We start from the raw sequence: 144179 nt of genomic DNA, 5'->3' as shown, positions 1-144179 counted from the left end.
TTGATGATCCTTCACCTTACACTTTTTTTTAATTACGTTGATACTTGCACCTTCAAGATTGTGATTAAAACACGTTATTTTTAAACCAATTATAAGCCTACAAAAGTTAGTAATAAATTTAATAAATACTGAAGTTTCCATTCTGTGGGAAAGCATTTTACTAGTACTCCTCGTGGGACTAAATGGAACCTAAAATAAAATATGGAAACATTTGCATGATTGAAAAGTACTGAGAAGTTCAGAAATCATACCAATAAATGAATATATGTAAAAAAAAATCTTTCACTTTGGGACAATTAATGATGAAACTACATTACTAATGTCCTGAGAATCATCATTTAAGGAACCGGTATTCTATTGTCCTCTGATGTCTTCAGTCCTTGGCTGAATTATAATTTTCAAGATTCACTATGCTGCTTTATCAGAAAAAAATGATACATTATAATTTAGAAGAAAAAGTCATCCAAAAAGGTCATGAGAAGACAGTTCAAGCTACAACCTTCAAGAGACAATTTGCCTCAAGAGAGTACTGATTATTATTAAACGATTTGAAACCAAAAATTTATAATCAGTTCAATAAATGGAAATATTTCAATTCACATCCAACTGTTTCCAGACATAATGAATTGGTTTAAAGAAAAAGTATCAGCAAATTTTCCTACACAAAATAATATTTTCTATTAGAGAACCATTAAAGGAGACATTTCCAGCCTGCTCTAGTGGGTATCAGTTGTATGTTCTTTGCCGTGTCTTAATTTTTTCTGCCATTACCATTATATCCCTGTGCATGCACTAGCTATCCTGTTCTGCCATGTTTTTAGAAGGGTCCCTGAGACACTGGCCTCTGAGATAGCCTTCACAAAACTTTTTCAAATTGTTTTTTTCTTTCTAAAGGACTCCTATTCACAGCCCATTAAATTTTTACAAAAAATCCATATTAATCTGTAATTTCATGCAGTCGTATTAGCCTGCTTATTTTACAGCAGCTTTCAGTAACTCAAGGTTGCTGTTTCCGGACAGTTTGGTGCATGACAAACTGGAAACAGAGAAGGCCAGAAGTAATAACAAGTTTAGAAGATAACACCAAGGGGGAAACAAAATCAAATTAAATACGTTGCGTCCTTGGGCACAGTCTGAAGATCCTAAGTCAAGTAAAATTCTATTCACAAGTAAATATTGTTTTGATGCATCAACAGATTAAAAATGGCTTGTCTCCTCTTCTAGAAATTAAACCATTTCTTCAGGGAGGGAAGTGATGTATATGTGAGCTTTATGTCTGTGGGCAGATGTTTTCTTTCATGGCAGAGTCCTCAAGGAAAGCATTCTGTTTTCCTGGCTGTATTATTGAAGATCACCAAAATGGAGTTACAGTAATCTATCCTCCCTACTACTGTTATAAATAATGCAGGTTTCTGTCTGATTTAAGAGTATTTCCAGGGTACAACACAGGTAGTAAAACTAGGCAATGAATTCTGCACTAAGCATTTAAGACAGCTCCACAGGGCTTTCGCCCTAGGAAAGAATGCAAAGTATGGCCAGGAGAAGATGCACTGTCCAGATCTCAGCTGAAATACCTGCAGTCTGTAATCTATGAAACAATTTAGTTTCCTTGAAACATTGGGAAATGTGACTTCCCTCTAACCAAGCAGTGCACTCTTTTGAGTTTCTTTTTCTGAGAAAATTATACCCTAGCATAATAGCTTTTTATTTTTCTGATTCCTTTTGTGTTTCTGTGATTCATGTTGTTAGAAGATGCCACCTGGTGGACTTCAGGAGTCAGAGGTCCCCCTCCAGTCGCAGCCCCACAGATGGGAGGCTGCTGTGGCTCCGTGTCCCCAGGTGCAGCCAGTGGCAAGGCTGAGCAGCATTCAAACAGCGCACACATGCTGTAACATGGCTGTCCGCATGTCCAGCGTAGAGCGAAAACTGGATGTTTGCTCAACGACCTCTGTTCTGTATGAGTGCCTGGTCCCCTTTCAAATTTTAGGACACGTAGGGAAAACAGAAGGCCTGTTACATCATTAAAGATGGCCTTGGACTTAGGCAGTTGTCTAAACTCTGAACTGTGCTTATTTTCCAACTAATCCTTGAGGTCCATAAACTCAAACAATGCCTCAGTTTCCATTGGCAACTGTAACATTGCATGGGGTCATCGTGACCCAAGGACCACTTAGGATCTAAAATTTTCCTAAGTTTAAGATTAGATAAAACACTTTTATATAAAGCCTTCTCTTTCCTGAGGATAGGAAAGTGACTCCCACACACCCTTCCCACATACATCTCAGTGTTTATACTAATCACTGACATGAGGGTAGGTGCCAATAACAGTTTTCCAGATGGCTGTCATTTTAAGGTACAACAAAAATATAGATCCTAAAAGCTACTAACACCCCCCATGATTATTCTTTTGAAAGTCTTCTGTGAGGACACTGAAATCACTTGAAGTAGAATACCAAAGGGTATTCTGGGTTGCCCTGGGGAATCCTCAATAGACTTCTGAGTTGTGATAGCTTATGCAAATATTTCTTACAATCTTTCTTTTATTGTCATCCAAGAATCTATGCTCTTCTCCTTTCATATCATAGAGGTCTGGAAAATTAACGTGTAATCAAGGTCTCACAATACTTTGTGGTTCTGTACTATTTTTCGTTTTCTTTCTGGGATTTTTAAATATGGGAAAATGTTTTCACGTTAAAAAATGTTTCTAGCCTCACGAATGAAAGAAAAAGGAGGAAAATTAACCCATTTTGGGGGAAAAAGCAGGGAACATTATCTGAAGTATTTTAAGCGCTCCAAAATGAAAAAGTGAAAGGAAACAACTCACAATTCATTATTTCATCAATAATTCATGACATTGCAGTGATTATTTTTTTTAATTTTGGAAAGTTCTTTCATTATTTCTGAGCACTTTGAGGTGGAAATTCTGAAGAGCTATGAGATACAGTGTATCAACTGTAAAACTTTCAAATAGTGGGTTGTTTTCAAATGAATAATAATAAGTAAGATCCCTGAAAATTGAAAGGGAAGTTTGATTAATTTTTCGTTTCACCTTACACTTATTCAGTTGCAAAGATTTTCCATTAAGACTTCAAACTGTAATCAGAAACAGCTGTGAAAGGAAGATGATGTTACTTGCACGATTGTTACGCTCCATACCAATATCAATCTTTGACAAAAGACCATCATTATCAATTATCATTGAATACCTCAGTACAGAGTCATGTTTGTGGAAAGAGAGTGCCAAGTTCTGTCATTGGTAGTTATGTGGGTATAATGCCAAGAAGACTAGAAAGGAATGTTCTGCAGCTCAGATTTGCAGGGATGGGGGCAGGGTGGAATCCTCTCAAGCCCAGGTGTTTGATCTGTTTATTAGCACCCCAGGAAAGCCAAGACCCTTGTGCCTGACCAGTCTGTTAGCGTCCTGTTACAAGGACCCTTCAATAAACAGTCCCACTGGATCGGAGGGCAAATGGACTGACTTGTTCAGGGAAACATGCCAACAGCATTAGGGGGACCCCTCAGTGGGTCTTCCCACTTTGTTTAAATGTGTTACCTGCTGCTGGCAACTGCTAGTGCTTGCAAAGGACTCACACTAACAGTTTGCAGAATAACATTCTTTATTCTAAAATCGTGACAAGTTAAGATTCATGATTTTCTATAATTTCCCCCCTCCAAGCGATTTTCCCACAAGGTCCCTCTGGAGAAGGGTAACATAGGAAGAGAAAGATAAAGATAAAATGCTTTGTTTTCTTTTTGGTGAAATGCTCATGTATTAACATGAAAATGACCACACAATTACAAAAACAGATCTAAATGAAATGGATCCAAACTCCCTCTTTTTTAAGCAAAAAACAAATACTCAAAAAAAAAAGCACAGGGCAGGCTAGGGATTAGAAAGTTACATACTTTGTATAAACTCATATACTTGTATATGGAGATTTTTTTCCTTGGTTATATATTTTTTTTAAAATCTTTTTTGAAAGCATCCAGTATCACTTTTTAGAAACAGGGTAATGGAGTCAGTATTAACAGATGATGGGGGTGATGACAGGCGCCATCATAATGGACTGGAAATTCAGAATCTGTTTGGGTAATTATTGTGTTGTTCAACAAAAATATACTTCACACTTCTCTAACATTTCTTTCCTGTTTGGAATCTGAAGTTACTGTATGAAAACATATAAACAAGATTATGCAGATTTTTATAGTCAGAGAAACTGGGGCACTAAGTGTGTAAATGGCTTGCTTAGCCTGTGGCAGAGTGGCGAATTGAACTAGCATTTTCCAGCTGCTAGCTTCAGTAGGAAATATAATCTCCTGTATGTGTCACCTTTTTTGGAATTTGTGGTGTTGGGTTTTTTTTTTACTCTTTCAATGTTAATTGAATTTTTGTTATAGTAATTATGCAGCTATGGTAGCCTAGGGTCCAGTTTGCAGCCAGCTGTAAATTACTAGTGCAATGGCCATTTCTCCCCATTTTTTAGATGTAGTTAGCCCATGGCTATCTGCACTACAGAAGAAATAAGCAGACCTAAGAGAAAGTTTCTGATTTGTGGCAACATACCATGTTATTTGAGCGTGCACGCATCCTTGGATATAAGATGCATTTGGAAAAAGCCTTCAAACCTTATCTTTCTTGGCTAAAGGAATTAACTTGTTTTAAATCATGGCATACATAACTAAGACAAATAAAATCACCTAAGTCTGCAACTACTTTGGGAAATCCAGCTCTTAAAAAGCTAATCATAAATTTTAGTGTTTTTCCAGTTTATATTCTTAAAGTCTGCTTGCCAAAGGAAGAGAATAATACTTAATTCTTTCAAATATTTTTAAAACCCTAACCTAAACATAACTGATGTTAACAAAAATATTTATGCCCTATAATGACTCCCACTGCTACAAGACTGTAAATCTATTATTTAAGCAAGATGTTAGAATATGTACGATCAAAGCAGTTGAAAAATTGTGAAAACTTAGGACAGCAGAACCATGCACCCTAGTGTGGGGTTCAGGAGAAATGCAGAGGGGAAACAGAAAAAGAGGGAACTGGCTTGATATATCAGTTCACCTGGGCAGTTAAGTAGGCAAAGCAAAAAATAGTGATGCACCAGCCATCTCCATGTATAAATGAAGACATGAGCTTATATATATCATTACTGTGAATTACAGTATTTGGGCAGCTTGCTCATTTTCATCCTCAATGTAACAGCCACACATACATCACTATCACTTTGTTGGACCTGGGGGAAGCAACCTTCCACTGAACTGTTTTCCCATTTATTTTCTCTGACACCAACGACTACCTTTTTTCTCATCTGGGATGCTGTGTCATTCCCAGGGGGTCTTCCTTCTTTATCCATGAAGGACAGTGTCTTAGGAGAAGTGAAAAGTAGTAGCAAAAATTTTCTGTGTACAGAAAACCTTTGTGAATAAATTACTTGAACATTGAGACTAGCTGGAGTCAACTTTTGCTTGTTCATGACTATGTAAAGTTCCATTGCTATCAGTTTGAAAGTCCAAGTCATGTTTATCTGCTTTCATTTATCAGAAATGTGTTATGCCCCTGTACATCTGGCCAGTTTTATTGGGTTTGATTATTGCAGTTGCAATTTTACTTTAATTGTTAATGCTGTTAGTGACATCAAAATTAATTTGTCCCTCGTGGAATGTAGTTTGGCTGAATTCTTAACTTTTGGATTTCTGAATTCTTTGCGTGGGTCTCCTACTAATAAGGTATGAACATGAAATACATATATCCTGATATGATTACAGTTTCTTACAAAACAGATTTATGACATGATTTCCATAGATCCTATGAAAACTAACTGTAATGGCGATGTGGCTGCAAAAAGCCATGCCTTTGGGCAAGCACCTTTCTACTTGGTCTGCAAATCACAGCTCAGGCTTATGATGTACAAATTACAGTTAATTTTTTATTAATAATGCTTGTTGTTACATGTTTGGATGGCATGTAAAACTTATTAATATTCCTTACAATAATACGTGATGTATAGCAAAACTTACATTGCCTTTTCCAAAATTAATCTAAGATTACTAACAAAAAAATCAATAGTCTTTTTCTTATGCAGTTATAGTGGAAGATTTATATGGAAAAAACAAATCAGCAAAATGGAGAACAGAAGTTTGAGATAATAAAGAGTCCAGAATTATTTAACAACAGAGAGGCAAGGGCTGTGGTCTACATTTTTAGATGAGATCATATTCTTATTTAATCGATGTTGCAGCAGCAACTTGAGTAACATTAAATTGATTTGATTTTTGGAAGTAGATTACTGCATTTTCAAAATCAGACATAAACAAGCATTGTAAAACGTAGAATCACTTTTGTAAATGAAGACTTAAACGTTGACAATTAGAAAAAAGGGGCTAGCAGTCTTCATGGTAAGATCTCTTCAAGAGATTCTCTGGCCATGCAAGAGATGCACAGCACAAGGCAGGGCCTGGTCTTCTAAGATTTGGCTGCAGCATGCTGTGGTTCTCTTAGAGTCCACTTGAGCACTTTCCTTGTCAGGGAAAGCAATTCGTGGGGGCTTTTGTGCATCTGATCTCATTCTGATATCGGATTAAAATATGACTGGATCATTTACATGGGTTTAGAGACTAAGATATGCTCCTGGATGATGTACTCTAAATATAGCTAATATGTCCTAAAAGAAGCCACTTCACCAATCTGCACTTCCCTCTGTTCGGTGGTGCCTCATACCACATCTGAATTCAGAAATTTTCCGGGGACGTCCTCTCCTCCAGCTGAGTCTGACAAAATGTTGGCAGGCATTCCTTTCTTCATCTATGCAAGATGAGTATTTAAGGGTGCAACAGGTTGATAAAAGATCCATGGTGATTGAAAGAAAAGATCTACTGGCCTCTAAAAACACTGTTTCCTTGTCTATACTACTTCTCAGCACTTTATTTTAGAGTAAAGAACATTAAGTTTCCTCTGGAATATCACTAGAGTGTCACTTAAACCATCTCAAGTGTCCATAAATGCTAATTTGATGGAGCTGCTTGAAGTTATTTCAGTGGTTTTAATAACAACATGTCTCTTCCAAGCTCATTTCTCTGAGCTTGGGATAAAGTTTTTGTAGCTGATCTGCCCTTTGTTTTGTTTGTAGCTTGTGTGTCTGAAAAATACAATTCTGTACTTATATTCCACATACTCATATATTCATACAGGCTCTTATTTAATAATGTCTCTGACATTAAAGGAGGAAATTACTCTTTTAAAAAAGAGAGGGAACAAGAGAGAGAATGCTCTAAATTAGCAGTATGTGCCTGGGAAAATTACATGGCATTGTAAGTGGAGAGGAATACTCTATTAATTAAAAAACGCTTGGGAATATTCAGCCAATGGAATCCAGTGATCGACTGGATGTTAACTTACTAGATTTAAATAGATGTTGACTCTCTGCAACAGTGGTCATAGCAACAGAACATTCCATTTGAGGGGAGAGAGGTAGAAGAATACTGCGCTTGAATCACATTCATACATAAATAGACACAGACATGCAGAGAGAAATAGATATAAATATCTAAAAACATGTTTTCCTAGGGCCATAAAATCTTATTGCAACCTGTTAGGAGCTTTGCCCTTGGCAGTACTTGGACTTTACACAATGAAAGATATAAAAATGAGAATAGAGCCATTCAGTTTTGCTCAGCATCTCATACCCTGACTGTGTTCTGCTCAGCAAATAATCTTTAAATCAATTATAGATTAATCATCAGATAAAGTACAGAAACAAAATTGTATGTAAGTGGGTTAATATTGTTTATATTGATGTTAAATATATGACTTCTTTTAAAGTGAAATCTGAACTTGTAAACAGAAAACTACTTCTGATTTACTTTTACTCTATGTTTTGTTTGATCAGAAGGACTTGGGTTGTAAAAAGTAACATGCCAATATACCACCCACACAGTGATATTTTAAACACTACCACAGCAACACGATACCCTTATCACTGATGAGCTTCTGAGGTAAATTGGTTCTGGAGGTTTCATTTAAGAGCCAAAAAGTATTATTCTAACATTATAGTGACAATGTGGGACTAGTGGTTCCCATTTCAGTAGGTACATCAATAAATGAGAACAATTATAGGTGTGTATACCAATTCTCAAAGGCAAAATAGATCAACTAAAAAGCCAAAACACTTGAGAGGATGATACAGTAGTGGAACCACACTCATGTAATCAGAATAATCCTACAGGAAGTTTTTATGCTACACCTAGTTAACATACTTACTTAGTCCCTTTTAGCATCTAAACAGCTTATTGTCTTTATTTTTCTTGTGATAATAATAGTAATTTTTAATAAGAGTATAAAAAATTGGCTGAAGACAAAGTAAGCATTTTTTTCATTGCAGTTATGCACTCAGAAAGTTTGGACTTTTTTTCATCTGAAAAAGGACTATTTTCCATCTGAACTGCTGCTGGAAAACAGGGAGGGAAAATTATTACAAGAATGTAGGACCTTATCCCACTCACTGAACAAGTTTTGCTTTAGTCTGACTGCTCACAGCAATATTTAGAAGTGCTGCCCAGAATCCTCAGCTCTCTTTATAGAACTGCCTCACCTTATTAAAATTAAGAAAAAACTGTATCAAATACATACTCAGAAAGCGTATCTTTTCAGACAGAAAATGCATAGTGTTTGGCCAAATTCTGATTCTATGACAGCAAATCACTTACTGATTTAAACTGATTTCAAAATAAATGTAGAAGTCCACTGATCTTTAGCAGAGTACAAAAAAGCTGGGTCTAGTTTTATATAAAAAATAAATTCCCTAAAATGGAGCAGTCGTTATAATTTATTAAAAACTCTGCCAACCACCCTTGTGACTTAGAAATGTCTTAGTCTTTGCTGCAGCAATTTGTTAATTTCTTACATACAATGGTTCACAAGCTTAGCAGACCAGAAGACAGAGACACATGTATCATTTGTTTTCTACCCTTTAAAGTGTATAGGTATGGTGTGAGAACATCACAGGAGGAAAAAAAAAACACCACAACAAAAACATTAGCTGTGAATAGCCCTATAGAGCTTCCTTAGCAGTTATTGAGTATGGATAAGTACAGCTGACTGCTGGGATCATGGCATTCCACAGCCAGAGAGAGATCTTTCCTCTCAAACCCAGTGAATGTGTCTATCACAGAGTTCACTTACCCAGAGACAGAGGGCAGAAATTATCCCAGAGGGAGAGTGGCTCCTGAATAAAACTGTGTCATTTGACACAACAGTTGCTCTAATGATTCCAATAAACTTTGAGACTGTGTAGCTTAGTCACATATACTTTAAATATATAATTACAACATAGGGAGCACATATATAATATCCAGAATTAAATATGTATATAATGTATATGTACAATAAAGTTTAAATAAATTTTCTTAATGACTAGTGCTCTTCATCCCTAAAAGGTTAGCTTTTCCTTATATATATATATTTTAGTATACAATTCTATATATTTTTATATCTGAGGTAACCTTATCATAATTTGTAAAATCTTCAGCAATTAATTTTCATTAGTTAAGATTCGAAAGTTTTTGGAAATGTGCTGACAGGTGTGACAACAATTTAAACTCATTGGTTCATAATCCAAAGACATTTGGCAAATTTCTATAATCTCATGCTATGCATAGAAGCAAACACAACAGGAAGTGATTGCACTTATCTGCTGAGAGCAGCTGTCATGCTGTTGAACTGTGTAAACTTACATGGGAAAAGCTGGCAAACTACAACAGCATTACAGACACCTCTAAAGTCCCCTTGGCATTCAGACCAAGAGCTTCTAGAGTTTTCTCAAAGGGAGCTTGGAAATAGTGCTCATATTCAGGAGTTTAAAGTATCTCTTTCTCTCCCTATATAGATCCTATTCATTTAAAGGCAAATCTCAAACCCAGTCTCCAGGAAGAGGTTGCACTTTTAATGCAGTTTAATCTTCTTTCCAACACTGCCAGGCATACTGAGAACAATTTACACAGTGCTACAGATTGTTATCAACCAAACCCACTGCTTATTCCTTCTCTGAATGATTTTTTTTAAATGTATCTTAAATAGTAATTGTTCCATATTTATTAAGAGCTTCATGTTTTCCCACAGAATTATTCAGTAAAGTTATGTCCTTCATGTAGGATAGCTCTGCCCATTTTCACAGCTTCTAGTCATTGAAAACACTAGGCCATATAAAGAAAACCCTTAAAAATCTAAGACACCTTTCTCCCAAAAATTACGGGGCACAGAAAGTTTACTTCATGATCTTGAAGTAGATGTACTCAGTTGTCACTGGTTTGGCTTCACTGATGACATAATCAGCCATAAAACCAAGTTTTTTTTAAAAGCTTCTCTTATTAATACCTCTTTTAAAGTTAATACTAACAAGGCTGCAGGCTTCTTTTTCTTCTAAGGACCAAATCATTAGTTTCAAATGGTGGTGGGTTCCTACTCTTATGTTTCTCTGTAATCTATTAATAAACATGCAGAATTGTAAAATAACAAATCTCCAGCACATCTTTCAGCTCTTATGAAAATGTTGCTGTTACTGACTAATGTTTTGGGTATTGAGATGTAAAAACAGTTACAGAAAAAACTTAGTTATGCTTAGGACAGAAAGTCCGATCTAATTCCTCAGAATGTTTTAAATGTTAGGATATGGATTAATCAGGAAAAGATCAATCAGGGGATTGATCAGCAGAAAAAAGAGCATTGTAGCAACTTTTTGTCAACCTGCTTTTTTTATTAAGAAAACAGGTTGTGGCATTTTGTGCCAGCATGTTGCATGAGTAGATAAAAAACAATTGAAGCAATCAGTTGGAAATCATAAGGGTATGCCTGAGTTGTTAGTATTTGCTGGGTTAAGGTAACATTCCTGACCAGTAACCTAAGGGAGCACATAGATTAGTTTAAGGTTATCCCAGCTACAAGGAAAATCAGTTAAGTCTAAAGAGATTTCAATGCCAAAACCTGAATTTACAGTACTAATCACATGATTTTCAGTCCTGAAAAAAAGAAAAAAGTAATTTTTAGAAGATCTATCAGTTCTGAAGAGGTCCTTAAATACTGCTTAAACAGAGACAAAGAATAAGTCTTCTTTTAAAAAAAATTCTTAAACCAAAGAAACCATGTAACTAGAAAAGTTATAGCAGAATCTTTGTAAATACATACATCTGAAGTAATGGAACACTGGGGAATAAAATGGAATGGGAAAATAAACTCTAGAGTTCTGAGCACAGTGATAGGCATCTTGGTTTAACCCCAGCCAGGAACCAAGTACTACTCAGCCACTCGCTCACTCCCCCCAACACCCAGAGGGATTGGGAGGAGAATTGGGAAGGAACGTAGAACTCAAGGGTTGAGATAAGAACAATATAATAATTGAAATAAAATTACAAACAAATAAGAACAGTTACAATGAAAAGAGGGTGAAGGGAAGAGGAACAAAATCCAAAGGGAAGGAAGAAAAGGGAACAAGTGATGCACAATGCAGTTGTTCACTACCCACTGACTGATGCCCAGCCATCCTCAAGCAGCTATCTGCAAGCCCCGGCCAACTCCCCAGTTTACATACCCAGCATGACGTCCCATGGTCTGGAACACCCCTTTGGCTAGTTCAGGTCAGCTGTCCTGGCTGTACCCCCTCCCAGTTTCTTGTGCCCCTCCAGCCCTCTCGCTGGCAGAAAACTGAAAAGTCCTTGACTTCATATAATCATTACCCAGCAACAACCAAAACCATCAGTGTGCTGTCAACATTGTTCTCACACCAAATCCAAAACACGGCACTGCACCAGCTACTAATTAACTCTATCCCAGCCAAAACCAGGACAATAAGTAAAAAATACAGTTAGTAGAAGATTAGTTGTATTCTTCCACATGGATAGCAAATAGAAGAAATTGTGATGAAGTAAATGGGGTTATAGTAGGATTTTTAAAAAAGTTTGTAAAGTCAGGATTTGGTCAAATCCATGAAATTAAAATAGAAGAAAAGCGTCAGATTTGTCTTTCAAAGAAGTTACAGCAAAATACAGAACTAAGATAGTGAATGTGTTACATGGGACAGCAGGACCAAAAGCAATGGTGGATTTATAAATATGTCGAAAATTACATAGTACTATAAAAAAGATGCATTTTTTTTCAAGCAAGATATGCCATATGAGAAACTGAGGACGACCAACAAAAGCCAGTTGCTTAAATATTCCAAATATTTGATAGTAGCTTTTATTTGTGGATTTCTATCAAAAGATATAAGGAATAAGGTGGATCCTGTTGTCTTTCAGGAGAACAGTACCACATAGACTGCTACATGAGAACATTTGTAAAAATTAAAAGACATCTATTGCTGAACAACTGTTCTTCAGTTTTTTCATTAAGGCAAAACAATGGATAGATATCGGTGGCCAGACTGTCTAGCTTGATATTAAATTACAAGGTATAAATCTAATTCAAAAAGGATACTGCATGGTGATAAGGATGTTTATGAATGAGCATCCCACAAAAGTCGACTAGCAGTTACAAAAAAGCGAGAAAAAACTGATGCAGTTATCAGACAGATACCAGGGTAATATTTGATGTATTGTTGGGGAGAAAATAAAGAGAAAATTATGTAATTGCTTAATGTAATTTTCATCTTCATCATGAGGAAAATATAAATATACTTGATTCCAAAAGAAACCAAAGTCTAAAATAAAAACACCTACAGACTTTGAAAGAAGAGTCATCTGTTAATTTGCTGCTTGTGTACCTGAATTTGAAAAAGTTTCTGTATAGATTTTGTTAAACCTTGCGCTTAAGGCATAGCTTGTCTGTTGCAAATCACAGAACACTTAGAGATTTTTTGGATCTATTGATTTTGAAGTTAATTGAACCTGTATTTTGATCTTTTGTAAATTTAGTTTAATTGTGGGTTTTTTTCCTACCTGTATTTACCTCATATTTTAAACCTGCTTAACATCACTGGCCTTTTGCTCTCCACTATTGTGCTTTGCTAATTTCCTGATTTTGTGTCACAGACTTCCCTAGCTTGTCTCTTGTAAATTACACCAAATAACAATCATCAAGGTCATAGACTCCTTTTTTTATTCAATTAAGCACTTCAGACAAAATGACAAAAGGGAACAACATACGATTACCAAACCTAATAGGAAAGTCAGAATACTTATTTTAAAATCTGTTGACATTTTGTGACCTCACTTAGCAAGAATCATACTGAACAAATTGCAATTATTTGAAACTGAAATCAAGCTATGGGTATGCTTATGTTTACTTCATTGGGACAGAGATTACATATGTTTGAACAATGTATACAACAGAGAAGACCAAAGAGCATTGTCATCTCTGTTTCTCACTCATGAGTGCCTATGGTAGAACTTTGGATTGCTTTTTAGAAGACTCTTTCTTTTCCACTGATTCTCAGATAAGTTCACATCACTCTTCCCAGACAACTGCTTGAAATAAAAAGACTGAGAGAAAAGGTCTCATTATTCAGTCATTTTATCCAAGTGAGTTTTTGCAAGAGTTCTGATAATGTAAGCAGACTGCATTTCCTAAAAAAGATTGCTTTCTCCTAGTAGATATCTTCCCAAATTTTTAGGGAAGCAATTGACTGTACAGTCAAAGGACAATATATGATGCAGTACTAGGATATGGTCTCAGTAACAGCCCTTACTCCATTTGAATTTCTCCGGCATGCCTACACAATCATAACATACTAGTATCAGCAAACATATGCCATAGTTACAAGCAAAGCAAGACATGCACCTACACGGTAATCTAAAACACTGTAATCTATAGAGGTATGATGATTTATATGGTTTGAGAGCAAAGTCACATGAAGCTTGACATAAAAAGGTCTCAATCCAGACTCCATCTAAGCACTTGCTTGTTGTAGATTCAAAAATAATCTAGACACAGTCAATGTACATAATTAAGTTCCTGGTTTGGATGCTACAGAAACTGCAGTACCTTTTCAAATAAGACCAACCACCATTTATTTAAAAACCCCTAAATCTCCTCTGTTTTTATCTGTAGATTTGAAATACTATTTTCGCATTTTTAGAACACTTACAACTTACTCAGAATTCAGAAATATTTGATAAAGCATTAGCAAATGTTAAATCAAGATTAGACACACATGAATGTAAATACTAATGCCCTTTTACGCATTACTTCAACAGGCTGGTTTAGAGACAACAGTTAATGTACTTTAAAATAACTAATCAGCACCAATTAAAATGTATGGAAATGTTTATGTCAGAAGCTGTCAGAAGGCAGCTAATCTTTTAGCACAGAGAGGGAATCCTCCTTTCTCATCCTTTGAATGAGTCAGATGCCTTAATCTAGGTATTCCCAGGCCTCGAGCTGAAACAGGTCAGGCAGCCACTGCTGACCACTGCAGTGTTAAACCGAGACACAGCCAGCTCGGGGCAAGGCAAGTGAAGGCATGTGCTGACACGCTGCACCTTCTGCTGGTAATGGTGTTTACTGGACTGCATGGGCAGATGTTAAATGTGTTAGTAGTTCAGGTGATTTCACGGAAACCTATGACAAGAATAGAAAAGCAAATTCATATAATTCATGGCTTTGATCACAGCTGCTTTCACAAAAGGGAATACACCACTTTTTGATTTATCTCTGGTTCGGTCTTTTACAACTTTTCCTCAAACCCGCTTGCTTAGAGATGCTTAAAAAGAAGCCCCTCCAAACCTTAGATTCTAGGGTATAATCATTCTGTGAATTCAAACAGAACAACCAAGTAGCAATGTATAGATTTTCCTGATTCTCCACCTAATTGCATTATGCATGGAGCAGTGTGACATATGCAAGCTTGGCCAGACCACACATTGTCTAGTCACTTTTCAGCAGTGACATGATACACAGTGTCATCACTTATGATTTGATACATTGATAATCAAGCTGATAAAATAATCACACATTACTGAAGACAGCTATCAAGAAATCACAGTATTGTCTCTTTCTTTAGTGGATGGAGGCGAAGGCAACCAGTCGATGTGTTAATCAAAGTCACTGGTTTAATTCATTTTTCCAGAACATCTGCAATCTGAAATTCCCTTTAAAAAGTAAATATAGCAAAGGCTCTGTGAACTTCTAATTTTTTCAAGATTACGGGGGTTTATTTACGGTATATACTGTACAACTTAAAATTGCAGTCTCTGGCATCTCTCCAGGTTCTCAGGCATATCATAATATTTAGAAATAACAATTAAAACACCTCAAGATTTTCCAGTACAATACCTTAATTACTCATTTTTCCAAGTACAAAAGCAGTAAAAGCAAATACAAATCAATTTGTTCTGCCAAAGCAGAGTCATATAAACCGCTTTTCAGTGCTCAGCTTATCCAACATAGAAAGCCCTTAGCTACTTTCAAAGCTTACAAAACCAAAAATTCTTCCTATTACATGCACGAGGACAAAAAGACAGTCAGGCTCCTTTTCATTCACAGAACCATTCACAGTTCTTAATTCTGGAAAACATTCTACTAGCAATCCCTTACCATCTGATTTTAATGATCACAACTAGAATTATCATAGATGGTTTAGAACTTTGTAACATAAAACCAATACCTTAAATTAGCCAGACACTCTCCTTAAAACAGATAAGCACATTCTATCTCTGCCAGTTACTTTCCTTAAATCACTAACATTATTTCATTGTCATCTGAATTAAGCCACATGCAACTATAGTATATAGGACAAATGGGATTATAACACAGTGGCTTGGTGAATTTTAATAAACAGTATAATCAGTGGTAACAAAATTATTAAAATAGCATTCAGTGGATCTTTGGGGCATCTACCATCATTAAACTTGAGTTTATAACAACCTGCAATTGTACAAGTCAGAGATCACTTTCATTCTCAAAAGAGAAAATTTGGGTTTGCTTACCTGGTTTTCTCCATCTTAATTTACTAAATAATGACTTCAGTTGTTCACATTCAGTATTGAGGTTAAGTATAAGAAACTGAAGATCACAAAAATTTTAGCCTTTAGATACTGCAAAGTCAGTTAAGGATATTTGAAGTATTCTAGGTATAAGCTTGTCAAAATCACAAGGTTTAGACAGGAGACTGTGACCACAAAACATTCTGATTGTGTTCTCCAGTTTGTGGTTTTTTTATACATAAGGAAAGCTAATTAATGAGCATGCTTAAGTTACAATGAACAAATGTCCCAAAGGTCCCTACACTCTGGCAATGTCCCTTCAATCATTTAATTTGTATGTTAAAAAGACAACGTGAAAAGTCTTCAAGGCAAGCCTAATCAAAATAAACAGTCCCCCTGTAATAAAAAATGTGACCTGAGATTTGTCAACTGATTTATTAGAATTTAAAAGAAATCGAAACCATACATTGAATTCAAATAGATAATGGGAACAAAGAGGTGATGCAATTGAAGAAAATGTGAAGAGCCTTGTTAATGATGGATCAGAAAAGGCTAAGAAATGATGGAAAGTTCTGTGACAGGTACACTGTCCTGGTGAGCAGAAAACAGTTATTAGATTGGAACTTCAAGTATAGCTTTTGCAACTCTGTAAACTACCAGAAACTACCTTACAAAACACAAAATGTTTCAGAATTGGCTTCTAAAAAAATTAAATCACAGCTAGAAAAATATCAAAATGAGAATAAGCACTGTTTGAAGCAGAACCCCTTTCTGTGCCTCAGATTCCCTATCTGTAACATAAACAATGCTAATCATAATGGTTTCCCTGTATAGCACATTGAAATCTATATAAAAATTTCTAGTAACAGCTTTCCAAAAAGTGAAACCTGAATGTTTAAAAGCATTTGTAGAGAAAGACATTTTTGAATTCTGGAAAAAATATAGAAAATATTTTTTTTCCTTCAGCGGACTATAAAACAGTGATGAATTAAGGAAATTCCCTTTCTTATAGACAATTACATTACTCATGTTTGATGGGTTCAAGTAGCTTTTTTTAAAAACAAAGCAAGGCAATGGATTGCACATCCGAGGAGAATAATAGAAGCTGAGGCTGTCAACAAGTTGTTCCCTGTAAGTGAAAATATCACACAATAGATCAAGAAGAGATTATTAAAATTGTTAGCAATAAAAGCTAACTCCTTGGATTATTGTTAGCAATAATTTTTTTGTCTAAACCCCCAGATTAAAACTTCTGTATTATCGGATCAAAGATGAAGCAGATAGTTCTGGAAATTTACTTAGCACCCATCTGCATGATTTTAAAAAAAATCATCAATAAAGCTAGAGCGTGGGGGGCACACAGGACAGGATGAAAGAAAGGGCAGTGGACACAGTCTGTGTTCAGGGCAAAAATGTGAGACAAATGCAACCAGGAACCCAGCAACACAAGAAGCTGCCTGCTGACTCGTAACCGCTCTCATACTTTTTTTTATACATTGCATTATGAGCACGCTGTATCCAGCAAATTGCTAGGAACAATTTTTGATGCAGGCTGGACAATCTGGAAGGTGCTTTGCTGGATCTGCTACTCCCAGTCAAGGATGAACTTGCCATATGCATAATAGTTGATGAAAGCCTTTGCTGAAGTGACCGTGCTGTGAGACAGTAGAGATTTAATACCCTTGGGGAAGGGAGGCAGGAGACTTCAGCATAGCAGACTTTGGCATTGTCAGGGAACTGACAGGTAAGAAGCCAGGGGATGTTGCCAGGCAGGAGAAAGGGGTCCAGGAGAGCTATCTGATCTTCTAGGAGGACAACCTTCACAAAACATTCTCTAATGGACCATTCCAATGTGCTGAATAGGCATGGCAGGTGGCCAAACTGGTTGAATAAGGAATTGCTGACTGAACTGAAAAATAAAGATATGCTGTATGGAAGATAGTAAAGGTGACAGACCACCAACGTGAAATGCAGAAGCATCACCTACATTTGCAGCACTGGACTTGAAAATAGCAAGGATGTGAAAGGCAGCTGCAAATATTCATATATATCAACTAGATCTGTATAAGCTTCAAATGTACCCCCCGAATCTTTTCCCTAAATGTCATGAAGCATTGTTAAAATTGGCATTAAGACTGATCGTTATCATATGAAGAACACTGGGAAGACAGCGCATGTGGGGATCAGTGTAGTCAAAGGTGCATGCCTCTAAATCCAAGTTAATTTTGTTGGTTTCATTTCCTGGAAAGCAAAATGGGGGAAGAGAGTAATATATACTGTGATCAAATGAATCCAAGTTACTGAATCACATCATAGGATTGAGAAAGATCAAGTGAGTTTTTATACAAGCATACACCTTTTTGATATAAGCAAAAGATTATACAGCCATTTAGATACATTTGAGTCTGGAAAAACTGCAGCTGACTCCACAAGTGAGAAAGGAAAATTTATAACTTGACAATCTGATAGATTTATCTTCTGTAAAGTATTTTTAGACATACTGCCCTAGCTTATCTGAACCATCTTTCTGCCAAATGTTGCCCTGTAAAGACAGCAGAGAACAGACTGAACATTCTTACAGTTCCTTTGGTTCACAGTCTGTTTGTGAGCCTCCAACTCCTAATAAAAGAGCTTTTTATTAATATGTCAAAGCTCAGCTGCTGACAAGCACCGTGTTCTGTCGTAGCTACTAAGATGGTGGTGATCTCTAGCAAAAGGGCAAGGAAACTGCTTCACCTAAATCCACACTAGTACAATTGATTAAATTAGCATTTCCCACCTCCAACTGGACAAAAATTGAATGTTTCTCTCTTCTAATTGTGCTCTAGACTTTTTTTTCACATTTGTCTGCAGCAACATTTAAAGGAGAAGTGAGATAATTGAGGAAATAATTTTTGACAACTATGAAAACTAAATATATTTTCAATCTAATTGTTTATGCTTGTTTTCTTATACTTATGTAATGTTAAACTTGCTGTCCTTTTAATGTTTCGTCTCCAAAGTTGTTGCTACAGGCTTTGAAATAGCAGTTAACTGCATTTTGGAATTTAGATGAGCTGTGACCTATTTTATTTTTTTTCCCCTCAGTGCCAAAAGCACTGCCTTTCAAAACAAGCTGTATCAAACCAAAGATTTGATGAAATTTATCAGGGAAAAGTGTTCACTTCTAATCCATTGATACAAGCACAGTACTGTAGTGCATGATAATGAATACACAGCAGTTAATGAAATGAAATTTGTTTCATTTTCATCACATTCATTTGTGAATTTTGTGGGTGTTTTCCCCACATACATAATCAACCTTTTGGTAGGTAAGATTATCACTCCCATGTTTCAGACTTCTTAACTACTGTGAAGTGCAGTCCTTGTCCAACAAATATAGATTGTAGATCCTATTCAGAGATAAAAATGGTATTTTTGTTCATTCATTTAAAACAACAAAATTCCACTTTCATTTGCAAGAAATCATTCCTAATTGAGCTCTGCCTTCCAGGCAGAATAATCTGATAATAGTGATGAATTTACATACTCACGTAGATTAGCAGACATTACTGTGTATTTTGAAACATTTCTGTGGCTGCACTGGCTCACAGACTGAATTAATGTACCAGTTGAAGGGAAGGTAGGTAAGTATGACTGTATCCAGGAGATGATGCTTTCCTCCAGGATTCCTACTGGCAATTTCCTGTAGCAATTCTCTTTGCATCAGTTTGGCAACTATAAATGTGAGATAACTGTTCTTTTATTCTCCCATCTTGTCTTCTCTGCTCAGATAGTAAGCTCTGCAGGATAGCAATGTGTTCCTATCAATCTATACACTGTGCTAGATCTATCTATATACATCTATATATACACTGTGTCCAAAAAATCTGTGCTTATTTCAGAGAAGATGCTGTACTACACTTGCACTTCAACAAAAAGGGGTAGAAATAAATCAATTGAAATTTTGGAAAAGTATAAGGATTTGATGTATTAAGTGCAACTGTAATACATTAATAAATTTAAGATATAGTTACAAGCATTTCCCATATGGATTCAGTATTTTCAACTAGAATTTTCAGTAAAAGAACATTTTTGCTGAATATTTTTTTCCTCAAAATAGATTTGAGTTTTGTGTAAAAGGGTCTTAGAAAAAAGAAAACAAGGGGGTTTAATATTTGTATTGATATTTATTTAATATTTATAAGCATTTAAAATGAGATCTATATAATTTTCAGATACTGAAGGGCTTTCTATTTTATTAAACAATTTCTTCTGCCTTTCTACACTTTGATACATTTATATTTTAAGATATATTAAATTAAAACTCTCAAATTTGATTTTATTTTCATTTCAGGCTGTTAACTCTGTCTACTTCCTAAATTTTGGCAGTAAATTTTTAAGAACTTGTAAGCATACACAAAAAAAAAAAATCTTTCTGCATCTCTCAATGCAAGAATTTGTTATAAGGAATTATAAGCAATATATTGACCAAAAAACATAATTGACAATTATTTCCTTTTCTGATTTCTGAGCATTTGGTTTCGTACCACGGTACAGCTTAAAGTACAGATTTGAATGAGCAGTCATGTGCACAATCAGTTATATAGCCCTATAGAACTTGTTACAAACTTTATTGTACTCATCCCCCAACAACAGCAGATTAAATCTGCACAGATGTTCAGCAGATTAAAAACTTTGGGGGTTATATTAAAGATATTCTGCTGTATTCTATGGGAACTCAATATCTTGTATTAAAGAAAGTATATACAAGCCACAAAAAGGCAGAAAGTACATACCACAGAAATCTGTATCATTACTTGTTCATGAAAGGAAACTAACCTCACAAAAACAGTATATGAAAGAGGGCAGGAATTTAGGTAGCACAGGAATGGCTCTTCAACAGAAATAGTGAAACTCTTATAGACAGATTATGATTAGAGCAAGAAAAGTGCTTAAAGGAGACACTTGTGACACTTTTTGCAATAAGCAAGGGAAGAACTGGTTCCATTATTTCAAAACATATGACCTTCCTCCCTTGGAACTACAGCATTTTTGCCAAGTACTTTTGTTGTTATTCTATCTGCATTAAACAAAAATACATGATCTAAAGTGTTATATTCATAATTAAGTACTACTTATTTGTAAAAACATAGGACAATTACTTGCATTCTTCTGCATTTCATGAATCTGTCTTTAATAAAACAAAGACAAATGTCCCTGCTACATTTTTAGGGAAAGGACTGGGATCTTTAGACAAAGTTTTAAATGTAACATTAATTAAAGATCTATTGTATAAATCCAATATACATTTTCTTACAATAAATTTCGTTTAGCTGGAAACTGTATAATCAATGGCCAAGAAAGTTAAGCTTTAGTCTGCGGAATATAGATTCTTAATATCTGCAATAACTATTTCTGTAAACAGCTTAAATAATATGTACCCCTCTGATTAATCTTATGCCAAAGCTCAGTCAAAAACTTAATTAATTTGCAAAAGCATTTGGCTAACAGCCTGCTTTTCAACCTTTTCAAGAAAACTTAGGAAAGCAGATAAACTTTGGGGGAAAGAAAAATATCACTTGTTCAGATTTTTTGTAGTAATATCTGCTTAACTTGTTAACTAAAAATGTTCAACTGCTTTTTACTCTTACAGAAATTTAGAGTCAACATAGTTATGAAGGCAGTAATTGAAGAAAGAGTTTTATGAAAGTTAGGTGCCCTAGTTTTTGAATCCTGGAGATAGATACTGCCTTGTTACACCTGAGCGGTGGCAATGATGAAGGAACTGGAAAGCTCAGAGTTAACTGCAAAATTCCAAACTGAGATTACAAAACTGACACAGAAAAAAGCTCCAGCCAAATACATTTCCTCCCTTGTAGAAAGAACAAAGCAAAGAAATAAATCTATGAAACTTAGTAACTCGTTATTTATTTTGAAACAGTAACTCTAATAACATAGTTAATCTTTAAGGACTAATTTCTACTCCTATTGAAAGCATTAGTCTGGAGTAAGACCTCAAGCAATAGTGTCAGAACATGGAGCTTGAAGAAGGGCAATGGATAGGTTTCTTTCATATCAGAATTACTATTACCAAAACAGAAGCCTGTATATATTATTTATCCTTTTATTAACATTGTAATAATGCTATACTCAGTTAAGCTTCAAAGTCACATTAATAAGTCTGTCATTTGCCACTGCATTCTTAGTAGGTAATTTGATCCACAAAAAGCAATATTGCACACTAATACAACTAAAAATACAAAGTCTTCAGCTAATACATCAGACTTCTCCTGAAGTGTAGTCCTTTCATCTTTTTTTTTTCCATGTGAAACAGGACACTATTGGGCTCTGAGTGGATATAGTAACTGTTACTCTTTTCCAAGTTATAGTGCTGTTCTTTTCTGGCGTGTCATTCTGTCTTCAATTTCATTTAGTTAAAAATATTTTAAATAGATAAACAAGCGGTTGGGGGGTTCATGCTATTTTCACTGGTCGCCAATATGACTACACGACTTTCAATTACGCTTTAAAAAGTATTTGGCAGATTAGGATTTCTAAAGGCTTTCTATCTTTTTGGTAAGGAAATTCACAGATTGGTGAATTCTCATGTGCACACCATTATGAAGCAGAGTAGGAACCAGAAAAAATTATTATCCTAAAGGACTTTTCACTTCCTAGTACTGTTCATTTTTAGATTACATAAGCTGCTATCATCAGATCAAAATGTCACTGCAGAGATGCACATATCAGGAGACAAAAACAGTCTTCACAAGCTGACAAATCCACTTGTATAACACCTAAGTTTTCTCTCAAAGGAATTACAGAGTGTTATGGAGCTGAGTCTTTTTCTCCATCCCTGCACTGCCTCTGCAATATCTGTGTTCGGAGGTACTCCTTTGCATTGCCACAAAAGCTAAAAAGGAGCAGCAGCAAGGCCAAACATTTCTCACAAAGACCCTCACTTCAGCTTTAGAGCTGTTTCATCTCTGCAGTCAAGCATACCACAATCACACTATAAATGAATGGAGAAAGCCCTGTAAGACACTGTCTACATTACTTTTGCATTTCTGGGATTCCAGACATTACCACTTGGCTACTGTTATCTTTTTCTTTCCAGAAATTTTATAAGGGTTTCTTAGTTGTTAAAAGATCGTACCTCATTATCATAGGATCTTTGAAAGTCATTTAACTTCCACATAAGTTGTGGCCTCCATCTCCAATATGACCTTATTTTTTGGACATTTAACACAGCTGCTCAATTGATGTCAAGCTTGAAGAGCAATCACACTTCTGAATCTGGCCAGCAAGCAGACACCACCAAAATCCCTGGGGAAAGTGCACGTACTCATTTGCAATACTAGATTCATGATGCCTGCATCATTCCACCTGTGCTCCAGGGTTATTGGATGCCAACACATCCTTTCTGAAGACATTGTGCTACATTCCAGTAAATCAGGGTTTGATCAATTTTCAGCACAGGCAGGGTGATTGTAAACCTCTCCGGAAAAGGTTGTGAGGACAAACTGCATCCTAGCACTCCACAACACCTTTGAGTAAAGGCCGCGTTCTGAATTTAAAAACAAACCACAAAGAAGAAAGAAAAATACAAAATAGCAACAGTCAGACACACCAGGAGATATTGCAGTAGTCTGTTCTTTGATTTTCAGCTACGTTGATCTTAGATAGGCTGCCAAACCATCAGTAATGAGATATAAGAAGAAACATTTGGAGAAAAGATATCTGTAATAAATATGGATCCTCAATGCTAGAAAACACTACAAATCATACAGGGTAAAAAGAAAAATACAAAGCCTTCCTCTTATTGCTAGCAATCAATGTACTTTACTAAAATAAATAATCTACCCTATTTTTTACATGTCCAGATTTTCATCATTTCCAATATATGTGAGATACTGAGATGAGCTGTAGAATTTTCATATAGTTTAGGTGAAAATCAGTGATCCTAAGCAAAGTGCAATTATTTAGAACTGATGGAGATCTGGTATTTTCCAGCCCCCAGTTATATGATTTATCATCTTCCATTTGCAGTGTAACATAATAGTCCCGTTATAATCCATGGCTAAAGTCTTAACAGGCTTTACAGTAGGAAAGAATTATGGTTTCTGTTTTCAGATAATTTACATAATAATACCAGTAATATTACACCCAAATTTCCACTTCTCATTAAAAAACAATCCTATGAGAACAACTACCTCTTACACATGCCATTAAAAAGCATTGTAACATAGAATCATAGAGTCATATAGGTTGGAAAAGACCTCTAAGGTCATAAAGTCCAACCATTAACCCAGCACTACCAAGTCCGCAACTAAACCATGCCTCTGAGCACCACATCTACATATTCTTTAAACACCTCTGGGAATGATGATTCCACCACCTCCCTGGGCAGCTTGTCCCAGTGCTCAACCACCTTGTCAGTGAATAAATTTTTCCTGATACCAAATCTAAACCTGCCCTGGCATAGCTTGAGGCCATTTCCTCTTATCCTATTGCTTGTTATCTGGGAGAAGAGATTAACATTCATCTGCCTACAACCTCCTTTCAGGTAGCTGCAGAGAGTGAGACCGTCTCCTCTGAGCCTCCTTTTCTGCAGGCTGAACACCCCAGTTCCCTCAGCCGCCCCTCACAACACTTGTGCCCCAGCCCCTTCCCAAGCGCTCCAGCCCCTCAGTGTCCCTCCTGCAGCGAGGGGCCCAAACCTGAACACAGGATTCCAGGTGTGACCTCACCGGTGTCGAGTACAAGGGGACAATCACTGCCCTTGTTCTGCTGGCCACACTATTTTGGATACAAGCCAGGATGCCGTTGGCTCACATAACACACGTAATATAGAATAAACTTTACAGCTTCTGCAATCTTTTTTAGCATAATATGGACATCAGTGATTTGTAGTAAAAGTGGTAAAAATACAGTTATGATCATCCAAAAATGAAACAGGTCCATCAAAAGAAATTTAGTTTGAATTCGGAGAGTAATAATAATTCTATATCTGCCTCCAGCCCCTATGTATTCCATAAGACCTGCAGCTGTTTTTCAGTGCAGTAGCAGTAAATAGGGAAGAAAAATATCCAATGAAAACAGTTTTCATAAAGACCTTGCATTTCAGCAGTTTCTGCTCAAGTCCCATATAACTCTGAACAGGCTCTCAAAGATAGAATTTTTAAAAGAGAACTGTAAATAAAATTTTAGTTAACTTGTTGATTCCTGTCCATACTCCCTCCTGCTTCTGAAAGCTTTCCCAACTTGCCACACCAAATTTATACCTGCATCCTGGACATATTACCTCCAGATATACATCTTGCAATATGCAACTTGAACACACTGTCCATGTGTTTGCTTTGCATACTAAGCCACAACTGTTCTATTTATCTACATTTTTAGAAGTTTTAACAAATATATCATATGAACAATCCTCTGTTAAATCTTGTACCTACTATGTTGTTCAGTATGAAGTATTTATGTAATTTGGATTATTCTTAGAATTTATGTATCAAACTGATTGCAAAACTGAATAGATGTCTCTGTCAGCTGAGACACAGCCTGTGAAATGAAAATTCAGGTGGGCAAATCTTCCAAACAGATGCATAGGCAAGAAGAATGAAATTGCAAGTCACCATCATAAAAGGAACAAAGACTTCAGTTTCTGTACCATCTTGGGAAGATATAAGAAAAAAAGCCAAAGGGAAGCTAGATGGAAATTTTAGCAAAAAATTTTAACACAAGGTGGGAATATATGGCAAGAAGTGCAAGCCAAGGCAAGATAAGGATGGTAGTAAAAAAAGATAAAATATGGCAATAAAATTAGTCAGAACTTCAGGAGTTAAAAAACAGTGGAACTACAGCAAATAGAAATGCCACTGTATGCCAACACATATACAGAAAATTAACAACTTCTGAGGATTTGAACAAGACACTAGGAAGAATGGAGAAAAAGAGCGTTAAATAAATGAGAAATCAGTAAATCCAGATGTTTGAAGAAATATTAGCCTCAAATGTTTAATCCCCATCTGAAGTAACTGTTTATTATAGAAAATATAACAAGTCCTCCTTTGATTACCTTCCTATCCTCAATCTGCAGTGATTCTTGCATAATATAGACTTATTTAGGGAAGTTTTTTTACTCAAGTGGTTCTGAGGTTTTGTTTTGCAGCAACTAGGGATCATGGCCAGTATGATCTCTTTAGTGCCAAGTCCTACATTTGCAGAATGGTTGCTGGAAGAATTATGTCCCTAGCAGACGCATGGCACTTGGAAGTTAACAGTCCCATTACTGCGGCTGAAAGTAACTATTGCAGGACTGCATCGTCACTCAGGCCGGTTATGTAGACAGCAAAGTAATCTGAATCACTAAATGAGAGCATTTTGAAGAGGAATGAGACTTTGATTTTTAACTGATATTTAGCTGAAAGCCAGTGCAGGAACAGTAGACAGAGTCTTAAATACCATTTTGAATGAGTTTTATCTTCTGATCAAAGCAAGCATTTTGCTCTCTATAGGTAGAGGTTTAATTTCCACATACACTGCAATAATCAACCCAGAAAGCCACAGAGCTACAGGTTTCCTATGTGATAACACACAGCCAGAGCAGGATCCAAATTCTGGAAAGATGCTGGAGACCTGGCAGGACTTTTGTCATTTTTGAGAAGTGAAGGCCATTAAAAGTATATCTTTTCCATTAAGAAATGAAATATCATAGTGGTTTCAAAATTTTAATTGTATGACCATAACAAGATTTGCATCTTTCAACTCTTGACATTTCCTTTTCTGCTTTCTTGCTTCCCTTCTTGTTCTCCAGTCAAAAAGAAATAAAAAAGGTAAGAAGAAAAGTGAGAAGCAAGAAAAGAAGAGAAACAATACTGCTATTTTAGGGGGTTAGTTATTTTTATATGTTTTATAAGGTGTTTTAACCCTCACTGGTATTTTAGTATAAGTATACAATTAAAGGGATAAACATTTCCCATTTCACTCCAATTTCACAGTCTGAAAGATCTGACAAAATCAATCTCATTTCTTTCCCTACTAGATAATGACACTTTTTTTTTTTTTTTTTTTAAGTGCAAAAAATAAAGCCAGTTCTCAGAACTTGGAGGAAAGTATATGTGTTCTATGGACAATGTCTATCCCCATGTCAGCACGGACAAAATGAAAACTGTCCTAGGATATTTTCATCCTGTAAAAACATACTGATAAATGTGAATGTGTCCAAGACATAGAAACAAAATCTTTATTGCCTACCTAACAGTAACTAAATCTAGTTGTAAATGGGATTAAGGAGTCCACTGAAACAACAGCTATTGCTAGTAATCATACTGGTTAAAACAGCCTTAGGAAAACTAATATCTACTACCAAAAAAACATTTATAAAAAAGGTATGATATCTGGAGCTGAATGAATAATTCATAACGAGTGATTTAATTAGCTAACTTGGTTGATTCTTTCTGCCTGAGATTTGTCCAGGAACAGATTGCTATTTTCACACATTTGTTTCTCATTCAGAAGAATTTTTCTTAGTTGATCTATGGGTGAGTAGCTGTTTGTTAAAAACTCATCATAAATAAGAAACCATTTCTCATGAATTCAAATTACCTTGGCTTAGCTCTTTGTGGAAAAAGCATTTGGTTTCCTTTTTGAGGGAGTAATTTTAGAACTGTGGGGTGTGTACTGATATGAACGTCAGGTAAGATTTTATATTTGGCACTACTCTTAACAGTGTCTGTATTGGACACACTTCTATAAACAATACAGTAACTGCATAGAAATGGATGCCTAAATAACTAGACATCAGTTACAAAAAATAAGCAAATTGTATAATCACACTTACATCCAAAAAAGACCAGCCACCTGATTTTGATTATTACAGTTTCTGCCCTTTTTAAACACTGTTCACAACGCATAGGTAAGAGTTCAGAAGCAGCCCCTGCTGATGACCTACATGGCTCTGTGTCAGTCATATTCTGCGGGGACAACTAAAAAGGAGATGTGACAGGGAGGGAACTGGCTGGGCTTGAAGCATGGAAGGCGACTTAGCATGGCTAGCCCTACTCTCATCAGCCATACTGGCATGGTCAAACAATCTGGCTGGGATTTTCTAACTCATTCCCAAACATACTGCCTTATTAATGTATCAATGTGAGATGACAAGACTTCACAGGCAGATTAAAGATTAATCTTTTGCAGGCATATACATGTGCATTTGTTCAATAGTCCCTGAGACCTGCTCAGTATATATATATCAGCATTTGTAACTAGTCACACAGACTTTCGCTCTGCTGGAAAGACTTCATCCATGCTAAGCTGGGATGTACCATTGTCACACAATGTTCAAGAAAACAGAATAAATGTTAACAATGTTGCAATACACATGACTACAGCATACAGAGTAATTCAGTCTGAGGCCCTGCAATTATGTATAAGTAATTTAATTAAGTTGTCATGAATATGACTGTAAGCAATGTTAGATCTATATAAATATGTAAGCAGAATCAGAGACATATCCTGGAAAATAAAGTAGGCCACTTGCATTTTCATCAGCCGTAATCTTACACCAAGCTCACTAAAGATTCTACCTTTATATGTGAATTTGACATGGATTACTTCACTGATAGGGAAATACATTTGCCTGAAATACAATCCCAAAAGAATCAAAACAATTCCATGATGCAAATCAGTGAATAAATATTTCTTACTTATATGTAAGTCATGACATTGTGAAGGGAGCCTGCCTTTTCCAGATTGTCCTTCCCTTCCTTTTTAAAATAAATTTAAAAATATTTACTTACAGAGGTGTTCTGTGTCCTGCCAGCTATAAAACAAGACATCTTGGTAGAATGTTATGCTCTTGGAAGCTGTAGGAACTAAATACATCCTCCTCTTAAGTCTACAAAATCAATTTATACATGAGGCAATACCAAATGAAAGCATGAGAATTGGTAGATTTAACTAGCAGAAATGAAATATTTGCTTTTGAAGTACACTGGATTTAAGAAATAGTCTGTGTTAACTTTGTAACAGTTATGATATGCTTTAAAATAAGACTGCAAACAATTTTCCAATATATTTAGACAGAAAAAAAAACTTCTTTATTTTACTTCTATGCATAATCATGAAGGCAATAGATAGTATGTTTTTTCTACTGTGCTGTAATTTTCTTACACAGCAGAAGAGAGACAAAAAATAAAGGTTGTGTAGATTTAATCCCTGAACTATATCCAACAGAAACAATGACAACAGAGAAAAATACCATCCGTTTCTTTTGTAAAATAGTAGTTCTTTAAATTTCATGTAACATAAAGCACTAAAGATGCTTCTGTAATACGCCACTAATTCTTCTCAAAAAAAATAGCTTATAATGTAGAATTAAATTACTTAGGGTGTATCATCCAACTGGAAGACAAAACTGGGACTGAAGTTTCAGAAAGTGACATCTCACCTACAGACTCTGACAGAGCCCTCCCTGGTCCAGCATCTAAAACATAATAAGGGCTACATCAAATGATTCCTTGTACTGCAATTTTCTGGCTGACCTCAGTGTGGACTTTGCCAGATAACCGAATGTGGTGGAGAAAAAAAAAAGAAATAACTGTTAAAACACAGCTATACAATGACAGTACTGAGACAACGGCTCCAATTAAGATTTCTGCCAAAATACTCCTCAAAGAGGTTGGATAATTTGCTAGAATGATTGCTGCCCTCTTAGCAAGTTCAATCTTCTTTTACAATCCAAAACAAAGGCACATCAGCATATGGTATAAATCTGTATTATGTGTGCAATTCCCATCATTAAAAAAGTGGACTGGCTTCTGCAGCGACTGAGAATTAATGACCTTTATGGACAGGTTTTTCTTTACTGCTGGTTTGCCTAGTTTAGGCCTGACACACTTCAGAACTACAGTGATCAAAAGCCATATCTAAAATACCTCTTTTTCTTCTCTGGAAGAGAACCTTCTAGTTCTCTTCAAATCTCAGCTGCTAGCACAGGCACTGCTGAGCAGACTAATATATAAAGCCATCAAAGAAACAAAACAAAAAACCACTTCAGATATCCAAAAGAACACTCATCCCCTCAACAACAGCTTATCTAAATACCACACATGTAAGAAGCTTCTCCCTAGCTGACGTAATTTAAGGTCCATAGCAACATTTTGTTAGTAGTGTTTCCTTCTTTCCTTTTTTTAGTAGCTACAGCAATTAAACTCCATCCTGACTGACACTGGCCTTCTTTAACTCTTCAGGGTAAAAACTTGTGATGATCTTTCCCTCGCTTTTTTGTCTAGTCAAAGGTTCTCTGTGCATGGCTAATAGCTTCCTCTATCATTAGAAAGATACCTTTATGTAGCCTTTTTTGTTAAAGAAGTAACAATTTCTTTATTTAACACAGCCCCCACCCCATAAGCAACTTCTTATACCTTTAGAAATTTTCAGGTTTACACAATCCCAAGGCTAGAAAGAAGGCAGACATTTGAAGGCTGTGATTATATGTCTTTGTAAACACACGGAACATAACAGATAGTGTGGTTGCAAAATACTTCTACATTTTAGAAAATAGATACTTTACAGCAGAATTTTTTACTTCAGCATTATTACTTCATATTATTTACTTCAGCATAATTAGAACTGTGAAACCCACATTATTTAACAAAGGGCTTAGTGACTTGTTAAAAAAATTTATCCAAGTGAGTTTGGCATTGTTTGAATTACTTTTCCTTCAATAAAAGATATTAATAAAGTCAGGAAGATTCTTCCCCTATTTAGTCTTTTATACATAAGACTTAGACAAGTTTGGCTACAATTTACATCATTTTAAGGATATACTTAAATCCAGTATTATATATGGAGAACTACACACCTACCAAGTCAACCTGTTATGGATAGGACAGCTGAAAGTTTTGTTTCTTTTAAAAGATGTTTTCGTTTGTTTCTATAAACATCATGCACCGACACTCATCACACTACCTTTTTGCTTCTTGTTTGCAGCCTCCTGAAAGCCTCAGAAAGCAAATCATATCCTTTTGATTGCAGAGGCAGTATGGAATTTTTTTCATCTCTCAAATCTGTGCAAAATCTCAGCATGTCCCAGTTTCTTTCTGGTAGTGAAGGTATGCAGGGCACTCTGTAGCCTACCCTTTTTTCATGGCACCAAACCGGCACTCCTGAAAGCCAACTCTGTGTGAAAAGCATCATGACAAGTTCTGTTTGTATCTGCTTTTTGTACAGGGGTTTCTCTATCTGGACAACATCTGTTTAGTTCATGCCTTTAGTTGACATTTCCATCTTAACACTATTCATTTTCTGAGTTTCAAAGGTCTAATTGTAAGGCTGTGATTCAGGTGGAGCCTGGCCCTTTTCTGACTGAGGCTAATGCCTGACAAGCAACCAGATAACCTCTGGAGGACTCTTCCAACCTCAGCCATTCTGTGATTCTACAATAAGGACTATGTTTTGCAGCACTAATTCAGAATATTCTGTATGATAATTCCAAAGCACTACAATGTCACAGCACTATCCAAACTAGCCGGCTGCAAGAAGACTTTTATCAACACATACCAGGTTAACTTCAATAAGTAGCTCCTACACCTTGCCCCAGCACATAAAGTTTCAACAGCTTGCCTACTGTCCATGCTGTTTCTTCATCCTCTTCAGGCCAGTCCACCCTGCTTCTTGCCTCTGGTGCGTCTACCTCAGGGGACCCTTCTCCCAGGGCCTCTCCTACATCCAGGGTGCACACTCTCTCTCCTCCCTCTGCTTCTTCCAGGTCCCTTCTTCATCCAGTGTTCCTCTTCCATACCCCTTAGAGCTATTTAACTACTTAGCAGGAACCAGCCACAGCACACACATCAGCCAACCCACCACCCCTGAAGCCAGCCCACAGCTGTATATTATCAAAACAGCATATCAATGCCCTCCTGGTGTCTGTCACAGCCATATGTTGATACAGAAGTGCTTTTGCCGTTTTAGGTTATGCTATGCAGGGTAGGTAGTGTTATGACAGCTGAAAAGGTTCTCCTGTCAGCCTATGCTGCATCTCCAGCAGGAGCTTATGCCAACATGGCTATGCTAGCATTAGCTTTATAATGTAGATGTGTTCTGAAATATCAGTGGAGTGTGATGCCTGGAAATGGAAAGCCTCTGGAAGCTGGTACTGTTGTTGGTAGAAAAGGGATGTTTTGTGTTGTAAATAAAACTAATTCTTTCTCAGAAAATGTGGAGCCATGAAAATGTTGTTGCAGAATATGGTGATGCAAGCCCTTTGAGAAACTCTGCATTGTGCAGTTTCAAACAGATACCCTGCCTTACTACAGGAACAAGCTCATTTTGGAAGGTATGTAGCATTTAGATGCCTACTACTTTGAACACTAAGGCAGAGGTATTTGCACCAGATGGCCTTCTTCCAAAGTCCTCAAGAAGACTATAATTTGGCAGCTGTCCGCATTTCCAGCTTTTTTACATCTTCAGATCTCTTTAAAAACTGGAAAGGATTCTGGTAATATATTTTCATATCATGACAAGAAAAAAAAAGAATAAGGAAGGAATTGTAATTCATTATATTTCACCATAAGCATGGGGAAACCATGTCTGAAATGCTGTTCACTAGAAAATTCAAAAGCAGATTAGTAAATTACATAAGCATTGATATTGAAAATACTAATAAAAATTACACAGAAAGTCAGCTACCAGTACATAGCAAATGACATAACACCTTTACAGCTGCGATATGAAATACATGCATGCTAGAAAAATATATTTGAAATTACAGTACTCATGAAGTTGCTTTCTTAGTCCTATAACAGACAGTCATAGAAGTTTGGGAGATACATAGGTAGTATTGCAAAGTGTTTTCTTTTACAGAAGTGGGAATCCGAAGTTTCACCTGAAGTTTAAATTATGACAAAGACACTAAAATTCCTGAGGCAAGACAAAAGGAGATGAAAACTATTTCTTTCAGCCAGGCAACTTTCCCATCCTCAACAAACAAGGCAAATACATGACAATCTATGCCATGTAGTTCACACTACTGTGAGCCAATTATCTTTTCAAAGGGTGTATGAAGAATGTGGAAAATTGGAGGCCTATTTCAGTCTAAAAGCATTTAAAGGTTGAAAGCTTGTCTGCTTGTGCTGAAATGGAGCAACAGGCTTATGGCCTAGCTTCAGTAGACAAAAGTGATGAAGTAGCAATGTCCCATATACAAGAAAAAGTAACCTCATCTGAATGCATGCTAGGGAATATACTTTGCATTGTCTGACAATTTGCATTATCTACAAATACTGAAATCCCTTTGCTTTTGCAAATCCCGTCTCTTTGGATCATATACAGAAAAGACTCAATATGGGAAACAACCTGAAGTCATAGCAAAGGTGGTGCAACCAGCGTGCCTTACCTTGTTAAATAATGTACAGAGTGGAAGAGTAGTTTATTTTTTAAGAGGTTTATTTCCACAGCATGTACTTTATTGAGCACTTTACCCTCTTTCTTTATGCTACTGTATGCCTGCCTTTGCTACAATATGCTGTACAAATCCTAAAGTACATGTGATGCAATTTGATGGGGGGGTGGGGCAGGCAGCTGAATCAGACTATCAAGAATATCAAGATTTAGGAGTCCACAGACAAAGCAATTGAACTTGAAATTCCATCGAGTTCCCTGTCTGGTAAAATACCCATTTCTTTCAACTAATCACACAATGCACTTAAATGAAAGAAAGATAGAAACTTATTAAAAAGAAAATTGTACTTCCAATTTTACTTACAGATGCAAAGTAAAAATAAATTATTTCAGACATTTCTCCATGACCATCCAATATACCACACTTCTAATGAGGACACAACTTGTATGCTACAATCCTTTTACTGGCAGCTGCTATAGGTGCAGAAGCCCAAGAGGATGACACATACTACAGTATATAGCTGTATGGAGATAATAAGCTTTTCTAAAAGTATTTATGATATTCTTCTTGCAGGTTAATTTTTCAGTGAATGAATACATAATATTTAGCACTTTGTAGACTACACATACATACACAATTCAAAGTACAAGACCTCTGGGCAAGACATTCCTAGACACTGTGCTAACTCAGAACACTTACCACTGTGTTCATTGTGTACCAATGTGCACCGTTCTCACGGTGCAATTGACAGCACTTCACAACTTATGATCTTATAAGATAAAGGAGAAAGTAACTGGATGACTGGTGCCTTATTTGGCCCTGTCTATACACAAGGACAGCATGTTTTGCTCTTCATTCATTTCATGCTATGACTAATTATAAAGAAAAGCATTTGTATAACTGTTCTTACACCAGAGCAAATCTTTGCTTCTCTGTGATGCAGTATAACAGCGATTTAGCTTTAGTAGTCAATGCCAAATGTCCTGAAATCCTGTTTATTCTAGCTGGTGGTCTTGGAGCCAGCCTCGTCCTCTAGGCACTACTACTAGGTTATGGTCTACTGCTATTAGGCAATTATTTCTTATCTTAGCCAGGCTGCATGATATCAGGTTATCAGATCAGATAAACAAACATCAAAAATAGGTGAAAATTACATTAAATATATCACATAAAGGTGCTGGCAGTCTGTGGGTTTATAGAGGATTTAATGCTAGATCTACTTAAATGAAATATGTAAGTTTCTGCATGTAGAGCAGGAAACTACAGGAACCCAGGGGAAGGAGAGAAAACCACTGACAACAACATTATTGGCTAACATGCAGGATAAGTCCCAAAGACCTGTGATCAAGGCAAGGCAGTACTTTGTTTCTCTTAAAAGGGTCTTTTACACAGAGAGGTACAGAAGTCATGTACTTTAAACCAATAAAGCTGCATTTTACATGTAGGGAATAGAAATTAAGGTAAAACCTTGTTACAAAAAGAAAAATCTTAGAAGAAATTCTCTAGGTGACATCTTACAGCACTGAAGATCATGATGAATAAGTACTATGTTTCCACTGTCATTCTAGTTGCTTAGTTTTTGTTGCTATTTCCCTGCTGGATCCATTGAAGTGGTATATTGTGAAGAAAAAATCTTTATGAGATCAGATGCTCTTTATGCAGTACTAGCAATATGTGTAATTTTTATTCTTTATGGGTTTTTTTAATGATGAAAAAATACTATCTAATGTGATAATTAACATGTGGCTAAAGATTTAATGCTAAATGTTCCAGCTCTACTTGGCTCTCTGGTTTCCTATGTAGATATGCAATTCTCCACTTCCTATGGATTTCTGGATGAACTGTATTTAGAAAAAGTTATCTAGTTGGAGGAATTGAATGTGAAGAATAAGTTTACCTAAATTCCATGTCTGGTTACATATCTGAGTATTCATTATGCTGAACTGTTCTTGACAATTTTTATAGGCAGGCTATATAATTTTTCTGCTGTTAGCGGCAGCTTTGGGGACTACCTGCTTGCTAAACACTGGTAGTATGAATAACCAGTGCTTGTTCATTTGAGCTGTATTTTACATTTTTAAAGCAAAAGAGAAAAGATTGCATCAATATAAACTATTACCATAGGCTTTATTTACTGCACTTAATCTGTTTCCATCTACACTACATTGCAGGGATTTCCATCTCCCAGTATGAATAATGATGGGCAAAGATGGAAGTTGACAAATTTAACTAAATCATGACAGTTTGCAGGCTGCAGCTCTTACTGGCACTGGAGAAAGCTGGGATCTTAGCACTGGAACTGAGTTTTGGGAGGATAAGGGGAGGACATACTGGATGGGAGTAAGTCAATTTAAGTATGATTATTCTAACACAGTATCTTCTGCAAAATTTCAGAACATCTTATACTGGTTTTGATGTGCATACAACTTAAGCCACACAGCCATCAGAAGCTGGATATACACACTCAGTCCCACTGTCAGTGTCAGCAGAGCCAAAGTTTGTAGAACAAAAGAACTGTATCAAAAGCTCTGAGATCCTCAACCACAAAGATAAGCTTTTGAGATGCCCATGATGGATGAAAGTCTTAATTCAGACAATGTACCTACTGCTTCATTTCTGGGTCACAGGAGAAACCTGTAAGTTATGAATGACTACCCTGGGGGCCCTTTTATTTCTTCATAATGGCCAACAATATAAGTGTTAAATGTAAACTTAAATTTCTCTGAAAGTAGTAAATATTGTTCTTTTAAAAAATGTCATGGTATATACCACTGATATGCATGAACTTTACACTGTCAACTACTTTTTACTAGATTACACTCAAATACTTAAACATATCTAAGATGGTCCAGTTGTGGAATTCCTATGCAAACCCACCTCCATTTCAGCATTCTCCATCATCAGCATTCCAGTTCAGCCTCAATAGGCAAGTTCTGAATGCTCTGATACAAATAAAAACTAACGGCCAACTTTACACATCCTGAAAACAGAGTCTAAATGAAAAGTGTTAATTCTAGAAAGAAAACCTAGAAAACAAGTTCTAAAGAAAAGCATTTGTTATAGTCATGTCTGGAAAGCATGCTAGGCATTTCAAGAAAATGCCAGCAGGCAAACTATAAACACAAATCACCTTATACAATAATAATTCCTGGTTTTATTTGCTTGTAGTTTAAATATACTTGTACAAATTTCCAAGTGTTTTCTATTGTGAACATTTGGAAGGAAGCTAATAGTGTGACACAAAGGGATATGCAGGCAGGCTCATCAAGGTACTATAACCAAGTGGAACTGGCTAAATATTCATAATATTTACTGATCCATAATTTTTGCTAGGCCTAAAAGATCCAGTCATAGGATTTGGGATTTTTAAAATGTTTTTAATCATTCTTACTAAATTATTTGTCTAAAAAAACCAGTGATGGCTCAATGGACTGAGCATTGTGATTCACGTTGTTTCTATTGAACTAGCAAATTCATGTAACATTTTAATTTTTCATCCTAATTAATGTTTTCAGCATACAAACCAAAAACTTAGCAAAAAGCAAACCAGAAACTGTTTACACACATGTACTATGTTTTTAGTGACCAGATCTACCAATATCAGCATCTTGGGTAGAACCTAATCTTTACATATAACCTATTTATGTAGATAAGTGTACAAGCTATTTGTCCACAGTTTCCAAATCTCTCCTTACCTGGCCTGCTGGGTGGCCAGAAATCCATTGTTTGCTGCCTGAAAGTTGCAGGGCAGTGAAATATTACTAAAATAATTAACTTGTCTCTGAAAATAAGAAGATTGTCAATTCCTATGCAGATTTGTTGGCCCATGGTGACATATTCCAAGTTTTTTGTATTGGAGTGCACTTTAATTTAGATTAAACTTGGCAGTACAAAGACCTTCCCAAACTGCCCCAAGCCTGGCCAGCACGGGCTGTTCACATGGCATCCCTACTGCTCACCTCTATCAGGTTCTTAAGGAAAGATACTAAAAGCACATGGCAGAGCACACAGGGTGCTGCCAAATCGCTACTATTCTTATGGCACACTATATACCACAGCACATCCTTTGGAAGTCACTGGCACATGGGCTACATTTACCTTTTGAAATTTTGCACTTGCTACAGCAAAGCGACAGCTTTGAGCAGGTCACTGGAAGCTATCAGCTTTTAAATATAAACCAATAATAAATTACAGCCTAAATCTGGGTATACATATATGCAATATTCTTACAAATGGAAACTGACATGATTTAATGTCCACAGATCTAAGAAAAAAAGGGAAGCAACAGTATATCTGAATCAATTTGCAATATTATTTTTTCTAAATACAGCCACAGATATGTTTTCTTAGTATTTCATCAGAAAAGACATGACACTTGCATTTAAAGTTAATAGCTGATGCTCTATATAGAACACATCTTACAGAAAACATTTCAGAAAAATGCTGTGTGTCCTTCAAAATGCTAATAATTTTTTCCACTGATCTATTTTTTCCTAAACACAAAGCATTTGGATTATAAAGATGACTTGGCAGTCCTTCCTCCTAGAGTTGATGGTTTTATATAATTAATTTTTTTAACCAAGATAACTTTTTTAAAAGTACAGATAAGGTGATTAATAGGAACTCTGAAAAACTGATACTCTGTTCATGTGCATAAACTCAGAGGAAGGCCAAGTAAATGATCAAGCACAATCAAGACCTAATGATAGCCCAGGCTTCCACTTGCATCTGGACTTTCAGAAACTTAATGCAAGTGAACCAGGAACTCATAAAATGAGGCAAAATGGCTCTGCTGAACCAGACTTGTTAGCAGAGAAGTCAGGTGGAACAAATTTTATTAGGTCAGCACATAGTGGCAGCATTTGTAAAATGGGACAACTGATAAGGCTGATGTCTCTGATGAAGGACTAGTGTCCCCTTAGTGTGAGGTGACAACTTTTCAAGACTGGGAAGAAATATGGCACACCTGCTGGCACAAACCTTGAACTAGGCAGACCTAGCCTGATGGCAGCTAAGGAGAATCTGATTTCATGGTAGAAGCAGCCTAAATGAAATTATAAGGGAGTCCTGTGTAAGTGAACAGTACTGTGAAGTAACCAAGCCAGCACAAACTGTGCAGGCTGTCATCCATTTTTTTAGCCTTGCTGATTTCTTTTTATGAGAGCAGTTATTTACCTCCCACTCCTCAATAAGGTATTCATCTTCCCAGTAACTACTAACTAGTTTGAAATTGAGAAGAAAACATTTGCTCTTTGGATTTAGAGGTGAAGTTCCTAACACAGGAAAGTTTCTGGCTCAGGATTAAAAACCAGTATGTTTTATTTTTAAGAAAGGAACTGCTAGACATCATACTTGAATTGATTCTTCTTTTTTGCTAATGACACCTAACAAAGAAGGGTATACATTATGGCTGGTCTGGTTTCTTTTTAGAGGAGGTTGCCAAACTCACCTCCCATATTTATAGAAATCAGTTTCACTGGTGTGATTCTGTGTAATCTGCTTTGGAAAACTAGCAGTCCACCTAGTTTAACTGAAACTGACAGTCAGAAGCTGTTTAGATAGGGTTTCAGGACCAGTATTCCACTATGGCAAGTTGACATTTTGCAAATCACTTTTGCATATGGCTGTTAATTCACTTGAGTATACAATCTTGATACATTTTATGTACATTTTACTACATTTTACATTTTTATAAACCTAAAGTGTACAGTGTATTTCAGAGACAGAAAAACAGCACAATTTTGATATACCTTCTTCAGTCTTATTCAGGCAGGACTTATTCAGGAAAGACTGACAAAAGCATTATTGGAGAAAAAAGGTCAGATTCTGGAGCCGCACATCCTGAGGGTATACCATTCTATGATTTTAACGTAGTAGTATACCGAGATGGTGCCTTGTCTCCATCATAATTTTTTATTCTCCATATCTTTGATAACTGTCATACTGATGCATGGAGAGAAGTGATCCTGGAGTCTGAAGTCTGATCACTCTGTAGTTAGACTTGGGATTTCAGTGAAGATTTCCACATTATTCTTAGGCACCACTGGTACGCATCACAAACCATTTAGCAAACTAAGTAAAAAGGTTACCTACAGATCTACCTAATGAAGCAACAGTTCATTTCTTTGTCCTAGAGAGTGTTGCAGTAGTCATTTAATTTACAGAAACTGAACCTGAGCTGACTTTGAGGTAAAATGTAGAACCCACACAAGCGTGAGTCATCATTGGTTTTGTAACATTTGGGAAAGCTCAGCCTCACTGTTTTGGGAATTAGACCAGGAAAGCAGAGACCAAATGTCTTGGTTGTTACTACAGGGCAGATGTAGAGAAGGTTAGAATCTGAGAGAGATGAAGAGGAAAGGAGAGGCAAGGTAAAAATGACCTTTTAGAGTTGGAGGGAAGCTGGATTTGTAACTTTTGAAAACAGGAAAAATAGGAAAATAAAATCCTGTTTTAAGGTTTGCAAGGGAAATGGATGATCATTTAACACTATGCAATATGTGTTTGGTTCCTGCTGTCTGATTTATAAAACATGCTTGCAGTGTGATTCTCCTCCTTTTGGTGGAGAAATCAAAGCCTCTTTCATAACTCTAGGAGAGAAACACTGTGTTTAAATAAGCCAGACTCACTGCTGGAAGCTGTCCAAAGAACCTGTGATAGATCTCTGTAACAAAGACATGACTGAACCACTAACAGAAGAAAGAGTAAAGTGGAACCTTAGCATTCCTGCAAACAAATTTCCTATTAGTTGTTTTTCATTAACTTTCAGTATATTGACAGATAAACAACCTTTGCTGTTCCTTTAAGACAAAAAATACTTTAAGTAGCTTCCTATTTCTACATTTTAGCAGACAGAAAACATCCTACTGAGTATTGATTTTATTGGATGGCAGGATTAAAACCTACTTTCAGATGGAAGTAAGGAATGTGAGCTTGCAGGCACATGCAGGACCCATTTGACAGAATGACGCGATGGATACGTCCTTTGGTTGCTATGGTGATGGCTCATCTGCTTATATGTCCAAGAAACAGGGCTTTTCATTATTTCCTCTAAGAAGAAAAACTGCTAACTCATAATAACAAAGTTATTTGGTTTTGCACTAAAGCACAGCTAATACAAATACCATTACGTGGTTTTAATTTGGGCATGAAATTAATATCCTAAAGCAAATAATATGAACACATAACTTTCCTATCCTCTGTCTAGTTACTCCCATAGCGTTTTTCACCACAGCAACTGTTTACCTCTTCTGTGAGCCTCCACTATATCTGCAATAAATTGGATTTCTGGAATAACTGACATGAGGTCCCAGAATGCTGTTGTAACTTTAAAAAAAATATTTCACAGTAGGATTTAATTTTTGTTTTTACCCAAGTCAATCAGATATTAGAGCTGGGCGGATTTTACCAGCACTTTCTATTGATAGTTTCCTGAATATTTAAGTGATTTCTGTTCAGCTGTAGCCATATTCTATTTCTATTTGTTTTCTTCAGTTACCCTCTGACCAGTGTCTATTAGTGGCCATGTTTACAAGAAGCTCATATGAAAAAGGCAGCTGAAACTTCTGAAAATAACACTTTAATGTACACAGGGAATACTTGTTAGAACTGCCTGGATTCACAATTCAGGACCAGCAACACCGAGATGTGACTAATCAGATCAATTTAACATGTCAACCAGAAGCAACTATTTGGTAGCACTTGATATTTTAACTAATTGATTTGAGATGCAATACAGTGTTTCCTTAAACAGCAGAAAAATCAGTAGAAGGATGTAAAACAAAAAAGCCAGAGGAAATCATGTTCTCTCAGCAAGTATTGCAACAGAAAATTAAAATCTCAGTTAAGATTCTTTGCAGATACATCAGCCTTGCCATAATTAAATGCAGTTGTCGCTTCATTTTAATACTTCTGATGCTGTTTCAGAAATCCAAATAAAAAATATCAAGAACAACATGATATGGAAAGTATTAGAGAAATTACAGGCAGATCTGCAATGCATTGAAGCCATCCTCTCGTTCAACTCATTCAAAATCAGAATGCATGACCATGTCATTATATCAAATGCAGTAAGGGACTTTATGGCTTCCAAAAAGTATTTGTGTAGATTAGAACATCTATAAATTGCACTGTGACACATTTCCAGATGTCCCCTTGATAAGCATACTGGATAGAAAAACTAAGAAATCTGAAAATTCTAGTTGGCATGCAGCTCCAAATCTGGAGGTACCTGTTGTAGAATAAACCTGTTTGCTTTGAATTAATTGTGATATTTGTTCGGAATTATTTTTCTCCCAGCTATATGGCATTACACGGTGTATTATAAATACCCTTGTTGCAGTAATGCACAGCTATACATTTTGAATAACAATAGCCTTCCCTGATATAATGGGAATTATTTTTTTTTAAATGAAAAGAGAATACATGAAGTTTTGTAAATGCCTGTGAATATGAACCTCCTAGTCATCATCTTAAATGCAGGGACACATCCTTATGTGATATCTACAGATGGTCCATTTTATTATAATGATAGTTGTGAGGTTGCAAAAAATACAATGACAGTTTTATGCAAACTAATGGTGATGATGCACACAATGAAGCAAAGAATAGGATTCGTGGGAGCAACTGAGAATATAGTCCCAGAGCCATTCCCACTGCAAGGCATCTGTGCAAATTCTGTGACACTGTAGGTTCTCCTAGGTGTTGGATAGCATCTCAATCGCTCTTCCTAGTTTGTAAGATATATTTAAAATAAAGAATTTGTTTATAGATTTGGAGTTTGTTTTCCTCAAAAGTTCCCCTCCCCCCCCGATTTCTACATATTGGCATAAGGCTAATAATATAAGTATGTTGAGTGCACATTTTTCTGCAGATAAAACCACAGGCAAACCAACCATCTGTTTTATGTTTGAGCAACTATGTCCCACACTGCAGTTCCTACCAACTCACCCATCTTCTCCTCACACTAACTTAATAGATAAATAGAGGTGAACAAATTTAAAGCCTTAAAGGTCCCTTATCTAATCAGTCTGTCTCATGCAGGTCGAGGACTCTGCTGGTATAGCTCTCTAGTCCATGTCCAGCCACTTTTGCATGTCATCACTCTCCGGCCATATTTCACCTGGCAGTCTGGACACAGAGCTTCTGATGTGGCATGGAAGCTCTCCTAACAGCACAAAACACTGCCACCCTCACCTTAGTGCTGACATTAGCAGGCATACACCAGGGGCATGAGAGCCATCTGCAGCATCGCTCACCAGTGCTGAGAGAACTGTGCCTGGGTGCCAGAGGTGACATTTCTGTTTCTAATCTAGCCACAGCTCCTGCTTTAGCAGGGGTGATGTCAGTCACAGCTGGCTCATCAGAGTGCCTCTGGGCTGAAACAGCAGCAGGTGCTCTGCTTGGCCTACTGTGTTCTGCAGGACTTTAACTGAAAACTGCCTTCTTGTTTGTCTTCCATAACAGACTAAACATATATTTTTGAGATCCACATTCCTGACACATACACACATCCCAACCCCCCCAGGAAATGTCTATAAATAAGCCATTGCCTGGCCTGTGGCTTCATCAAGCAGAAACCCCCTTCTCCATGGACTGTGCTCCTTACTTACTGCTTCTCTTCAGAACATGCCTGTGGATATACAACATGCTTTGACTTTTGGGTAGTACTCACCTTCTCCAGCACTCCGCAAAAAAGCCTTGGTCTTATTTTTCCTAATATCCTGATGTTCTTCTGCTTCATGCAAACCACAGATGTACCAGGCATCGCACAGGAACATTTTGCAGCCATCTTGGTCCAAGGTAAAAGGCAAAGGCCTGGTGTAGACTCCTGGCATTGGTAGCTGAAGTCCAAGTTTTTGGGTGGATAGGGGCACCAGGCACTTGGGCAAGGGGTGGGGAATTGCTGTTAAACAGCTACCTGGTAGCTGGCTGTCGAGGAAGCCCTGATCCCCAGCCGCCTGAGGAGAAGCCATTTTGCTGGGGTCCCACTTGTCACAGTGACAGGGGCTCTTGGCAGAGGGAGGCCTGACATGGCAGCGCCAGGCAAGCTGTTGCATCTGGCTTAAGTAAATTTCTGAATACCCTCCAGCTTTCAGGGATTCCCCAGCTAATCCAAAAGAGTGCTATCACAGCTGAGTGCAGGAAGGTAATTATTTGTTCATATGCTGAGGCCTTTGTGGGCCTGTACCTGGGTGGGACTGTGTGTGCCTGCTAGATTCTGCCTGCTCTTCGCTGAGGGCCTGGAGCCACTCACAGGGCCGGTTCCCTGTGTGCTTTTAGCTCAGGCTGTAGCAGGAGCTGGAGCTGCCATCTGGAGAGGTGGTGACAGACTGCCGGGGCGGAGGTCTGCACCCTGTGTGCTTGCTTGGGGTTAACGCACCCCCCAAGGCCAGCCACCCCCTCAGAGTCCGCAGAAGCTCTCACACAGCCTTTAAAATACTAAACACGCTTGCCAATGCCCACGCTCCACAGTGGCACACATACTTACATTTGCAGGGTGTATATGTAGTGATATATGCAATGTATTTACCTTGTGGTGCACTGCACAAAAGAGAAAGCCTCAGCCAGTGGTGGGAGAGCCAAGTTAAGAAAAGACAAAGTTTTCAAGCTTTGCCAGGGTAGAAAGAGCCACTATCCCCCCCCCAGCAACCCAATTTGGCCCATAGGTCTGAATTATCATTTTGCTACCTCAGTGTTGCTACAATATAAAAGCAAGGGAGGAGTTGTAATTTGACTTAAGATGGATGACAAATATTGCATACACCCATATCAATTAGTTGTCAACGACTCACCTCTCACAGTGTCTGGTATGGGTCACAGGATCTCCCACTTGTCACAGCTACATTGGGCACCAGTTGCTGTAGTTAGAGTCCAACTCAGTTAACCTCACGCGGGGCACCGATTAGGACAGCACAAACAAACTTATCAGACTGATAAAGGCCTGATAACAAGGCTTTTACTGTCAGCCAGATTCTACTATCCTTCCTCCAAAGGCCAAACCACACCGCTCCTCTTCCATCCAACACCCTCTCCCACACTCCTCGGGGCTATTTAACTACTTAGTGGGAACGAGCTACAGCTGCACATTGTCCATGTCAATCAACCCACAGCCTTGAGGCAAGGCCGAGCTGTATGTTATCAATGCTGATCAACCCACTGCCTTCATTCCTTACAGGGAGGGTTCAAGATACGAGAGCTGGAGGGCCTTCCTTCCTATGGTGCTTCCTGAGGCTTCTTGGTGTGCCTCACCTTAAGACTGAAATACAGCAATAAATAAGTTTCCATGAGATCTTACCCAAGTTTGGTTTCCTTCAGAGCAGCAAGCTCATGAAACTTTGCTATTTTTTGTGCATACTTCACATCTTGAAGCAAATGTATGTGGTTACAGGCAGACTGGCAATGGTAATGTTTTACATGGCCTCTGGAAAGTGCACTTTAACAATTTAGATGTCTGGGATCATTCCAGTGCTCTTCTGAAATTTGCTGGCTTGTATTAAAAAATAATACACAATATAATTGCTATCCGTTAAATGTAAGTGCATTCTGGAATCAAAATAACTCATCCCTGGACTCAAACAGAGTTGTCTTTTTCATTCTGAGTAGTGCTTTGCATTTTTATGGTACCTATACATTTGTAGGAAATGAAAACTGAGCCATTTATACTTTTCAAAGCATTTTAATTTTTGTTCAGTCAATCTTAAAAAAGAAAATCATTCATATGGTCGTTATTTGAACTTAGCTAGTTTTCTTAGGCATTCTAAGCCAGAAAATTTTTAACCTTGTACTTTAAATTAAACAAGTAATTGTCCTCTGCACTCTAGTCTGTATGTCATACTGTGATGGAAATATGAGCTATAAGTTTAATGATTGCACATTGGCCAAACGCATTGGAAAAAAAAAATTACTTGAATTAAAACAGGCAATAGAAAGCATATTAAATATGTTTATCGTAACTGAGTCCTAAATGTACATCTGCAAAAATTTGCTCAGCTCCAGTAAATAAAATTTCACTCACAGAGATGTTTCCACCGTTTTCTACATTAGGAATATTCAACTTACGCAGGCTCTGTAAATTCCAGAAAGCTTTTAAAAATTCATGTTCTTTCATGTGGTCACAGTGAAGTCTCACCAAGCCAAAAGTCTGCAGTAATGCTACTCAAACACAAACACTTGAGAAACCGATGCCTCAGTTTTCACATAAATCAGCTTAGGATCCTGCATATTATTGACATTTCCTAAGAATTCAGAAAATTAAAAAAGATATTATAATTTATTTTATGACATATTACAGTGTGACATGAAGAGGGATTATTAATAATGTCTAAGGAAAAACTAAGATTGCAACAATTACAATATTAACTAAATAATGAGAAAGTGCTAAATTTTCATTATTTTTTTTAAAGTTTTAAGTTAATTTTGGATAGCTGATCTACTAACATCATGTGGATAGTTGCAGTTAAATGGATATTTTCAGACTGATATTTTAGCAAAAAAGGAGTAGGAGAATGATGTGCAAGCACCTTGGTTTAAGTATGTTGGGGAATGCATGGATATATTAGCAAAAAGAGAAAACAAAAGAATAAGGGGTCCTCAGTTTAATACCAGTAGGTCTAAGAACCACTTCTAGTGATTAGGTTAGTTTAAAGGAGTTTGAACTTCCGAATAAGCAGCAGATTAATTATTACACTCCTGTACTTGGTATGTCTCCAGCCTCGATTAAGTTGATTTGTATTGCAAGAATCTTACTGAGTTCAGTGCTTACTATATTGTGCGTATAGGTATGCATTTGTCAGGTAAACAAACAACTGCACATAAGATGTATAAGAATTTCATGTGCAGTTCCATACTGGAGAGGCTGTAGTTATGGGCTGCATGCCGAAACAATTTACTTAGCCCATGGCTCACTCCCTTGTTATTTCAGGAAAAGTCCTATGCAAGAGCTTGGGGGCTTCTCATCTACAATATGCACAGAACACAATTATCCATGGGAATGTGAGTGGATAAAAATAGTGTCTTGTGCTTCTCACAAAGAAAAATAAGGCTAAGGAAGTTATTTGAGAGTTTGCTTAGGACTAGAAAAAAATCATACTGGCTTCATGAATGCAGGTAGTTGCATCTTAGTGTCAATAATCAAGCAAAAATTACCTGTCTTAAGCACGTTAGTCTGCCCCCATAGCAGAATTAGGCTTTGTCAAAAACAGACTGAGTAAAAGTATAGTTTTTATTCAAGAAGGCATCCTGAGTTTGTTTTTGTTTTATTTTGAATTCTTGCTTCAGTTCTAATATGTGCCTATATTTTTAAACCCCTATTTCTTTTATATGTGTATGACAATGTATACTTTTTAAGATTGCAAAAGTTTATCCAACAGTTGTTATCCATATTTGAAATTACTGTATATTATTGGGTTGTTTGGGTTTTAATTTTCAAAGCAATTAATTTGTAGACAATGTAAAGGCAGTGCTAAGTTGATCCACATCGAAACTGATATCTCTAAAACCCTGAAACTTTTAGAAATAATTCCTAAACCTGGAATTCTTATATAAGAAGAGTACTGATAAAATTTGTCAAGAGTTGTATGCTGCTGTAAATTTCAGAATGATTTTATTAAACCAAATTCACAAGATTGTCATATGATACTAGCACTTATGCCTTCTCTGCTGGCTTCTACTAAGGGTTGTCCCTATGTAGAGCCTTGAAGTACCTTCATGCTTCCACAGTCAGACCTCTGTGTCTGACTTGCAGTAAATACTTCCTGAAAGGCTGTTCACCACTAAGAACTGCTTCTCTTGGTTTGTACAAAAGGTTGTACAGACCTTACAGAAAGAAAGTTTCATCAGTATTTTGCTCATCCAATTGTGCACATGCTGGAAGTGATGTATGAACTAGCTGAACTTAAGCCTTTCGTCTAGGTCTTCCAATTGGAATACGCTCACAATGCCCTGCAGGCATTATAGGATGTATAGGATCTATAATCAAAATGAGTGAATTTTGATGTAGAATTGCCTCTTTCATTATTACAAATATTCAGGGTGGAAAAAAAACAGGATTAGAAATTCTATAAGGGGAAAAAGGACTTAAATAGTTTGAAGAATAACATCTGTGTTTATTTTTTATGAGAAAATATTTTTAATATATTCAATATACCTAATGTTTTAGGAATATTTGAGGAATAGTGTTTATTTTATTTTAATTGTATTTTAATATATAAATTTTCCTTCATACTGAATGCCAATACGATTTTCAGTAAAGATGATATACATGTAGTTCATTCACTGTGGTTTCCTGACACTGTCTGATCCTACCTAGGATTATTTGCAAATAATAGATGAAAAGAATGACAGAGTGGAGGTATTAAAAAGCTGTTTTGCATTCAAATGATAAAGGAACACTGAAGTTTGTTAAAGCTTCTTGTTGTGCTGTTGAGTATAGGAAAAGTACATGGAGAGCACTTTCCATGGTTTTCAAATGTGTATGGTAATATAGGTCTTTTGATTTCATCATGGTTATGATATTTGATGTTTTTTACTACAAGCAGTTACAGGAGAATATCACTCTTCACTGGAAAAGAAAAAGTAAACATCTAATCCTCCAGGTTTTAAGAAAGGATTGAAAATATGAATAGGATTTCACCTTAAAGACCTGAAAATGGAAGGCAAATTAAAGTAAACAATATTTATTTTTATTTGAAATCATATTTTTGTTTAATACCATTCTCAGGGTTTTGTGTGATTTTGATTCATGGTTTGTGAAGAATTAGGGCTGGCAATTCCAATTTGCAAACTGACCCAGGGGACCAATTGCAATTTATTCCTTTTAATTCCGTTTAAGCCTCACTCTTTTTCCAGAAAGAAATCAAATTCACAATGTGGATTTGAGTGGGGAGAATGTATCCTACACTGCTTGCAAGTAAAAGCATATATGTATTTGATGGCTGGTTAAAGGAACAGTTTGTGCTGCCTCTGTCATTTATTACTGAAGTATAGCCATCCCAGGAGCGTAATTCCTGTTGCAATGGAGTAGCAAGGCATATCAATGTTAAACAAATTTTTAGTACATGAAAGGAAAAATATACTAGGTTTGCTCTAGAACAGAGGAGGGACCTTTAGGCAGCAAGAATATAATAACACAGGCTTGAATTTGGACATAACTTATCTATTCTTTCATGATGTGTCCTTTAAAAAAAGGCAAATAGTGGTGCCCTGATGAGGCATTTCATCTGAATGAGACCACAGTGTCCTCCAGTCTTCTGTAATAAAATTGGACTAGTATTGACTATCACAACTGGATAAAATTCACTGATAACACTTGAAAAGTTTTCATTCAGATGTCATCTTCAAATACCAACCAATTCAAACTTTCTTTACCTGCAAGGTATGCTGACATAAATGTGAGATAGGAAATTTCAACAAAAGGAATGGTGTTACTTTAGTATAAATTACTTACATTCTATTTTAGTTCATCTCCAGAAGCCGCAAACTCAGAAAATTCTAAATTTCCAAGTCTGAAAAGTAAAGAAATTCTGCCAATTAGATTTGCTGCAAGCCTTGAAAGTAAGAAAAAACTTCACAGGATCTACTGTCATGACTCAGTTGAAATCCATTAATACCTTGATGACTGGTATTAGCAATTGTGCTCTCTATTGCCTAGGAAAGGAAAGAATTAGGACTAGTAGGTGGTAAAATGAAACAGGGGTTGTTTTTACTAGAGGGTTAGTGTGGTCTGTGCTCACCTGGACTTCATTAACACCAGCAAAAACTTTCAGAGTTGTTTCCCTCTTGCACTAAGTATGCATGGGGCTTCTGCTAGTACCAAGCACAGCAGGGCAACACATCAGATGAGGAGGTGTACCTTGGAACAGGTAGCCAAGTGGTGGTCACAGCCTGTCCTCAAGCTGGCAGAGACAAGCATATATAAAATCAGGCTAAGGGAAAAGGGAGACGCGCTACAGGGTGATTTATGAGGTAGCAGCTATTCTTCTCTGTTTTTCTTCATACAGCAGCTAGTAATTCTTTTCTTATTGGTAACGACAAGTAACCTTACCTTACTGGTTTAGTTTATAAGACTTTGATATACCCCACCTCCATACAGCATGCACACACACACACAAATACAGACATACACATATGCACAGTCCATGCCAAAATTTTATGTTGATATCTCCACCAGACAAAAAGCATTAGGGTTGAACAAAATGAAATGAAAAATAGGGTAACAGGGGAAATACAAATCCAACAGTTCAGTATAGCTCAGTTTGTTATTTGGTATTGACAAAATAGACGTAATATATATGATTTTTCAAATGCCTTAGTCATTCCCTATGGCTGTTACTTACTTTTTACTGAATGCAAATTTAATTTTCATAGCTACCTACAATTCTGTATACCTAGCTGTATCCAAACATACTTGGAATGCATTATCAGGGTTCTCTTTAACATTTTATTCTTCCAAAATAGAAGGAAGAACTTAAACCAAGAATGTCATAGAGAGATGCTAAATGGTTGTTCTCAGTATCATGAACCACTGCTCAAAGGTTGTGATGCTGAAAAAGAAAACTGAAAAACAAAGTGACTGATGAGGCTGAAACTGAACTCCTGTTTCAGAATGCTTTTGTGTGGCTACAGACACTGCTATGATTTTCCTTATTTGTGTATTTAAACTATGAATGGGACTTTTTTCATTCCATCTGCCTACACTATCATTATTCTGCCCTTAACTATGATTAGATCATCAGTTTGTAATATTTGTCTTTAGATGTGACCCAATGACACTCTGCAGACTTATTTATGAGAATATTCAACAGTCTCTTGGCTTGCCTTCCTGAACATACATACTTACCTGTGAAAAACTGTGACAGTTGGTTTTTTGTTCAGTATATTGATGTTCATATGCAAGCAATGTCTTAACTAAGAAGAGTATGAAAAATTATTCTCAATAATTAAAAGTTATTCTTGAGATTTGATCATATTTTATTTCAAGTTTCAATCCAAATGTTACTCAAGTGTTTCTTTGACAACCAGTTGGATTTTTAATTTTAATTCTTCTACATGCTGAGAAATAATTCATTAGGTAGTATTATTTGTATTATGAAAACAGTTCTTAGACATCAAGGAAACATTCTGAGAAGATAAACAGAAAAAATGGAATTGTTGCTTTTCTGTATTAATAAGGAAACTTGCTGATTAGATAGTTCTTCCAGGATACTATTCTAATTGCTCTGAAAATACATCATTCCTAACATCAGTGAAGTAATTGTGTAAGGTGGATTCTGTCTTTTGATTACTGCTATCCCAGTCAACAGTTTTCTAGCAATATGGCAACCAAATGCAAGATCTGTCTTGAAGGAGTAAACCACAAACAACAGAAGAGATAGGAGAGCTCTGTTTAAGACCAGACTGACTGGCAGGCCCTTAGATTCCCAACTAATAGCAGACATCTGCGTAACCGACCTTTAAGTCTATTTGAGATGACAAAATGCCTACACTGTACCTTCTGGACCTGCCATGACAAAAAATATCCCACTAAACATAGGACTTTTCACTACGGGCTCTCATCATTGTGTTTCAAATGCTGTCTCCTGTAGGATGAGGGAGTGGCTATTCTACTACTCCCATCAGATGTGCTGTTCAGAACCAAACCAAGAGTATTATAAACAAATTTACACACACAGGAACTGCACCCATGCTGGTCCTTTCCTTCAGGCTTGGGGGTTTTGGTGGCTTTACGGGTTGCAAAAAACTTTATAGCCTCTTCTTCATCTCAACTCATAGGAGCATAAAAATGACCCAGATGTACTGTGGAAGGGTGAGTGCATAAACAGGAAAAAGGGCTAGATGCTAGGAAGTTTTATGTATAAAACTATACTTAATGTGCCATCATATACATGACTTGAATCATATCAATAAGGATTTTCTATAATAATTAGATTATTTGGACTTGGATTGTTAGTTTGATTTTTAACTAGACTAACTCGTATTTTTTTATGAGACCATAAAAACATTAATTAGACTAGCAATAAAATACTGGTTGCATATATAAGATGGGCTCTCTTTTTCCCATAACAGCCGTTTGATGGTAATATCAGAGATGATTTCTTACTAACTATTCTTTATTGCTGAGCTTTTCCTGAAACAAGGTCTAATTTCTTTCTTTAAAATCTTAGGTAACAGACACATTTTTTGCCAAATGCTTCAATCCTTATTGGTACCTACCCTGAATTTGATTTCCCTTCCTGACCAATTCCTCCCTCAGTACAGAAGCTGGGCTCTTGACATGTGGAGAAAAAGATGGGGGCAATAATGAGATTCATGCACATTTAAAAGAAATAAAATTATTTTGAAGACTATAAAGTAACTTTTATATTTAAATAATAGAACCCCATGGAGATTTATTCATGTTATAAATTGTTATGCTTGTACTAAATCATAGATTCTTGACGATGACTAGTACTGAAAATACTTTATTTAGTTTTTCTGTAAGATAGTCTTTAATTGATATCAAAATACCCTTAAAAAACACAAGTAGTCATAATAGATCACAAAAGGGCAGGGACATTTCAGAGACAAGAACATTATGGCATACGCTCACTGGTATGGTCAGAAGGAATAGGGACAGCTGATATCATGGTTGGAACTGAGGAACAAAAGCATGTGGTCTGGGATTGGAAAGGAGAAAGGTTAATTTGGGAAAGAGATTTATTTCTAGGAGTTGTCCTGGAAAATTGCATCACAATAACATCAAAATTGATTGAGAGAACATAAATATTAATGAAGCAGTTAATATTTCTGCTTTTAATCTAGGCAAAATTTATGGTGAGAGAAACGTTGAATGTTATTGACATATTAGCCTTTCAGCCACTCCAAAACAGAAGTTTAGGGATCTAAGGGCTTTATAGTTGGTTTAATGTGCCTATAGTAGTTGTATTTCCTTATGTTGTATGTAAACATCTACTTTAATAGGGTGTTTGTGGGACGTCGTTTTATATGACTTGAAGGCTGTAAAGCATGCATATATAATCCATAGATCTACATAATGTCTTATGTAACTTTAAAAATAATTAAAAAGGGCTTAATTAAGTTTTTCCATGTGAATTTTTAAGCATCTGATATTGTATCATGCAAAAGTGAACAGAAGTATCTTATTAATTTACTCTTAATAAAAGTTAATTATGATTTTGATGTCATTCTTGCCCACGTATGTTTTTCTGCTGTTACTATGCCTACTCAGCAATTTGAGAGGCTGTCCTGGTCTGTCCTATCCTGACCTACCCTACTTCCCTAGGATCTGACTGTGCTATATTTGTAAAACACGGTTTTTACTATACTAGCAGTTATTGGTTACTAGGGGAAAAGAAGGGCATTGCCAGTTTCTTGAAACAAATGAATTATGATCAGGCCCTTTGTTTCCTGAAGTGCACTGGGCTGGATTAGTTCTGTTTTGCATTTCCAGGTCATATGTAGTTAGTCAGATATAAGGTCCATCTACTCCAGGATCCTTTGGCCAGTGTTTCTTCTGAGGAAGAGGATAAGAACAGGGCAAGAATGTATTGATAATTGCTCCAGGTATCATTCAAATAATCTTTGGCTTAGGGATTCCCTGATGCTGAAGCTGTATTTTTGTGCTTGCTAGCCCTAGGGAACCTTCTTGCTGTGATGCAGTGCAATTGGGTTTTGTGTACCTGTTTAAGGTTTTTACAGACAGCACTCCACAGAAGCACACAGCTTGTGTGGAAGAACTTTTTGGTCTGAACCATACAGGTGATAATCTCATTGTATTGCCCTGACTTTTAGATACGTTATGAAAAGCTAAACAATTGTACATGTCAAAGAGCAAAGAGCATGTATTTGAGTATAAGCACTTTTAGAAACTGGAAACAAACATGAAAAGTAAAATTCTTGTTGCAATTAAACAAAACCCTTGTGCACACATGCAATATAAGCAGAAAGAATAACACTAAATAGACTTCCTGTCTCTGGACTGGCCAAATCTCTTGCATTGATTCAATTTTCTGCCAAATAGATACTATTATCTTGCAGTTAAGAATGAAGCAAAATAAAAGACTACTGACTTTATATATTTATTTATGATAATGACAAATCACAGAGAGAGTTCCACTGGATAAGGTTAATTTTGCAGATATTTAGCAGGCAAATTTGCATTCTCCCACAACTTGAATAGCTGACAATTGACAAGTTTCTTAGAAATGAAACATACATTGCTTGTGTAATACTGTAAAATAGCTGATTTTTATGAAATCTAATATGCCAGAATCCTCAGCTGACATGAATCAATGAAACTGGGCTGGTTTATGTGAGCTGAAAATGAGACATTGTCTCTCAAATACTGTTTGGCTTGGCTGTAACTTTTGGAGTAATCAGTATATACAACTATGAATAACATGCTTCTCAAAATATGCATACTTTGGTCAGTGTTTGGTAATAGGGATGGTTTGTGTGATAAGTATTCTATTGAATTGGGAAAATATTTTCTGTGACCATTATTAATATACGTACTTCTTTGCTGAATTTACTTTTCTTTCTATTAAAAATTCTAAAAGCTTTTACTGTGAGTCTTTTCCACCCTATCCTTTACTGCAACCTCTCAAACACATATTTGAGGTAGGAAAAATATTTTTAATGAGTGAATTCATAAAACCACATAATAGAATTCTTAGCACAGGTGAAAAATTTAAGATATAGTAGATGGATTATAAGCCAAGCCACTGGCTTATAAAAAAGAGTATTTTTTCTTTAAGAAATTCAGCTTCAGCATGTGTGATTTCCCAAGCCTCGGTGACACAATGACAGATGTTTGTAGTTCTTAATTATTTGTAAACCGTATTAAGGATACTTAGAAAGTGCAGTTATTAGAAAAGAATTAAAGTGTAAGTCTGTCTGTATTACCACAGTTTGTGAACAAGATGTTAAAATAGAAGAGTTTCTGAGATTCTATTTTAAATTGAGTAACCACATATGTACATGCACATTGTATTTTAATGAGCTTTTTTTATGACTTTTTTTCAGTGCAGTTTAAGGGAAATAACAGTTCCCTTCACTATGTCATAATTAATCAGGTTTAACATACCATTTCAAAAGTGGTCCAAAAGAAGAAAAATGTGCACTATTAACTGATTATAGAAGGATGCACTTATACACTACAATACAGATTGATTACAATAGTATGTTTATTATGGCTTATTCAAAGACTTACCTTCTAAAACAAATAAGAAAAGGAAAAAAATAGTAAAATCACCACTATATATTATGCCTATTGAAATAACATGTATTTGCTTCATATCTATGCAGTTCAACTAGCCCAATGGACAAAGAAAACATGCAAAGCACTCTTTAAGTGAGCTATTCCAAATGAAATTATTGTTGCATACAATTACAGTTTAACTACCATAAATCCCCTGTTAATTGATATTAATGTATTCATTAATATTCTGTGTGCTGGTAAGTTTGAAATAATGGCAAACTTTCTTGTTAACATGAAATTTGCATTGAAGATGACCACCAATAACTATCTGTCTGTAAGGGTTCAAGATGTGTTGTGGTAAGATCATATTCAGATTGTCAACATAATCAAGTTTCTGACATGAGAAATAAATTCTTGTAGGATAAGGTCAGGGTCAATTAGACTAGAAGTCTTCAGTGTTACATACAGGGGGTTCGCTGCTCCTTCACAGAGGTCCTTTGGCTTGATTAGAGCTACAGATCAGAAATGGATAGGAAGTACAAAAGTACACTATAAACTTCCAGATAGAGCTCTAATGCATTTGTGCTATGCTAGCCTTTCATACAGGGGAAAAAATAATGGCTTGGAATGTAAGAAAACATGTCATGGCTCATCCACTTGCACAGAAGCAATTAATTTTGGATAAGTTTTTAACTCCATCTCCTTAGAATGGATGATTATTTTCATCAATCATTTTAGGTTGACCATAAAGAGTCTGCTCTTGTGAGGTACTGATTTACATTGTCATGCTCATTGTCAATGAGCAGCTGACGAGGCTGCTGATTGTCTTACATGAATCACTTTGACTCCTTTGAAGCAATAGAATCTGATTAAAAGAAATCATTACTATAGAGTTAAACATTATTCTTTCACTTTGGCAATGAGTGGTTTTGCAAACCTTACCTAAAATGTGCTGCAGAATGGCAGTAAATGCAAAATTAATTTGAAGAGGGCAGCAGATATTGCCCAGAATTTTAATCATCTTAATTTAAACTAAATGCTAAAGGCTAACACTCTTCCCTCCCCCCAAAGAAGAACAAGAGATTAATTTCTTAAAATTATTGCTATATTTAGCAGCTCATAACATCACCAACATGCACATTTATGTGATTTAGATTTAATACAAATATTTCAAAATATCAGATCTGAAAAATGCTTTCCATTTTTGTTACAGGTCTATTCAATAAAATATATAACTTTGGTATAACATGTTTTATTATATATAGCAAACCATTTTCATTATCATCAAAAATATATTTTAGCACTTGTGAATTATGGGGATTTCAATACCTCAGATAACCCATTATATTGGATACAGTATCTTGAACCGGTTCATAAATATGTAGACATGATAAACATGTACATTTTCTGTTGGAAATGGCAAGTGAAAGGTCTTTGAGAATTCTAATTTTATTAATGATTACGCTACTTAAACTACCTTTATGCTACTTTATTAAATACATCATAAGACATTATTTTCATTGAAAATATGTTTTAAATAAGGCAAGTTTTGTAAGAATTTAAACATAGTTTTTTCTTACATTAAAAGCTTCTTATAAGGTGGTCATGCCTCCCTTGCTAGTTCTAAATCACTACACATAAAGCAATAAAATTACAGAGCTAAGCATCCTCCAAGGATGAAATCACAGTGAAGAAAGCTGTGATATACTCTATGCTGTTAATCATGTTGTATCATATCGCATCATATGATGATACCACAATAGAAGAGAGCTGGTTATTTACACAGTGGTTCTGACTGCAAATGTAAACAAAGATGAGTCAAGCACCTCAGCAATGCATTGACTTGCTAGTTGTCTCCAGGGCTTTACAATGTTATTCATTAGTTCCATTGTCAACTTGACATGAGGCACCTATTTTTAAGGTAAGAAACTGGTCAGTTGACAAAGTGTCAGGTGGGGTTTTCAAGTAAATACGAATCTTTTGTTCCCTATTAGTTTATTATTAAGTCAAGGGTACATAGATCTATGATCCCAGAAAACCAAAACTCTGTTAGATTTGTATGCAGTTTAAGGAATTATATGACATAGGCTGTTGGCTTCTAAAACATAAAAGCTCCAGAAAATCTCCAGTACAGCAAGTAACAATTTAAATGAACTGTTTAGGTAAAGTCCATGTTTTAATATAGATTAACAGAAGCCTGATGGCTATTCAGAAATTCTTAGTCCAGTTGAAATTATTGGAATTGGTTTGGAAAAGCTCATGTACTTGTACATCAGTGTAGGTAAGAACACTTGAGCATTAAAAGGTATGACAGTTGAAGCATCTTTCCAGAACTAAATGCTCCTTCTTCTTAAGGTCAATTTTAAGGTGAATCCTATTGTTGCGATTTGCTTTTCTCCACCAGAGGATTACATACAGATTACAAACAGATTCATTGTTGCAGGAGGCTGCCTGTCTAGCTATTGTTCCTCACTTCACAATATGCTGTCCCTCAACGAAGAGGTGCCTGCTGTCTGTGGAATGTCCACATAGCAGGTTCTGTCCTGAGATTCACGTGTTCCTCCTTGTACCAGTATCATAAGTAGCATCATCTCTTTTCTATTATTTAAAGGTGTCTAATTTCTCTAAGTTATTACATTATGATCAGCATGTGGTAAACACCTAATTATTATTTTGAAAAACTTATATGTGGCAGATTAAAAAATAACCTATAGTCTCAGGTTATTCTCAGGAGATCAAGTTGAGAAAAATGTTAAATTCTCATCCTATAAATATTTCTCATTTCCCAGGGCTTTATGAGGTTAAGATTCCACTAACCATACAAAAATGTCATCCTCACCCACAGTTCCTCTTAAATACATTAATCTTCTCACTGAGGCTTAGAACTCCTGTACTGTACAGGAGTGAGAAATAGTGGTCCTTCCTCGCTTATGTTTATAGGACATAGTTCCCCAGAAACTCCTCTGGAGCACTTCCTGATTTCATGGATTACTGTCTCTTCAGAAAGAACGGTTCTTTATATTTCTCTTCCCAACCCTCCTACACCTTTTTAATGCCTAAACAGCTTGAGCTGATGAATCATTGGCTCTTTTCTTTCCTTGCTGTTTATTCTCCTGCCCTTGTAGCTTTGAAGATAATCAGTTGGGTATATTTCTCCTCCTAAAAGTTATTTTAAAATTGAGAAGTCAATTGAGAATGCCATTCCTAGGAAGGCTGGTGAGGTTTAGTCTCCAAAAAATGAATAATCCTGTCCATGTTAGGAGCAAAGCAATATAAGTAGAGGTACTTGTTTAAAATCCTAATGATTTTTCAGTCACCTTGATTTCTCACTTCACATTTCCTAATATATTTCATAAATATCTGATTCCATCTTTTAAAAGAAGTTCTCAGAGGTTTTAGAATCAGAACCATAACCTGGCCAGAAGAAGCAGGCAGAAAGTGGTAGGAACAGTTTTGTGATTTCTTTTATTGAGCCATGCAATGTGGATACTTATGTTTCAATCTTTTTCTAGTTCTTTATCTCAATTCAAGGGGGGAAAAAAGTATCCATGCATAACTTTGCAATTCCCTCAAGGATATCATTGTGGTGTTATATGAGAGATATACCACTGTATAATAAGATCTGTATGTCAAGGCTCCTTGAGTTCCCAAATACCATGCAAAGAATTTTATCAAAGTGCTTTCAGTGTAGAATAGATGTTTCACTATAATATTTAACAGTAGGTCTAATAGAACAGATACTTTATTTGGATGCGGTTGAGTAACAATAAGATTCCCATTTTCAGACAGAGTCCACCTTCACTTGATTGTTGTTTGTAATCAATGGAGAAGGTTTACTTTTCATCCTGTCTCCCGCATCATTAGAACTATCTTGGAAAAAAACTTTTGCTGTACAAAAAGTGACAATAATTCTCTTGTATTCTCTTCTGAAGTTCTGGTTCAGAAGTCCATATATGATAGCATTAAGGCAGCTGTTGAAATATGCCATGTAATAACTAGATACAAACAACCACTCTGGAATCCTAGGGATTATAGTTTCTGGGTTGAAGGCCACAGCAAGGCCTATGAAGTTCAAAGGGGCCCAGCAGACTGCAAACAGTACAAACACCACAAACATGGTTACAAAGTTTCTGAAGTCATGTGGTTTCAGCCGGGGGTTGTTATCTGGTTTAACCCTTCGCCTTACCTGAATAACCAGGATCCATATTCTCAGGTAACAGAACGTAACTATGGCTATGGGAAGCAGGAAATGGAAAAACACAACTGCTATTGTGTATGCTGAGCTCACAGATTGTGCAAATGTACATGAATAAATCCTGGGGTCATACTGTAGCGATCCCACAAACAGGTTGGGCACAATAGCAACAACTGTTAGGACCCAGATAAGAACAACATAGCACAATGAATTCTTGTTGCTGTACAGTTTGTCATACTTGAGACTGTGGCAGATATAGCAGTACCGGTTGATAGCGATGCCTGTAATATTGAAGATTGATCCAATGACACTTAGGCCCATCAAGAAGCCGCTAATCTGGCAGTGAAGGTATCCCAGATTCCATCCGTTGTGAAATACAGATGTGAGAACCAGTGGATATGGGTAGATGGCTACAACCAGGTCTGCAACTGCCAGGCTTACAACAAACACATTTCCTGTAAAATAAATATAAAAAAGCAAGTATTAGTTTTGCTCTTTTCTGTTGCTTCTGCTCTCAATATATTAATGAGCAGCCTTAGTGGAACACTTCAAATTTAATTAGTTTCTACTCTCTAGATCAAAATTAATTGACATATATCAGAAAAAGATACTCATTTTTAATCTAAAAAGGAAGTATCTTAACTTAAAGATGCACTTTTTAAAAGAAACTGTCTTTGAGTTTAATTACCATGACCTAATATTTTTATCATCTCATTTATTTGGATTCTTCCAATCATACCGACTTAGAATTCATATCAAATTAAAATATTCATAACTTTAAGCCTTGCTTTGGTTTTAAATAGATAGTCTCTCTTGAAAAATCAGCAGAAGTAATATAATTACTAATAAATTTCAAAACTCACATTTACCTTCCATATTTAATTTAATTCCCTTTCCTTACATTACCCCTAAACTTTTCCAGTCCTGAAATGAAAATCTTTTTTTTCCCATTTGCATTTCAAGCATCCATGACTTTAACATGACTTTTAAAGTTAGTCTCTGAATCTGCTGGCTAGCACTTAACTAAACTTAACTTCTAAGAATCTAGCAAACATAGCTGTCTTTCCTGAATTGAGAGACATACTCTTCAGTACAAGAAGTGCTCCTGGACAGTGACCTAGACATTTCCCAGACACTTTTGATGCCACATTCTCCTCTGCCTCCAAACTGGAAAATTAAGAAATGATCCATCATCTTGGATCATTTTTAATTAAAACAAAAGGAGATTATTTTGGATTGTATTAGTTCTTGATAGAACCCTTCTCTGTTCTTCAAAGACAATGGAAACCATCATAACTATGTGTTTTGAATTAATCTTTTGAGTATAATTATATATTCTTTTTCTAGTTGCTTAAATGATAACTCATCTGAATGCCTCTACCATTCCAGTTTCTAGGAACGTCACAAGATACACTGATACAGCTTTTATTTATTTTTTTAAATAACTGCTACATGTATTGGTCCAGTTATTCATGTCCATAGCTACAGAAAGCTATAAATGTGTATACACACATGCGTGTGTGTAGGTATATAAATACATGTGTATGCATGTATACATATGCATGTGTGTATTGCAGATTATATTTTAGAATTCTGAGATTATTCACTGAAGATAAAATATGAGCTCCTATTGCAACCTGTAAGAAAATGCAATGCTAGTTTTAGATTATGTAGAATTTCATTATCAATCCAAAGTTGGCTTGGTGAACTGCTTTATGCATTACTTTTGAGCAGACAAAAATAAAAATAGGTAAAAATAGGTTAAACAAAAGGTTAAAGCATCTATGGACCAATACAATTTGCAAAACTTTTTTTTTTAAATATTACCTCAAGCATAGTCTCTCACTAACCTTACGCTTTAAATGGTCAGGTAGAAATACTAAATCTGCAGACACCTACAGAGAAAAACATAGAAATTATCTGGGTCAGGATGCTACTTATTCTTTTTTGTTTAAATTTTGACACATGTATGAAGTACCACATTTGATATTTGTACTAATGGCAGCTGGGACAAATGGCTCAGTTAAAAGATTGCTACACTGGATTCATAGAATTTGTATCTGGATTTATAAATAACTTTCTGTTGATGGTGTTTGCAGTTGTTTCTTCTTTAGTCCAGGAATTCACTGCCAAACTGAAATATGCTTATCCTGAAGGCTGTGGCAGAATTCCAGATCATTTCAGCACAGACAGTAGAGCTCCTTTAAGCAGAAGATGGCAAGTGAAAAAAACATTGCTTTCAGAATTTACCCTTCACATAGTGGCAAGCGATACAAAAATGGATAAAAAGACTATATGAAACTCAGAGCTCTGTGTTTATCTTGTGAATCAAAAAGTGGAATGTGAATGAAAAGTTGCTGTTGGCAAGTTTTTTTCCCTGCCCAGAATATTGCAGGTTTGATGAAATAGCACCATATCAACTCCAGATGGGACAAAGAACTGGGACACTTATTTAAATGTAATACTTAAATGAATCCTATTTATTTTCTGCTTTGCTGTAGACTGCCTATCCCAAGCTTCTTTCTCTGCCAAACCACTGAAACTTGTGCTGGTGTTCTCCATTAATATTGCTAATATTATCATTATTTACCCACTTGAGCCAAAAGATTCAGCTATAAGAACAAAGCTAGAAGCAGGGGTTGGGGTGGTGGTGGGTGTCCCTTTGTTAAAAGAAGATAGGTGGCATACATTGAACAATTTTAGCTGTGCTTTGGAAACAGCTGAGTCTACGAAGAGTAGGCATTCTGTCCCTGAATCAGCCAGATTTTAGGCTTCCATAAAGTGGTGCACCATGGTTGTCCCAGCTTATCTTTTCAGTCAGTTGTCACAGAGTGAGAAACTGAAAGTCTTGGAAATACAAGCTGCTTCGTACGGAAATTCAAGGCTAGCAAGATATCCTGGGAGCTTGACTTTTTAAAAAAATCATGAGCTTGGAAACCAAGTCCCAGGCTACCAGCTTATAGTTAGTATGTCAGCTGGATGACTAAAGCGCTGGGCTAGAACTACCTGGAAACCAGGTACCTGCTTGCAGAGAGGACTTTTAACCGGCCTTTCAGGAAGGGTTTATCTTCAGTCTTGAGTTGAGATACATTTTCCTTGTGAGTCCAGAAACTTTGTCATTAAGATAGAACAGAAAATTCAAGTAAAAATTTATTTGGGACTTCTATGTTTGTTGTATATTTTGAGGTTCATTGTTTCAGACTCTGAAGTCTGATCTAAAATGACATTGAGCTTTCATGTGTTACACAATATACAATTCAAAAAGTATGGTCCTAGATTTAGGCACCCACCAGCAGTGGAAAATATTGATATTCTATGAAATTCTCATATTGTGGGAATAGCATATTATGAAATTAAACTCTTATGTGTGTGGAACACTTGGTATTGTAGAAGTGAGCATCATAAAAAAGAGATACAGGAAAAAATTAAATTTTGTCTTCAGAGTCGGGTTTGAACAAATGCTATAAATGAAGCCTGAAACTCCATATCGAACCCTTTTAAAAAGACACAAAATAAAACTCTGGAGTAACTGTTCCTTGAACAAAATTTATTCATTCTCTTTAGAGTGAGATCCTATTTCTGTGAAAAAATTTGATTTATGTCCTTAAAGAATGAACTACTGTGCATTAACACCAGCTGGCTGAATTGAGAAGATAGAGTTTGAATTTGACTTAAATCAAATAAGCTTTAACAAATTTAAGCAGATGTTGTGCTACAGATGTGTGTCAGAAGAAAGATAATCTACTGGTAACCAGCTTTAGCAGGCTATGCTTTTAGACGCAGTCTAAAACAACATTTCATTAAATATTTTCATCACCCTTACTGAAAAAGATAACTTCCTGCTCAGCAAACACGTAACAGCATCAGACCTACCTGCTGAATAAAATCTGCTTAACAAGTGCTCTCCTAGACAATCTGACTTTTCCAAGAGCAAAATACGACATAAACTAAGTGTAAAAACTGTGACCCTGAAAGATCATAAAAAAATGCTTATGAGATTAATTGCCATGATGTCAAAATGAATGTAAGAGCATCAAATCAGAACTACACAGTAGCATCTTGTATCTGCATAACATATACAAACTATGTGGGTTGATATTCCCTAGATTTAGTGCTATGTCCTGAAGTTAATAGGAATTAGAAAGCTTCCTGAAATTTCTAGCAACTTCAAGAAATGCAGAATATTAATAGAAAAAAATACAGTTGCTTAGTCTAAGTGGTGCTGAATGCCCACCATGGACCCAGACTGGGAGGCTGAGCACTTTGCCAGCAAATCAAAAAGGACTGATTTTTCCTGCAGTTTTAGGAGAACTGAGGGAGATGTGGTCTACAGACTTCTTTCCTCAAGTGCTGAGACTGTGAAGTATTTTAACTCTTCATTTCTTATTTTGATTTTAGCCTGGGCAAAATAATATATTGTAAAAAGGGAAAGAAATTATCTATAGTACAAGATAACAATGTTTTAAAGCATTAGGGACTCCAGCTAGGATTTTTCAGTAATAAGGAAATATGAAAGAATTTTTTAAAAGATCTAATTTTACTGGCAACATTGGTAAGGCTACTATTTCTCTTCCTTTTTTTCCAAAATATTTCTGTACCTTTTAATATTGGTTGCTCTGTCACTATTTCTGCTCATCTGTTTCAAATTATTTCCTGTATAAATAATGTATTGGCTTCTTACAACAAGTGCTTTCCAGACACCATCATGTTTTCATCATGTTGATACATTTTGAAGTATATAACATCACATTTCCTGTTTATGCATTAGTGTTCCACCTTACACCAGCTTTAACTAAGACTTTATGCCAACTGGAGATGCTTGTGCTTTTAGGTAAGACTAAACAGTACATGCAACTACCATTAAAGTAATGTATGAAACTTTTGTCAGTAGCCATTGACTCAGACCTCTAATGTTTACTTGTTAAGCATATCTTTAAGGAAAGAGAATAGTTGCAATGTTGGATCAGTTACAAGATCAAACTTAATTTGTAACTACCAGATCCATGCCATTCTTATCTACTGTCTTTTTATCACCTGTCAGACATTGCCAGTTATGCTAACAGTCATTGCTGATTTTTTCATAACTAGGCTTACTTGACTAGGATGCTTCACTATAAATTTAGATCAGGTTTTCTAGGAGTTGTGATGCATTCAAATATTATATTGCTAAGATTGTTATTTTATAAAAATAAAATATAATAAGTTTATAACAATAAAATATATTTATTATATATTATATATAATACATATTATTATAATTTATAAATAATTATAAATTAATATATTTAATAGCGCTAAAGTTTCTGTTTACATTTTAAAGCACTGATTTCTGATCACTTTAATACTTCTACTGATTTTCTTCAAGGATAGCTTACAGATATTTTTTTGGCATTTCAAAATGTTTCTCATTAATCCAGCCCTTGCTCATAATGTTAATCTGGGGTTTTATGATGCTAGCTGAAAACAAGACTAAGATTAGGTGCATGCCACTGAATGCCTGCAGCAGTAGAGAATTTGAATGGGGTATGTCATTGTTAAAACTGAACACAGCCTCATACTGACACATTTACATCTAGCAAAAGCCACAGCATTGATAGATAGCTGGCAAAACAGCTGGTTTAGAAAACTAGTAAGTCCTCTTCACAGGTGTATGGTAGGAGTGAATAAGTCTCTGATTCTAGAATATAAAACATTGCATGAAATAAAGCAATGAGCTAGTTTATGAGGAAAGCAAAATTAGAAGGCTAAGCATAATATTCAATATGATACGCTTCATTTTGCCACCAAGAACTGAACTTTTTCCTTAGAAAGACATTTTGTTAGGCCTCTGCTTTCACAGCTGTTTCCATGCACAAAATGGTATCTCAGTGACAAATATCAACACTAGGTTTGTTTCATGTTCCATGAACATTTTTGCCCTGAATATTGTTGCATTAGGACCACCATTTCACTTGTAAAACATCACAAACAACTACAAAATCAAGGAATGAAAGCTGTTCTTGTGAGTGTCTGATGCAAATTTAATAAATTATCCTTCCTTGTTCATGTATCTGGAGACAGAGCTCACCTCTGCAGGCTCAGTAACCATTCTCCCTGGGACCTTCATCAGTCACAATGTTTCAAGAAAAAGAAGACCTGTCCATAGTCTTTCCAGGATTAATTTAATACTGGAAAGTTGATGTACCTTGCAGCACAGTTGGGGATTCCACAAAGGTCATATGCAATAAAAATTATTAAATTAAAATACCTCTAAGTGGGGTCAATGACCACCATTTCTTAGGCAAAATCCCAAGGTCAGGTAAGGTTACCTAGACAAGCAAGCATGCAGACAGTCCCAGCTTCACAGAAGAAAGATTTGAAAGGTTTCAGAAACTAACAGTCCTTGCAGCTCAGCATCAAAATGGCACAAAACAGCTGAGCAAAAATGTAGAAATAAATATTACATAAGCTCCAGTTACTCCTGGGAGCTTCATTCACTTAACAGATCACAATATCAACTCCCCTAGATCTAAAAAGCCTATTTTTAAACTGAAGGCACTATTTATAAACCTGGCCTGAATCAAGAAGTCCACATGCACATTAAATTTGAATAGCATGATGGGCCCGTGGGTTTTGCTTCTCATTAGCAAATTAACCCTGATGCTGCAAGTAGTGGTGCTGGGAAATTTGAATGGCTTAATGCCCACAATGAACCTTTTCACTTCAAGCACATGAAGGAAGACCTTTCTTTTTCCTTTTAAGCTGAAAAAAGACCTTGTATTATTTATTCTTAAAACCTCATTCAAATGTACACCTCTGAATCATAATAGAAGGGATTTTCAGACCCTCTATCATCTAGTCGGTACACTAATGAAACCTGCTCTGTAATTACAGACATGGCAACTGCCTACAGCTATAATGAGGTCAGGCAGGTAGCTTGTTAGCACTAAGGAGAGAGTATTAAATATTTATGGTTTTAACTCATTTATAATGTTATTAATGTAGAGATTTTGAGTGTCGGACAAGTTCAGGTACTGCAATGACCTAAGTAACCTAACTTCTAACTGCAGTTGACAGAAATTTAGGGTGCTGAGTCTTACAGGTCTGGACAGCTGGAGAACTACATTACAGTATATTTGAGAGATATGGAAGGATAGATTTGCTAAAGATAATGTTATCAGAATAATCCTTATTGTAATACTTTATTCTAGTGTGCTGCAAGCTGAAGAAAATTTGACATAATCAGCACAGCACAAATGAAAGACACAATTTGAAAAGAAAATGTTATACTGAATTTAGATTATAATAATTATCACACAGAAACTTCCAGTGAAGCTGCAGCAACAATTAAATTTGAAATGCCTATGCCACCTTCTGGCAGAGAAAATTAGATGCATGAAAGACTAATTGGCAGAAAGTGGCAGTGAGGAATTATATAATACTCAGAATAAAGGAATGGAGGATTTTGCTGTCAGGTCCAAGCTGACTGTAGCCAAACACTATGTAGATGTGATTAAGTAGTTTTGCAGGTATGCCAAATGTCATGCAGTTTTCTGTGACTATCATCTACCATCTTTTTCTGCAGTGCCATGGCACATGTGTGTGTGAGACAGCTACTGCTTTCCTTCTTACTGTCTAAAAACATTTGTCAGAGCTATTCTTGGTGGTTCAGTCATGAAAGTGATGTGACTTCTACTGTCAGGCAGAGAAAGGAACTGAATCCATATGCTGGATAAGTTCTACAGACTTGGGGATGTACCTTGCCTCTGGCAGTTTTGTATGGCACGTCAGGGCTGCTTTGAAAATGTCTCTTGTGTTGGACCTCTTATATGATAGTACTTAGTTTATACTATGCAGTAGATTTAGTAGGTGCATGGGATATTTAGTGAACTAATACTAGTACTAGAAAGCCTGAGCATGCCAAGAAGGGTAGTGCTATCCACTGGAAGGATTTGTGTGACATGAAATATAAAGTACCTGAGAAAAGCAGCAGTAAAGAAAAGGCCGAGACTACCATTGCACATTTAAGTACCTAATGTAAAAGTAGACAGGAGTTGACTGAAGACCTTTTGTGGACCTAAACATAAAAATCTAGAGGCGGTCTGGGTCTTTTTAAAGGATTTTTAAGCGTAGTTTTAAAAAGGACTTTAAATAGCACCAGTCAGAGCTACCAGTGAACCTCAAGCTACGTTCACTTTCCTGTTACATTATGCAGTGCCACAAAATATTCTGCTTTAAGACTCTATGTAGTAGGTTCATGTCCAAGATGTTTTGCTTTAGAAGCAGCAGCAAATTGAACAAGACTTCTGTTCTTTTATGGAAACATCTAAAATTTTAGCAGAGTAATAGCTAGATAATACATAATTACTTTGGTAACAAGGTTATATTAAACTGGCACTGTCATACAATTTTGTAGTTTTATAATATAGAAATAGTAGACCAAAGTCACTCTTACTAAACAAGTAGTCTTGAAACTGAACAATTCATTTTTTTAAACACTTCATTGACAAATCTCCAGTAGATGTTGATAAAATAAACAGTTTAATTGCTCTTTGACAAAATTTTGAAGTGCCATCTGCATATTTCCTGATACTCTAGATTAATATTGCTGTAGTTATGTGCCCCATTCAGTGTGTAAATATGTTTTTTTCAGTTCTACGGGTGTTTTTCACCAAATGTGAAGTCATGACAACTAATCCAGTCAGATGTAATGCTGTTTAAATCATTCTTAACTTAGTTTTTGTTTGTCCATCCAGCCAAGGGTGAATTAAGACATAACAGAAAATACCAAGAAGGCTTGTAATGACATTGAAGTGGGTCAACAAACCCTGCTGTCTTGCAGATGGAAGTAAGAAAACAGGGCAGACAGATGTAGTGGTGTATGTCTTGAGTTTGGCAACCCTGGTTTTAGCTCTGCTACCTGCCTGGACTGTTCTTTCTACAGTTCACTGGACTGGTGTGTTTTCAAGGTCAGCACCTTATTCCCTTTGAACATCAGCCCCTTCTAACACGATGACAATATTGCAGAGACCAAATAGATTTGCCTGAGTAACTTATCCACTTTTACAGAGGGGGCTTATCTTACCGCTTCTGATTTCATCTTTTCTATATCTAAATACTATGATTTATTTAGGACAGAAAAAAAATCCTGTGGAACAGCCTGTTTTCCAAAAAGGTATTGCCTAGGTATTACAGAACACTCAGGTTGTCATCACAGTTCAGCAAACTGTATTAAACTGATCAGAATAACAATACTGCCGATGTCAGAGGACTGCGCTACTGAACCACATCACAGCAGAAGCAGCGTAGGAGTACTTTTTCCACCAACTGTATTTGCATTAGAGACTGGAAAGAAACTGACAGACAAAAATGGTACTATCACAGTAATATCACAGCTTAGGTAAACAAAAATAATAATACAGTTCAGAGACTAAAACAAATGAAAGGGGAAAAGGCAGAGAGGGTTGCTTGTGAAATAATTATGGTTTGTATTTGTACAAAATCTCACAGATCAGTCAGGATTGGTGTTAGAAAATGCAAAGATACAACCTATTCCCTTGCTAGTTCTCGTAAGTATTTTGAGAAAACAAATAGGAGAAAACATAGAGTGAAGGTGCAACCACGTAAATGACAGCAGACTTCTATACTGTATATAATAATGCAAACATGAAATCCCTTTCCTGAATCTCTTTGAAAGTCAAAAGTTTCATGTAACAGGATTTTGTGGCTGAGTTCATCCATAGAATTATTCATGGGAAGAAAAAGAAGTTAAAAATCTCTCAAGAATATAAAATAATCCATTTTCTTTCTGTTATGACTAGTAACAATATAGGTGGTCATTCAGCAAACCCCATACTTCACTACAGAGTCCACAGTAGACAGCAGAAGTAATGAAATTAGTTCATAAAACAGCCTTCTCAGTTATTTATCTTAAAATCAGCAATAGTAGGACATCTGCAAGGAAACTGGAAAATAACACTATAGAAAATATCACTTCCACATAGTTAAACACATGTGTATTAACTCTCCCTTCCTCTATCTATTCTCTATTCCTTTTCTTCCTTCTCTTATTTGTTCCACCACCACATTTCTCTCCTTACCACTATACAATCCAAAATCTTTTATGTTTCTGACAGAAGCCTTTTTCCTCCTTTCTTTCCCCTCCTTCTTTGTTTGACCCAAGTTCCTAAAAAAAGGTGAGAAGACACAGATGATTATCATATTACAGCCCCACCTTAACAGTTTGATGATTCTTAGGGTGTATCCTATCATGTCATTATCAAACACCGAGCTGCCTCTAGTTCTTCCTGCCTCCCCTTCATTTCTCTATTTTCTCTATTGTGCCACAGCAAAAATCCAGAAGTTGAATGGTCCTAGATCACAGCGGGGCAAGTGAAATGGTATCAAGTATGATGGGGAATTCACTAAAATAAGTACTATTTTAATTGCCATATGAGTGGGGTTTGTTGATGAAATTAACTGATGGTATCAAAAGCTCTTGCTCTTCTATAGCATCAGATATGCATTTAGCATCAGAAATGGAAAGAAGGACAAAGAAGTAGAACTTGCATATGCAGGGCTGCAAGGCCAACCTTCTTAATAGCTTCTTCTCCAGTGTTTGTCTAGTCCTCTTTTTGAAAACAAAATGGGGAAACAACAACTCTGGATTAAGAGACAGTGAGACTCCACGACACATAATTCCTTCCCTATGTAAAAAGTTTTATAAACCCTTAGAAATTTACTCCAGGTCTTGGACCACAGTAGACTGTTCTAGTCCAACACTGGAACACCTACACTATCCTCTGATGTCTGCGTATATCCACAGCCTGCCAGGAGAATCCCTATCTTAGCATCACCTTTGTAATTGGTAAGCACCCCCACCGACTGCAAGGTTCTGCTGCCACCATGCTGTGGTGAAAATATGGTAAGAAATGCAAATTAAACCTAAACTGGTTATGCTGAATATCAAGCAAATTCAAAACATGACAAAGCAACGATTTAGGTTTCAGAGAACTTTCTTAGAGCATGTTGGTGTGAGAAATCTATTCAGGATTGCTGCAGCAAGCAATTAAAATTATAGCCCTGACAATCTGTGTCAAAATCCTAGAAGCATTAGCATATTTTTGCCCTTTGTATTATTTAAAATAACATGGATTTAGATATATGATACAGGATAGATTTATAAGAAACCAATTAATTTATAAGAAATTAATTCATGCAGGCAATTAATTACCATACTTTTGCACCTGTATAGTATAATTAACTCAGAAACAATGTTTGCTTGCTTATATTACACATGTTTTTTAAAATCGCTTGTTGATAAAACCTAAGGCTACAGATGAAATTTTATATTAGAGGAGAAGGAATGAAGACATTGCACTACCTTAAGGGAAAATTACATTTTAATTCTATCAAAAAGTTGGGAGAAATACATAATTTTGCTGGAGCTAAGTGGTTTTTTATAAATTTTTTTCCAAACAATCTAATTTCTAGTGCTGTAACAGAACAAAATGGATTTGAATAAAACAGTTTCTCAGTTTTCTAATGCTACCCCCATTGCTAGTAGCAATATTCTACAGAGATCTTAAGATAAAATTTAACATTTATGACATTTGAATGACCATAAAAATATTTTCATTTATATTAAGGCTTCTTTGTACAATTTAGTTTCTTCATTACAAAAGGAACTGGCAGTACAGATAAAGTAACAAGGACAAACTGAGCATAAAGAAATTATAGAACTTTAAAAAATATTCGTAAGTCATTATTCCTTTAATTCTTCTTAATAAAGAAATGAGGGGTTTTTTCAGTATTTCTTCTGAGTAGCCTAAAATAGACACTGACTTCACAGCAGGCAAATAATGAAGTTATCCTAAATTCATACCAATACCTTTACAGTATGATATGAGAAATACTGATGTACATCAGCTAGTTATTCCGAAACAGGATTCATGATGGTGTTTAAAAATGTTAAAATTGTTTAAATTATTTTAAATATGATATTTAGAACAATAATTATAATCCTACCTAAGCTTTTCATAGTAAAAAATGTTTGGCATGTCCTCCATTTAGGCATCACGACCTATGGGTCAACCGACAGTTACTGCTTATGACAGAATATGGAAACAGGAACGTTGGCTTGGATATACTGTTACACTTGTAGCTAATGAATATATCACCAATTAATCTTAACTGAATAATCTATTTTTTGCCATCAGTCCCAATGATAATGCTTACACAGAGGTTGGATCTAGTTTGACCAGGCTCTGGAAGTTACAGCAAGGAGGGGAATTCATTTATTGCTTGTTGCTTTTTTTTCCACTGCCTGATGGGATTTTTCACATAGCACAGAATAAAGTTTCCAAGCAATAATTATTTGAGAGAAACTAGTAAAAGAAACAGCCAGGTATTATTGCTTCTTTACATCATGGAAGACTGCAGGTATTGCCACTATTTACCCTGATGAGTTTACCTAAGTGAGGTCTACCTCTTAAAGGATTTTCCTTCTCTTTAGTAAATACTGACATGCAGCTCCAACATTTTTCGATATCTTCTGGTTAGTTAATTAGCAAATACTTTACTTTTATATTTAACGCTTATTATAAATTAAATGAGGTTTGGATTTATGCCTTTTATCTTAACAGTATTAAATTAAGTTCTTTACTGAGAGCTCACTTACATGGAGACATGTAGTTTAGCATGCCAATGAATTTGCCAAACCACTGTGTCCTTTGAAGTAGGCTTTTGACTAGAAGCTATTGGCTAAAATAATGATTTAGCTAACTCCACTGACTTCAGACAAGTTGAAGTAGTGTGAGTAAATAAGTGGCTCTGTGTATTTAATATATATCATAATTTCCTTATTGAATTATTGTTCCTTTCCATCTTGTTTTGTTACTTGCCTGTACTCTGGTTTTCTTTCATGAAGGGTGGTGTAGAATTTTTCAGAAAGTGGGGTTTTTTTCTATTCTTTAGGTCTAAAATGTCTGTTTATCAACAAATGTAGTCAAAAGACAATGAGCTTATGGCACTAGCTAAGAGGAAAGACATACACAAATACTGTTGACTTTCAGTACCTACATATGGCTTCAGAACTTATCCCTCGGGGTTCTTACTTAACCTGTAGCACCAGAAAAATCTGTTCAGTACAATGAAATAAATTGCTTAAACCAATACTTGCTGTGAAATGTATTGGATTTTGTATTACTGTAATTTCAGTACAGTAGGAGTTAAAAGCTGTGTTATGGTATCTCATCTGAAGTACTTGTACTCATTGATTTTTGTTATGACTCAGAAATATCCTAACTGCTCACCTTAAGAGTCCAAACAAAATTGTAAAAACAAGTTCAATGCCTCCAGTATGAAAAACATGAACCCTTTCTCTGTGTGAAAATAAAATTAATTTGGAAAAGTATGCCACCAATATAATCTTTGTCTTATAATACTACGTATAATATATCTTGGCTGATGGAGCTCCTTTGTTTTTTTAATGCCTATTTTTTCTCTTATACTCCTTTCTATCTTTGTTTAAATGTTAGGGAGAATCTTACCAAAAAAAGCTTTTAAGCAAGCTGAAAAGCTACATATAGACAGCTAAAGATAGTAACCCTTTAAATATTCAGTAAAAACTTTGCCTGTTCTCCCTCTGAACCTTACTGCTGAGTTCTTCATCTTTTTTTAGGAACAGGTCTTTAGTGTGCCAACATACTTCATTATTTATCAAAATTTAACAAACCAGAAGTCAACAATTCAACTTAGGGAGCTAAAAATAAAGGTGGCACCCAGAGAAGGGCAGGAAAATTACCTCAATGAATATTAAAAAAAATCCCTATGCTGAAAGGATGCCAGAAAGAAGAGGTTCTGTACAATCAGTGTATGCCAAAGATACAGTGTATTTATAACGTGCTGCAACACCTGACATGAAGTTTATTATGAAAAGGATGCAGTGGTGAGCAAGCAGTAAGGTAAACTTAGCTTCAGACGGCACTGAATGGTCCCACTGTTTTACTTCAGTCTATTAGGGAATAATTACCTCATTTTTTACACACTATACTTGTAAAATGTTCTACAAGTGACTCAATGCTATAATAGAGGGGAGCAGCAAGTGTCTTCCACATCTCAGCTAAAGCCTCCTAGATTTTCATCCTTTCATTTCGGAAACATCTGTATTTAGTTTTGTAGGTGGAAAGATCCCTTCAGCAGTTTTGAAAGTGAAAGACGGCTTGAGGTCCTCCGAGAGCCACTTTGGCAGTTTCCAAGTATGAGCACAAAGTGTCTGCTTTAGCAGAATAATGTATTTTGTAAAGCAACAGCAGAAGGGCTTCCCCAAAAGATCTGAAAATTCTTCACTCTTTAAAAAAAATATGTAAACCCAAACTAACAGCCTTCATTCAAGTGAAATAAAACTAGTCAGTCCATGATGCAGAAGTAACTATTTTGGTAACACATAAAAAACCTCCTTCAAACTCTGTTATTGAAATTGCATGTATCAGTTGCAACCACTGATAGTAGTATTTGGTGTCATTATATTCATTTCCTGATAGACTTGAATTCATATTTTAGAAAAGTACAAGGGCATTTTTTCTATAAATCCCAATATCTGGCACGGGACAGTGTCAGCTTTGTATGATATTTTTAGGGATATTCTATTAACAAGGGCAAGCTTCCTGTAAACCTGGTGTGGCAGGATGTTGAGCTCATCAGAGCTCTAAAATAGATCAATTAACCTCCTCCTTACAGTGATCTCAATGACGAAAACCATTTAAGACAGAGAAGAATAAAAATAAACCAGCTATTCCCTGCCTTTTTTGTACTTTCAAAGCAGATCCTTTCTTCCAGGATTGATTTCCGTCACTTCAAGGGCTTTGATGGTCTCCTGTGATCCTCTTCTCCCTGTTTCTTAAGCCTGATTGGATTTCTGTTCTCCTCAGCCATCTCAGTGCCCACTGTAGCTGCAAGTTCTCTTCTTGTTGATGCCTTCCCATGCCTGGTCTTCCTTTTGACCAGTGCTTGCTTTTACTGACCCTTTGCAGCTCCTTCTGAGTGCAAGAGTCATCTCCCCTTTCCTCTGGGGGACAAACCTCACCCAGGTATGCCTTTACTAACAGAATGTAGCACGCAGAGTGAAAAAAAAAAAAAAAGGAACGTGTATCTTTAGTCAGACTTGAGGGTGAAAAGAACAGTAGTTGAACTTTCTATCTTCAAGACAGTTGCTGAAAATGTCTCTTTTAAGTCTGCATGAAATTAAAAACTTATGCCAAACTACCAAGTCAAACAAATGAACAAATGCATCTAACCTTTTTCTTTAGGACAAGAAGAAACTTAAGTTATATGAGATATTCAGTAGATGTATTAAAGTCAGTAGATGTACAAAGCAAGAGCAGGTTTAGCAGTGCAGACAAAGTACCTACCTCAGCTTGGTCACTAACCGTTTCCTCTGATGACTAATTGTCTGAACATCAGGCCAACCTGGAGACAATATCACTGACGAGCAAGCATTGCTCAGAATAAGAATTTGTTTCACACTGCTGAACAAGTCCTTAGAGTGGGAAGAATAGGCAATAAAATAGATGGTAGAAGTGACAACATAGCAAAACTAGCTTTTGATCTATATGTATTGCTTCTATCGGTGTGCTTTCTAATGAGCTGACAAACAATAATTGACACAGCTGAACAGCTATATGCATATGTAGACACATAATGATGACTGTTGAACAAATATGGGCCATACAAGGCTCGAAATAATCTTAGATATATTGCGGAAAAGACATATGGACTGCCATGCATTTGTGGTTCCATAAATAAGGAAGATTATTTGAAATCACTGCTGCCTCTAGTTCCTAATGAAAATGTAATTTTTAATATGAAGTGGATTATAGTTAGGACAAGATTTAAGATTTAAGAATCATGTTATCCATGAGTTCAAATTACAAATCAACCTCAGAGCAACTTTAGTTAGTCGTACAAATACAGAGCATTTGGACTATAGTCTACAGTATTAAATGAGTGCATTAGTATTTATTAATGTGATAAGCCTATCATTCACACATAAAATGATTTACTAAGAACACCAGTTACTAGATAGTGATCTTTTAGTGCTCCTACAGCACCTTGCTCATTGAGACTATTAATCTTCATAAAAATGAAGAGAGGGAATCCCAATGCCCCAAAAAGCCAATGACAGAAGTCTAGTGAAATTATCAAACCACCACAAATACATCCTGTATTTTGTATTTCTCATGCTCACTATTATTGCACACAAACAAGCCCTTCAGGGAAGACACCTGCAAAATTCCATTAGCAGTAATTGCTGCATTTTATTATTTTAGTCAGTTCATCTCAAGAAAAAATAACTGGACCATAGTGATATCAAAGCAATGCTTTTCTAGAAGAAAATTCTGAGAAGCAATAGAATTAAAATATTAGCCATTGGCTATTTAAAATGTTGCTATAGTCAACTGTTTCAGAATTTTTTCAATCAAATTCAGAAAAAGTAGCATGATTACAAAAAGTTTTAATGGGACTGCAATAGCTGCATTTTTCAAATTTAAACATAGTCTCATTTTAATTTTCAACATACTAATTCATTACAATGCAGTCTCCAAAATTAACAAATCAGGCATAACCTGTTTCCTTGTAAATCTAGCTATTCTGCAAATGGACTTCATTTATTTGCACTCAAATGTGTTTAAGAGTGAATAAAAGCACCTCAGTAAATTCATTCATATAAAGATCTGAACAAACCTTTAAAGAAAATTCAAGGGTAAAAAACCAGATATCTCAACTCTTTGGTTTTCCTGGCAAAAGTTAAAGAAAATAAAATAGTGCTTCTTACAGAAAGCAGAAATATTTTCCTTCCTAAGCTGAACTTTGTATGCAGAAAAAAAATGAAATTCTATGTGGAAAAAGCTCACACAGAATATGAGAGAAATGGATGATGGACACCTGTCCTTCACTTTGGAAGATATATTTCAGAAAAATTGCCAATTAAGTCCTTATTTTAATTCTTTTAGACACTATATACTGTCTGCCAGTGGATGGTGCTTTGCCTTGCTATACTGTAAGGTCAGTGCTTGCTGTAGAACTTCACCTAGTTTTCACAGTTCTGTGAAAAGGGATTATTTTTAAAAAATCTCACAATTACTAGACTGGATCAAAAAGTTAATTTAAAAAACCTAGCATTTAGTACAGCCAACTTGGTGTCTTGTGGATTTTGTTAATAGGTTAGAAAAGCAAAACTTCTATTTTCAAAAGAATGTTGGCATTCATAAGGACAGAGCTGTAACAAATCCTGGCCTTCCAGTAATCTTAAGAGAGCTGCAGCATGGTCATGTCCAGCCTGACCTGAGCCAGCAGAAGATATTGAAGATACATCACTTCTACAGACAGTCAATTAATGGATTGCTTCCAAAATGATGCTGGCTTTTTTTCATTCTTCTGTTTCCTTCTCTGTTCTTTGATTTCTTCTCCCCTTCTTCTTCCCACAGCTGAAGGCACAAGTAGTGGAAAATACACTAGCTCTAGAAGACAAGCTCTGCTTCCAGAGCACAGATACTCCAAAACCAAAAGGAATGAGACATTTGGAGATAGCTTAATTACACTAGGACCAGCTCTTTTGCTTCCTTTCTTTCCCTCACTGATAAACTGCTGTTGGATGGTATACGGGGAAAGACAGCCTCTGAATAAAAATGTTTCATATTCCCTAGTCTGGTAGATATATGAAAGGATATCACATTGTCCGTCACTGAATGATGGACAGCTTTTTTTCCTGAAATTTCTATGTCATGTGGTTAAGAAAACATAGGTGACTTTGCCAATGGCATGTATCAATCTAAGCTGAATTTTATTGTATTTCTTATATAGCTGCTGGAAATCTTCAGAAACTATAATATAAATATCCTGTACTGGTGATCTTAATGTAAACACATGGCAATGTCTCATGGAGGTTGTACTAGAATTACTATAAAAATTGCTACAATTGTTAAATATTTGAAAGAGTAAAAAAATGTATATGTTCTCTAGAAAAAGTTTACCATTAAACCTAATTCCAATCTTTCAGGTAATTTTTTTTCTCTAACAGGCAAAAACTTTGTATGTCATTTAATACTGGCGCAGTTACTGAAGTTAACAAATCTGTCAGGCCTGATATCTTCTTTTGTAAAGTTAACTGTTCTGTGAATATAATTGACTTATGAGCTCTGTTATGTCTAAGAATGAACACAAGTAACACAGCAGATTCACTAGCCTGAGTGAATCTTCAAGTTTTAGCCCTGTAAACTTATGGCACAGGCCAGCCATAAAAGAAAAAAAAAAGTGAAAGAGCCAGTGTTTGCGCTAATAGGCCTTCATGTTAACATCTCAAAAGGGCTCCATGTTAGAGAGGAATTGTAATGGTGATATCGTTGCAGGAAGAGTACTGCTATCAGATACGTGTTCACATGCTGGTACATTCAAGACAAACAGAGGTGATCCTGTTACATGCCATTTCTGTACATTTTCTTATGATTGTATTGGAAGAAAGCTTTGAGGTCCGGTTGGGTTTGCTTGAGTTAATCAATGTACTCACAGTAACTTTGAGGAAACCACACCGGTTCTACAGGCATTGCAAATAAAGCTATTTTGCAGGTTTTAAAATTTAAAAAGTCACATACATTTGACAATGTGTCCTTATTAAGGCAATAAATCAATCATTACTATTCTCCTATAGACTTCCCAAAAAACAAACAGGTGTTCTAGAATTTTATTGTATTGAAATCTATCCTGTTATTTCAGCATAATGCCTGAGTGAAAAATATAAACTCACTCTAAAAATGATGTTCACATCCTTGACAAGATTAGCTTTTAATTTTCAGTTAACAAACAAAATCAGTTTAAATATCAAAAAGCAGGAGTATTTTTAGATCTGTGCATGTTGTATTTTCAGAAAGTCAAGAGAATATAAACAATCCAGTGGTTCTATGGCCTGTTTCTCAGCTGTATTGTTCTTTGTATGTGCAGACACTGGGTGAGAATGTTCTTTAAATCACCTCATCCATCATGATACGAGATATCCACATATCCGTATTTCTCGGTCCTTGACCATTTAGAAACAACATGGGGAAAAAAAATAAGCATGTGTAATTCTCAGTTCATAACAACATGTGCTACCTACTGTAATAAGTACAACCTCATAGGTTACAGTGTTTCACCATAAGAACAACTTCCTGCTCTATAACCTGAACAGATGTTCATTTTACGAAACATTGAGCTTTGAGAGGTCTATTTATTTCTGGTACTCGCAAATCCCATGCTATTGGGAGCTGCAGCAGTTCCACATGCATGATATTTCTGGCCAGTTGTTTGAGCTACAGATCTGTGAAACAATAATTCATATTTATTTGCTACACACATAAAAATACTATACTATTTCAGAGGATATTGTAGTTATGTCAGCAGTTGGAATCCTGTTCATTAGCGACATTTTATTTTGGCTCAGATCTTACTCTGAATATCTAAATCAAAATAACTTAGAGAGAGGGAGAGCACACTTATAATTTAGGAAAAATCTTTATTTTTTTAGCTGTTATTGCTAATCCAAAATACTTTTCTTGGTAGATGACTGTGAACTGGAACAAAGAGTTATACACTGGAAATAATAAACAGTCCTTGTAGTCAGCTAAATCAGAATGACTCAGTGTAAGAAGATCTGCATGGAAGGAAAAGATACACAGTAGAGCCAAGTCGATAAGGGTCCTCAAAGCATGTATATTAGCCACAATACACCTAAATATTTGATATAGACAGGGATCAAGGTTGGAGGAATTTTACTTAAGCGTCTAAACCCTTTCCTTCTCCACTAAGCTAGAAAATTTACAGATAAAGGCTTTGGTTAAGGTCCAGATCTTATCTATATGCAAAATATGTCTCTGGAATTAGTCACATCCAAGGGAGACTAACTCTTAAGGATCCTCAGTTAGTTTTAATTTTTTCTGAGACAAAATGATCAAATCAGTTTGAATTTGCATATTTGACAGCAGTATTCTGCCCACTGAGTTTTTGAGAGCTAGCAGCATACTACTTGTGAAAAGCTCTACAGAGCCAGCCAGAGCCATCATTAGAAATGTGTTTTGTTTAATTCAGGATGCCATTAATTCAGTGAATAATTTTGTCATAAAGAAGATTTCTGTTGCTTCATGGAGTTTAAATTTACATTTGTAGTATGTTTCAAAAAAACCCCAACCAAATAGCTTTCAAGCATGGATTAACATATATGGGAAGACCTTATTCTAGGCACTTATTTTCTCATGCAATAAATTACACATAGTATTTACATACCTGCCAAACTCCACTCATTTCAAGGAGACTAATAACTGGCATGCTCTCAAAATTCAAAGCTCAAAGAAAATTCAAGTATGAAGTGGTGATGACATCTCTAAAAAAAACCTTTGTTGGAAAAACAGATGGGTGTCCAACTTGAAGTCATGAATGTTTTATGAGCCAATATTCTGTAGATTTAGTGTTTTAGATGTGCATCCATGAATGAGTCTGCAAAAAATATTTTAATAAAGTTGTAATTTAATGACTTGAACACAGTGCAGTTCTCTCATATTGCTTGCATCTTTAGTTTAAATGCATTCCATCTTCAAAATATTGCAGCCAGGAGATATGACTTGTGAATATGCAGAAGTAAGTAACTGGATGTTTTTGACTTTTGATAGGAGAAATTACATACTGGACACCAGTCAATCAAGTACTCACTAGTCTTTTCTATTAAAAAAAAAAAGAAAAACCTTATGTATAAATAATTTTTTTTAATTGTAATAAATTACTATGGAAAAGTCTTCAATAGTACTCTAAAACTGACCAAATGGGTGTACAAGCAGCAACCCAGTGTATGGTAGCACTGAATCTTTAACACTAATTTTTAAACTAGGGTATCATGAAAGCTGTGTGCAATATTTGACAGTACTCAGTGTGTTCTTCTAAGAAGTAAGGAAACATGCTTCCTGCACTATGAGCTGCAGTGGAAAGATGGCTATACATCATCTATAAAGAAAGTACTCTTCCATCTATTTGCTAGCCAGGACACACACTTGACTGTGATGCTTACTGATCTGTGGGGAACTGGCTGAAACAGAGTGTACCGGCAATTTAGCTGCATTTGCAATGGCCCTAACATATGATATAGGCCTCAGAAAGGGCTGTCAAGCTGTGCTAGGAATATGCGTAATGTAGGCTTTAATTCTGTACATACAGAACCAATTTTGTAGGCTGGCTACACAACCAACATATAACATTTGTAGAGTGGGTTTAGTAATAAAATGACAGTAGAGACAACAGTGATGACAAGTTGCAGAGATTAAAATAATAAAATAATCCCTTTTTAATAACTTTAGTCCAGATTTTGAAAGCTGTATTTAATGTTTTGACTCATGCTGTCCACGTCAACTCATAAGCCATGTCCAGTTTTAACTGGAATTGGCCACCTAGTAGCTTGAAGTAGCTTTACAAATATTACCCACCAATTACTATTTTACTCTACCAGTAGCTCATGTTAAACTGTTGTTATATCAGACACTATACTGAAGTTGCTGGGTTAGAACCAAAATGACAGTACAAGAAAGAGCAGAGGAAAAAGTATTTTCACATCTATATGAAGAAAGCAAAGTAGAACATTTCTGGAAATTTTTTCATATTTTATACCTGTTGATAGTCTTTTGCTGTACAGATTATGATGAAAAACAAGATGAGGTAAAATTTATTGACAAATATATTGGCTAGATCAAACTCGGGCTCTAAATATTAAGAAATTATTTTTTAAATAAGAACTTTAGATATCATAAAGCCTCAAGAGAAGTGCTTCAAAGAAAATCCTGTCTGGATGTCTCCTCTTCTAATGTTTGAAACTTTTCAATCAAATTTGAAAGAAGGTCTTTAAGACTCTGCAGCAAAGATTCTAAAAGTTGTGTGAAAAATTGTAGCTAACTAAAGGAATAAGATAGGCACGTCAAGGGCCCAAGGTGATGAGAACAGAAGGGACACAGCACTCAACAAAGCAACAGAGTTGAAGTGGAAACCCTTTGAACATAGGCATGTAAAGAAGGACATGCCTACAGAACAGCCTTGTGGGGAAAGCTCTCAAGCCTGTACTGGGGAATTGGCACACTCAGATGCCTCTCTGAAATGCCTCTATGCTGGTACATGCAGCATGGAGAACAAACGGGAGGAGCTGGAAGTCTGTGTGCAGCTACAGGGCTGTGATCTCATTAGAGTAATGGTGAGATGGTGGGCTAGCTCACCCAGCTGGAGTGCTGCAGTGGAGGGATACAGGCTCTTTAGGAAGAGCAGGCTGGGAAGGCAAGGAGGGAAAGTTGCCCTTTACATGACAGAAAGCAGCTAGAATGCATGGAGCCCTGCCTTGGGATGGGTCAGGAGTCAGCTGAGAGCTTCTGGGTCACCATTAGTGGGCAGACCAACATAGTCTGCTGTTGTACTATCTAGTCCAGACCTCTTGGTCAGGAAGTAGTAGATGAGGTTTTCTTCAAGCTAGATGAGGCCTTCAAACAACTGGAAGAAGCCTCACATTCACAGGCCTTGGTCCTTATGGAAGCCTTCAGCCACCCTGAGATCTGCCAGAAGAATGAAACAGCAGGGCTCAAGCAATCTAAGTTTCTCAAGTACACTGAAGAAAACTTTCTGGTGCAAGCAATTGAGGGACCAACAAAGAAAGATGCTATACTGGACCTGATATCTATGGACAAAGAAGAACTTTTCGGGAACTTGAAAGTCAGAGGCAGCCTTGGCTGCAGTGACCATGAGATGGTGGAGTTCAGGATCCTAAGAGAAGGAAAAAAGCAAAAAGCAGGATCACAGACCTAGATTTCAACCTTTTCAGGGGATATGGCCCTGGACAGAAGAGTGGTCGACAGTTGGCTGATATTCAAGGATCATCTCCTCCAAGCTCAATAAAGGTCTGTCCCAACAATTAGGAAACCATGGTTTGCCAATGGTTTCATCTCTTCCAACCAGTGGTGGCAGAGATGCGCATGGATACACAAGGAGCCACTAACTGAACTCAAACATAAAAAGAAGCATACAAGAAGTGGAAGCGGGGGCAGTTGACCTAGGAGGTACGTAAAGTTGCTGTCCAGCCATGCAGCAATAGGGTTAGAAAAGCTAGCTGGAGTTGAATCTGGCAAGGAATGAGAAGAGCAACAAAAAAGGATTCTACAGGTACCTAAACAGCAAAAGGAAGAAAAGGGAAAACATGGGCCTGCTGCTGAATGGGGTAGGTGAACTGATGGCAAATGAAATGCTGAAGTGCTCAGTGCCTGCTTTGCTTCAGTCTTTACCAGTAAAAGTGGTCTTCAGGAAGCTCAGACTCCTCAGATCAGAGACACTGTTCAGCCTGGAGAAAAGAAGGCTCAAGGGGGAACTTATCAATGTGTATAAATATCTGATGGGAGGGAATGAAGATGAGGGAGCCAGGCTCCTCTCAGTGGTGCCCCACGATAGGACAAGAGGCAGTAGGCACGGATTTAAACACATGAAATTCCCTCTGAAAATAGGAAAACACTTTCTTACTGTAAGGGTGGTCAGTCACTGGCAGAGAGGTTGTGGAGATGTTCAAAACCCATCTGGACGCTGTTCTAAGCGACCTACTTCAGCTAAGCCTGCTTGAGCAGGCTGTCAGACTAGGTGATCTCAAGAGGTGCCCTGCAACTTAGATGATACTGTGAATTTCTTACTTAACAAAAAAACATTATCTCCATGATAATGAACACTCAGAAAACTGATAGGAGGTGGTCTTCAGTTCCTTAAACACAGATCTCGTGTCATTTGTGAGACCCTAGGATGCCCTAACTAGCCTCTTGCTGCTCCCTCACGAGGTGGTCGCCCTGCAGGTTCTCTTTATATGTCCCAGCCCTGTGCAGACATCTGTCTCAAATACCATATGACACCTCAGATGGCACCTGGGTTTAAGTACCTCATTTGTAAGTACCTTAAGAAAGATGAACATCCAAAAAATGCTATGGAACAGACAGGGAGAAGAAAAATAAATAATTTACAAAAAGGAATATAATCTTTCTTTTTTATTTGTCAGAAAATTAGTGTCATGCTTTGTCTGAGATGGCTTAAGGTATGTCCTAAAATTACTGAAAAGAGAAGCACGAACTTCTAAGATCTTGGCAAACAAGTGGGTTTGTGTCAAAGCTAGTCTTGGAATGAGACATTCATGGGAAAATGAGACAGATTAGACTCAAAATAAACTTTCCCAAAATATCAAGAAACAGCCTTCTTTGCAGAAGCATTTCTTTGTAGAAAGTATTTAGTATAGACAAAGAGAAATCGATATTTCAATATAAAGTATGTATGTCATGCTGCATCAGAAAAGAAAGGAACACTGCAGCAGTAACAGGAAGAAACTATGACTATGCCAGATCTTTCATTTACACTTTTGTACTGATTCTCAACTACTGTACTACTAATTTTCTCAGTAACATTTTGTACCATTAAGGATTATTTGTAGTACTATGAAACAGGAGGCCTAACCCCAAGTACAGCAGAGTTCAATTTTGTGGAATGCAGGTTAATCCAGCTTGAATTGCACTTAATCTTTGTTAGTAGATTAACAAAATATATTTTCCTGTTTCTTCTAAATTACATCTAAATGTTTGTAGAAATTAAGAATTGACATAGCTTAGAGCTCAATAACAAAAGCTTTATTGGTTATGATTTCAACGCTGGAAAAACACTGTCTTTGCAGTTGACAAACTCTCTAGGAAACAGGAGGACACAAAAAAGCAGAAGTCACAGAACAAAATGAAGGCTTTCCTGGATATATACTGTCTCTTCCATAGGGACATTTCTTTGTTTCTTTCTGGGTTAACGATTTTACAACTTCAATGCATAATTATGCAACTGCAGAAGAAAAAAATCTAAGTCTTTAATTCTAGACAAACACATAATCATGCTTACATACACATATATAGCATTATATACAGGTACATAATGCAAAATTGTCTCTGGTACCAATATAGCACAAGAAATAAAATGCAGGTAGCTGTGCTAGATACCTCTATGAATATTAGAGAAGTTCAAGTCCTTATTAAGTTTATGGCAGAACCTGACTCTATTACAAACCAAGTCTATGTTCATTTTTTTAAGGGCATTTATTTGATCATAACTCATACTATAGCCAAAGTTGTTGAATAATAACGTTAGAAAACAATGTGATAGAATAGTACAAAATTAAGCTATTTCACATATTCAGAAATCTCAGTGACAAGTCTCATTCGTCAGGGATATATTTTCCCTTTGTTGAGCATACATCAGTCTCATTAACTGGAGTGATTTATGCATGTTTAAAACTGAAGATGACATTTAATAACTGCATCAGCAATTGCATGGATATGTGTTCAGGTAATCTGACTACTCATTTCTGAAAACAATTGTCTGGAACATTTCAGCCTTGCTAAGTAGTCGTGTTTGCTATACATTATGTATAAAGCTGTATAAAACAGATGAAGTGCTCCCTTCTATATATTGTTCCATTCTAGATATATTACTTTTACATATGTGGGGTCTTGGTTCATCTAATTAGTTAAATATTTTGATTAATAATCAAGCCCTTACTTTGTAAGAGGCACCAGAATTTTATTGCTAAGAGAATTGTCAGAAAAATCTCTATAAAGTTACATTTGTAAAAGGATAAATAAAAATAATAAATCTCACCAATTATTGAAAGTAGCTGTAAAGAATCCTGTCTAAACTCTGTATTTGTCTGTCTCTATAAAAAACTATCTACTTCCAGATGACTAAACCAACTGATTTGTTTGTAGAGCTCTTTTCCTTCATGTTCAGATATATTTACACTTTAGAATATAACCTCATCAAGAATTTGTGGACTTCTGAAAACTTTGTCATTCATTCTTTTTTATATTTCATCTTAAAAAAAACCCAAAAATAAACAAAACAAAACAAAACAAAAAAAAACACAAACAAACAAACAAACAAAACCCAGACCCAAATAATTTTTGGGAAAGGTGTCAGTCTTCCACTTGTTATGATCATCTTTTTCTTCTCCCCTGGCCCCCAGATGTAGTTGCACCCTTGTCTTCTCACCTACCAAATGAAAGTTCATATTATTCTTCACTTGTCAATTCATCTTTTGTCACCTAGTAGAACTAGCAGAGCATCATCTCCAACTGTACTGTGGCACAGACAAGGGGTAACCAATTATGGTAAGCAATCCTCCTGGCTGACACCTCAGTTTATCTTTCCTCCCTTTTCCTCTGTAGCTTGTATCTATCAATATGAAAAATAGATTAGCATGCATCTCTGCCCTACATGGAGTATTCCTCCACCTTTTCCTGAAACTAAGCCACTGAGATTCCGTCAATCTAAGCAAAGAAACAAATAAGGTAGTAGATGTTTTCATAGGAGAACCTTGGACTGAGGTTCTAAAATGTGCCTCAGGGATGTGGATGCCCAGATCTCACTTAAGATCAGTAGGAACAGAAATCTACTTTCTTTGAGTATCTTTGAGAATCTCAATCACATTTTTCAGCAGTAAAAACAGCAGGTTGTAATAGAAAGAACCCTAAGGACCATTTCTAACAATTTGGAATAATTGTAACAATTACAAGGACTGAGAAAAGAAATTACTAGCAACTATGATTAAAAAATTATGGTTCTGAAAACTCTGGAGATAACTGAAATTTAATTTACAGTACAGAGTACATCCCACTGCTTTTAACACTGTCCCATAATGCCATATGCCTTTTAGTACTGGAGACATTCCAACATCTGGGTTAAGATGTTTTTGGCTTAATTTGAAGAGTACCCTTGCGCACATCTGTTGTGCTCCCTGCTACCCATGGACTGTGACACACTTCCACTTTGTGTGCCTGTCTGGGAGACAATACCACTGAGTTTTCTAAAATACCCAGATTATTTCAAATAAAATGTATTTGGATATATACATCCAAATATTTGGATTCTGAAAAGGTCTAAGTACAACAAATTTCCTTTTTTATTGTGTTTTGTTGTTGTTTTGTTTTGGTGGAAAAACAGAACATAGAGAGTATGGAGTTCAAGAAAAAAGCTGAGGGACTCACTTGGAGAAAGACAACCACAAACATAAAAGAATTTTTTGTGCACATGAAAATTAAGGCATGTTTCCTACCAAAGATGAACTGCAGTTTCTGTGAATGAACACATACCTATAAAATGTTTATGAGAATTTCATCTGTAGATGGGAATGAAATGAACCAGCTGCTATTACCTGGACAAAACTGTTACTGTATTTTAATGAATTTTCTGTAAGGATTAAAAAAATCATACTGTATCACGACTTAATACCAACTGACTGCTTAGTAAAGAAGTTATGAACCCTGTGTTTTTTCAGATCTGAGCGCTAATTCAATGACTCAATAACAACGTTACTACAGTGTAATTAATCACTTCCTGCTACAACTAGAAAATCTTTAACAAATGTTATTGTAAGTGACTCCATTCTTATTCTGAGAAGTGATGCATAAAATGGAATACATTACAGTTTGGTTTGCATCTTAATGGTCTAAAACCAGAACATTTTTCCCCTCTAGTGTCTCGTAGCGGAAATTACAGGACTTTGCACTTCTTAATGAACTTCATGAGGCTCCTGCCAGCCTGCTTCTCTAGCTAGATTACCAAGAAATGTGTTTTTCTCTTAGTACTCCTCTCTTTTTACTTTTCTACTTTTAATCAGAGGAAAAGATCATTTAAAAATGTAATTGATCATCAGTAAAGGCCAAAATAAAGAGTTCATACTATTAAGAAGTAGCAATATTTATTTCACATTCTTTGAGAGAAACATTGTCAAAAACAATGATTTATTTAAAAATATATACTCTACAATCAGAAATGTTTCTTTATAAAGGAAAAAGCTCTGAAAAGTCTTTATCCTGGACTCCAAAGTTTGCAGACAAGATTGCAGAGGTAGAAAAATAAGAGTGCCAACTCCAATAATTTTCCATCATGGTTTTGTACATAGTCTCAGAGGTTCTGTCTCAGCTGACCAGCTTTCTTGAGGTGTTTCCATTGATTTTATAGAGGCCTCTGATAACTCTCCTCCTAACTGAGGTACTTGGTTGGTTCTCTGCAGCAGAAGACTTGAATGACACTCCAAAAAAGAGAGCAACTATGATACAAATCACAGATATAAGAAAATAAGAATGCTAAATACTACCTATTCTTGTTTAAGAAGCAGGGATATACGAGTTTAAAATTCATAATAAAGAAACAAACAAACAAAACCAGTGAACAGATTCCAAGATTTCTACATCGTTGTTTAATCTCCCAAACATATTACTCAAATTTCAAAAGTATGTAGATCCCACAGATCTGTAGACTTTTTGGTGCCTATCCTTTTGATACAACACTCTATTCTCCCTGTTCAGGCAATTGCCTAAGTATTTTCTGACCTAAAAAATATTTGTGGAGGAGGATAGATTCAGGAGAAAGAACTCCTACATATGGCAGATTGTTTTATTATGACTTTCCTATGAAGACAATGAGAAAAGGTGTGCAATTTTTAGAGACATTTTATAAACTTCAATATAATACTGAATTCCATTATTGCTTAAAGTTTTAGCATTCCAATATAAGAATGAAATCTCATAGCTAGTTTTCAGTTAAAGAGAATGTTTGTCATCCTAATGGAGATGTTCTTACAAGTATATCAGGCTTCAGAAAAATTAAGAAATTGCATTCCAAGAGAAGAAATTTTCGATGCCCTGCAGCAATCTCAGAAACATATGCTTTCTGTATATCAAGTAATTAATGTCTCTTATGGAACCTGTAAATTGAAAGATGCTGAAACTTATTATTTTTAGTGTCCTTTAATGAAGAAAATTTCCCTACAGGGAAAAAAATTCTAAACAGTTCAGTGCAATAACATGCAAGATTTTTATTGTGGTATTTACCCACTGCCAAAAATCACTGCTAACGGATTACATTCAAAATCTCAAGAAGCAAAAATTCATACCAAGCTTGGGTGAGCTGTAAAAATCTGATGTTTGTTGAACCTTTGGCTAAATAGTGCCAAAGGAAGTATAAATCAAATACCTTGCCTATAATGGCTCTTTAACAAAGTCCCTCAGAGTTTACTGTACATGAATTAACAAGCAATTGGTTGCAGAGGGACTTCTCTGTAGATGGCAATCTAATGAATTCTGACAGATTGAATGGTGCAAAGATAATGGGCTGAGCTGTCCACTGACTGTAAAGCAGAAGCTGATTAAGGTTAAGACTTTAGGAAAACACCCCAACAAAACTGAATCAAATTTGATTTAGGGGTTGAACAGCAGGAGTTCAGTTTCTTTACTAAAGATTGATGTGTCAAGCATCTGAAGTTTTACACTGGTATCATGACTTGCTATGTAATTTAAAATTGTTCTAACACTGCCACTGCTATTCGCTCCTCCTTTCCAAATATGAAGGGTCACACAAAATTTACTTCATGATCTTAACACTGTCTTTGAAATAATTTCAAATTCCGTTAGATATAAAGAGTTATTATTTCATAATTTGTCAGAATACTTTTTCAAAACAAGTACCTGAAGTCAGATTTCAGGAGATGAAGAAAGATTAAATAATACTAAGAGTTATCTATCAAAGAGCTGTTCTACAGATTGTCTTCCAGAAGTGTCATTTTGTGTCTTTAAAATCACGGCTGATGGAACTAAGACTTTACATAAGAACGGTGGCAAGACGTGTGAAAAGGCTGGATGACGTCTGTCAGGTCTAGAATCAGTAAAATTAGGTAGGGCTTGCTAGGTAGAAAAGTAAGTTTTTCTTCTGGAGATAGTAATTTGTTCATCTTATGTGCAAAACAGATAATTAAATCTCTCTGAAACCAGCAACAGAAGAAACAACTTTCACGCTTTCTATCATCATCAGAATAAAAAGCAATGAAAAAGATACTTATTTTCCTTATATATTTATTTATTTATTTATTTATTCATAGATGTCATCTGCAAAAAGCACACTGAACCATTCTAGACAGTGACTTGTGTAATCAGCCATGGCTGGATCCTATTATCACTACACAAGTATCAACAAACCAAGGTGCTTTTCTTGGTCATCATTACAAAGACTAAAAAAAATCCCATAAACCTAAACCAGAAAAAAAGCAATAGAACTGCACCTGAAGGTGAATTTGGCAAGATACCAAACTTGCCGAGCTTTCACAATGAGGTTATGAAAATTCCGAGAGAGTTATGGATCATTAACATCACTAGGGTGCTGGAAACAACTTTCAGGGGAAAAAAAAAAAAACAAAACAAAAACTTCAACATGAAGACAAAGACTGTTTTCAATGCACAAGTATAGAACCTTTACTCTTAACACTCAAGGTTAAGCCGTGTATTACCTCTCCAACTATAGATAAAAAACCCTTATTCTTCTCAAAAAAAGACATAATATTAAATTCATTTTTTTCTTTTACAAAATGCTAATCTATCTTGAAGTATAAAAATATAATATAGTTTGAAATTAAAGATTTTGCGCTCCAAAACTGCAAGCACTCCAACAGATGCAGACATTTTTATTTTTTTTTCATAAACCTCAATAAGACAATTCACATGATCCAAAGTAGGTTTTTAATTGGTCAAACTCTTTTGAGAATTTTCATTGTAAAGTCAGGTGAAGGATAAAGGGCAAGTGAATATTTCTTACATTATTTTATTGGAAAAATGATTATGTGTTAATTGAAAATTATTATGTGTTTTTAATCTTCACGTGTTACATAGACATGTGACAATGACAGGCCCCTCAGAGACTGCTGATTGTACTTTGAGCTCTCTTCATCAATTCCATATGCCATTAGAAGCAGGAAGAGAAATACTTCCCAAAGAGAATGAGAAAGTAGCTACTGTATGCATAGATACAAAGCCAGTCTTTACTCCATAACCTTACTGCAAAGAAGTAAGCAAGCAGATTCTGAAATACAATAATCAACCGACCTAGGAGATACTTTTTCAGAGTCTCTTTGGTAGAGCTGATCCTGTGTTAGGTAGGGTAAAAGGCAGACTGGATGACCCCTTGAAATTCCTACAACAGCTGTTTGCTCTCATCCCTATAGAATTTGACACATCCAGTATTTTGAGAGCTACTAATGTCTCGTTATCAGTGCATAAAAGACTAAGAGGTTGAAGGCAGATAGAGTGGAACAGATCTAAATTTCCAACTAGAAAAAAATGTCATTACATGTTGCAAGTTCCTAAGCATCTTAATTATTTGTTTTAAGGTCATGCTTACGTGTCCCATTCAGAATTCAAGTGCCATTATAATGTCTTAGATTATTTTTCAGCAGCTGTAGTCTGCCAGGCAGAAATGAGACAGCAGTCACTGTAGCTATATAGTTTCCAAACTGCTGAAAATACTGAAGTGAGCCATTTTTCCATTCTGGTTAACTACAATACAGATGGAGTCTAAAAAGACTTCCCACTTCAGGCAGGTGTCAGTGGCATCATTGGCAAAGCATACACGTCAGCCAGATTTGGCTTGACAGTCCAACAGGTAGTTAATTCATGTCTTTTCTGAAAAGAGAGGATACTCTCCTATGACAGTTCTGGTCCTGGAAATTTAGGGAGGAAAACATCTGCAAAAAGTGCTATTTAGCCAAAAAGGCATGATTAGCCAAAGGAATCACTGGCACAAAACACTGAAGTCATTTGCTTGCTGGAAATTGTCAAATCTATCTTTTGCAAACAATCTGTTTTCCTTTAGAAACCAGAAGCAGCCTGGCTGCTTAAAAAGATCAATAAGAGCTCTCATGAAAAACATTCAAAGATAGGGTAACAGATTCTAAAATTGTGGAATAAAATCACCTAGAAATTAACTTCAAAGCAACAAAACCAAATAAATCCCAGAAAATTTAGCACTGAAAGCTCTTTCAGAACTTTGGATTGCAATTGATGTGCACAGCTTTGACCTGTCAGTACTCACAGAACAGCACCACAAACTTTATTTTGATGAAAAGCAGCTGCCTCTATTAATATGACTTTTGTGACAATTCAAGCAGCTAAGGATAAGCCAAAGGGGAATGCAGTGTATTGGAACTGATTTTGATTTTAGATAAATCCATGGATTTGAGTGACTGGAACATGGACATACCAGGCACGCAGATGCAGTGACGTAAGAAATCTTCCAGTTACCATTGCTAAAAACATGTCTCAGGAACTTCATTTTTAATACTTCATTTAACAGCAGGAGTCGAGTCATTTGAACAGAATGTGCCTTGAGGATCTGGATAGAAAATAAAATACATTTGTCTCTTCTTCTCGAGTGTAACTGGCTAATATTTTTTTCCCCCTTGGGTGGTTAATACATCAATCATGCTCTGCTTTTGTGGAGGTGTTGCAATAAGATGAAGACTGAACTGTTTGAAGTAACTGAAGTATTCTTGAGACTTGTCGCAAATTCAGTGGCAGCACTTTTGTGTGTCCTGAGTATTTTCTGCTCTCAAAAGCATTTGAATCCTAAGTGCAGTTTAGGCAAGAAAAAAAAAAAACAAGACCAAAAAAAATCTTTTTAATGGCTTTTAGTTCCAGGCATTCCAATAGTGACATACACAGCTGAGCCCCAGACCTACAAAGCATTTAAACATCAGTCAGCTTCAGGGATAAGCATTGTTTGACTGGGGCATTCACATATTCAAAATGTTTGTGTTGAAATGGAACTGCACAGAAAAAGAACACTGTCTGAAGAAACAAAAAAGCCAGCAGTGACCACCTTCCCCCTTTTTCACTTGTACAAAAAGGGTCCCCTGTCAGGTGACTATATTTGAAAGACAGCATGAACCAAATTTCTAAAAAGGTCCTTAGACAACTGTAGATAGGCAGTTGCTAACCTACCCAGGTTTTCCTGAAGTGGACAGAATGGACTGTTCCCCAGCCAGTAGTTTGCACAACACAGAAAAACCCCTCCGCCTCAGGGAGAGGAAAAGAAGGCACTAAGTGTTACTGATATTCAGAACTCTGTGCATGCCCATAAGGTACAGGAGGTATGTGCACCCTACACCCTTCAGATGGAAGAATATTTTTGTAGAGCACAACTGTCCTGCTGTTCTCTCTACTCTGCAGCTGGGTACTTGCTTTCCACCTCTCAGACCTTCTGAACTGCAGAGTCCTGGTATGTCAGGGACTTTGACAAGGGGACAGGGAGAGTAAAAGGGGATACAGAGCACGCACATGGATAACACACTTTGCTAAGCTTCAGTTCCTGGTATGCAACTTCATCTCTTACCTCTAGCACAGAGGTCCTCAAACTACGGCCCGCGGGCCAGATACGGCCCCCCAGGGTCCTCAATCCGGCCCCGGTATTTACAGACACACACACACACATACACCCCCACCGGGGGTTCGGGGGAACCAAGCAGCCGCAGATGACTGCCTGCCACTTTATCCGCGCGCCGGCCCCCTGGTTAAAAAGTTTGAGGACCCCTGCCTAGCCGTTTCTCACATGCCTATCTTAACTGCAGGTGATTCCCAACCACCCCACACAGCTCACAGCTGTAAATGAAGATGTCCAGAGGACTGCTTGGCCAACCCGTGTTCCCTCTGAAGCCTCTACAATGATGTAAAGCACACTGAAAGTGTGTAAGGACTTTTAAATGGCATTATATGGAAATGCTGAAAATAAAGACTTTTTGAAGGGAGGCCACTTAATCTATCTGATAGTATCCAACCAGGTTCTGTTTTAGCTTGAGTAGGCAGATGTCTTATTGAATAAGAAAATACCACAGCTCCTTATGGCTTGAGATTGATGGCAAAGATCATTACAAGGGGATGTGTAACATCATTTGCAGCTGACCCACAGCTGTGGGAGCTGAGAACATCAGCATCAGTTAAGGATCTCTTTGTTTGATTTAAAACAGTTTAAGGAGGAAACTACCAAATTATATGGTGGCACAGACACCCCACTTTCACAAAACAAAATGTGGGCAACGCCACTGCTACTAAAATCTACCCTGAAACTCTCAATTCAATGTAAAAAATCAGCATAGCTGAATTCAATGGGGCAGATGGCTCTGGATTTTCATCCAGTAGATGAAGTTTGAGATACTCAGTCCATTTGAAATTAGGTTTGAGGACAAATATATAGGTAGATGTATTCTCACCTACTGAGAGGGCAGAAACATCTGTAGCCAAAGGTACATAGGCGTTAATTAAAATGAAATTATTATTGTAACAAGTGCTGCCCTGGGCAATGTAAAAGATGTCATGAAACAGGGATATATATTTCCTGTAGTGTAAGATATACATAGTATGTATACATACATATATACACTGAACAGGCTTTCAGTCTGCCACATCTCTTACCCAATTGTAATACAAGTTATAGCTGTGACACACATCTGAAATGAATGATCAGCAGAGAATTCCAGAATGGTGCTGTTATTAGACCTTGAATAATAAATAATTGCATTAACCCAATTCCCAACTACTTGACTGCAATCCTTTTAATAGGGGCCTCTTTTTTGGAGCTTCTGCAATATTTACTACATAGAAGCTCAGTCCATGATAGGGGCAGTATAGATAGCATGAAATTGGTAACTATTACTTCTAGTGCTACGTAATTTCTTTTCTGTTGTTATAAACATAAGCCTCTCACCTTTTTCTTATGGTTTAGAAAATACTTTTTCAAATTAGTAAATAAGGCTCATGGGAGAGGAAAACAAGATGCTGTTTCCAAATTCGTGCTTTCGCCTTACACTGGTCATGATAGTTTCAGTACTTAATCCACTGCATATCAACAGAGGCACCAACCACTCCAATGCTTTTTAGAAAATCCTTGTTTACAGCTGTATTAAATCTCTGAGTCACACTAGCAGCTTGATTCGTGCTTTACTCTGTGTGACCTCAGCTTTGCTATTTAGTTTCTTCGGGGACAAGATTTTTTTAGGAGTCTCTGATTTGATATTGCTTTAATGACAGAGAATATTTGGCTGCTAGTCCTAAACTAATATTTTAATGTAAAAGGTGTGTTAATTCTATTATGATAATACTTTAAGTCAAAGTCACTCATTGGCTCTTAAAATTAACAGAAATGGGATAAAAATACATGTCAGCAGAACAGAAACTTTCCAGAAAGTTTTGAAGTCTGCAGTTTATGTGGCAAAGACCATAACTATAGTAGCAAGCATTACTAGCTTTTCCTGTAGTGATTTTAAAGCTATGCCATGCCTATATTTTATGACTGCTTTATAGCTGTCAGTAGAATTTTCACACATGCATAGTCACCATTTACTGGTATTTCAACTTGTTTACAAGGACACAAACAATTTTACTAAAAGTTCAAAAATTCACAAGCTAAAGGAGACCTTAATTCCTTACTGTAAAGCTGTTCACAGATAACCTGCTGTCTCCTGAGCATGGTTATCAGACACGCTGGTCTTAGGAGAAAATAGTCAAAGCTGCCTGTAAATAAGCACCGTCGGCTTTCCCAGCAAGTACAGCAAAGTGTTTTTCGGTCAAACTGAGGGGCTGATCACTGATTTCACACACATACACTTTAAAACAACGTTAACTTCATTGATGTGAGCAATCTTAGCAAGGAGAAAAAAGCAGCTCAAGTCCACCTCCTGCTTTCAGCAGAGTCCAGCATCTGCTGTGAAGTTTCTGACTTCAGTAGTATGGAAAGCTATGGAAATGTGGTGGAAGAGATGACAAGACTTATTTCACCTGGTAAAATTGCTATTTTAGGGCCAGCTTCACGAGAAACATGATGAACTTTAGGCACTGCTGCAAGAAATGAGAGGGAATGCATTCTGGGCATACTCAACATTATTTGAACTGTCATTTGAGTGGAAATATCCAAAAGCTGCATTTTCACTGAAGCTAGGCAATATGAGGCAGAAAAGTCAATTAAACAGCATGGTTAAAGGGGCTGACAGAAACATAAAAGAATTCACATGAGCTTTTGAACTTTGTATCACTAGTGACTAACTCATATGTTTAATTCAATGATCTTCATGATGTACCTAGATCAAAAGAAAGGTAAATGGAGATAAGAATTTTAAATGGCATTACATAGAAATGCTGTAAATAAAGACTTTTTAAAGGGAGGCCACTTAATCTACCTGATAGTATCCAATACCTGCAATCCAGTAACACATATTTACAGTTTTACTGAACAGACTGTGATGTAGTGGAACCCAGCAGATCAGGTGAATCACAGTCCCATGAACTCCACTAGCTTTGCCACCTGATTGAAGTGTCTCAAAATGGGATGTTTTGGAACAATTCCAGAAAAAATAAACCCAACATCTTCTAATGTTTATCTTCATTGTGTCATCTCATCCAAAAATGGCTGTGCAAACTTAAGTAGGAGATTGTCTCAGTACCTGATTGTCCTGGTTTTGGCTGGGATAGGGTTAATTTTCTTCTGATTAGCTGGTGCAGTGCCGTGTTTTGGATTTAGTATGAGAACAATGTTGACAGCACACTGATGTTTTAGCTGTTGCTAAGTGGTGCTTACCCTAGTCAAGGGCTTTCCAAGTTTCCCATGCTCTGCTGGTGAGGAGGAGCACAAGAAGCTCAGAGGGAGCAGAGCCAGGACAGCTGCTAGAGCGATATTCCATACCAAGAACATCACGCTCAGTATATAAACTGGGGGGAGCTGGTCAGGAGGTGCCGATCACTGCTGGGGGCCTGGCTGGGCATCGGTCAGCGGGTGGTGAGCAATTCTATTGTGCATCACTTGTCTTTCTTGGGGTTTATTTCTCTCTTCTGTGTTGTCTCCCTTTTCATTATTATTATTGTTGCTGTTGTTGTTATTCTCATCATCATATTTTATTTTATTTCAATTATTAAACTGTTCTTATCTCAACCCACAGGTGTTACCTTTTTCCCAATTCTCCTCCCCATCCAACCAGGGAGTTGAGGGCAGGGGTGAGCGAGCAGCTGCACATCCTTAGCTGCTGGCTGCGTGAAGCCATGACAATGATCATGAAAGAACACGATCTTCAGTCCATTTCAAGGTAATTTTTTGAAGGTGTATTGGACCTATTCACTGAATAAAATACTTTTGTGAACAAAAGGTATTTATAAGGAAGGGAATTTGAGGAAAACCTCAAGCATTTTAAAGTTATCATTGCAACTTGCAAGGTACATTTTCAGAATGTCACAGGCTGCACAGAAATTGATTTAAAAATGTATGGGAAGATCAAAACTGAATTACATATTGACAGACTCACAAATCACTCACAAAAGAGCAGGGAGAGTACCAAACTTGAAAGTCAGAAATAAATATATGTAATAACATATAGAATATATACAACAATCCACACAACCAAGTGTGCATACAGACACAAGTTTTGAAGTAATGAGTCACAAATGCGGAAAACAAAATCACAATCTTTCATATTCAGAATAGATGACTTACCCAAAAGATAAATCCACAAATTTCTGCCTCAGCTCTAAAGTACTACAGAATAAATCATCCATATAGCTTGGAATTCAGAGAAACTTAGTATCCTTCACTGTATTTAAAGAATATATCTCTCAAGCTTTTTAAAGAGACTGAAGCTGCTGTATTTCACTATTCTGGATATTCAGTTTATAGAGATAATAGGTCTCCCTCAGATAAGATAGTCTGATGTTGTGCTTGTAAGATATGTAAGGATCCGAAGAGCCTGAGGTGAGACGACCTTGATGGAAGCAACAGTCCACAATAAGGACTGTTCTTAATACCTTTTCTTGAAAAGTTCTACACTGCCATTGAAGCTGAAAAGTTTCCTTTTTGCTACGCCTAAATACGCTAAACTAGGCAATGCTCTGTAGAAGTGCATTCATCACTGAAATAAACATAATTGTGCAGTGTCTGAAATTCTTAGGTGGGCTAGGGGCATTCCTGAGCATTGTACATTTGCAATGATCCCTTTAAAGTACACAAGTTTCCAAAAAAATGGACTCAGGTCAATAGACTCAGAAATACACCTAGAAAGGGAAGAACCCCAAGTAGTGTGAATTTGTCATGACAAAGGTTAATAGCACAGCCCTAACACACCCTCCCAACTACAATTTGTATTGATCTTGAAGATCCTGACATAGCTATTAAGAAATAAGAAGAGCCTATGCACTTAACCACAAACATTTAAAATCAAATTATTATATAGGTGGTGAAAACAAATTAACTCTTCTGAAGAAGGAAAAAGGATATTGACAAAAAAAATGAAGAATCAGCTAAACTGGGCACGCTAGGGACACAGTATTACACTAAACTGGGCACAGTAGATACACGATATTATACTTTTTGGGGGGAGGGTGAGGGATAAAGTCAGCTGTGGAATACTTTGACAAAAGATCTATAAGACTAATTCAGGGACATTACAGGCGTCCATGCAGTAGGTAAGGACATGATACAAACTCAGAGACAATATGAGGAGGCACTGAAGAAAGCAATGACAGAAAATAGCAAGTTAGATCGGATAACATCAAGGACGTCGTGAAAGAAATCAAATACATTAACTATATCTTCTCTCCATGGAAAACTGAGCTGATTGACTGAAAAGCTGCAGTCATAGTCTGGTACAAGTCTTCCCTATGTCACAGAGGTGCCGTGGAAGTTTATATTCCCTGCAGAGTTATTTCAGATAAAGAATCCTTGACGGCCCTGCTGAGACAAAAGACTTGTTCCAGTTGTTCATGAGAACATAACAAAGTATTGGAACCAATAAATTCAACAGCAGAACTGAACTGTAGCAGAACTGTGTAGCAGAACACACTACAAACAAGCTAGTATTGTTCAAACAGTGAAGTCCAAGAATGGCTTAGGCACTGAGCTTTTACAATACTACAACAGCAGGTGTAACAGGAGACGGACAGGACAGACAGTTGTAACATAAGAAAGGTTCTCAGCTGCAAAGAAATTATTTATTGTTAAAGAAAATGTATTTTGAATTAAGAAATTTCAAGTGCTGAAGCTGCTAAATGGCAGAACCAGGCCTTGTCCCTTGTATAGCCCTGATCCAAGGCTGGTTTAAAACTTCGTTCAGTTAATCAGTGGGAGAATAGAGAAACAATAGATGATCAGTTTGCGTACACAGGTGCTCTCAGAAGCATATATGAATAGGAATTGATTGTTCAAAGACTAAGTGTGCTTGGAGGATTCTGTGAGTTAAAGCCGGCAGAAAGACGACCATAATCTGAGGAGGAACTGGGAACCAAGGCAGAGACTGGACCAAACAGATGAATCACCTGGGACAGAGTCAGGTGATGGATTCGCAGAACTGACAAGACCAAAGGGAACTCCTAAAAGCTTTGGACATTGACTAATGAATGGATAAGTGTATGTGAGCTGTGCTGCAGCCCTTTGGTCTCTGCCACTCACTGAGGTGGTGGCCCAACTCTGAGTTGTGATTAAAGTAAACCTTGTGTAAATTTTTCCCTTAACATCATTGTACATGTCTCAAAGAAATGTCAACAAATATATAAACAATATGGGTCAAAATAAAACAGACTGCATTCAATTCCAGGTGATATCTGATTTTCTTGGAAAATACTTCCAAGGTTATTACTCCAGTTGAAAAAAATTGATCTTAAAGTCATATTCTTATTTCAGTTTGTATGGAAGGGAATCAAAGAGGTCACCCTAGTCCTTTTTCTTCTTCAAATATATGATTAACTCTGCCTACGGCATTCCTCTGCATAACTGCCTAATTTATCTGTATCTTAAATCAGCATGTGATCTAATATCTTGCTTGTCCTGGACTAACTTTTTACACTGTCCAAGTTTCTTTTACAAAGTATTACAGACTCTTACAGAACTTTGCAGGCTCTGAAAACTGAGTATCTGTAAGATGCTTTGGCATCTGTGATACCTTCAGTTCCAAAGCCAAAGGCCTCGTGTCCAATTTGGCTTGGCCAGAATACCCTCCAGCGAATACACAGGTCCTTAACGAGTCACTATTTTTAACTACATTGAGTCCGTATTTTTCTAATACAAGAATTTTGAAAAATCTTATAGGATTGGAATTTTTTGTTCCAAACTTAGAAAGGCCTCACTCTTCTTATTTCATTACACATTTCCATCACCTATTTTTTGGTGTCAATAGTTTGCATAATGTATATACTATTACTGCTCAAACGGCTTTACAGTTTATCAAAGAAAAGAGTTTAGACCCAAATGACAGTTAGCTGCAGAAGTCATTGGTGACAAAGGAAACTTGCAGTGATTTTTTTTCTGGATTCACAAAACTAGCAAATGAGAATTTCAGGTGACTGTGGGTTTCAGGTTCAAAACTATTCTACCACTTGCTCCACTTAACTGAGACTAATTTCAAGACTCACCTTTTTCCACAGCCCTTCCTCTCAGAACAGTGCCAGTATACCATGAAATTCTGAAGACAGTGCTGACTCTTTAAATTAAGTAAACTGCCTGGACAATTAACAAAGCATTAGGTACTGTTTTTAAACAGCATAACTCCAAGCAGACTGTTTTCCAGTGGCAACAACCCAAACAAGAACTTGAAACAGCAAGAAGTGAAGAACACTGGTCCTGGTCAGTAAATCTAAGACACCTGCAGAGCAATACTGTAACTCAGAGGATTCAAATTTATTTTCTTCTCTACTTACTATGATATTCTTATCTTTTGAAATTGTTTTGACTGAGGTTATGTTATTGCTGCACATTCTTTCAGATACTACTAGTGGTCATTATTAACTGTAATGCTATCAGGCCTATCTACCTACACAGAAAAGATTTACCTTCACAGGTGAACATTCCTAATATTTCACAATGATTTGTAAACTGAGGGGATTTGGTGTTGGGGCAGAATAAGCATTAAGTGCTAAAGTGTAATTTTTGAAGTCATTGTTTCCTCAGTGCAGTCAGTAGTTTAAAATGACACAGGGTTTGAGGTAGAAAATACATGTAAAAAAAAAATGCCTAGGGACTGCAAAAAGCAATAGATGCAAATGGATTTAGTTATTTTCTACACTGACAGCTTGAAAATCATGACATAAAGCAAGATCTATGAGGGGATCTAATGAAATTAATTAATTATAAGCTTTGGCTAGAACAAATATGGAAGGAAAGTCACGACAGATAAAAGGACCAAAAAAAAGCGGACAGTACTAAAAGCAAAAGTCCCAGGGAGAACAAGAAATAGAGGTCACATGTACACAAGTGCTCAGAAATTTAATATTCAATATATTGTCACAGACTGAAAGAAAAAGGTCACTTCTGAACTTTGAGCATGGATATACAGTCAACGAAGTCTACAAAGGACTGGGAAGGTGGTTCTGGAAGACAGTTCTGGAAGACAGTAAGGAAAAGGGCAACTGATGCCCTTTCGTTAGAACTTCAATAGATTTTTTTAAGTCTGATCTTCTGAAGGAGCACAGATAACAACATTTGAGAGTTTGCTGCCATTTGTTGTTGAAGAGCTGGAAAAACAACCTAAAGCTGCTTGAAAACTCCAGAGAAATAAAGGGCGAAAGAAAAAGACAAAATTAACTATACCCACTTCCATTTATCATTCAGTACTTCGGAACATGCTGTATAACACACAGTTTTGTTTTAGTTATGAGTAGCAAAATGTTTCATTCTGCTTGTCAGATAACAAGCAGGTAGGAGAACTGAATCAAATGGATTCTCTTAATACTGCAATCTAAAACGGTCAGAAACCTGGTGAAATCAAGATGTCCTGAACAAAAGAGCAAGTCCTTCTGGAAAGCCCCCTTGTGACAAGGATTATGATGGGATCTAGTACCATGCATGTCCCTCTCTCACGGATGGTAGAGAGGTATCCTTGAAACAGCTGTACTGTTTCTGCATGGTGGCTGAGGAGAGTTCCAAGTTGGAGCTAAGTTAAATAATTAATGTCAGGGCAAGTAAGTCTGGGTACTTATCAAAATCAGGATACTTACCAAACGACACTAACTGCAAAAAACCCTCAACCCAAAATGTTCTGGGCCTGAAAGGTCCAACTTCTTTTCCAGGATCAACAGAAATAATAGAAAACAAGAAAGCATGAGACAACACAGCACCATTTTGAGACTGCTAGCCAAATAACCCCCTGTGGACTAAAAATCACCTGGAAGGACTGACAGGTTGCAGTAAGGCCCTTGCTGCCCCACCTGTAATTACTGCAGCTGTAATCACTGGCTGGGTGTCGGTCTTTTAATCCCGAGAGCCATCTCTGGTAGGACAGACAGACAGCAGCCCTAAGCAACCATCTAGACACATGTGCAAAGAGAGCAGTAGCTTACTTCTGGTAACTCCACACACCTGTGACAGGAAGGGTGGTTTTAGGGTTACTGCCTAATTAGTGCCCTACTACAGCTGACATTAACCCAACTTTCCCAGTTACACTGCATTCCCAACTTGTCAGCTCATCTGACTCTTTTCTTACCTCAGTAGTTTCTGAATATAGAAGGCATAACATTATTTTAATTTACAAATGATCATTAGACAGTCCTTTATTTCCAGTAACATTCCAACGTACTAAAAATGACCATTTTTTGATGTTTCTAGAAAAAGTAGTTGGTCACATACTACATTTGTACTTATCACATGAATATGTAGAAATGCTCCTACAAAATAAATTCTTAAAATAATGTTAATAAATATGTCTTCCGAATGGGTTTTAACTTAAATTAAACATATACCGGAGCTGCCACTCAGTGTTACTACTGGAAATTCCATTTACCTCATTGGAATACCTTATAAGAGAGTAGACCAAAAAACGACACAGGCAAGTTCATAATTTGGAGATTTATTTGCAAAATAAGCAAGTTTCATGTCTTGGAGTAAGCAAACATTCTGTGCAGTCATCACTAGGAATGGACAGCAATTCAAAAAAACAGAAACAGGTAAATCTCTGTGAAATTTCAATCTGATCAAGAAAGTTTTCTGAGTAAGTATGGGGACAGGAGATAATACAAATATCTGAATGTAAGCAAAAGATGCTAGAAACAATACATCGCTTTGGTGGTAGTCTGTGAAGTTCTCTGCACAAGAAAGATGTGCACAGGCAGCTACACTCCATTAAGAACTCTGGCAGCAAAGCCCTGTCACTGCAATAGCTTGAGAAGAGTAAAAGAGAAGACCTACTAGAAAAGCTTACAATGAAGGGATGCATCACTCTTGGGACAAATGGGATACCCCAGTACAAAACAAGCACCGACAACAAGCAGATTGCAAACTCTACATCCACTAGGTTGCTTCAACTGAGCTCATTAGCTTCTTTTTTTGGCATTCATACTTCTGCATTTACATGTTTGTCAGATTCAGCCACATCTTCAGAGCACATTTTAGATAATGATTGCTGCAAGCAGTATTAACAAGCCGCAAGTGCAAGATTTGTACAACTGTATAATCTCCCCTAGGTTGTCACTAAGTGTGCATTAGAAATTCTTACCAGGAATAACTGCAAAAGCAGCACTCAACCTCCATTTAAAATGCTAGGATATGTAACACCCCTAAGAACAGCGCAGCATCTTGGTATTCTATTATTACAGAATGTATAAAAAACAGCTTTCACAGAATATGTAATTGATGCTATAAGGGAGAGACCCAAGTCACTAACAACTCGAAAACAAGAGCCTCTCAAACAAAACCTGACAGATCTACCCTCAAAGGAAAAATGCAGGGAAAAAAGAAGAAAAATCTTCAGCAGCAAACAATTTAACAACGATAGTTTAAAGTTAATCTTCAATACAGGAGCGGTCATCTTCATGTCATCTTCAGCATAACGCCCAGTGAGTATGGATAGGCCAAAGAAAAACTGCAAATACATGATGAACAGCAGTGCAATGAATTCCTAGGAATGTCCAAAAATAATTTACAATCTTATCAGGCACTGCAGAGATTCCCAGTAGTGGGACACACTGAATTGGCAAGAGAAAAAGGAATCTGAAGAGCTGCAAAAACCAGGAGTAGGATGTACACAAATTTCTAAGAGAAGCTGCAAAAGAAATGGCCAATTATTTGCTAAAAACAATGTTTAAAAACCTCTGCTGCAAGAAAGCGCAAGAACATCTGACCGCATTTTGAGTTCTACATTAGGTATTTAATATATGCTAAGACTCGGTTCTGCTGTCTTCTCCATACTTACCAGTATACAGAGGAGACGAAAAGCTGTTTTACCCAGCCTGGTGAGGATTACTGTGTTAACTCTGTAGTCCTAGATGCTTACATGCAGAATAGTTAGAACGAGCTTGGCCAGTGAAAGCTGTGTTTATGTGACACTCAGCGACAGAAATCCCTCTGGGAGCTGTGTCAGTAGGAACATGAAAACTGCTCTAATTTATACCATGAACTACACCTACGACCTGTATCTACGTGGAAGAAAGATAAGGAAACATTACTGTCCTTCCTTCCTGTCAGACAACTGAAAATTGTTCTCCTACATATGAACTATTCTCATTTCTAGACAGAGTGTGTATATTCACAAGCAATATACAAAAATGAGTCACAATGTGCCAGTAGATGCTGCATCAGGGAAAAAAAGGAAAATGAAAAGATACTTTCTGCAAAAATACCCAGTTACTGGAAATGTTTCTAGATGTATCTGTACGTGTAAATTCATAAAAACAAAGTATACCCCAAAATGCAACAACCTTTGGTATGAGTACCTTCCACAACATGGTAAAAACCAGTAGGATTTACGTATGCATTAATATAAATGTGTTTCTGTATATCCCCAAAACAAGGCACAAATCCATAGCAACAGGTGTTGAAATGTGTCACATCATCAGGAAGGGAGAGTAAGATGGGTTTATGAGGCACTGCACAGGTTCTTAACAGCACAGTTCTTTAGACAAGAAAAAAATAAAAGGAGAGCTGAAAAGACACTGGTTGAAGATAGTCAGGTTGAAATAAGAAATTTCCAAAGGAACATCATACACATACAAGATGATGTCATATTTCACAACAGAACCACCAGACAATCTGTACAATGAGGCTATAGCAGCAAAACTCCAATTCTGAAATGTATTCTGCTTAATGAATGTATTAAAGAACTATGAGTTCCTAGAAAGCAGAAGACAAAGATAACAACAAGGATAAACTGATGAGATCTGACCAGACAACTTTAGTACAAGCAAACTGCTCTTGACCTAAGTAACACAATTTCCATTTGTTAAACTAAAAAAATGAAAAAAAAAACAAAAAAAACCCAAAAAAAAACAACCACCCACCCACAAACACACACCAAACCCTGGAAAGGGCAGCATTCCATTAGTAGATGGTCTCTTGTGCTTTCTTTATTCCCAGGGGTGTTCTTGAAGCATCAATTCTCAGACTTAACAGCTTGCATACCTACTATACATGAAATTCTAAGTGGTTTCCCATGATGCACCCACATCAGGATATACACATCAGGCATGCACGACCCTGATCTGTAACCAGCTTTATCACAAGGATATCAGGGATCCAACAAAAATCCCGTTCTGACTTCAAAGTTATGGTAAAGAACTCCCTGCTTACTGCACGTTGGGCTTAAGGCTGCCAGCAGTAGCAGCCTGCCTGCTCATGGGCAAGCGCTACAGCCAAAAAAGCGAAAGGAGACACACGCTGAACTTGGCAAGGGGGTTGCTACTGATTTCAGTAAAAGCAGGATTTCACTTTTAAGGGAAGGTATTTCCAAAGATTAGGTATACCCCTGAGGGCAGTGCTCTCTTGCAGAAGGGGAAAGATTATTTTGTGAGTAGACTAATGGAATTTGATATCCAGTTCTTTTGGACTAGCAAAGTGACAGCCAGGAGGCGATGCTTTTATTCTCACTCATTACAAGAACAGAGAGATGTTAAGTTATGTTAAGTAACGCTGGCACAATAGCAAAAGCATATAAACTGACAGAAAATAGATCTAGGCAGTGAGAAAACCCTTCTTGAGTTGGAATAACAAGAAAAAGAGCTATAACCTGAGGTAAAAACCAATTCTGAAAAGATCTGTTTGAGCACTTAATACACTTGGAAATTGAATGCAATGACCAAGAAGGTCCCTTTCAATGCTTTGTTCTAAGTGAACACTAATACAGTAACAGAGATTCAGGGAACGCTCAGAGATGTAATACAGCATATTTAAATGTAGGGAAGAACCTAGGTTTTCTAAAGTTGTAATTATGTGAACCTGCATGTTAGGTGCAGATGTTATGGTACATTACAATACTCAAATCACAGAAGGCAATTACACAGCCAGAGATAATCTGATGACATACCTTTAATGTAAATAATTAGTATAATTAAGACAGAACATATTAATGCAAACACACATAAACTGTTAATAAAAAGGGGGATGGGATGTTATTTCTTGGCCATTAATTCTTCATCCAAAATAAAACTATTCATTCACATTCATGCAAACTTTGATTCTTTATATGTCCCGTATTCTCAACAATATCCAGTGTCAATCAAAATAAGTCTGTGGATGCTGTTACTTAATGGGAAAAAGAAAAAAAAAATCTCCAAAGAGTGCTAAAGGATGATAAAAAGGCATTGCAATTCTTCATTTTATGAGTGACTTTGTGATGTTTGACTGATGGGGCAAACCGTTCATATAAAGAGGTACATTCCTTTCAATGTCTCTAGCACAAAAAAGTCCATTCCCTAACTGTATGGGGCTAGGAAAATTCCTTCACCTCTGAAAGTGAAATAACTCCCTGTCTATGTTTGGGAGAAAGGAAGATTAACATGTCCTTACAAAATAAGGCTAAGGAATAGAAAACTGCTCAACACTCAGCCTAGAAAAAAAAAAAAAGGACCACCAAATGAAGTCCATACTACTACCAGGGGGAAGAAACATTCATGATTCTTCCCCAAAACACAGACAAAGGTGTATCTGCTGGAATTTCTCTTTGGTGTGACTGGATACCAACTTTCAAGGCTGATCCCTGTACTCACGCCCATTCATCACCTTGGCCAATGCCTACCAAGGCGGCCACCTTGTCCGGCTAATTAACATAGTACTGCCAGTTGCGCTATAACCACACTAGGCGAACAGTCCAGTGCAGCTGAGATGGCAGACTAACAAAAGCAGTGTTACTGACTGACCTCACGCAACACCCAGCACCAAGGGAAGAGCTGACCTCTGCTAGAGTACCTCTCTGCCTGGTAACCTCTCCCTGAGGGCCAAGTAGTTTCACTAACCTTGCATCTGCACCCCAAAGGAAAAGTCAATAGGTGCTGTATTTTTAAGCATCACATGTACACATCACGTAGAATGGGGCTGCTGTAGGCTTAAATGATAAAATTACACAGCCTGCCCAACTTCACAATAAAGGTAGCTAAATAGTCTGTTTAAAGATGTGGATAGAAAAACAAAATATAATTAACTGAAACCATCCATAAACATTTCCAGCTGCTTAATATGTATTTGAATAGGGAATTCCAGTGCTTGGTCACACACAGCAGGCTTTGAAATCAGCTGTTTCTATCCTCTTCTGTTTTAGAGGGCAGGGGGCCTAGAAGTTAGGGGAGACTAGAGGGTCCAAGCGAAGTGTTGAAGGACTGACTCAGAACTCTAGTACTGGAAAAGGAGTCATCCTCCACAATGAAGAAAACCCAACCCACCACCCTCCCCAAAACAGAGACAACCTACTTCAAGTCCCTAACTCAAGTGTAGGACTTTGAGATAATCAAGAGCTGCAATTTTTTTTTTATCATCATCAATAAGGTAATAATTACTCTTCAAAAAGCATATACTTCCCATCTTTGCAACTTCAGCAAGGCTAAATTTTGAAAGAACACTTCTTTCATAGCAGCAGTTGTATTATAGTTTCAAGCATTAAGTACATGTGTTAAATACATGTTTATTTGTTCATTATATAAGCAAACACTACACTGTTAACCAATTGTGTTCTATTAGCCTAAAGAATTCTTAGTAATACTTGTCCTCCTGAAAAAGCAGTTGGTAACTGTTTCTTGAGAGTGGTAAACGCAGAATTTGAGGCAGCTCAGGGATGAGAGTAGAAGAAAAAACTGCCAACAGCAAGGGTGACTAGGTTCTTACTGAGGTTGCAAAATAGAACTGTGATGCACAGCATTGCATTGACACTGCAACATTTTTATTGCCCTAGGAAAGAAAGCCTTGTTGTACGGACACTGTCGTATCAAGCACTGGATGCCTATTGTTGGTGGCATTTTCTGTCACTAAACTAGACTTGCTGATGATGTCTTATAAGATAGATATTTCATGTCTTTCTAGCATAACAAAACAGAAAAATGGATAGTGTAAAAAGAAATAGAAAAGCAGATCAGAAATTGCTAATGAAAAAATTATAGATAAAAAACCTAAATGAGAAAAAGCAACCCTCAAAAAAAATAACCTAAAAGACACAGCAAATAGTATAGCATGTCAGTACCGTTGTCTGCTGGCAGCAGCAAACCAGAAAAAGCAGTGTCTCTAAAAGCATCAGAACCTTGCAGAAAGAGTAAATAGCTAAGTTTGACAGACATATTAGTAAGAACAGACCATTAATGATTTGAAATACTCATCCCTACCTTTGGTCACTGACAGCACAGTACCATTTCAGCAGGTTTCTGAAGTAAACCTTTCATTCAGTAAAATATTCAATCAAAACCAGTCTGAGGAACAGCTTTATTTAAACTGTATTTTTATGTTCATTTCTGTTCAACAATTAGCAATGTTCAGCATCTCCACTAGACATTTTCCCTTCTCCCAGACGGCTTACCATTTTTAATACTGGAAGTTATTCATGTCTGAAACAATGTTCATTGCCATCAACATCTCAGTTTTCATCAGAACCCTGAATTTGTGCTACACCTTGATCTTCTACAAGTTATCTCCCTTGAATCAAAACCTTTGTCGGGCTACCCATTGTCTCTCGGGGCACAAAAAGAAGTCCAAGGGTCACCTGTGACAAAAACAATGATTCTGTTAGTCTGAATTCACAACAGGAGTTTCATTTATCAGATAAAACAATCTTCAAAAGAGCACTTAACATTATCATTTTACAACTAAAAAACAAAACATCATCAAGAACAATCATATTCTGACAAGGCTGATGAGATCTCCAATATGATTATCAAAAGATAATTCCATTCTTATATTTAAAATTTATATTCTGGAAAATGCAGAGAGAAACACTCTTCAACTGGATTCTTACACTGCTCAAGCCAAAACCCAGGGCCAGTTTGAAAAGCCTCCGAAGTAAAATGATTACTGATAGACTCCATCCCCCCATTCTGCAATGGCTGTAATATTTAACAATTATTTTTTTTTAAAACAATACTCTTAAGTAGCTGTATTCCTGAGTTCTTTCATAAGCGACTTCACTCATCTGACAGATTTTGGTCAGAGATGACTGTCGAGTTCATCATTCTTTTCAGCACTCACAAAGCTGTCTTTACGGACCTGTTCGGACCTAATGCAGCTGCAGCAGATTTAGCACGCGAGCATCGGGGTTTCCCTTTTTCATTGCCGCATCACTCAGAAAAGCAGCCCATACACATGCTTAAGTTTAAGCACGTGTGCAGTCCTAGTGAAGTTAACTGTATCTCGCTGCTCTAAGGCCCTCTGCAATGCCAGGCTCCCTGTCTGCCTTCCTCACTAGTAAGGAAAACAAAGAGTTGTAGCAACAAAACACGGGGGCCAAGGACATGGGAAACTGGGAAAAAGTACAAAACCCCAAATGCATCTTGCACAGAAGAGAGATGGGCAAGAAGCAGATGAATGCAGCTTTCTGCCCTGATGTGGCAGGTGCTAGTTACCAGCTTGGCACCAGCCCTGAGCTATCCCAACTCCTGTCCGGTGTTAGCAGACAGGACAGGCACTGAAGAGTGAGGGTGAGACTGCTGGGGCTCTCTTCTTGCCTGCTGAAGGCTCCCTTCCAACACACGGGTCTGCTGGACAGGTAGTCAGGGCATCTTTGGAGCTCAGCACATAGAGCATCCAGGAAAAAGCAACCCACCAGGCCAAGAGAAAGTTTTCAAAAGGAAGAAAAAGATCAAGAGGTAGTAGCACTCAAGAGAGCCTTCTTCATCGACCTTAAGAATGGTCCAGTCCTGCAATCACCAAGTACCCAAATACCCATTCCCAAAATGACAGGTGCATGTTAACTGACATTTTAGCGTGACAAGCAGTAAACTAACCTCCACAGTCAAAGATTTACAACTGATCCCTCACTTTGTTCTTGATGCATTGTTTTTCTTGTTGTGGGTAACAGCAAAGGCATAAGGATACTACCAATCACTGAATTGGTGTGTAACATTACACAAATCACTTCATCACTTCAGTTTTCTGAGACTCTAATCCAATGTCGATTGTTTCAAGCAAAAACCCCACTTGTTGCAAAAAAGTACTAGTAGTTCGTTAATCCACCTTCCCCTAAGTCTAGGTATTTCATCTTTTCAGGGTGGAACTGTTGAATGACCTTATTTCTGATCTACGAATATTAGCAATGGAAAATGACACACATTAGGATGATTTACACCAAGCTTCTTTTTAAAATTACCTGTTCTCATTCCCTTCCAAATTATTCATAAAAGCAAGCGCATCAGTTTAAAGTTCAAGCTGCATGAAGGTGCTATCAAAATACAGGCATTAAAATCCTTATGCCTTGAATGTTTCCCTTGAACTTTATTTCAAAGTTAAAAGATCACAGACATCATAAACCAAGTTCAGTCTTTGCATGGGCCAGCATTAAATTGCCACTGCTCCCATCAGGACTGAATTGGTATCAGGCGCCTGTTAGATTACAAAGACACCATAAAAATAACCAGACCAGAACTATAAAACTTATTACAAGTCAAGTACATTAAATAAAAGAGGATCCTACCAGTTGCATCATCAGCTTCTGTGTCTAGAAGAGCATCTACTGAAGCCATGCTTGTGACTATGAAGGAGTCTGGAGTATCAGACACTCCTCGCTTGCTGAAACAAACTTCTTTGAGATACTGACTTCTCTGCTTTGATTTGATCAGTGTCTTTTACTAACCTTCTGACTGTCAGGAAGGTTACACCACTTGTTGAGAAGGTTTTTCTAGGCCTTCCTACTATTCCCCAATGCACTTTTTAAACCATAAGTCCACAGGTTCAATTTGTAGTTATCTTCCAAAAATATTTATATAATAGAGAGTGGGACAGAGATGCAAGGTGTTTTCCCCCACCACATCCACCTTTTTGGTAAAGTGTTAAATACTCCTTATTTCTGTTAGTCCTCTCTTGCAAGGAAGGAAGGAAGAAAGTCTTCAGTGTGACACATTTTCTTCAGGAGGTATCTTCTGTTCCTCCCTGACCTTTTTCCAGTAGAATTTTCATCCTGTGTCCTTTTTCCTCAACAAATGTGCCAGCAAAAGGCTTAATATAGGTTGTTGTAAAACCAGAAGTTTCTTATTACAGCTCTGTAAAAAGTTGTAACTGTCTTTATAATTAGCAAGTTACAAATCAGTTGTATGCATAAATCAGATTATTTTTCAATTTAATCTCTTCCTGAATAATCTCAGTTAGTGTAAACACAACTTAGGAAGCTTTCTTCTTCATACTCTTACAATTAGGCCAGGGTTTTCTAAATGGTTATGCCTCATCATAAGTTTACTTACCTGAGCAACCTGGTTTTAAATGAATGCCAAGTTTAATAGTGGTGCTCATATAAGTAAAGTTATGTCCGTGCATAGGTTTCTGCAGGCTTAGCCAAAAACACTTTGCACACATTTTTGAAGCTTATTAAGCATGTTTTTTCCAAAGTTTCACTTTATCCATGTACTAAAAGATAAAAATCTTTACTGTGAAGAAAAAAATTTAAAACTTTAAAAACTTGTTATTTTTTCCTAAAACAGACTATAAACTATTTCCCATCCTGCACCAAGTACCTACTTGTTTTCATTAATCCTTATTTCTGAGGGTAAAGCAGTATCTAGTTCACGTTCCAGTCTAGAACTGTTCAGAAGATCGCTCTGTTCTCCTAGCTGTAGAAGCTCAGAACTGCAGCAAACTGGCAACAGTTACCAGCCACGATGACAGAAAAGCCAAGAACAAGGGATGCTGCGAGAGCGAGCACGTGTCAGGATTCCGGGGGGATTACGCAAGATCTACAGGAGATAACACGCACACGCATAGAGCCCAATGATTCAGTTCTGTTTCCAGAAAACAGCCACCATGGTTATTTCGGACTAATTACCAGACATGTATGTATTGTAAACCCCCCACCAAAGTGCCGAAGTATCTACTTAGTGTTTAAGGGGGAGGAGAATATCACCCTTTCCCCTGGAGCTACGCCAGTAACATGCCTATCTCCACCCTTTCTCCCTCCTGAAAACCTCCCAGGGAACAAGGCTAGTCAGGTGCTGACTTGGACTTTGGGAGCCTGATCCTCCTCTGAAACAGACAGTACAGCAGCGTGTAACCCTGCCAGCTTCAGTGAATGGAATTTCTGTCAATGAAAGCAAGAGGAGAACACAGCTTTTAGAATTGCCATCAGCGGGAACCATAGAGAGGAAAAAAAAAAAAAAAAAAACCCCACACCATAAAATCTGTCAGTCTTCGTCCTGATCCTGTGCATTGGCATTCCGCTATGGCTGAATGAAAGTGAAACATACAACCCATTTTAATTACCTGACTTAACCTTTGCAAGTTAAGTATGCCGCCAATTGCCAGAGCCCAACACTAGCTCCCTTTATCAGGCTAGCTTATAGTAAAGCCTGGGCTCAAGTTCCCCCTTGGATGAATTTTAAACCACTAGCTAACGAACTCAGGGGAACCTGACATCCAGTTGCAGTGGGGTGGGGAAGAAATAAAAGCAGCATCCCAGTCGCCACGGAGTGAAATTCTGCTTTCATTAACAACGCTGGTCTCTTCACACGCTTTTTTTTTTTTTTTCAATGAAAGATGCACAGGGTTTTGAGTACACAGATTTGGTACACGTGCGCAGCAGCTGGTCTGTCATGATAAAGCAGAATGAATCTGAAGAAGTTCCTGCCTGTCTGACCAACAATCCATGAACTAAGAGGGATTTACTCAGCAGACCATCACAAACTCTATCCTGTCAAAATTAGAGATTTATTTTAAGAACGTGCCTAAATCTGTTTTGTCTGATGTTTCCCATCGCCGAAAGACCCGGGCAGCAAGCAGGAGGCAAACAAAGAAAATGAAACAACTCTCTGGGTTTTTTCGTTTGGGGTCTTTTTTCCTGAATCCTGCCATGTCTGCAACTTTTTATTTGCTTGATTTGCAGCTCCAACCATAGTATCCGTAACTGGAGACCTTTCTGTAACTCAAAGGAAATCCATGAGGATAACAGCATCCAGCAGACACACGCTGTATGCCGCTGCAGCATCCCCAGCGCCACGGCTGAATTTCATTCTTAAACAAGGCTCCCTCGCCTCGCTCGTTTGCGAGGTGGGAACCGTCGGGAGCTAAAAATAGCACCACGATTCGGTGGCGGGCGCTAAAAATACCCTTACCCGCTCGGTCACCGGCTCGCTCGGAGAGATGCAGCCCTCGGCCACCGCCACAGCCCATGACCCCAGCTGGGGAGAAGGCAAAGCGCGCCCGGGCAAAGTTACCCGGGCAGGGGAGGGGGACACCACGGCCCCGCGCCACCACCCCCCCACCCCCCACCCACCCCCCCCGCAGGCGGCCCCCCCGCCGCCCCTTACCCGCGTTCCGCAGCTTCTTATTGCGATAGACGGAGAGGATGACCAGCAGGTTGCCCAGCAGGTCCACCACGATGGTGAAGATGAGGATGGCAGCCAAGGTGGAGATCACCCAGGGCGGGCGGCGCTCGGGTGGCGGGTCCCGCGCCAGGACCGAGCTGTTGAGCTCGCTCCCGTTCACCCTCATCCTGCCGCCGCCGCCGCCCGGGGCACGGCCCGCGGCGCTGCCTCCCGCGGGGGCAGGGGGGGCGGGGGGTCCCGGCCGCAGCCGCCCTCCACCGCGGGGCCGCCCGCCCGCCCGAGGGCGGAGCGGGGCTGGCGGCAGCGGGCGCAGCCCCCGGGGTGGCGGCGACGGCTACTGCCACTCCAGCGAGGAAGTTTCCCTGAAGTGTGCATGTGCCGCGGCGGGACACTTTTATAGCCTCCCCCCCGCGCCTCCCGCCCCGCCCGCCGCCGCCGCCACCGCTGCCGCCAGGTGACACCGAGCCGCCCCCGCGCCCGCACGTGCGCGGCCGGGGGCTCCAGCTGCCGCCCGACGGCGGCGGTGGCGCGGCACCACAGCGCCCCCCCGCGGCGCCCGCCAGGCGCGGCAGCCCCATTCAGGTCCCCCCATTCATCTTCCCGGCCGCTCCATTCAGCCGCGGAGGCGCGAAGGGGATCGATGGGATCTGCCGCCTGCGGCGCGGCGGTTTGCGGCGCCCGGGCCTATTTTTAGCTTTCCTGGGCAACGCCGTCTCCTAATTAGGCGCGCGCCGAACTCCCTCCCCCACCTCCCCCGCCTTTATTTAACATCGCACCCGCCCGGCAACGTGAGCGCGGCGAGAAACCCCCCATCGGGGCGCCAGGCGGTGCTGCTATAAAAAGCTCCTCGCGAAGCCACGCGGAGGGGGGGCGTCTGAGGACCCGCGTCCCCAGGGCACCACGTGCCGCTGCTGCAAGGGGATGGCGGCGGCGCGGGGAGACAACATGCACACATCCCCCCGGCAGCTTCCCCCTTACTCCCCCCACCCACCACCCTGGCAGCGCGACCGAGCCGCCCGGCGCAGCGGTGGGCGCGGCGGGGGCTGGGAGCCGGGAGCCATTTCCCGGCTGTAAGGGCAAGGTGGTTGAAGGCACGGGGTACCCCCTTGCCCCCCTCGAGCGGTCCGTGGGACGGTAAAAAATAAAAAACAATAATAATAAGAAAAAAGGCAACTTCTTCTGACGGTAATGACGGCGCTGGCCTCGCCTGCGCGGTGTAACCCCCAGCCGCTGCCAGCCCGCGAGCGAGCGCTCCCGCCCGGGGTGAGTGAGGGGCTGTGGGCGGCGGCTCCCACGGTGCCCCGCCGAGTGCGGGGGGTGCTGGCGGCCTCGGGACACCCCCGCGCACCCCTGTCCCGCCCGAAACTCCTCCTGGGGTGCTGCTAACTTGGGGTTAACCCCGAACATGGGCGGGGCGGGGGGGTCCGCATCCGCGGGGCGGGAGTCCCCCTACCCCGGTCACGCAGCCCGCGCCCGGCGGTGGCAGCGCTATGTGTGGCGGCTGCCCTCGCTGATGAGTAATTAAAGCCGGCGTTATGAGCGCCTGTTAATAGTTATGACCGACGTTGGCTCGGCCGGCCACGTTACGCAACGGCGGCGGGGGGCGACAGGCGGCCGGTCCGTGCCGCGGGGCCGCGGCGAAAGCAGCAGCGGCAGCTCGTACCCCTGCGGCGCTGCCCCCGCCCCAGTGAGCCCCCGCTTCGGGAGCAGCCGGCTGCCGCCGCTCCGGAGGGGCGCGGAGGGACAAGACGGCCCCCCGCCCCGGCCAGCCCCGCACGGCTGGGTGGGTGGGCTGGGTGAGTGGGCTGTAGGGGCGGTGGGTGTCAGGGCACCCACGAGCGACCCAGGGTTTCTTGCAGCAGAGCGAGGAGCGCGGCGTCTCGGCCTCCCGCGGGTGCACGGCAGCGCGTTTTCCGTGGGGAAGCGCCGGGTTTGCTCCATCACTTAAAAAATGCTCAATATTCCGGCAGCGTGTTTTCCTCCCTGCCCCCCTTTGCAGATGATCCTGCAGAGAGAGAAAAACGAGCGTGTGTGTCCTTGTAGGTGCATAGCAAATAGGTTCTCCAGCTGTGGGAGAAGGCTAAAATTAGAGGAAGCCGGTACCAGGGGGCATCAGATCAAGCGCAGGTACAGGTGGGGGCAGGCAGGACTTCCTGGTTCTCTGCACACCTCAGCAAGTGTTTCACCGGACAGGAGGGGCTGCCTAGGGAGAGCTGTGAAGTTTCACAAGGTCAGGTATTTTAAACCAGAAGGTAGAGCGGCAATGAGGATCAGCCCAGGATTTTGCTTCAAAGAAAGGGAACCTGATCCATGCAGGGACTGATGTCCTTTGTCTCCTTGCCGGGACGTTCAGCGATAGGTTTGCAATTTAGACCCGCAGGGGAAAGGAGACTTTGCTCGGTCCCTCTTTAGCCTTGTGACACGGGTGTACACTGGGCACAAAGGCTGCCTGTGCTGGTGAGCAATGCTCAGGGAGAGGAATGTTCCTGAAGAGGTCTGGAGAGGTCGTACCAGAAAACCCTATGAAAGCTAAGGGTGACCAAGCACTGCTAAAGACCAAGATACGCTGAGAAGCCTTGTGCCAACGCTCCATGTGCTGGCTTGGCTTCCTGGAGAGTGGGAGCTGAGTACGTGGGTCAGCCTCCAGCCAGGACTACCTTCCCATTTCCCCCCTCACCTCGACAGAGACACCTCACCTAAAATGCTCTTTAAGGTCTTACAGGTGTTTACTCACTTTTTGAAGTTAGAGACTTTGAGGTGCCACCGAAACAAGCAGGCTGTGAAAACCACGGTGGAGCAGATCCCACAAGTTCAGGCGAATTCACACTGACCACCATTCAGAGTCAATCAGACAGTCTTAGAGGCACTTCGTCTGCAGCTGTTACAACCTCTGGGGCTGGTCTCTTTCCTTGCATTTTCTACACTTTTTTTCTATAAATGCATTTTTAAAGTGTAAGTGAAAGTTAAATTATGCTTTATGTGAAAGCAGCATAGCAGTCATTGAGGCACGAGAACAAGAAAATGGGGCCGGTCACCCCATGTCATAATAATTTAAATCAGGATTGACTTCACCGTAATCAGCAAAGTTAGCAGATATCTGAACCAGCTTCTGGTGAATTTACTTTATTACATGAAGAAACACAGAGCTTGTCGGGTCTGCCTTAGGAGAGCCCTGATTTGCCTTTGCCTGCGTTACGCTGGGGGTGTGCCTGTTGCCAGTCCTGTCTCCAGCCTTGTGTCCTGGCTGATCCTGGGACCAATGTCATCATCTTGATTTTGGTCATGTGTCCTGTTGATCCTGCCTGGGCTCTCTGGATGGGTGCCAAGCCTGACTCATCTCTTCCCTGTCTAGGTCTGTCGGCGGAGCCTGTTGCCAGCACCTGGCTCTGCCTGCTGCTCTTACACCCTGTGAGACCGTGCTGTGGTTGGTGAGGGTGCTGCCCGCACTGCAGTTGCTGCTGGCTCCTGGCTTGCCTTCCCTTGTGGAGAAGCTCTTACTGCTACCCAGCAAGGGGCACCAGACGCATGTGGGAAAGGAATGGATCCGCACCACCCGTCTGAAAAGATAGGTGGAAATGTAGAAAGCGTGAGAAGAAAGTAGCGATTCAGCTGGTTGTCCGAGTAAGAAAATGGAGGCTGCCTGGTGGGTGAGACTGTGGTGGTCATTAACGGGACCAAGCACTGGGAGTGTGCCAGCATGGGCGCGTGGCACCGAGAGCAGAACAGGAGGCCAGAAGGTGATAACACTTGCCTGCACCTGGAGAAGTCTTTGCCAGGGTACCGCGTGCTTTCCTTCCATCAGAGGGAATGGCTGGGGAGGCTGGTGACAGGTAGCATACCTTGGAAAGGGCTGACTTGGACACAGATCTGGGAGGAAGGCCTTGGAGGGCTGTACTAGGAGAAGAAACTCGGTAAGCTGTGGTGCCCGTGGCAGTGAAGCAGCAGTTTCTGCTATCTTTTAAGTTCTGGTGCCTTTCTCTTCTGCAGAGAAGCCCAGGAGCTGCCTGAAAGAAATAAATGCAGGCTCTGTTCTGCTCAATCCCAACAGGCATTTCTGTAGTGAAATGCAGAAACTATGTCAGAGCTGAGGGGGAAAGGGGTGAGGTAAATAAAGCGGCAGCGTGTTTCCGTGGTAGGCAGTAGTGTGGAGAGTAGGAGCAGCTGCTCGTTTGAATGCTCCACATGAAATTACATGGGTGCAGATTCTGCCTGGTGCTGTTCTTTATAGTAAAGCTTGTTATGGTGAGCCCTTCAGAGTTCCCCCCGTTATGCTGAAGAACAGTTATGATGCTGATGGTTCTTGGGCACTCGTAAGGAAAAAAGAAACCCATAGGTCCTTGTTACCGTGATGCTGTGAGCCACTATCACTGTTACGGCCTCTTGGGCTGCTCTCCTGGAGCGCTGGCATCGTTCTTTAGTTGTCTCCACAAACTTGCCTTGGCAGCTGATGTTCAGTACACAGCTCTTGTCAGTACACCTACGAGTAAACATGTGGGACAATTCCACTTCCTCAACAACGAAATTGGTTGGCAATGGGTATGTTGTATCTCATCCCGTGGTGGGAGGGACCTGCTTTTCATGACATCAGAGCATTGGTTGTGATGCTGCACTACAAATGAACTTGGCTTTTGTTCCTTCTGTCTTTTAGGGGAATGATTTTGAGTGCTAAAATTTCATCATGTTTTGTTTTGTGATCTACAGTGCTCTTTCCCTACTGCATCTGTGTGACAAGTTTTTTATTTCAAGTGGGTTTTTCTCACAACCTGTGGCACCTTCTACCTGCATAATGTAGCACCTTCTACCTGCATATCGTAAGTCCTAAAATAACGGTGTAAATTGCGTCTTGTCTCTAAGCACCATTTTTGGGCAGATGATGTAAGAGATTGTTGGGAAATGTGCCAGCTCTTTAGTTCTTCATTCAGCACTGCCTCAGTGCATTCAGAGAGAGCTGCTGTAAGAGCTCTAGTGCAGCGCGGGCTGCTTCTGCTCTGGCGTCGGGGTTTCTAAGGTAAGATGCTATTCACCACATGGCTAGGACAGGGAGAAATGCTCTGTAGAAGTGGAACTATGTCGTAAGAGTCTTCTCTGCATTAATACCCTTCTCCTGCAATATGATATGGCCTCAACAGGAAGCAATAGTAGCTTCTCACTGCATGGTAGTATATTATCTAACTGTTAAGCCTTCTCCAGGATGACTAGAAAATTATCTTTGAAACTTGGCAAGGAGAAGAGGATTAATCTTGGCTCATCTGTGTTTTAGGGTGGGAATGTGTAATGCTGCATATTGTAGCTGTTTTAAGCATGCTACCTCTTGATTTTAAAGATTTATTTGGAGCTAACTTTGAACGTGGGAAGATGGGGTGGGTAAGGTTCAGGGCTATAAATCCAGGTTGAAAATTGATACTTCCTGAGGTCTGGCACCAAAGTTGCTGAGATAAATGAGTTAATACTCAGCTTTGCCATCAGTGGCTCCAACGCCGTATTAAATCAGTGCTTCTAGTGGTAGGTCACACCAAGGGGCTAACTTGTTATGTGTAAGCGTAGGGTGAGGTCACTTACCTCAGACTGTACCTTTACCACATGATCTGTTTCCTTGCCTTGTCCATTTCTTTGTCCTGTGATTTTTCAGGATATTGGTCCCTAGCAACTGCTTTTGAGAGCTGATGGACACAGTTTGTTCCAAAATGTTGGCAGTCCAGTAACAAGCAAAGCTGTTGGGCAGGGGGGCCTCTGTGTTACTGCATACTTATGCTCTGAGGAAACAGATCTATTTTGATGTTTGTGACTGCCTTCTGCTTCCTTCAAGTCTACATTTACAACATTAAGAACAGGGATTTCCATGGCACTAGCATTTTATAGTGTCATGACAACATGTCACTCTTCTGCCCTGCCTTCTGAGCACGGTTCCAGACACTGCCTGGTATGTACCATTTACTTGCATGAACTGTGGAAGTCAAAATACTCCTGCAATAAAATTAAAGTTCTGCCAAAAGCCAGAACATACTGGCACATTCAGACCATCAGCTGGTATTCTTTTCTTGCATGGCTGCTGCCTCTTCATGTATGCTGTTACAGTGCTTTTTTATTTAGCAGACTCTGAAGTTCACGCTGCTTCCAGTCCACCATTTCTCTAGTGTTCTCGCTGTGCTGACCAAATGCAGGCTGTCTACTTAACACCTAAATTTGGTTTTTTTCTGTACAGGACTCAACATATACTTCCTATGACAATGAAGGAAATAGCATGTTCCTTTAACAGAGCATACAAAATGGTTTAGAATAGAAATAACATTCTCTTTCTGGTCCTATATTTTTTATACTCGCATTTAAATATTCTGCTGTTGTGTGTTCATTTTTTTCCTTCTCAGCAGCAATTTTAACACCTTTCAATATTCCCTTGTATTCTCTTCCAGGACTGTTTTCTCAGTCCTAGTGAATGTTTTCTTTGGATTTCCTTTTGTTTAAATGTGGGGAAGAGAGGGGACATGTTTTGAATTAAAATTACTGAAAGGGAAAGGGACTACAAAAAGAATTGACTGCAGTAAAGATTCATCTATTAAAATTGAGCCAATATGGTTCTTAGCAAGCATAGAAAGGCAGAAAAATACATACAAGCTCAAAGGATGTGTAAACAAGTTAAAATGGAAATGGTTGAAATGCATGGGAAGAATTGAGATTGATAGTCTTTGACATGAAGCTAGATGAGAGTGAGCCAGGGGTGAGGTAGGGTAGGGTGCCGAGTGGGGGAAATGGAAGAGGTTAAAATGCTTACAGTAGAAAACCGTATGATTGTTGTGTGTAGTCAATTAATAGTCTGCTGAAATCAGTGGAATAAAACTTGACTGAAACAGTGATGATACAACCCCGTGATGTAGTGCTATGGAGCACTTGGCAATGGGCCCTTTAAGAAAATACATGCAATTAGAATTGATGGAAAAACACCAAGACCTAATCTGATTTGAAATCCTCATAGGCTGTACAGAGTGTTTTTGATAATACAGACGCTCATAAAAAGAGGAATCAGTAACATAGTTTCTTTCAAAGTCTATTCAACAAATACAGGCTGAGCCCTTCTGTTAGAATATCATCAGAAAAGCAAGGCATCTTCAAACAGTTTCCCTTGTCTGCAGTCTTTCCTCAAGCCTTTTCAGTCTTGAGTCTACAAATAACAACTTCTTGGTTTGGGTTTTTTTTGTTTGTTTCTGCTTGCCCCCCATTTACCTAGAGAAGGCTCAGACGCAGGTTGTAGCTGAGAATAAGGCTCATGACATTGATTTACCTTCCCCCTTTGTCTATGAAAGTGACAACACTTCCATTAAATCATCCAGGTGATAGGCCACTGTGAGCAGTTTCTAAACTTACAATTCTAGAAGGACAGAATGTGTAGGAAGAAATGGAGGCTAGAAAGGCCAAATAAGTAATTTTATTTGAGCTGGAAATTGTGTACTGCTGAATGTTTGCTCAGATTCTCGTTATATTCATTTTTCTTACTGCCTTCAACAGGTTATTTCACACTTTATCTAATTTATTTTTATTTCTTACTCTTTCTGTTTCACTAATAAACAAAAATGGATTTAGTGACAATTTCTGCTGTAACTTGTTAATTCCCTCCTCAGTATGATGCACCAGACTTCATCCTTATTAGTATTAGTGACTCCTCAGGTAGTTGAGTCATGTGTCAATATAAAACCTAGCCATGAAATAAACCACAAGGTCAGCAAAGGCTGCTTAATCTTCTGAGGGATCTCAAAGTCAACAAATGTGGTGTTTTCCTCAAATGACTAAACAAGTAACACATCAGAGGTCCTTTAGAAGGGCTTCAATACTTTGTATTGCTCAGGAATCAAAAAACACTTTTCTTTTTCAAGCGAATACAGTGGTCTTCAAAGAAACAAGTAGCAGCTCTGAGAAATGTCTCCTATAGGATGTCCTGGTTTCAGCTGGGATAGAGTTAGTTTTCTTCCAAGAAGCTGGTGCGGTGCTGTATTTTGGATTTAGTATGAGAACAATGTTGATAACACACTGATGTTTTAGCTGTGGCTAAGTGGTACTTACCCTAAGTCAAGGGCTTTCCAGGTTTCCCATGCCGGTGAGGAGGGGTACAAGAAGCTGAGGGGGAGCAGAGCCAGGACAGCTGACCTGAAACAGCCAAAGGATATTCCATACCAAGAACATCACGCTCAGTATGGGGGAGCTGGTCAGGAGGTGCCGATCACTGCTGGGGGCCTGGCTGGGCATCGGTCAGCGGGTGGTGAGTAATTCTATTGTGCATCACTTGTCTTTCTTGGGGTTTATTTCTCTCTTCTGTGTTGCCTGCCTTTTCATTACAATTATTGTTATAAACTTACTATTATAATATTTCTGGTATTTCAATTATTAAACAGTTCTTATCTCAACCTGTGGGTTTTACCTTATTTCCAATTCTTCTCCCCATCCCACCGGGGTGGAGGGGTGTTGGGGGCCAGGGTAAGCGAGTGGCTGCTTAGTTGCCAGCTGGGGTTAAATCACAATGTTGGAAAATATGCAACACAGCCAGGGAACAGAAATGCTCTTTTTATTACTATTGTACCGGAATGTATACTTCAGAGACAATGATGCATAAGAGGGCAAATCTACCTTCACAGCAAGGGCTTGACATCTTTTCTGAAACTGACAATCAGGATACCCAGCACGATGATGGCTCTAATAAGATAGTTAATATTATTCTGGACATGTAAGAAGAGGCTGTCTCGTTTCCTGTCTGTGTTTAGGAAAAAAGCTGGAGTGATGATGGGAGGCCATAAGAAGTCATTGGTCAGCACTACGTCACCCCGTCACACTTGGAGCAGCTTGTTCCAGGTAACACGAACTGTACCTTGTGATTCCTCACGCATTCTGTTCAGGGTCGATGGTATTCATTTGATCTGCTGGTTTATGCATCATCATGGCAAGATATGTGTGTGTGAACGCTTATCTAACAGGTAACATCTTGCAGCTTTATTGAGTATTTATGTTATCACCCTCCACACATCCCTATCCTCTTGCTGAGAAATCCAGTTTGTTTGCCCAACTTTGCCCCAGTCCTCCTGCTTAGCCACAGAAGTTAGCTTTAGTTTTGAACCAGTCTCACCCTGCAATGTAATTTCTGCACTTGCAGTTTTTCATTTCACTTCCATCCTTAAAAACCTCAGCCTGGGACGATAAGACAGAGGCATTTACTGACTTGTGAGCACTACTTCTTCAGAGGATGCTCTGAAGAACAACATGTTGTTTAGCGACAGCTAAAACATTTCATAGCAATTAGTCCCTCTTCCAACAACCTGTAATGTCTGTACAGAAAAGATGAAGAAAAATGCGAAGATGGTAAAACAGGAAAAATAAATCTGGTGATTAATCAGTCAGTAATCACCACTGGCACTGCACACAGTCACTAAGGGGATAGCATTTAAATGCATTGGCTTAGAAATTAATCTGTGATTAATCCTTGAAAAAATATTTCTGGTTTCACTGAAAGTGTTTTGCATTCTAAAACAAAAAGAAAGAAGTGACAATATGCAAATCAAAACTGCCTGCAAAGACAATATGTGTGGTAGTGAAAGTGCCAAAAGTAATCTGAAAATCTTTGTCCGTTGAGAATTGTGATAGTTACCATAAGGTGTATGTATTCTCACTAGTTTATTTAAAAAAAAGTACCCAGTTAGTCTCTAATCAGGAAACTGCTAGAGACTATTTAACATGAGTATAACTACTCATATGCACAAGGCTTCCAGGCTAAGCTCTTATAAACTTATGTTTTATTTAACATAAGAATTTATAATATTAAATACTTAATAATTTGATGTGGTGGAATGATTCTTTCTACAGCTATAAAATTGCTTCAGAGCTCTTGAAAGAAACGCAGGAACAGTTCCTTCACCCTCTGTTGGAAAACCTCAAGTCAAAGTTACAAAAACCCTTAAGGAATTACTCAAATTCAAGGGATAAACATAAACAAACTCTTAACAGATATTTTCTTAATAATTTTCTTCACTATGAGGGTGATGAGGCGCTGGCCCAGGCTGCCCAGAGCAGCTGTGGGTGCCCCATCCCTGGCAGTGATCAAGGCCAGGCTGGACGGGGCCCATGGCAGGGGGGTTGGAACTAGATGATCTTTAAGGTCCCTTCCAACCCACACTATTCCATGATTCTATGATTTTTGGCTTTCACAGCACGTTAAACCTTTTTTTTGTTTCAGCAAGATACAAGGTTTTCTCAAATGTAGCAGTTACACATTACTCATGCAGCTTTTTTGGTTCACACAGAAGAAACGTTTAGATTAAAATCTCACATAATCTTTGGGCAATTTACTTTATGATTTACTACTGGGGTTTTTTCCTCCTCTGTCAAGTGTTCAGGGTGCACGAATAAGTTTGGGCTTTGAAACTACAATTCTGAAGTTTGCACTACTGTACTCTTGTTACCCGACTCATTATATTTTGCTTGCTATAACATACTTTAAATCAGGGGTCCTCAAACTACAGCCCGTGGGCAGGATACAGCCCCCCAGGGTCCTCAATCCGGCCCCCGGTATTTACAGACCCCCCCACCCCCTGCTGGGGGTTGGGGGAGGAACCAAGCAGCCGCAGATGCCTGCCTGCCACTTCATCCGTGTGCCGGCTGCCTGTTTAAACAGTTTGAGGACCCCTGCTTTAAATACAAACTGTTGGGATCTGATTAATTTTAAGGCATTCTTCTTAATTTTCTTCGTAAAGCCATTCCATTTTTGTAGGTTTTCACTTCATATTTTCTCACATTTGGAAAGAGATCTTTTTCTCTCTGGATCTATAGCAAGAGAGAGATAATTATCTTTTTATAACCAGTTTTTATAATCAGAAAAAAGGAGGTGATAAATTCAGAAAGACATTCTCTCTAATCTCTGATACACTCCGTTGAACAACTGGAGGCACCGTAAGAAAGCACTTACTGAACTGAGTGAATCAGAAATCATCCTGTTTTCTTGTGGTATTTAATGCCCAAAGGATCAAGTTTTGCACTAATTTGCATTCTATATGGCTAGTGGATTTTTTTAGATTTTTTTTCCTTTTTTTTTTTTTTAGATTAAATGTTGTGCAAACCAGCAAATTGTATTTTTTTTCTAAATGCCCAAGTTCCAGTCCCAGGTTGATTGTGTTCCCATAGAAGCCACTAACTTTGGGAAAACAAGCCTTCAGAAAATGGGTGATCTCCTAGGTGCTACACCATGTGCACACTGTAACACAAACAGCGGAGTGCAAATGATCTGATCTTCATCTAGAACGTGAAAGTTACAGATCTTTACTGCTTGCATTAGCAGAGGAGATGGAAACAGCAACAGTGGAAAGTTAAAGTCATTAAGAATGGCAATGTGGAAATGCTAGGAATAACTGACACCAAACCAAGCAATTAGGGCCCATATTTTGTTTAAAACTTGATATTCCTCCTCAAACCTAATAGTCTTTTATGACTCAGCATTAGATTAATTGTAGTTTGATTTATTTGTTTCGCTTGTAGTAAGCCCGCTTTCTGTGGCAGTACTTCTGCTTAAGCTTTGCTGATTTTTTTTCCGATTGTATGTCATTGTTTTCATTTTTTACTGATAACAGTTACTACAAATGAGTAGTAAAATTACTTTTCAGTTAATGCTTGCAATTAAAATGACCTTAGTTTCTTGGGGGGAGGAATGTTGGTTTAGTGCTGTTATAAGAAAGAATGACAACAGGCAAAATGCAATTTGAATAGTGCACAGCTGGCATGTAAGTGTAAAATGCAGTATCACAGTAGATTCTGGCTGTGCAGTATGGCACTGAGGGAAAGAAACAGGCTTCTGATGGGAAGGATTGAGAAATGTAATTAGTTCAAGGTACAAAGATATGCTTAAAAACCATCTAAGTATAAGAAGAAAAGTCATGCTACTGTTTAAATTTATTTAAAAGTTATCACAGAACCAAAAGGGCAGGCTAAATAGAGAACATTTTGTCCAGGTGGAGGATCAAGCTGTAAGAGAGCTGGATTAGATGGAAATTGTTTTACAAGTGGAGACTCACTTGACAGGTGTATAAGTCATCCTTTGTCACTGCCTGTGAAGTCACAGATGCACCCTCAAGTAAAAGCCATACAGAAACAACTCAGAGACAACAACCCAATCAAAGCTGGGATTTCTTTTCAACAACTAACATGCATAAAGCGCCTAATTTTTGGCCAGAAAAGTTCTTTTTTCACCATGGAGAATAGGCTTAGGAGAAATGCTAAGAAATGATCTGATGTATTCTATTATCCTGTGAAGTAATCAACTGAGCTGATTCCTGACCGGATTCTTATTCTTCCATCCAGGGATGGATGCCTCATAGTGTCAATGGGACACTAATTACAATGTTCAGTTACCCCTGTAGCTGTGAAGATTTTCCTTGGTTTTGTTTCAATTTAAATGCAGACACCATTCAGAGGTAGCATTGAAAAATCAAGCTATTACATGGGCAGTGAAACTAACCGAGCTTGTTTTTCCACAAATTTGTTTTACTTTCCTGTGAGCTGTTCCCATCTTCCTTCTGTGCCTCACGACACTCCAGGCAGGCAAAAAGACTGGAGTTGTGGCTAATTGGAAGCTACACATATAACTGTAGGGAAACCAGGTATGTTCCAGTTAGTTGTGTGCCTCTACCTCTGCTGATGCCTTGCTGGCTTCTGTCCTGCTTAAAGCTCATAGAAAGTGCCATTTTAGTTGAAATTGGTAAATTAGATGGGGGAGGTAATGTCTGAGAGAAGTGTAATGCATAATTACATAAACCTTATTTTGTAAGGCAATAAAGATAGAAATTACCTGGAAGATGAGCTTCTTCTTACAGCATCATATCAGGATACAAAAAAACCCTTAGCTCAGGTCTTGTTTTAGCCTAAGACACTCTCCATCGCTCAGGACAAGTCAGTTAGTCTCTGCATACCTTAGCTCCCCATTTTTAAAATGGAAATAACCATACATTCTCTCCCACATTTTTAAATTTTATCTATTTTAACTGTCAACTTCTTAGGATAGGCACAATCTCTTATTAAATGTTCACACTGTACTTCAGCTGGAATTCTATCTGACTGATCCTCTAGGCAATACTTAAATATAACCAGCTACTAATGTGTATTTGACTATGACACAAACAAGGTCAAATCGAGACATTTAGATGAGGTTTTGGCCGCTCCTCAATCTTACTTAAAAAAGTACCCAAACCAACAACAAATAAAAGACACCCTTCCCCCCTCAAAACAAACAAACAAAAAAGAACAAACCACACAAACTAGAAACCACAATAAACCTTTGATTCAGTAAAATTTTAGCCTCAGTAATAACTAGTAAAAAATTCAGAATTTTACCTACACTTGGTGAAAAGTAAGACAACTTCACTATTGCACCTTTATCCCACGAGGCACTTTTCCCCCTTCACTGAGTCCTAATGTGACCTGTCTCCTTGTGAAGACATGAAACACAAATTTAAAATTAAAACCAAAAAAAACCAACACACACACACCCAAAAAAAGAAAAAGCAAACAAAACCTAGACAAACCAAGACAGAGACAAACTACTTGTTTAGATGATGAGAGAAGTGGTTTTAGCTTACAAGAACAGTCATAAGTGATCACAGCTGGCACTAATGGAAACTCAGTTGCCTTGCCTATTTTCCTCTCCTATCTCTGGTCTCCAGAGCCTTTGCATAATTTCTTAACGTTTTTCTTTTTTATATTACACTTAAATACCATGCAGCTCTCTGACAGTAAAAGGTTACAAACTATTTTATTTTTGGATTACTGATGAACACTGAGCAAAGGCAAAATAAGAGAAAAAAGATGCATCTGGGAAATACTAAAGACAGGCTTTAAAACCTTGTGCTGACAAGAGCTAATCAGCAAATGAAGGTGTGTGCAGGCTCTGTGCAATGAACATTACTTACAGGATTGTGAAGTTGTACTAACACAGGCTGAAGCCTGCGCTGGCAGCCAAAGCACAAGCTATTGAAGGACCTATGTTGCTTAGCAGATGCTATAGGCTTTGTTTAGGGCAATTTCTCAGAAGGGTGGGAAATAGCTTTCCACATGCACCCTTTTCTTTTGGTCTACACAAACCAATCCTACATAGCCTATATTGTTGCAATGTTATAAAGAGCTGTTTCTCAGATGGGCTGAGGGACTGTGACTACGAACATTTTATTTTGACAAAATATTGATTTAGTATATCTCAAATGGCAGCTTGGTATGGGTTTGGATTTATCAATATCAAATCATCATCTTGATATCAAAATCAAATATCACTATCAAAGAGGCAGTGGGCAGAACAAAAGCTACAAGATGGAACGTTATGGTCTGTATTCAGTTCTCAGAAAAGCAGCTAGCTGACCTGTAGTCAGGTGCTGTGGTTCCTTATCACACCTGAAGCAGAAGCAGCACTGTGAGCCTCTGCAAGCTGGACCAAGGCACAAGTGGGTGAACTGTGCTCTGCCTCCCGTCTGTGACGGGGTGTTAAGCTGCGGCACCGACAGGCAGAGGTACCGTACGGTGTGTTCGGTCCAAGGATGAGGCAGCGCTGCCTGGGGATCTCATTCCCTGCCTCAGGTAACTTCTTAGCCATACGGGGAGTGCCCTGTGCCTGGGGTGAGTGTCCAGTACACTGAGGGAGAGAGACCATTATGCCCAGAAGCTTTTCACGGGTCCACTTTCACAAGAAAGACATAGGTAACCTGCATCGCACGTGCATCCGTTGTGAAATTATGAAATCACAGCACACATATTCCAGCCAAATGTTTAGCTGAGGTGGAGCTCAGCTCCAAAAAGCTTTATTTTTCCTTCTACTTGCCATCTCATAACAGATGAAGGTGCAGATTTCTTTCTATCTTCTGAGATTTAAAAAAAACCATTAAAACCCCAAAAATCCCTTGGATGTTCATTCTACTGAGTACTGAATTGTTTAGTAATAAGCTTGAAAAACTAACAGCTGTTGCAACCTCGTTTGAACCTGTAATCATTTGGCTGTTTGAGGCTAACAGTAGATGAGCTTTTCATGCTTAAATTTCATTCATTTTAAGAAAACTGAGCTGGACATGGTGATTCTTTTAAATAATTCATTTGTATGTTGATTAAATAATTAGCAGGCCAATCATAAGCAGCTTTGAAGATGCAAGTCCTTAAGGAGAATAGGATCAGAGTATTGATGATATCTACTGACATCAGAACCAGATTATGGTATACTTTATGTCTACTTGCTGATACATGAATTGCATTGTTTTTTAATATTATCAAACCACAGCAGCATCAGGGAAGTCTGCTAAGCTAGGCAGTCTGAGAAGATTATCATAACCTCTGGGTCCTTGTGTTTCTAAAACAAATTTCTACTGCTACCACTTTATCTAGCATCAGAACTGATACATAAGGCCATATGAACACCCTTCTTCCTCACTGGCATGTTTCCATCCTCCTCAGAATTCTTAGAAGGGCAAGCAAAACCATACATTCAAGTTACTTAAGAAGCTGATGACAGGAACGAAACCTGTGCTACAGTTATGATACAATCATGCAAAGGCAAAGTCCTGCACTTTGATCTTATGTGAACAGACATTTGTCAACAAATTTGTCTTGATTTCTCATACCCAAAAAATGCATCAATCCTATAGAAGCCAGATTTCTACAGTAAACTTCTGGCCAAGTCCACTTTGGCAGGCGAGTCCATAACACCCTCTGTTCTCTGCCCTAGAAGAATTTGCTACAGCTGCAGGTTCATAGTCAAACACTTAGCAGCTCCAGCTGAAGTAGCAACAAGGATCTGCAAATAAGCATCTCCTCCTCTAGTGGTCTTCTTTTTCCTCAAAAATTTCAGTTTTGTTGAGTCTTTTGCTTATACTTTTCTTCTACTGGCACTATTTTTCTAAGGTTTGTTCTACTTCTGGTACCACGTGTTGAAAGTGAGTGAACCTGACAGAGATTTTTCTTGCTAATGGATCAGTATCACCTGATGTGATGATCCAGCAAGCACTCCGATCCGGTTGATGTCAGGTAGTTGTAAAGCTTCCTTTCTTCAAAAGCCTTTCATTCTTCCTACCCCGTTTTGTTAAGATGTTTTTAAATAATTTAAAAAATATATAGATTTTTAAATAAATAAAGATTTTGTTAAGGGGTTTTGCGTAGTTGTGTGTGTTAGCAGCTTCGTTAGGTTACATTCAATTGTAATCTATCTCTTTTTAGCTGACAAAGCTAATAAAAGGCTTATTGCAATTCATATCTATCAACTTTTCAAGTAAATTGATGTGACTTGGAGGGTCGAGATTGTTACAGCAGATTGTATGGGGACTATACACTGATCAGCTTTGTGTTACCAGTTTCATCATATCTAAATTTTACCTTCTGGGACTTTGGCTATGAAAAATTCTGCAGCAGTAACCTGGATAGGAAAGCACAGAGATTGTGTTCAGAAGTTCTGTCTGCTAAAGTTATGTGCTAGCCAGCAGTTTTTAGTACCGTCAATTTTGATTACATTGATCATATCTGCAATTACTTTATTAGCATGACTGATGAATTTCAGCAGTGATTTGCTACAAGGTTTGCTGAAGGTATGTTGTTCTCTAAAGTTTAAATTTTGTGCTATTGATAAGATCTCTGCAACTTTTTGTATAACACTGCTCTCCTTTACAAAGGATGTATTGCTTTTAGGCTTATTTTCGTATCTAAAGATAGTAAAGCAGTATGTAATGTCATCATACTTTTTATGTGGTCTGGGTCACTGAATAAATGCTGTGGCTACACTATTGCATGCTGTGTGCATTGGCTTTATGGAATTTACCTGAATTAATACAGAAGCTGGTGGTGTGATCAGTTTCAGAGAATATATTATAATATATAATGTATTATAATAAATTATTCCCTAAAAAGACTTATTTTCCTTCTGTTTATTCTGAGTTATTTTGTAAGTGTTCATCATTCAGTGTTTTATATGAAATAAAGCAGTGCTTTTCATCTAGTTAATGGATCAAAGCAATGTTAAAAAAAAAGCCCCTTTTATTAGTATTTTGTGGCAAATTCAGCTGACACAAGACAGTAATGGAGGTGGAAAATGGCTTGCCCTTTTGTCTTTGAATGGAACTTGAGGCTACAGCTAGCATGTGTGAGTAGTAGAGTTATTACTATTTTTAATTGGTCTGTAGAGAGGTTTCCTTCTATATATCTACTGTCCTCGAAATTTCCTTGTGGACTGAATCCACTTAAAAATAATCTTTGTTGGACAGCTACCTGACTAATAAAGAAGTCAGGCATAATATTACTTAAAATATTTTAGCTTGGACAATTGAATTTGCACCTGTTTCATTATAACTAAAAAACTCTTATGATATGATGGGAGAAGTCGTCATCTGAAGGCAAAACCCAAAGTTTTTCACTCTTCAGATGACATGGAATAATTTGAGCACATTACCTTTTTTTTTTTTCTTTTTTTTTTTTGGCAAAATTTACCTAGTAGTATTGGCTAGTTTGGGTCAATCAGATTAGATTGACCCAAACCTTTTTTTGATGACAATTTATTGAGGAAATTACCCAAAATACAGAAGATAAAAAGCTGGTTGCTGAATAAAATAAAACTAAATAAAATAAAAGTTACAAAACTTGCCCATGCAGGGTTTGAGGATTTGTGTCATTTTATTTTGATGTGGTGTTTTTTTCCTGACAGCAGTTTGAGACAGGTTGTTTTGTTTGAATCACAATTCTAAAGTCTCTCATGGTATTTCCATGTGTATTTATATATAATCTCTATTAATTTCTTTCAGTGATACTAATCAGCGCTTCAATTTTCGTCTGGCAGATTTCAGGTGCTGTGGGGTTTTTCTTATATCAGCAAAATGGATTGACAGGTTGACCTACCATACAGAAATTTATCAGTTGTTGTGCCTGACATACAGATTTGTTACTATGAAGAACCTGCTCTCCTAGCATAGAAGGCAAGTTGTTTGCATCTCTTGTTTTGATTCTTTTCAGACCTAGTCACTCAGGTTCTGGTCTCAGTGGTATCACTGGGGATCAGTGTGAACTTTATGATGTTTTGTTTGGCTGTCACAAAGTAGCCTAGATAAGAAAATGAACAAAAAATAATGTGATCTGTTATAATTACCTGTAACTGTTAGTATAGAGAGAAGATCCATAGTTAGCAAAATGATGCTTTTTTTCCTCTTATTGATTGACCTGCTGAAATAAGTTATTACCAAGTGAAGCTATTTTTTTCTGTGTATATTCTATGTATATTCTTGCTAAGATATAACATTCACTAACATTAGGGGCTGGTAGTTTTCTGTTATTTATTAGTATTTCTTAATTTGCTATAGCTCTGTGGCATTCAAATAAAACAAGTGTCAGTCTTAGTTCACTGTGCATTTGTCTTATGCGCTGTTAGTAATCTTTTTGTCAGTGCTACTAATGCCTCAGGAATCACTAAGAAAGTTCACTAAGTAGCACTGAGCTACCTTGGTGGAGGGACTGCCAGGTCCTGTGATATTTGGAAATCTTTGAGGGAAACAAAGAAAAAGTGGAAATAGAGTTGTAATTTGAATGAGTGACTTGTAAAATCCTTGGCACAATTATGGATACCCTTATTTAGTTGAGGCATGCCATTTACATGATTACAGGTATATTGAGAGTAGCAGAAAATTAAGTGTTGTTGAGATTGAGCTCTTTATTCCTGTTTCAGTGTTTCCCATCATCTATAATGTGATTTCTAAAAATGAAAATTCCTTTCCATATTTAGCTGACACCCTTCCAGTGATTACTAGAATCATTTTCAGATGTGCTTCTCCCATTGTCGTGCTTTAACTTACAGATAAAACTGTGGACAGTAGAGGAAGAAAGGAGAACATTTTTCTTACTTAATTATTTTTTGATCTGGAAGCCTGGGATAAGTATAATCTCTGTTTTGATCTAGTGATGTCTGCACACAAAATACCAATAAATCTGATGGCATTGATCACTATGTCACAGAACTGGGGCTAAAACATCAGTGGCTCTTAAGGGAGAGAGCAGAGACTTTGTCCTCCACCACCTTCTTCCCCATATGTTTTTTGCAGCAGCGGCAATCACTAAATGTAAGGTGCAGTCCTACTTTGCAACACAGAAAGAGCAAATGGAAAACTGTTAAGACAACAGTCAGGACAAAATTGTTGTGTCTTCCTCATAGACCTACTTGTTACTGATGAGCCTAGAGTTATCTGTGCCTTATTTTTCTCTGTGCATGGGAGAGACAACCTAGATTTAGAGGATTGCCTAGGGATGTCCTAAGCACATTTTTTTCCAGTATCATTAGGCGTGTTCTAATGCTTATTGATGAAGTTCCACACCTGAAAAAAAGTCCATATTTTCTCATTGAGTCACCAGCTGTTCAATGTCTCATCTCTGTGTGACTTTGTTCAGATTAACCTGTATCTGCACGACCATGTGGGGTGTATGTGTGTCATTGCCTTTAATGAGCATGCACTGTGTGCTTTAGTTGCACAACTGGATTATTTCAGAGACAAGTTGGAGGAAGCAGCCCAGAAAATATGATGTCACTGAAGTGCAAGGTGAACTTCAGTGCAGCAGAATCAAAACTTATAATGAATTATTATTCTTTCCAGTCTGTTAAAAAAACATAAGGAATACATGACCATAGTGTCTGCAGTGGGTAATGCAGGAGGCTGGGTGAGGAAGGGATTTCTGCTGTTTTGTGTATGTTCATTTTCTCCAAATTTGGCTCTGAATTTAAGCAAAAAGATTACAGCGTGCAGTTTTGGATGTGCTTGTTAACTAGCAAGCAGAAGGGAACCCCAGCGTTATGCAGAACAGGGTGCGGAGCCTGGTGTTTGCTGGAGATCTGGGTTATTGTGGAGGAGTCATTGTGGGAAAGGAGGTAAGCAGAGGAGAGATCGTGCAGGCTGAGCTTCTTACTCTGTGCACTAGAAATGGATTAAACGGTATGGGGACTAGTTTTTCAAAGCAAAGGATGGCACCTGCTATTTTTCCTGTGCTGTCTTTCTTGGAGTGCACTTCATCCCACCATGCATATGCTATCTTGTTTTCTGCCGCTGACTTCTTAACCTGTTCTTCTGCTCTTTGTCCTACTATCTGTACTCTGTCTGATTTCTGAGGTTTTTTTCCTGCTTTTTTCTCCTGTCTTCTTCATCTCCTTCTTGTTGTTGATGTTCTCATGGTGATTTGATTTGTTTTGAAAAGACTGATACATTTTCTTTTCCTTTTTTTTTTTTCTTAAATATAGCCCCTTATTTCAGGATTTACCCATTTCTCCTCTACAACAGGTGAATTTATCCACTTTTTTTGTTTACTACTCTATTGCTCCTTACTTCCAAAACTGGAAACTGTTCACCCTTCCTTTCCTTCCTTTCCCAGCTTCTTGAAAATACTGTTACGAAGATACTTTTCAAGAGCAGCTCATGGGTTTTTTTCTGTATAATCCTTAAGAGGCAGCTATGGCTTCAGAACTGTCCTTTTGGAGATCTGGCAACACAAATTCACAGGATCTTCTTTAAGTGGGAAATTGGAGATGAGAAGTGAGCACAGTATACTGAGTGTAATATAGTGTATAGAGAAAAGTAAATGAGATTTGAAAACACATTTTGAATATTAAACTCTAAATCTTAAGAGGAAAAAAGGGAACACTGCATATACCGTACTGCATATAGAGCCAAAAGTTTATTGCTCTTCTGATCAAAATCTTAACAATCTAGTAAAATACAACAGATATTATTAATCCAGTAATAATAGTGTTACCAGAATAATAGTTGTCTGACTACATGAAGTCAGAGAGGTCTCAATAATAACTGTTACGCTTTTTTAGCTTACTAATAGCAGCCCCTTTTCTCTGCTGGTATGGTCATCCTTTTGATGACCCCCTGTGTCCCACAGTTGATGGTGGCAGTAACCCTGAGATAGAGAGGCTGGGAGTGTCAAAGTACATCATCTTTGTCTCAAGTTCATTGTCTCCAGGGAAAGTTTGACATGGGATGCAGGGAATTACTTCCTTCAGGGTCTTGAAGTCTGCTGGGGCTGTTGGACCTTTACCACACAGGGTATTCCTGGTTGTCAAGCCAAAATGGGTCAGGCAACAGTCACTGACCGCTGTAGAACTGTTAAACCAAGATACAACCAGCTTGGGTCGAGGCACAGACAGCCTTGAGACCCTGCACTGCCAGGTCAGTGTGAAGCCTGGTGCATTCCCCTGGTAATGGGGAAAATCATGTTTATGGGGCTGCAAAGGGAGTTGTGGGATTGCATCGGGGCTCTGTGAGACCCTGAACCCCACAACCATATCCTTGCTATGATAGGGGCCTGAGAGCCTACGCTGAAGCAAAATTTAGTGTCTCCATTCTAGGTAAGGGCATCTGAGTTCAGTGTCAAGATTTGATGTGCGGTGCATGTTTTGCTCTTAAGAGACAAATGAAATCTTGGGTAAAAGCAGAAAATCTGTGTTTTGCTTGTGCTCCTGGGCAAGGTCTGTTTCTGTGGAAAACGTAGCTGCCAGAGCCTGGCAGTTTTGCTTGAGTCTTCTCATTTTGCTGTCTAGAGTTGATGGACAGGAGAAGTAGCCCAGGCAAGGTAAGTTCTCTTTTTAAGATTCTTTCTTCCTGTCTGGAGTCTGTCTGGAATGGCAGGTTGAAAAACTTGGAAAAGCTTTCTTCTCACATGTGCGCTGGGTCTTTATCATGTGTCTTCTGTTTCCATTTGAAATTGCTTTGATTTATAGTAATTTTCTTTTGAAAGACAAATGCTCTTTTCAAGTAAGTATGGAAAAGGCTGCTCTATAACTTAACAAAAACTTCTGTGTCACTGGCGGCCAAGATCCAGCTCTTACTTCCTTTTTTTCTTTTAGTCATTTCCGACCACTGCAGCATCTTCAGGCTTGCTGACTGTGGTGTATGTTCCTACTGCATTCGAATGAGCTCTACATACCTGCATAAAACTGTGCTCAATAAAAGCAGGTGCAGAAAGTAAGATGATTTAGGTTATTGGACTTTAAGGTGACTATTCTATGGGCACTGCTGCTGGGACGACCTGCTCTAGAGGGAAAGGAGGCCCTCAGAAATCTGCAGTTCCTGTCACAGAGTCATAGAATGCCGCAAGGGGTAGGATGTGCTTGGGCAGAAGAGGTCTTGGAGACCCTGGCACAGCTCCATCAGTAGTTCAGTTGTAGCGATGCCAATGTTACAAGGAAAGCAGTGCAGTGAGGCAAAAGAGGAGGGATAAGCCCTGGGTAGATGTCATGTCCTCTTGATCTTTCTGCCTATTCTGTTGTATTATTCTCAACACCTATCCTGTTGCTTTTGCAAATGAAGTAATGATTCAGTTCATCTGCATGGAGATTCATGGCTTTAATAGCAATAAAATTTTCTTGTTACCGGCGTGAGAGCCTTATTATGGCTTTTCCCCAGTAGGTTAGTTATGTCCTGGCTTTGACTAGAATGAAGGATTTTTCAGATGGACTTTGTACATGTGGCATATGGACATGCTGGGAACATGCATCTTGCAATCCTCCCTTCTAAAGCCCTTCTTGTGCCCTGGGAACTGAAAACCAGAGAGACAGATATCTAAGGTGGAATAGAAAATCTGCTGCTATGCGAGAGACAGTATAAATACCAAAGACATTTATGCAGGGGGGAGGGTGGGATGGGATAGGCGGATGAATCAAGGAAAAAGACTTGGCTGCTTAAACCCAAGTAAACAGCAAAATTAGGGAGATGAACCTAGTATAAATATATATTTAATCGATAACACAGGAACTTTCCATCTCTTGCTACCCTGTATGTTATTAGCCTCTGGAGGAAATCTTAAAGTACACCAGGTGAACCTTAAAGCTTAGATCAATGTGCACAACAGAACGCTTAAGAAAACCTTTAAACTAAGTCTTAACCTTATCGTGACATGTACTAGAACAAACATTGTTTCTGTTGGAAAGGTTGTTTCTGAGGTGCTCTTCAATTGCTTTGTGTAAGGTGGTGTATGCTGTTACAGGCTACTGGTTACATGAATACCTTGAAGTCATAGGTATGTTATTAAATAGACTATACCAGTACACTTCTCAGTCCGCTTGCAGAACAAATGCAGTCTTAATATTTATGAATGGCAGCTTGTAGCAATGAGTCCATAAAGACAAACAACTTGTATCATCTTTTTTTTCAATCCTGTTATCAAGGAAATAACGTTTTGTCCTCTGGTGAACACACTTGCCACATAATAATTAGATTTCAGGAAAAAAGAATCATAAATATTTATAAAATGTTGTACCATTTAATTTATCTTGTAAAACACAGAATTCCTTCTGATACCTTCCAGAACTTGTAGTTCCCTGCAAAGCAGACACAAGCCAGTGTGAACTCGCAATGGGAGGTGTTAATGTCCAGGTGGAGTGGTGGTGAGCCTTAGGAAGGAAGGATACCCAGGTCAGGTGCTCCTCTGTGAGAAGTGCCAGATGCAGCAAATAAACACCTGAATCCTATGGGATCAATGACATTATTGTAACTGCTGCCCAGGTGGAAGATCTGCATGTCTAAAAAGATGGGCTAAGCAGGCAGCAGTGGTAGTGGAAAGATCCTGGTGAGGAAGCAAAAGGTGTGGATGGACATGTCTGTGTGCTGGAAAGAATGAAGCCTGTGAGAGGCATCCAGGCTATTTATCTAGTGTGCCCTAATGTTTTACTATAGTTAATTCCTGCATTAATGGAGCCTCGTGTCACAGGACAGGCATCTATTAGCTTGCAAAGAAAGTGCAGGTAAAGTCAGATCTGACTAAGGGGAAGCAGGTGTTATGTTCAAGGAGGAAGAGGATATCTTCTTCCACAGTAGAAGAATGTGACAGACACCTCATTAGTTACAAGCTGGAAGGAGTGCTTGAAATAAAGTAGGTGTAGGGTGGAGAAGAGAACGTGTCTTTTCTGATAAGATCCTGTGAAAGTTAGGAAAACACTTCCAAAATCTTTGTGGGTTACAGGATGATAGTAATGCCTCACTGGTTTAGTGTGCCATGAAGACAGTGATGTTCTTCATAAGGAAAAATGGGAATTCACCTTTTGCCCTCCATCCCTTGTTCTTTGAGCCCATTCTATTCCCCTGCAAGTAGAAAACTGGCTTGGGGAATGGAGCACTTGCTTTTTTGTTGGTAAGTTCAGCTGGTGTGTCCAGTTAAGTCCTTGGTTTGGTTTGTTGCAATGCTGAAGGCCGTAGGAGCACAAGGTAGTGGAGAGGTGGGGAGCTGGATTTAACAGCAGGAAGCAAGGGGAGGGGGCTGCAGGGCCAGTTTGTGCTGGCTGGAACTGACAGTGGTACCCTACCTAGCAAAGTGCACTGAGTATCTTTGGTAGCGGGAGGTCCCATGCATTCTTGATGGCACTTCTGGCCACATCCAGAGCTATATTTGTCTCAAGTTTTTGTCAGCTACGGGATTTTCTTAGTGGCTTTGTGGTGTCCCTGAAAATGTAGCATCCATGTATTTTGTGAGACTGTCTCAAGATGCTCTCCTAGCGTAGCCCTGTATCCTTTCTTATAGAAGAAGCCTGTTGGGCACTATTTAACTGTAAGGAGGTTACATGATAGCCAAAAGCTTAAGAAAAGGACGTTTTTCCCTAATTGATAACATGTAGTTGAAAAGGACAACCACATCAGGATTTGGTCCTTCAGAAATGTTGCCCCATTTTTGTCTTTATTGATTTAATGTTGTTCTTAGTGGATTGTCTTTTATTACTGTAGCCTTTCCTCCACCTCCATCTTTGTATTTGCTTTTCAAGGTAATTTTATCTCCCTAAATATGTATTCTCTGTGCACCCTTAAAGTTGCTCTTGCAATACAGTAAATGGATATCCTTCATGATGCTACTGAGTATTTGCAATTACAGCAAAAAAACAGTGAGACCCTGAGGTGCCTTTCACTTCTTGCTGTGCAATGCAGCATGTTTAAAGAAGCTATTACAGACCAAAGAAATGGCATCATACACAAAAGATACATACTTATGGGGAGAAAAAGACCCTGAGAAATATTTAGTGTGATACATTATGGCTTCTAAAGGTAGCAACCACTTCAGAGCACATACTATACAAATGCTAAGTTGTTTACAACTATTAGATTGCTATTTCAGGAAAACTTCTATATTTGGTGTCGTGTGGAACTGTACAACATATCTGGTGTGAAAGAAAATGTGTTGATAAAACCAATGAACTGTATGCTTTAGAGGATGAATCAGTCACAAGAGAGCTGATGTTAAGATTTCCCAGGTTTATTTGCTGGCTGACAGAACTGGAAAATGGTGAACTTTCAACCTGATTCTAAAAGTCAGTATATACGGCGATGACCAAATGGACAAAAGTGAACAATTTAAGAAAAGGAACTCTAAACAAACACATGTAAACGTTGAAAAATGTTGTTGTTGACCTAAATTTATCTGAAGAAAATATATGGAGAGGATTTCTTTAATAAGCTAGATGACCCTAAGAAGGGGATTCACCGGGGGGGGGGGAAAGGCTGAATCTTTAAGGATAATGTTGTACTGGTTATTGTTTTGTGAAAACTGCAGAGACAGTGGCAAGACAGGTGTGTTCAACCTCAAGATTAGCCAGGGTGGGAATTCAAACAGAGGGATCATGGTTGAAGGAAATGCACAGGGGCTTTAGGCAAACTGCAGGACATATATTTGGAAGGGAATTAACCTGTCGCATTCTGACATTAGCTTCTCGCTCTTTAGATGACTAATGAAGCAGAACACTAACTTCTAGTTTAGAATTGCTTCTGAGCTGCTTGTGCACAAACCTAATGGTAAAAGGCCTCTTACTCCTTCCCTTTCAAACCTTTAGAATTGAAGCCACAACCCCCTGAAACCCTGCTTGCTTTCTCCCTGCGCACCCCACCCCACCACCATGTTGTCATGTGGACTTTCTTCAGATCTCTGCTGAAAACTTATTTCCATGAAGCTTTGCATTAAACACTGCCTTTTGGCATGAAGGGGTTCAGAGTGGGTGTCCTCAGTGCCCTGGGCTGTACCTGAGGGTTGAGTAGGATTAATGCTATGAGACAAAGGTATAAGGAAGGCTGGCAGGGTTCATTTGGGAACAGGCAGAAGGGAAGAGGTTTGCTGGGAGTACCTCCTCTGGCAGAAGTGAGCTGCAAAAGGGCAGCTTGTCTTGCTGGAGTTGTGTGGGACATGGAAATCCTGCAAGGAGCTGAGCTGCTTTGGGGTCTGACTTGAAGGAACATGAGCCAGCAGCTACGTGGCAGCACAAGAGGCCAGACTGACTAAGGGGTAAAAAAAATCTCTGTATTTTCTAATTCAGTTTTCTGAAAAGGAGATGTGTATAAGCATGATGAAGGAATGGATTTCGGTCCAGGTTTCACTGTGACTTGCTTCTCTTGGTCTTAGTGATGTCCTGGAGAACATATATCATAATGTTTTTCAATATTGTTTAATGAAGCAGAATCTGGACTGGCTACTCTTCCTTCTAATGCCCACCTCCAATCAGTTTGTGCAACAGTCAGGACTGTGTCTGTCAGATTTGACAAGCCTTTATTAATTTGTTTCCTTTTTAAGTTCTTGTTAACTTGAGGAATAGGGTGGTCACTGATGTCTCATTCTCTAAGCTGGGAAGAGGGACCCCTCTCCACAGCTGCACCAGTGCTTTATTGGTATGTGAACAGCAACATGCACTGAAGTTCACCCAGCACGATGTTCTGCAATTCTAGCTCTCATGAGTACTGCGTTGAGCATTTCTCCTACCAAAGCAACACAGCACAGCCAGACACACAGACCAAAAGGGTGGGTATGGCTTCTGCAGCCTGAGAGGCTGACAACTCAGCTGGGCCAGTTTCAAAGTTGATAGTAAAAACAGAATAGTAGAGACATCTTTGAACTGATACTTTAAGCACAAGGAACCAGTCTGACCTTGTGATTGCAAGCTGAAAGAGAAATTGCATTAAAATTATATTTTAATTCTAGCTAGGAATAAATACTGTTTAGATGCTTCCAAGAATATTTACAAATTGCTTCACCCTGCAGTTCCCTTATTTTCCTGCTGCTTTGGCAATATAAATAGTCACAAAGGTAGTATTGCTCTAGGTGTGTCAGAGCAGATGACGAGCAGTCAGCTGTGCGGCCTGATGTCATATGAAGTTCTCAAACACAGTGGGCCCTTGGGTGTCTTTCATCCAACCAGTGTCATTCAGTGTCACATCTTGTGTTTTGGCTATGACCACAGGTCTCACACACATTACTTTTCTATTAAGTGTTTATGTGTGTGTTTTCCCCCCGGGAAGAGTTTTCCTTGCTAATTTGTATACCAGACAACCATGACAATATTGCTGCGTAATAGCCAGTCTCACTAATTCAGGCTGGCGTGCCATCTGCACTGTCTAAAGGTCAGTTCAAGTGTTCCTTGTAATTCTGTGGCTTCTTAATAAGCAGTGTAATAGTGGTACACTGATTCTTGTTCCTTTGTAACAGTAGCAGTAACCCAAATCCTGTACCAACAAAACAAAAGCATCTCTCACCTGGAAGAAACCTATATGTCTTATAGATCAGGAGCTGCTACTGCGTTTCTGAACAGTGAATTTCGCCGTTCTGACGTTGATGAATTTTGCCTGATGTGGATGCACGCAGTGCTTTCCCAACCCTCTGGCCTCGGTTGCAAGGGCGAGCAGCGGCCCCTGGTGATGGCCAGCAGAGAGCTCCTGGCGTTCGGCGCTCCGGTGCGGGCAGAGCTGGAGGGCACGTGCCACCGTGAGGGGCGGCTCTAGAGCTGCCTGCGGGGTCTGCAGCCGCGATGGGCTGAGCAGCACTAGTGAACAGCTGAAAGAAAGGAAGAATGATAGAAGGAATTGCAGAAATCTGCCTGGCTGCAATGCCAGGCCACCGACTTCTCCCCCTGCGTGCTGAGCTCCTGCTGGGATGTACTCTGGGGAAGAGCCTGGGGGCAGAGTTAGGGAAGCAAAGCACCTACATGAGAGACAGAACTGGACTTTTAGAGGGGAGAAGTGTGAGCAGAGGTCTTGTCTCATAAAGAGAAATGGTCGGGAAGGAGGTGACTGGCCAGCAGTGAGTGCTGCTTTGGGGCACTGGCCCCTCTAGGAGCGTGCACGGTAGGTGGTGCAACTAGAACTGAACCCTTGAAAAATCTCCCCAGATTCCTGCTGGGTGGTTTGTTGTAGGTTGTACTGGTCCAGTTCCATCTTGCCAAGTGTAATAAATATTTTTGCACACATTGCGAATATACATGTGTGTTTTGAGCTATATGAGATGCTTCTGAAATTCTCAGGAGAAAGCACCAGCAATGGATTGTGGTGAAAATTTACTAAGTTGATTACTGCTTATGAAAAAGTCTTTTTCTTTAATTAGGAATCATTTAACTTGGACAGGGAGCTCAAGGACAACTTTAATGAGCAGGTGAGCCCTTTGAACAAGCAAGATGTGGGCAGGACCATTCAGACAATAAATACTGTCTGCAGCTGTGTTATGGTGGTAACTCCACCATGCTCAGGTGCCTGGCCAATGTCCATGGCAGATCATGAGACAGCACACGCCTGCACTTAGCCTAAACTTAAAAGTGTACATGCATTGGGTGTGTAACCTATTTTTGTTTTCACTGAGTATAAAAGTGAGCAAGCTCCAGGACAGGACAGAAGCCTCACCTATGGGTAGACACACTGCACAGGAATTTTCCCAGTTACCAAGAGACTCCTGGCACCGGCTGCAATGGGGCCCAGCCAAAGGGTGGGCCTGGGTGGTGTTAAGGTGGTAATTGGTGATGTGCCCTTTTCTTAGTCTCTGTACCGCTTTGCAGTAATGACTTGATGCTTTGCTCCTATTGCTCTTTTATCGTATTGTACATAATAACTAGGACTGTTTCCCTTTATCATATTGCATCCTATTTTTCTTTTATTATATTGTAGTATAATAAACTGCATTTATTCTTATATTTTATTTGGAATTAATTTTTGCTTGGTATCTAGTCTATCAGCAAAACATGGATCATGAAAGAACTGGAATTTGAAAAGGTAGGAAGGTCTTTGGGCTTGAGTGCCACTGTTATGGCTGCCACCATTTTCCATACCTGTGGTGCCAGTACTGTTGCATTGCCCCTGTGTTGCTGATCTGGACTTGTCACATCTTTCCTTTGAATGAATGCGGAGCTAAAATATAATAATATTGGTGGGTAAAATCTTGACAAGTCATAAGTGTATCTAACATAATAGTTACTCATTAGTTGAATAGAACATATGTTTGGCTTTGTAAATCCTAATGAAAAGACTGAGTTTGGATTTATTTGTACTGTATAGAAATCCAAGTACTTAGAAGGGATATTAGGAGGAAGCAAACTCTTGCTTTAACCTATGGTGTTCCCTGAAAGGGAGAACAATCATAATTCAGTTTTATTTTATACATTGTAATAGTCTATATACTTTGGGATGCTGCATTACTAACCTCAGGCTGTAGAGTTTGGTATCATCATTACCTGTTTCACTGGCCTTTGTAATGATTCATATGTAAAGTCAGTTGAAGGAGGGATAGAAGAATGGATGAGTAGAGCTAACACCTGCAGTACTAACAAAGGTTTTGAATCATAACTGATACTTTGCTGCCCGTGACTTATATTTTAAGATTTGAAACTGAAAATTAACATATTGACAAACTATGCAAGAGTTTTCCTGTAACAGCAATTTCTGCAAAGCTTTGTTTCTAGTGGAGGAAATATTTCTTCAGTGTTGTGTTACCTTAGAAAAAACTTCATTGTAGGATGTAATTGGCAGTGTTGCCATATAGTAACAGAGTTGAAAAACAATTTCAGAAACAGGGCAGTAAAAGTAACTTTTCCATGGTTCAGACACAAAACCAAAAACTTTGTTCAGTACAGCTGCATGAAAGCTCCTGTATCTTGCTGAAATGAACAATGAAATAAACAACCCCAAAACACCCTTGGGTCAAGTGAACCTTTAGTTTAGTTTGAAAGGAAAGTATCTTGTTTCTTTTATTTTAACAAAATGATGAAGGAACAGAACTGAAATAATTCACCAAAAAATGGGAGAAGGCACTAATACAACTCCTCTACACCTTCACCCAGAGCTCCAAACTGCTAAAGCAGTTTTCCTTTTTGTGGGAAATCTTGGTAAAAACTCTGCATAAAAGACTCTGGGTTTTTTTTCCATTTTTCACTTTCAGGGTTGGCTGCTGTGTAAATCTTTTTCAGGAAACAGTCATCTGGTTATCTTTGGGTAGATTTTTACCTAAACCTGAATTCCTGTCCCTGTTCCATAACTATCTGAATGAAAGCAGAAACATGCAGCTTTTGTCCCCTGATGTTGACTATGCTCCTAACGTCACAATGCCCATGTGAGACCTGCCTTTACATTAGATAAGACTGAGCTGTTTGGATGAGCATTTTTGATAATGGTCATGTTGGCAGGTGCTCTTTTGTGCAGGAACAAAGAAAACATGAAAGGACTGTACAAAGAATTAGCAAATGCCCAGGCTTCTGCTGTGTGATTTTTAGTCCTCGTTTTACAAGCAGCAGACTGGATTGTCTGGTTAGATGATCTCTATTTATCTGTTTGCTGCTCCTTCTGTTATTGGCAAAGCTTCATCCATGGTACGCTCATCTTGCTCAGTATCCTGTCTTTGTCAGTGGCCAGTCTCACGGTCCTGAGACAGTTTGTTGGCTATGACACATACAGCAGATTTAGAAATGTTTAGTCAGTGCCATATTGTCTTTCATGCTGTTTATTCTCATTCATTAATATACTTTTGTTGTGTGATTTTTGTGTTAAGACACTGGAAAGCGGTGAAACATCTCAACTTTTCCCACAGTGGACAAAACATTTGCTAGTCTTGAAATCGCCAAGGTTCCTGTTATACATTGATCTTCCAATAGTTTTATATTATAGATTCTCTGGCAAAACTTTCTGCTTTTCATGTGTTTTAAAATAAACTTTATTTTTTGATGTCTGAAATTGTTCCTCAAATGTTTCTGGATAACCTTACTCTGCACTGTGTTTGCTAGAGTTTGTTCCTTCTTATTTTTCTCACTGTTGTACAAATTCAGCCTCCTAGAGTTCATAGTCTTCCTTGCTTTCCTGTTGTACCATGCCAGTCTCCTTTTTGTCTTTTGAGCCTTGTTGAGATAAATGGTACAAGCTTGCCAATATAACATCTTTGTAAAATCTGTGCTCCATGCTAAGAATTGCCTTTTAGCTGCCTCTCTTAGTGGTCTTTAAAAAGCTTGCTCACTTTTTGTGTTTGGATGTTTTTGATAATGGGAGTAAAAAGTTTTGGCTTTTGATGCTCCTACAAAGCTTTAAAATTAAACTGACTTTATGTCTTCAACAGTATTATTACTCACTGGGTACTGTGTACCGCAAAGGACAAGCTGAAGAGCTATTTTTGCTCTTAGGGGATCATAGTATGTTTTGCACAACATCTTTCAGTCTTGGCCCTTTTAGTGACTTCTTCACTGTACACCATGTGGCTGTGCGTGAAATAATGAGAATTGTGAGAGGATAGGTACTTGAGGCAAGGTACTATAGAGTTAACCTTGTGGTAAATGAACAATGCATTGGAAACATTGAGCAGTTAAGATGTTCTTTCTGCCTGGCAATTCTCTAATCCCGCTAGAGGAAGGATGGCTGGATGGACTCTATGGCAAAAGAGTAGCCTCTTCCCATTCCACAGTGAGGGAATTTATAAGGCTACCACCTCTGGCAGGCTCCAGGATTTAGGATTCCTCTTGCCTGGCTGCTGGAGGCCAGCCTAGTTTAGCTGGAGACCCAGGAGTTTTTCTGTTCCAGGTTGATGGATATGGCTCTGTTTTCCTGTTTGCAACTTCAACCAAGACCAAGGCTGAGTGTGTGCCCCAGAGATACACACTTAATGTGACCATCCCTCATA

At 38.2% G+C, this 144179-nt stretch overlaps 2 protein-coding genes across 2 annotated transcripts; both read right to left on the bottom strand.

Moving 5' to 3' along the window:
* Positions 1-32234: 32234 nt before the first annotated feature.
* LOC308068745 (melatonin receptor type 1A) lies at positions 32235-107421 on the bottom strand. The gene is made up of 2 exons (XM_080399896.1): positions 107336-107421; positions 32235-59147 (listed from the first exon to the last, which is right to left on the bottom strand). Exon 2 carries the CDS (start codon positions 59011-59013, stop codon positions 58279-58281), a length of 735 nt encoding a protein of 244 aa, XP_080256022.1. The 5' UTR covers positions 59014-59147; positions 107336-107421; the 3' UTR covers positions 32235-58278.
* On the bottom strand, positions 84077-119075 carry LOC308068760 (melatonin receptor type 1A-like). The gene is made up of 2 exons (XM_080399908.1): positions 112260-119075; positions 84077-107518 (listed from the first exon to the last, which is right to left on the bottom strand). The coding sequence occupies exons 1-2, from the start codon at positions 112441-112443 to the stop codon at positions 107475-107477; spliced, it is 228 nt and encodes a 75-aa protein (XP_080256034.1). The 5' UTR covers positions 112444-119075; the 3' UTR covers positions 84077-107474.
* Positions 119076-144179: the final 25104 nt, after the last annotated feature.

This window comes from Falco punctatus (genome assembly GCF_963210335.1).
Source record: "Falco punctatus genome assembly, chromosome: 1".
NCBI classification, from domain to species: Eukaryota; Metazoa; Chordata; class Aves; order Falconiformes; family Falconidae; genus Falco; species Falco punctatus.
Note: the sequence above shows the minus strand (reverse complement) of the source record. Positions and strands in the feature narration are given on the sequence as shown.

What these genes read in the sequence shown, in the direction of transcription:
- LOC308068745 (XM_080399896.1), bottom strand. Translation starts at nt 59,013, where the DNA reads ATGGGCCTAAGTGTCATTGGATCAATCTTCAATATTACAGGCATCGCT.
- LOC308068760 (XM_080399908.1), bottom strand. Translation starts at nt 112,443, where the DNA reads ATGAGGGTGAACGGGAGCGAGCTCAACAGCTCGGTCCTGGCGCGGGAC. An exon ending in TAAGAAGCTGCGGAACGCGG is followed by an intron (nt 107,519 to 112,259) that starts GTAAGGGGCGGC and finishes TTTTTGTCACAG; the next exon opens with GTGACCCTTGGACTTCTTTT.